A 121,896-nucleotide genomic window follows, 5' to 3' on the forward strand; every position below is an offset into this window, starting at 1 on the left:
GTAAACAGATCCAGCCATTTTTTATATTCACCGCTTTGGGAATTTTTAGGGATTTTTCATGGTGGTTGATGCAGTTTCATCATTATTTTAGATTATTAAATGAAGGGTAAATTTGTTTAGACAGTCTTTTTTCTAAAATGTTAATTTTTTGGGACTATATTTTAGTTATTGTAATTCTACACTGAAATATAATTCATTGTGTTGCTGTTTTTTGCCTTGAATTTGGAATTTAGATTTTAGAAAATGTAAGTACTGTTTATTTTTTTATTGTTTTTGTGCGTAAGTGTAGCACCAGAATTTCAAGTGGAAAAATATGGCTGTTATAATTAATTTTATGAGGAAATTTGGACAAAAAATGGCAATTTGTTTGTGCCATGATTATTGAAATCAACCAATTTGATACTAAGGATAAATCATGCTCATTCTAGGGAACAGAAAATATATCTAATGCACAAATAAAACAAAAAAGAAAACAGGTACCGTATTTTCCGGACTATAAGTCAAACTTTTTTGTATACTATATTTGGGCCCGTGACTTATGTTTTTTTTCTTCTTTGACTACAAACAGCCTGCTTTAATGCATTGCTATGCTATGGCTAGCTGAAAAACTTATGTTAGCAAATGCCTGTTCAGCCTATTGTTTTTTTTTTTTTACTGTTACTTTATGTTGTTTAAGATTTCTGATCAAATTTTAAAAAATTGCCCTTTAATAATCCAACTATAACTCCATTGCAGTTTCTATATTTTTCTTCTTCTACTTCATGTATCATAACCAATTACTATGATATATTTTTTTATTTTTTCATTGTGTTCTTCAGCTGACGCACTAATACTCCAAAAAATATGGTATCATGGTATTATAAATAAGAGTTAAAATGATAAAATCATTATAATTGTTTAACTTGCCTTAAGATAACACCAATTCCAAACCTACTTACTTCAGTTTTGGGAACCTCCCACCGCCACGTTCTCTTGACTGGGTTTTTGTGGTGGTTGGGGCTTTTGTCGCACCGGGGGGCGCCCCACTGGTGGGCCCCCTTGACCCTGGTTTGCAGGTCGTGGCTGCTGAGTGGTGGTTGTGGTGGTGGTCCCACCAGTGCGCCCCTGCTGGCCGGCGGTTCTCGGCTGCCCACCTTGCGATAGCTGCCTAGGAGGCTGCGAGGGTCTCGGCTGTGGAGGTTTCTGACCAGCGCCCCCTGGAGGGGGTCTTTGTTGTGGTGGAGTGGCCGACTGTTGCCTCGGGGGTTGAGGGGAGCCCCCTTGGTTTCGTTGAGGGTCACCTGAACCCAGGTTGGCTGGGGGTTGGGGGGTTTGGGTGGGAGGGACTTGCTGAGGGGCACCTGATGGGGAGAAACCATCACATTGCTTCATTCTGAACTGGACTTGGAGATTCTGATCATGTCCGAGGGATCATTAATATGCAGTAGTCGAATAGAGATGACATTTAACTGTAGACTTTGGGGAAAAGTCCTGATGACTGCAGATCTTGTAAAATACTCAACAGGTTTTAAAGATTTTAAAGTCATTCATTTTAAAAAGTCAGTAAGAAATTGAAATGTTTACTTCATACTAGTTTGTTTGTATTTTTTCTAATTAATGACACTTTCACAAAACCTGAATGTATAGAAATTTGTATTGTTTCAATAGCTGGAAAAAAATATTATGTATTTTTTCTATTTTTTGTCCATTTAAAACTGTAAATAAAAAAGGAAAACTAACAAAAAATTGGATTCACTCTTTTGAACCTAAAAATCGACCATGTTTACCAGGCAATGTGTCAAATATGGATAGACTGGTTATTGAGTGACCTGTTTTTTGTCAAAACTGCATCCAGTCCCATCATCCATTGCACCAATTTTTGTTCCTGGGTGGCACATAAGTACAATAAAATATGACATTATAAAGTTCAGTTCTTACCCGTAGGTGACGGTCGCTGTTGAGATTGTGGAACTCGAGGCTGGGCAACAGGCTGAGGAGACACTGCTTTCTAAAAATGCCAAACAACAACAAAAAAAATAAGAAACAACAACATTACTCATTAAACAAAAAATCCTACTACTACTTCGATCCCAGGTGGGTCCCCACAGTGTGAAGTTTGCATGTTCTTTGTAAGCTTGTGTGGGTTTTTTACGGGTATCCGGTTTCCTCCCACATCCAGAAAAAAAGCAATCTAGGCTAATTCTATGCTAAATTGCCCCTTGGGTAAGAGAGTAAGTATGAATAGTTGTTCCTCTTGGTACTCGGACGTTTGGTCGCCTGGACGTTTCACAACATGACAGTGTTTACTGTTAAAAATCACTTCTCAAAATTATATTCATGAGAGAGTTTAATATTTAAATATCTACTGTTGAAACCAGTTCTCAAAATTATATTCACCCAGGTGACCAAAAATCCAGCGACCAAACGTCCGGGCGACCAAACATCCGGGCGACCAAATGTCCGTTCACGGTTCCTCTGCTGCGATTGGCTGCCTATAGTTTTCTGGCAAAAGCTTCAGCACCCCAACCTACACTTTATTTACCTGCGCAGCCGTGATCCGGTTAACGGAGGAACTAGAAGCAGGTCGAATGATTTGATTCATTTTCAAAACCACCAATTCCGCTATCTGGATACGATCCTCATCCTGCTGGTCACCAATCAGCGGCATTGAGCAGTCATCCACCTAAAAAAAAAAAACAGATCAACGATTCACTCCACAATCTTTCTCCACACTCACAACAAACTCACATTTTCACTCAAATACCTCAATAATGTAGTCCATCCCATCTTTACCATGAAGAGCCTCCACAGCGCAGATATCCAAACCTCCAAAGATATTAGCACAAGTATCCACCCACTTCCTATACCTGAAATATTTCATATTAAGCGCAATTATTTCGACGAAAAATGTATTTAAAACGTATTTTGGCGCCCTCACTTGTCCGACATGGCCACTTGCTCAAGCATGGACGAACCAGTGTTGGTTTTCCAGTTACCAGAAATGGATGTCCTCCTGTTAACAGTCATAAAACCAAGTAAAAATTTACTCTCTATGCCAATATATATACATATTTTTAATCCTGAATACACTTACATGTAGGCTTTGTAATTGTCCCCAATTTTCTGAATACGGACGTCGTACTTGGCGTCAATAAAAGGCTCCGACGTGGCGTAAGTCTTAGTCAAGGCGACCACACTGGCGATATCTTGGAAGTCATATTGATTGTCCACTTTCACCTATATTAGAGATTCTGTTGGGGTTATTCTGGGATGCCATTATATATATATATATATGCACATTTATTCATTATATGTATGTGTAGACTATTAATCAGTATATGTATATGAGTTATCTTCAAATTTTTTACCTTAATTGCGTTATTCGCTTTTGTTGCAGTTGTTTTTTTTACCTTAATTGAGTTATTTGCTTATATTAAAGTACCGTATTTTCACGACTATAAGGCGCACTTAAGTCTTAAATTTTCTCCAAAATAGACAGTGCGCCTTATAATCCAGTGGGCGTTATATATGGAAAAAAAAAACGAAAACCAAAAATGAAAAACCACCACTATCGGATATTAAAAAAAAAAAAAAAACGCCTGAACTGAAACAATGCTGTTAAATATGCAGATGCTATCTTAGTTTACAAAATCTTCCATCACATAGCTCCTCCCCCACTGCAAGATTTTATACAAAAAAATCCAAAACATCAACAATGGCTGGCTCTAGAGGTGACTGTAAAGTAATGAGTGCTTCATACCTGGAAGTCAATAGCAAAAACCGTATTTTCACGACTATAAGGCGCACTTAAAAGTCTTCAATTTTCTCCAAAATAGACAGTGCGCCTTATAATACAGTGCGCCTTATATATGGAAAAAAAAAACGTCATACATTGAGGGTGCGCCTTATAATGCGGTGCACCTTATAGTCGTGAAAATACGGTACATCTATTAATGTACCTAACAGATTCAAATAGAATAAAATATCAACACGTTTAGCTCGTTAAAAAATGTCGACCATAGCTCTCTACCTTTCCCATTCCAGAGTGAGCGTGGCCCATTTTGATCACGGCGGGAAATCGAGATGATGTAATCTTTAAAAAAAAGCAAATTATTAAAAAATATGGCAAAAAATGAATTTAGTATGGATTGAGTGTCCAAAAATGTAAAAAAACTCACCATTTCCCGGTGGTTTGGATAGTAAACCTGCTCAATCAGAGGAAATTCCTCTTGACCAAGTTGTTTGTGTAGCCTTGACATTTGCGCAAACTAGGAAAAGAAATCAAACTAGAAAAATAGATCTTGGGTGGAATATTTACCGAGAATGTCGGGCGACTTACCACCCACGGTTTGTCGCAAAAATTGTAAAGAGAGTGTAAAGAGTTGACACTCGGTAATCCAGCGTACTGGAGACCAATCACTAGATTTCGGTGGTCTCCATTCCTGTCCATGCTGAAGGCATGTTGTCTAATCAGGACAAAATCTGGTTTGAAGGATCTGGAATTTAACAGAAGAATAGTTCAGGATTAAGAACTAAAAAGTCAATTTTGACAGAAAGAATAGGAAAGTTCAAGATAGGTTATTCTCATTTTCAGTTCTTACAGTTCAGTATAGTTTAGAGTGTCTATTAGGATTAAACAATGAATGAACAAACCAGAATAGAAACTATTCCACTTACTTATTAACCTTGTGGCCATTCCTAATAGCATCAATGCTAACTGTGTAATTCCCTGATGAGTCAGCCACCAGGTTGATTTCGGAAAATTCCGCCTAGAAAGACACCAATGGGATTTACTCACCATCACTAAAAAAATACTACGTATATTATATACATATATGTATATATTCTTTGTAGGAAAACCTACCTGTTCCACCTTGATGTCAAATTCACCACCATGGACTTTTTTACCCCTGAAAACTTTGACCCTGGACATTAAAAAAGTCGTATTGTTAGTTTCTTCTGTATTAACTGACAACTACCCATAATGAATGAAACTTTATGATTTTGAATATTGGTTTTTGGTAAGAGTACTCGTCGTGTGGCCTATATTCCATAAAATGTCCGTCATTTGCGACAAGATGATAAAAACGGGCAGCCAATGATGAAATTCCTTGTCGTGATATTTGTTTTGTTTCGAAGCTTCTGTGGGTTTTCTCCGGGTTCATGTGGGTTTTCTCCGGGTATCCGGTTTCCTCCCACATCTAGAAAACATGCATGCTAGGCTAATTCTATGCTTAATTCCCCATAGTTATGAGTGTGCGTATTATTTGTTGTTCTAAGCTTCCGTGGGTTTTCTCTGGGTTTGGGTGGGTTTTCTCCGGGTTTGTGTGGGTTTTCTCCGGGTATCCAGTTTCCTCCCATATCAAGAAAACATGCATGCTAGGCTAATTCTATGCTTAATTGCATATAGGTATGAGTGTGAGTATGAATAGTTGTTCTTAAGCTTGTGTGGGTTTTCTGCGGGTTCTCTAGTTTCTTTCCAGATTCCAATAAAATGCTAAGCTAGCAGAAGGAACACTCTAAATATCTCCCTAGCTATCATGGGTTGTCTTTAGTCTCCTTGTGCCCTGCGATTGGCTGGCCACATGATCAGGGAGTTCGAAGCCTGCTGGGATAGCCTCCAGCACCCCCCGCGACCCTTCAGAAAATATTATACCCGACGTCACCATCCAACGAAATCTCATTCCACCAACTGTCATGGATGAATCGTCATTTTTTTTTGTCTCCCTCCGCCCACTTTGTGACCCACATTTCCATCCGGGCTCGAACTCGAACACTCACCAATCCGTCTGCTGGTCATCAATCACCAAGAGGACTTTGGCACTGCTAGACACCCCCGCTCGGTCAGCCGCCTCGGACAACGTGGCCGCTGCGGCGGCCGTGGTTTGCTTGACGGCGTTGGATAAAGACGAGAAGAAGCCGGAGCTTCCACCCGCGGATGGCGGCGGCGCCGGCTGGCTGACGAGGGGGCGTCTCTCCGACGGCCCCGGGGACACCGCGGGGCTCGCCTGCTGTTGCTGTTGCTGAGGCGGGGGCTCAGCACGCTGTTGCTGCTCGCCCATGTAGCCATTGGGCAGGTTGGACATGAAATTACTGTCCGAGAGTCTTCGGCGAAGGTAGTTCATGGTTCTGACTAACAAAGGACAAGAAAACACGTCAAATCCGGTCTTAACCGTCCATTAGCATGGTATGAGTGGTCAAATTCGGTTTCAAAATGGATCCGTGAGTGTCTGCCATGACTGAATGAAATGGGAAATCCTACCTGAGAGTCGTTAAACCCGAAATAAAAGGATGTTGAGGTTTTACAAGTGTTGTAGGGGAGAGTTTTCGGCTTGGAATTGACACGCGTGTCGTCTTGTGGCTGGTGGATTCATTCAAAGTCCTTCCTGATTCACCACCGTGGCCCCTGCGTCCTTTCCTTCCGTCCCAGTTCTCCCCATAGCCCTGCGTCACCACGAAACCATTCGAGTGAGACAGCTGAGGGTGGGGTGGGGGTACCCTGCAAGAAAAAGCGTTGTGTCAAAATACACTAGCGTAGAGCAAGACACTTCCGGTATTTTTCTTTTATTTTATTTTCGTAATGAAAACAAACTACGTAAAAACGGCACCGTTACGCCAATCTGATTCTGTTTTATTATGCTAAAATGTTTTATAAATAAATTGTAGCTTATTAATAACGTTATTCATAGTAGATTAGGCAATCGCGTGTTTTGGGCAAGTACTTCCGGTATTTTTAGGCTAACTTGACGGAAGTTGGAGAGCAAAAACGTGAATTGGTGCTGAGGAGAGGAGGAGGAAAAAGGGGCGTGGTTCTTTTTTCAGACATGATGCCTCCTGTTGCCTCAGCATGACAAGCACGACACATAAATCTTGATTTTTTTTGCTGCATCTTTTATTGCTCATTAAAACTCGATGCTTTTTTCATCCTGTTGTCAATTAACACAATAATGTGAGGTATTTGTATATTTTCTGATTTTATGTATGCAGTGTTTTTGAGCTGCACTGCATCAATTGCAGTTATTTTACATGGAAAAGCGTGGGCATCCCATAATGGGAAAGTATATGGCCTATATACAAATGTGATATGATGCTGCATTTCCGTAAGTCATTACCAGAAGACAAATTGAGTTTAAATCTGCATTTAAATTTCATTTCCTGTATCTAGGAGGGTTGAAATGATTGGTTGTCGTTTTGTTTTGATTTTTTGATTCATATTAATGTAAAATATTTGCAGGTTTTTGGACAGTCATGTATTTACCGTGAATATTATTGTCTATTCAAATGTAAAATGAATACATTCATATGTATTGGTTGTGCATTTCCAGGGTTTTCCACTGAGTGGCAGCAGACACATTTTAACCATTTTTGCCATTTTGACGTCAGAAATTGTGTCAAAAATTGATTTTCTAAAAGGAGTGAAATGCAACTTAATATTTATTTGGACAATTTTCCGGCACTGCTTGATTTAAAAGTGTATTTTAAAATACTGTCTCATACATTGAGGTGCTATTTCAAAGGCTACCACTGGAGGGCACTTGTGAGCAAGAATACATTTCACATTTTTGTCCTTAAGGAAATAAATGACTATTTTTTTGGGGGGTATGATGTTGAAAAACTATATTTCTTTTTAAAAATACATCCCATACACTTATGATTTGACCATTTTTGCCTTATATAATAACATTTATTTCATTTTTTGTTAACTTTGTTCTTATTTAGAAGTATTTGGGCGTTATTATGTGGTCAGAAACAAAAACCTTTAGGCTAGTAGTGTACCACATTGCAAATATATGCATGTATGGGCAAGTTATTGAAGTGGTTAAAGCAATGGTGGACTCAGCATGTGAAAAAAATGCAGTTTGGCAAGATAGCTGTCCAGAGGGGAGGGGGGAAGGTGGTGCTGTTGGGGGCTTGCCAGATCTCAGGAACAAAAGCCTTCACAGCATTTTTTTGTCATGCCCTAAGGAGAAATGAAAAAATATATAATTTGTGTTAAAATATATATATTTTTAGGGCATAAAATGTTAATATTATCACTAACATCGTGACATTTATGAGACACCCATTGAACGCGATCTTGAGCCAGCATTCCTCTTGAAAGACAATAACAAAAACCGTGTCATGACGAGAATTTGATTGGCTCCTGAAGTAGCCAATGAGAACGCAGGGAATGTATCCCCGAGATGTGTGTGTTTGCACTCACCTGATACGTTACCTGGCGGAGAAGCTCATAGGCACAATCTCATTACTGAGACTCATTGTGTTCCTCATTCCCGAGTCGGCTAGTTTTCATTTTAGTGTTTTTTTTTGGACCAAAAAAACTACCAAAAAATGGCTGTGGCGAACTTCCACTACATTACTCGCATGAGCAGTGGATTCAAGGTGTATATTTTAGAAGGTATGTATTTTTATATTGACTTCTTAACTCTTCTTAATCCTCTAAAATGACATAATTTATAGTTAAATGTACTTTTATCATAATAACACATTAACTACTAACATATAGGATCTTATTATTGCTATTTTTTTTGGTAAAAATGGTCCTTTAAATAGTGTTTTTTAATCAAAATGTACAAGATAAGATGCTAAAAAATATTGTCATGTTGAATTAGATTTTTTTTATGTACATATATATAGATATTGATGTTAATAATGTTAATAATATATGTTAATTCAGCACATTTTCTCTCATTAGCGCTAAAGGAAATATCCATGCCCGAGGCTGTAGAAAATCAGCATAGGTGTGGTTAAACTAGCAACCCCCTCCCTCTACAATGGAATTAGATGGGAGTAGCTAACAGGTGTTAAAGCTTTGTGAACAAATTTAAAAGCATTGAAAATAAACATCCTCCATTCAATTTGTATTAGGGTAGCTTGTGGAAAACTTGTTTTCTTTTTAGATGGAAAATTTGCATACACTGTTGTTCAACGACTGCTATGAATGTCAATAGAAAAACGTTAACTCCGCAACCAATAAACATTAAATACTCCAAAATCTCACAATACACATTCAGGTTATTTTGACATCATATTAAAAGTGGTTGCCAATGATATTTTTAATGTATTTATTTATTTACTTACTTATTACTTATCTATTTATGTCTAAAATGTCTTTTACTGTGTCTGTATTCTCACCCTAAAAGTTATAAAATAATCCAATCCCAAACCATCCAAAACTGTAGCAAATATGGCCACCAAAAAATATCTCTATGTATTCTAGCCTGCTTTACTATCTTATTTTGTGTCCATGAAAAAAAACAATCTTTTAAAGCACTGGTGTCCAAGTGGTGGCCCGGGGCCAAATCTGGCCCGCCACATCATTTTGTGCGGCCCAAGAAAATAAATCATGAGTGCTGACTTTCTGTTTTAGGATCAAATTAAAATGAAGAGTATAGATGTATTTTAAATTTCCTGATTTTCCACCTTTTAAATCAATAATTGTCATTTTTAATCATTTTTTATGTGTTTTTAGTTCAAAAATCATTTTGTAAAATCTAAAAATATATTTAAAAAATTCTAAAATAAACATTGTCTTAGATCTATACAAAACTGAATATTCAGGGCTTTTAATCCACTTCTTTTAATCCATTTATGAAAAAAAAAATCTAAATATTATATCTAAAATGATCCGGCCCACATGAAATCAAGTTAAAGTGACCCGCAAACCAACCCGAGTCTGACACCCTTATTTAAAAGGGTCTCCTTGTAAAAATAGTCCTCCCAGCTCAGACAGAATTGTGTATTTATTTCTTCATCATAACAAGACATGTTGATTGGCTTGTGTAAGGAGTGACTGGGACCAATGCCAGCATTATGTTGAAAAACATCATTTACCGTTAGCATTGAATCAGCTGTGTGGTGTTGTAACCCTCACAGATCAGGTCCATCGAGTTTTGCAACTTAACGGAGTTTACAATTAACGGTGGTGAGCCCGCGCGCGCAAAAAAAGACAAAAACAAATTTGTACCACAACTATTTCAATGTCAGATCAAAACAACTACTTGTTGTTTTTCTACCTTCAAATTAAAGTCATTTGTCCAACAGTCAACCTGCCAGAATTATGTAGTACTGTGGTTTCAAAGTGAGCCACAAAAAGTTTTTTTAATGGTGTATTCTTTGTTTATTTCAGGTCAGCCTCATCTAAGGAGTGAAGATAGATTCCGACACATGACCAATGAACGGACTCGAACCCCGGCACTTTATCCCAAACGGAAACGCAGCCATGAAAGAGGTCTCACTTTGGAGGAAAGGTGAATATGGTTGTGTTTAATGGGAAACTGGGTCAAAAAGATGGCAATATTTTCTCATATTTAGCATTTTCTTATAGTATTTAGTGTTTGAAATATGGTTTGAAAATTTTAGTCAATTTTTGGGGGAGATTTAGAATTTTTTTTGGCAAGTTTACTGTTTTTTTTAAGTACTAATAACTTAAATATGATTTAAATGTTGAATCTAAATCCAAAATATACATCATGACTCTGAATGTTAAATAAAAATCCTAAAATTAAAATTTTTACATATAAATGTCAGTCTAAATCTTTTAAAAAAATCCTAAATATAAATATTAAATCTAAATCTTGAATAAAAATCCTAAATATAAATATTAAGTCTTAAATACAATCTTAAATATAAATGTTAAACCTAAATCCTTAAAAAAAAAGGATTTAAATCATAAATATTTCAACTATACATTTAGCTAATATGTTAATTCAAACAACCAGTGACAGGAAATAACAAAATAAAAGCCAGAGAGAGCTTCAGTAGCTAACAAATGAAATATTCCTGCTTTTATTTTGGTAAATCCAGTCATTTAAATATACATATAAGAAAATACAGTAATACCCCGAATATCACGGTTAAAGTGATTAAAAAATCGCGAAGTAGGGTCCCTTTTTCTCTTCAGTTTTGAGTCCTAAGAGCAAGATTGGCTTTTTATAATTTTATGAATAGAAAAAAAAACATGTTAAGCATTCACAGCAGACCAAAATCACAAAAAAAAGTGAATTAATGATAAGTAAAGTCGCAATAATCGATTTAGTTGCGACATTTAGGCTTTTGAATCAACATTTAGATTCAGGATTTACCTTTACAATTTAGATTCAAGATTTATACTTACAATTTAGATTCAAGATTTACATTTACAATTTAGATTCAAGATTTACATTAACAATTTAGATTCAAGATTTACATTAACAATTTAAATTCAAGATGATATATTTAACACTTCATTTAGACCCCAAAAAATGTATTGATTTCAATCCCTTCTTTGCCCAAACTCAGACGCGAGCGAGCCCTGAACCGAACCCACATCAAATCGACTCAGAGACCCCCCGTGGTCTTCAGCGGCCCCCAAAGTCCCACCTCCACCTGGAGCCCATTGCCCAGTCCAACCAGCCCTTTACCCTCACATGTCTACTACACCCCAGCCATGGAAGAACCTCTGGCACTCATCAAAAAACCCAAAAAGGACACCGAGAATCCAGAAGAAAAGACTAAAAACACTGGCGCAAGCCAAATTCAGGTAACGGTTTGAAATATTCGAATTGAAATCAATGACGAGTCAATGGCGGAGTACGTTTTTTTTGCGTTTTTGTAGTCGGAGTGTGGCTCCAGGGTTTTGTATAGTCCGCCAATCCAGCTGTACCCAAAGCAGGCCCAAACTTGTCCCAAGTATGCAGCCTAGCCAGATTTGGGAAGAAAATGTGAGCGATGGAGGAAAGAATTCCGTCAACAAGACCAAACAAACTTTGACCTCGTAATTAACCGCCAATGGGATTCAAACTCTCTTGGAAAACCTGTTCAAGCACTTTTTAATCGTCTTGTTTTGCTATTAAATTCATATGTACCGTATTTTCACAACTATAAGGCGCACTTAAAAGTCTTAAATTCTCTCCAAAATAGACAAGGCGCCTTATAATCCAGTGCACCTTATATGTGGAAGAAAAATTAAATGTGCCATTCATTGAGGGTGCGCCTTATAATGGGGTGCGCCTTATATATGGAAAATACGGTATTTAGCTTGTACAGTCAAGTTTGAAATAGAATAAGGCTGGAAAACAACGAAATCTGAACTGACACTGATAAATGCAAAAAAATATAATGAATAAACAATAGTACTTCAACCAATAGTGGCCTCCACGCAGAATTAAAAAAATCCTAAAAAAACACACTGTATTTTCATAACTATGAAGTGCACTTAAGTCTTATATTTTTCTCCAAAATAGACAGGGCGCCTTATAATCCAGTGCGCCTTATATATGGGAAAATGTCATTCATTGAGGGTGCGCCTTATAATGCAGTGCGCCTTATAGTCGTGAAATACGGTAAATTCTGAAAAGAATGATTTCAGATTTTTTTTTTTTAATTGGGGGGAAATTTAGAAAAATTCTACTTTGACTTGTGAGCTAAAAATAATGTTTTTTTTGCAGATGCGTCCTTCTGTGATCACTTGTGTTTCTTCATTAAGAAAGCCCACCGTGACTTCCAATGCCCACCAGAGTCAGTCCTCAGGTTAGTTCACTGTTTTGATTGAGCTACTAAACATCTAAATATCATCATTAACCATCTTAATTTCCTCTTTTTAAGCATAAAAGTGAACTTACTAGTTGTCAAAGGCATATTTACACCCAGTTTAAGTGAATTTGACAGCTATGTAATTGGTTTTGGAGACATTTCCTTTGTCACTTGTTTTTTGCTGGTCGCTTTCTATTGATTTGTGAGAATTTTTGGGTTATTTCTTGGGGTTTTTTTGGGAGCACTTTAACTTTCATTTTCAACTATGAGAAGGAATCAGAACGAATCAGAAATGGAGAAAAGTGTAGTAGTGCGTGCACTTGATCAGACAACTCACCAAATTTTGGTTTTTAAATAATATTTAGATATTTTTTATATAAATGGGCAAAAAAAACTGGATCAAACATCCTGAATATTCCGTTTTTTTATAGATCTAAAACAATGTTTAATGTTAGCTTTTTTTTTTACAAAGTTTTAGATTTTACAAAATGATTTTTGAGCTAGAAACACAGAAAAAATTGATTAAAAAATGATAATTATTGATTTAAAAGGGGGAAAAATCAGGAAATTTAATATACATCTATAATCTTCATTTTAATTTGATCCTAAAACAGAAGGTCGGCATTCATGATTGACTTTCCCGGGCCACACAAAATGATGCGGCGGGCCAAATTTGGCCCCCGGGCCGCCACTTTGACACATTGTTTAGATTGTTTAGAGTATAAATGCTCATTCTGGATCTTTAAGATTCAACTCTAACCTCCACATTTGCTATTCCAGTCATTTCCAAAGGCAACTACGACCATGGGGTGGAGGAACACTTCCAAAGAAGCCTTGGAGCCAATTACCAAAAAAGTCCATCCCAGCAGCTGTCAATCAGCGTGTCAGTCGATGACCACTTCGCCAAGGCCTTGGGCGATAAATGGCTCCAGATCAAGTCTAAGTCCTCCTCCTGCTCGTCGACGCCCCCTAGCAGTCCGAGCGTCACGCACTCCCCGGGCTACGCCGTGAAAGAACCCGCCGGCAAATCGCCATCAACGTCCAATCACTGGTCTGTCAATTAACTAAGAGAATGACCTTTGACCTCGGCAGGGAATTGACTTTTAACATAGTGTATTTTCCATGCCGCTTGTTGACTGATGGACACTTTTGGCAAATTATTCCTTAACATTTCTTTTGATTCATTTCAACGTCACGTAGCATTTCAGGCGGCACGGTGGATAAGTGGATAGCGTGTCCGAGTTTGAATTGAATTGAATGCTTTTATTGTCATTATATAAGTTAAATGAGATTCTGCCCTTGTTTGTGTGGGTTTTATCAGGGTCCAGATTTCCAATATGTGTATATTAGGTTGATTGAACACTACAAATAATAGGTGTCAAAGTGGCGGTCCGCGGGCCAGATCTGGCCCGTCGCATCATTTTGTGTGGTCCGGGAAAGTAAATTATGAGTGCTGACTTTCTGTTTTAGGATCAAATTAAAATGATAGATATAGATGTATATTATATTTCCTGAGTTTGCCCCTTTTAAATCAATAATTGCAATTTTTAATCATTTTTTTGTGGTTTTAGGTCAAAAGTCATCTTGCAAAATCTAAAAATATATAAAAATATTTCCTGTTTTCCACTTTAATATGGAAGATAGTAAAAATGGTTTTCTTTTGAAATGAAAACTAATTATTAAATAAATGATTCTCTCTTACTAAGAAAAAAAGCTGGAATAATCTATAAAAAAAATAATATTTAGGGCTTTTATTCCAGTTCCTTTAATCCATTTATCAAAATAAATCTAAATATTATATCTATAATGTCACAGTCCAAGTTGTATGTCTTCCAACTAGGCTGCCCAAATTAATCAATAAATTAATTGTCAGATTTTCCAATCATACTGATCAATAGATCTTTTTTGGACATTAAATTTAGTACAAAACTTCTGCAATTATTGATTAAAAAATTGAATTTGAATTTGATTATAAAATGCAAAGTCAGCACTCATCCTTTTCTTTCTCGGGCCGCACAAAATAAGAAAATGGACCACTTTTGGCCCGCGCACGGCCACTTTGACACCCGTGCTCTAAATTGTCCCCAGGTGGGAGTATTTCCTTTATTGGTTGTTTGTCTTTTGGCGCCCTGTGATTAGCTAGCCACAGCTGTAGTTGGCTGGGAAAGGCTCCAGCACCCCCGGGGAGGGAAAAGCGGCATGGAAAATGTGAGTGTTTCATTTCATTTTTGTTATATTTATATACATTTCATCTATGGTGGTTTACCTGACAGGCTTATATTTGATGTGTGATATTGTCTCTACATTTGTTATGCAAAAAGAACAGTTTTTAAACATTTGCAATAAATAAAAATGTAAATAAGACCTGAAACGCTACTTTTTATATGTTCTTAATACCGTATTTTCACGACTATAAGGCGCACCCTCAATGAATGACATTTTTTCCATATATAAGGCGCACTGTATTATAAGGTGCACTGTATTTATAAGGCGCACTGTATTATAAGGCGCACTGTCTATTTTGGAGAAAATTTAAGACTTAAGTGCGCCTTATAGTCGTGAAAATACGGTAATTGCTATTGACTACCAGGTATGAAGCACTCACTACTTTACAGTCACCTCTAGAGCCAGCCATTGTTGATGTTTTGGATTTTTTTGGTATAAAATCTTGCAGTGGGGGAGGAGCTATATGATGAAAGATGTTGTAAACTAAGATGGCATCTGCATATTTAACAGTATTTTGTTCAGTTCAGGCGTTTGTGTTTTTTTAATATCCGACAGTGGTGGTTTTTCGTTTTTGGTTTTCTGTTTTTTCCATATATAAGGCGCACTGTATTATAAGGCGCACTGTCTATTTTGGAGAAAATTTAAGACTTTTAAGTGCGCCTTATAGTCGTGAAAATACGGTACACATAATATATATTAGGTTTGTAATATTACTTGAAGTGGGATGGGCAGTACCTTTCAGACAGGTGAAGTGAGTCAGTATACGTCTGTCTCATATCCGGTGATTTGGATTTTAATGAGAAGTTGCCGTATATATTTAAAAAAAAATGGGTGAGCAACAAAAAAGGGGCTTTTTTTTACTGTAAATTGACGGGAATGTAACCTGCATGTCCAAACTTGCATTGCGATCTGACATTCCTGTCTCCTGAGAAAATGACTGTGAGATCCTACAGATCCTGTTTGGCAAGGGCAAGGTGGGAGGGAGGGACGGTAGGGCCGGTAGGGACGGTAGGATAGACAGGGAATAGTTTGGGTTGGGTTTGAGAACAAGTTGCACGCTTCAGTTACTTATTTGCATGTCCTATCTTGCCTGGACTTCCATTTTTTTGGTCATGCTCAAAAGGGTTTTTGTAGGGTTTCTTTTTGGACTTGTTTTGTTTTTCAATGGATGACATGTCAGTTTATCAAATACAATTAAGTATCCTTCTCCTAAAGTCAAGTTTATGTTGAAATAATACATTATTATTATAGATTATAATGAACTGGATTGAGAATTGTGTTAGAATTTGTGTTTACAAGGATTATGAGTGGTTTTAAGTATAGTGAGTAGGGACTAGTGCCATCTAGAGGTGAAGTACATCCATTGCAAAGGGTGGGATTAGTTGGAGTTTGGTATTACAATTGAAAAACCCAATGGATTATGGGATTGAGTTGAATGCTTTAATTGTCATTATGCGTAAATGTAATGAGATTGAAATTCATTCGTTTTTTTGTGCCAGGGGTGCTGGAGCCTATTCTAGGTGTCAAAGGTGCAGCCCGTGGGCTAGAAGTGGCCGGCTCGGGGGTCAAATCTGGTCCACGGGGCATTAAAATGCCACAAAAAGCAATCTGCATACAAAATTATTGTAATTTTCATTTTTTGTACTATAAGTCGCAGCAGCCAAAATATACACAATAAAGAAGAACAAAAAATATATATAAAAAGCAAAAATAGCATTTTAGGAAGTCAATTTTTAACATTTTATCCAAAACCATGACCAAACATACTATAAAATGACCATAATAAAATGCAAAACAATAGTTTACATGCTTTATCATCACAGTTGTCTACATAAAAATGATATAATTAGCAAAAAAGTGCCATTTATAAAGTGGAAGATAACTAAAAAAATGACATTTAAATTTAACCTATAAGATCCACTGTAAATAAATTGCAGTTTCCCACAGATATCCCTTTAGGACCCCTGTTTTCTCCCAAAAAGTGACATTTATAATGTGAGAAATGAATAGAAAATGACTTTCAAACTTAACCTCTAAGATCCACTGTAAATAAATTGCAGTTTCCCACAGATATCCCTTTAAGACCCCTATTTTCTCCCAAAAAGTGCCATTTATAATGTGAGAAATTACTGAAAAAATGACTTAAATTTAACCTATAAGATCCTTTGTAAATAAATTGCAGTATCCCACAGATATCCCTTTAAGACCCCTATTTTCTCCCAAAAAGTGCCATTGATAATGTGAGAAATGAATAAAAAAACGACATTCAAACTTAACCTATAAGATCCACTGTAAATAAATTGCAGTTTCCCACAGATATCCCTTTAAAACCTCAGTTTTCTCCCAAAAAGTGCCATTTATAATCTGAGAAATGAACAAAAAATGATATTCAAACTCAACCTATAAGATCCACTGTAAATAAATTGCAGTTTCCCACAGATATCCCTTTAAGACCCCTGTTTTCTCCCAAAAAGTGCCATTTATAATGTGAGAAATGACTAAAAAAACGACATTGAAACTCAACCTATAAGATCCACTGAAAATAAATTGCAGTTTCCCACAGATATCCCTTTAAAATCCCAGTTTTTTCCCAAAAAGTTCCATTTATAATGTCAGAAATGAATAAAAAAATGACATTCAAACTTAACCTATAAGATCCACTGTAAATAAATTGCAGTTTCCCACAGATATCCCTTTAAAACCCCAGTTTTTTCCCAAAAAGTGCCATTTAAAATGTCAGAAATGACTAAAAAAACGACATTCAAACTCAACCTATAAGATCCACTGTAAATAAATTGCAGTTTCCCACAGATATCCCTTTAAGACCCCTGTTTTCTCCCAAAAAGTGCCATTTATAATGTGAGAAATGAATAAAAAAATGACATTCAAACTTAACCTATAAGATCCACTGTAAATAAATTGCAGTTTCCCACAGATATCCCTTTAAGACCCCTATTTTCTCCCAAAAAGTGCCATTTATAATCTGAGAAATGAACAAAAAATGATATTCAAACTCAACCTATAAGATCCACTGTAAATAAATTGCAGTTTCCCACAGATATCCCTTTAAAACCCCTGTTTTCTCCCAAAAAGTGCCATTTATAATGTGAGAAATGAACAAAAAATGATATTCAAACTCAACCTATAAGATCCACTGTAAATAAATTGCAGTTTCCCACAGATATCCCTTTAAGACCCCTATTTTCTCCCAAAAAGTGCCATTTATAATGTGAGAAATTACTAAAAAAATGACATTTAAATTTAACCTATAAGATCCACTGTAAATAAATTGCAGTTTCCCACAGATATCCCTTTAAGACCCCTGTTTTCTCCCAAAAAGTGCCATTTATAATCTGAGAAATTAACAAAAAATGATATTCAAACTCAACCTATAAGAACCACTGTAAATAAATTGCAGTTTCCCTCAAATATCCCTTTAAAATCCCTGTTTTTTCCCAAAAAGTGCCATTTAAAATGTCAGAAATGAATAAAAAAATGACATTCAAACTTAACCTATAAGATCCACTGTAAATAAATTGCAGTTTCCCACAGATATCCCTTTAAGACCCCTGTTTTCTCCCAAAAAGTGCCATTTATAATCTGAGAAATTAACAAAAAATGATATTCAAACTCAACCTATAAGAACCACTGTAAATAAATTGCAGTTTCCCTCAAATATCCCTTTAAAATCCCTGTTTTTTCCCAAAAAGTGCCATTTAAAATGTCAGAAATGAATAAAAAAATGACATTCAAACTTAACCTATAAGATCCACTGTAAATAAATTGCAGTTTCCCACAGATATCCCTTTAAGACCCCCATTTTTTTCCCTCTACCCTCCAAACAAAGCCACAAAAAAACTAGTCTTATGACCACAAAGCGGGCGGGCACTCAACCTGCTGCTTATATAAACAGCCGTGTGTTAGAAACCTCCTAATAATCCATTGTTTGTTGCTTGTTTGCAGTGAGACGGACGGCATAAACTTTTTCCTCCTGTGTCGTAAAAGTGAGTGAGTAAAAACTCTTTTCTCATTGGCTGCTTTACTTTTTTTTTTTTAGTTATGCAAGAAAAGCTCAAGAGATTAAAATGCCGTTATTTTCCAAAGTGATGGCGATTATTATTAAATACTGACTTATAGCAAGTGGAGAAAAACTATTATTAAGGAATATTTGAGCTTTTTTGTATGTGTAATTCAAATTTTAAGTGATAAAACGAAAAATTGCAGTATTTTTTGATAGTGGAAATGTCATTTTTTTTAGTATTTTGATTGTTTTGGAGTTTTTTTTGTGTATTACTGCAAGTACGTTCCGCTAACTGAAATCAGAAGCGTGTCCTAATGTTCCAAAGCTGAGTTTGCTTGAATAAATAACACAGCACTTTTTGATATTAATATTCCTCTCGTAAGTAATGTCATTTAATGTCAGGCACTTTTTCCGTCTACTGATTGATAATTCATCTTTTTTGCTGCTCTAAATTAATGTCATCTTGAGGAAACTTATCCAATATTATGAAGAAAATATACAACTATTAATATGGAGTTAGATTTATGTTGTAATTCCATATGTGCACACGTAAAATGTGTTTGAAGTACATATTATTATATGTACGTCCCTCAATTCATTTCGTGTTAAAGGTTAGTCAATATTTCATGTCGGCCGGACCATTTTAGATATATTATTTAGATTTTTTTTTTTTATAAATGGATTAAGAGAACTGGATTAAAAGCCCTGAATATTCAGTTTTTTTATAGATCTAAAACAATGTTTATTTTAGCTTTTTTAAATATATTTTTAGATTTTACAAAATGATTTTTGAACTAAAAACACAGAAAAATGTATTAAAAATGACAATTATTGATTTAATATTGGGAAAATTAGGAAATTTAATAAACATCTATACTTTTTATTTGAATTTGATCCTAAAACAGAAAGTCGGCACTCATAATTTACTTTCCCTGGCCGCACAAAATGATAAAGCGGGCCAAATTTGGCCCCCGGGCCGCCACTTTGACACTCGATTAGTAAACACCCAATCAGAATTTGCCTTTGTATGCTGACTCCTGATTGGTTGAGAATAATGTCGGACTTGAACTATAAAACAAATCACAATAGCGATTTTAGTGGATATCAAAATGCATTGTTAATGTGTTCCAAGAACTAGAATTTCTGATAATACCAAATTTACACAAAAAACACAATTTACTACACTTATAACACAATCTTTGTACACCATATTTCACATTACTCTAATCTTTTACTTACACGTCTTCATTTTTTCAGAACACCTCACCACTGGTTTGCTGTCATAATGGATATTCTTCCAAATATCTTCTTCCCCAATTACTTATATTTTTACACACAAACAATGCTCACTTAGCATTAAAAAAACGACCCCTATTTATATTTTTATCTCAGTCGTCCAATAGTAGCTTACTGGGTTCCCTCCAATGGATTCAAGTGACCTCATCACCCCCATAATGACCCCCATGTCTGGTTACTTGTGGCTTTTGATACTGGGCTTCGTAATAGCCTTCATCTTGGCCTTTTCCGTGGGAGCCAATGACGTGGCCAACTCCTTCGGCACGGCGGTGGGATCCGGGGTGGTCACCTTGAGACAAGCTTGCGTCCTGGCCTCCATCTTCGAGACGGCGGGCTCCGTCCTCTTGGGGGCTAAAGTCAGCGAGACGATCCGGAATGGCATCATCGACGTGCAGATGTACAACGGCTCAGAGCATGTCCTCATGGCGGGGTCCATCAGTGCTATGTGTGGTGAGCGCCGTCTGTTGATCGTGACTGGATGTTTGGTCGCCGGTCTTTTGGTCTCCGGGCTTTTGGTCGACGGTCAAATGTACTTAGATATTAAACAGCACTTAGATATCAAACAGTACTTTGATATTAAACACCACTTAGATATCAAACAGTACTTTGATATTAAACAGTACTTCGATATTAACCAGTACTTAGATACTAAGTACTTAGGTACTTAGAACAGTACTTCAATATTAAACAGTACTTGGATATTAAACATTACTTTGATATTAAACAGTACTTGGATATTAAACAGCACTTGGATATTAAACAGTACTTGGATAGTAAACAGTACTTCGATATTAAACATTACTTTGATATTAAACAGTACTTGGATATCAAACAGTACTTGGATACTAAACAGTACTTAGATATTAAACAGTACTTCGATGTTAAACAGTACTTAGATATTAAACAGTACTTCGATGTTAAACAGTACTTCAATACTAAACAGTACTTAGATAATAAAAAGTACTTCAATATTAAACAGTACTTAGATATTAAACAGTACTTCGATGTTAAACAGTACTTCAATACTAAACAGTACTTAGATAATAAAAAGTACTTCAATATTAAACAGTACTTCGATATTAAACAGTACTTGGATACTAAACAGTACTTAGATATGAAACAGTACTTAGATATGAAACAGTACTTCGATATTAAACAGTACTTCGATATTAAACAGTACTTCGATATTAAACAGTACTTAAATATTAAACAGTACTCAGATATTAAACAGTACTTCGATATTAAACAGTACTTCGATATTAAACAGTACTTCGATATTAAACAGTACTTCGATATTAAACAGTACTTAAATATTAAACAGTACTTAGATAGTAAACCCTCTGTCACCATTTGACCGGCGACCAAACGTCCGAGCACCTCTATTGATTGGTCGTTTGAGCTAAATTTGAGAAAGAAAAAAATATATATTTTGTCTTGACAGGTTCTGCCGTTTGGCAGCTAACGGCATCATTCCTGAGACTCCCCATTTCCGGAACTCACTGCATTGTGGGGGCCACAATAGGTTTCTCCATGGTAGCCAGAGGTCACCATGGGGTCAAGTGGATGGAGCTTATCCGCATAGGCGAGTAGTTTCATACTTTTTCAAAAGTTTGGTTTTTTTCCAACATTCCAGCTGTCCCATGTGAATCTTATTTTTTCAACCTGCTTTATCCTTACTGGGGTCGCGGGGGGTGCTGGAGCCTATCCCAGGTGACACCATGAATCGGTGGCCAGCCATTATTATATATTTTTTTGTACAGTGGCTTCCTGGTTCCTATCACCAATGCTGTCCGGCATCTTGTCAGGGATTCTCTTTTGCTTTATTCGCAAATACATTCTTTTAAAGGTAAAGTTCATCTTTTTAATCTGTTCGGGTGTCTTCTTCGCAGTAGCAAAATTGCAGTTAGTTTGTTTCAATGGAAAATGATTATTGAGCCACATTTTTCAAAAAAAAAACATTTATGTTTTCAAATGGGCATAGGCTGACCCTCTCCCCAACGGCCTCCGAACTCTTCCAGCCTTCTACGCCTTCACAGTGGGCGTCAATCAGTTCTCCATCATGTTTACAGGAGCACCAAGTAAGTCAATTTAGACCTCTGACAACGCCAAATATGATAAATCATAATTCCGCCAATGCACAAAAAAAAGGAGGGGCGCATTTTTTTACAGACATACTTATCACTAGGCACCAAACATCAAAACCGTTGACCAAGTATGGGGGGTGCAAGACACTTTTTGTAATCCAATCATCTTTTAGAGCTAATTTCGATACTTTTGTGTACTTAAAATACATTTTTTTTGTTATCCTGCATTTTATTATTAAATCAAATAAGTAAGAAAAATAAGTATTTTGTATAATTTAGTTGATGTATTTCTGAAATGAAGAGGAAAAATTTAAATTATATAAGCAATGTTATCTGAATGGTGCCCTGAACATACTATTTATTATCTTATCAGAGTACTGCAAATATGTATGTTGTAGATTAGGGTATGGTTAGTCATATTGTTGTTAGCAGACTGTTCACTAATTTACAAGTAAAAAAGAAGAAAAATTAGAAGGAATATGTCTGATAAATTCTCTTATGTATAAGCTAGGAGTGGATATTTGTTAGCATTTAGCATCTTGGCCTATGTAATGTTAGCAGATACTTCTTAATTTTTGCTTCAAATGCAGTGTTTTCTGTCAAAAAGCATCTTTTCTATGACTTTGATCTAAAAAATAATAATAAAACACTCGCAATTTCAAAAGTTTTTGAGAAGAATTTCAGTTTCAGGAGTAAACAGCAGTTTTTAGTGAATTAATATGTTTTTTTTCTCCATATTTTTGCAGTGTTGGGATTTGACAAAGTGCCATGGTGGTGCACATTATGCATCTCACTTGGATGCGCTATAATCACAGCATTGCTAGTTTGGTTCATTGCCTGTCCGCGTCTGAAGAGGAAAATCAAACGTGAGTCGTATTTTTTTTAGATATTTTGTGTCAACATGGTTGAAAACTTCTTCTTCTCCACTTTATAAACAGAAAAACTTGCCTCCCCTCCCTGCGAAACCCCTCTAATGGAGATGACCACCCACGAAACCACGTCAAAACCTGAATTTCAGACCCCTCCGTCAGACCACCAAAACGTTGCCTTCAAACTCGGAGGCTCAGAAGAAGCCGACCTAGACAAAGAAGTCAAAGACTTGCACATCAACAATGGTGAGAAAGATCCTACCCCAGTGGTGTCAAACTCCCTTTGGTCTGCGGGCCGGACCAGTAAACTCATTGCAAAATTACATTAAACTAACAATAAGCCCACTATTTTTTCCTTTGTATTCGTCACTAATACTAATAATTAGTGCAAAATATGACTAAATTATCAAAATGTTTATTAACAGAATTTTCCTTTTACATTATGAACAATATATTATGAACAAGAGAATAACATAAGAACATAAATAAATGTCCATTCATGTTGTCTGCACGTACTAAAACACTGCGCCCCTAGCGGAAAAAACACGAACTACAATTTTTTAAATAAAATTCATATTTTTTTATACAATGCAGCTTTCTTTCCCGGGCCGTACCAAACCACCAGACGGGCCTTATCCGGCCCGCGGGCCATATGTTTGACACCCCTCTTTAAAAACCTCAAAATACTCCAACCAAGTGACAAAAACTCCCCGAATAAGATATTCCAATCTACTTTTTTCAGGACTAGATAGCAACGCCGATCCTATGATGATTAGCGACCCCCAAAGTGGACGACTACACACCGTCCAGAAGGACTCGGGTCTTTACAAGGACTTGCTACACAAGCTACACATGGCTAAAGTCGGCGATTGCATCGGGGACAGTGACACGGAGGAACGTCCAATTCGGCGAAATAACAGCTATACGTCCTATACTTTGGCTATCTACGGAATTCAAGGAGAAACCAAGAACAACAACGAATGGAGAAGGAGATCTTTCTCTATGGATAGCTACAGTAGCTATGATTCAACTCTAACCAAAGGAGATTCCGTCAATGACAACAACCAGGAGAACCCTCGTGAAGATGATGAGCTGGAGCTTGACCCACCCGTTGTTTCCGCACTTTTTCAGTTCCTTCAGATTCTAACGGCGTGCTTTGGTTCCTTTGCACATGGCGGGAATGATGTCAGGTAAAATGGGAAGTTATTTAACGCATTGATTTTGAATGGTACGAGTAAGCCACATACACACACATGTATTTTTCGGATTATAAATCGCACTCGAGTATAAGCCGTGCACTGGACTATAAGTCGCATTTTTTGGGACAGTCATTTTCTAGTTTGATTTGAAAGTAAGTACTAAAATAATTTAAAGTAATCCTAGTAAAATGGAGTATAGCAGGTTAAATTGCAGTTTTTTTCTAATATAGCCTAAAAATTTAAAAAAATTAAAAACATAACAGGCTTTTGGTGGTGAATTTAACATCTACAAACATGGTGTCATAAACTGGATTTAATTGAACACTATTCAAAATGCCCTAAGCCAAATGCATTAATTTTTAACACAATTTATAATATAATGCCAAAGGACCAATTTTTTGTTTTTTTCTGACTTTTAATCGTTTTATTTGTGTTTCCAGGGTCCAAACTAATTGATATGAATGAAATGTTTTGCTAAAATTAGCAGCTATAGTCATTCATTCATTCACTTTGTGTACCACTTATCCTCACAAGAGTCGTGGGGGGTGCTAAAGCATAGTCCAGCTAACAATGGGCACCAGCAAGAGAGGCTAAATTTCAAAATAGCAAAATTGCCATTTTACGTCATAGCGATGCAAAAAATGTGTTAAATTTAACTTCTAAGACTAAAAAAAACAAAAAAAATATGTAGCTATAACCAGAAAATATCTTCAAAAAGTAACAGAGTAAAGAAAAGTTAAATTCTGAGGTTTCACAGTCACAAAACAAAACAAAATAGTAAATACCAGGAACAAAATACATGTTACATACATTGCTTGACTATACCTGCAATATCTGATAATGTATTTCTCTTTCTAGTAATGCCATTGGTCCACTTGTGGCACTCTGGCTTTTGTACCAAAGTGGTGCTGTTACTTCAAATGCACCAACACCCATCTGGCTACTTCTATATGGAGGAGTGGGCATTTGCATGGGACTTTGGGTTTGGGGTCGCAGGGTCATCCAGACCATGGGCAAAGATCTTACACCCATCACACCATCTAGGTACAGTATCAAAATTATAATATAATTAACTTAATTGGGGTGCTGGAGCCTATTCCACTCATATTCATATCCAGAGGCAATTTATTGTCCAATCAGCCTACCATGCATGTTTTTGGAATGTGGGAGGAAACCGGAGTACCCGGAGAAAACCCACGCAGGCCCGGATAGAACATGCAAACTCCACACAAGTGGAACCGACCTGGATTTGAACCCAGGTCACCTACCGTGAGGCCAACGGGCTAACCACTTAGTCACCGAGTTCCCCTGAAACCATATTTTCTGTATTATGTTCCATTTTAGCGGCTTTAGCATCGAGCTAGCGTCCGCGCTAACGGTTGTCGTGGCGTCCAATGTCGGCCTTCCTGTCAGCACGACACATTGCAAGGTAATGATGAAGAAAGTACATGTTTGAATACAGTATTCGGTGACTGGTCGCCATATTTGAACGCAGGTCGGATCCGTGGTCGCCGTGGGATGGCTGCGTTCCAGGAAATCAGTGGATTGGCATTTATTCCGGAATATATTTATGGCCTGGTTTGTCACTGTTCCTATCTCAGGTCTTATTAGTGCTGCTATTATGGCGCTTTTCATTTATGTCATTCTTTAATCAGATTCAGAACAACTAATGTATGTTGCTATTATTGACATTGATTGTCATTTTATATTGAAAAATGGAAAGGAAGCAATATATATAAAATAAAATACAATGTATATTCACATTGTTAGAGTGAGATAATCCGTATGACCACTTTCAAAGGGTCATGTTATAGTATATATCGTAATATTTTATTCTATTCTTAAGATAAAATTGTGCAGAAGTTTGGGTTAAAAATGCCACGGACCTATTTTAACTATATTTATTATATTTTGATTTTAAACTGCATATTGTGGCACAGTAAAACTGTTTTCTTCAAAAATATAGCAAAGACTGATCAATAACTGTTGAAAATAACTCGTTTTTTAATTCCAAACACGATCCGATGCGTATAGAATTTGAAAATTAAAAAAAAAAACACATTCTGAGGGCCAAAAACATGTTTATTCATTACGTGTCTGATGTGTGTTATTCATATGTCCACTAGAGGGTAGTAATGCATTGCCAACAAATCTGTCGCTACTGTTAAAAATGATGTGCGTTTAAAACTGAGTACTATACTACCTTTAAAATCAAATTTGGCTATATAAACCTTATTATTTTTCTCAAAATGTTGGCTGACAACTCCATATTGTAAAGCATACTCTTTCTTTTTCATTAAAAGTGAACTTGACCTTATACAAACAACCCCATGTGATTCCAATTAGGCAATTATTTTTATCCATCCATTTTCATTTTCCTCATTAAGGTCACAAATGAGTTTTTTTCTTGCTCCAACTGACTTCCCTTGGATTTATTGCCAGTCAAATTAAGGAATATTTAACAAAATGTACACATAATGACATAATAACATACAATGAGAGGAAAAAATGGTTTAATTTTTGAATTTTAAATAATAATTGTGTACTCATTGCTATGAAATGACTGAGAAAAAACCAAAAGTGGGATTACATAATTTCCCATGCCCCTCAATTCGTCTCATTCTCTTTTGATACGTATTTATGCATGTACTTTATGCATTATTCATATCTTTGGGAGAAATAAGCACTTCAGTCTCATGCTGATTTATATACAGCGCACACGCACTTGCACACACAATTATTTAAAAATGCACTTTTCACTCATTGGCTACCATTGACGGGGTGAGATGTCCAATCCATTTTGACTGGAAGAGGCTCAAGTTACTTTTCAATGAAAATTGTACATCAATAATAATGGAATAGTGTTCGAGTTTACTACAAAATGGACGTCTATCGCAGTCTTTGGTATGGAATGAGTTCAATGTGATGAGAAAATAAAATAGCTTTGCTGTGATGCTTATGGCTATTTCTCTTGAATTAATTTAGCTTTTATAACATTTTAAATGTATTTATATCATTTGAATTGAATAAAAATAACCCATCAAATTAATCATGACCAAAAACATTAACTTATTAAGTATTAAGAGTCAAAAATGTTAATGTATGTCCACCAAAATGACTCAAATGTCCCTTAAATGGATAAAACCAACATTAGATTACACCGTATGTATAGTTTAAATATGCAAAAAAAATGGTAAACAACATTGAAGTCAATCGGGCCCAAAAACATTAACTTTCTCGTCTTAAGAGCCAAAATTTTGATCTATTTCCACCAAAATGACTCAATTAACCCTGAAATGGTTAAAACAAACATCACATGACACCGTATATAGTTATAAGATGCAAAAAAAAAATGACAAACAACATTGAACTCAATTCCGCTTTTATTTTGAAAGACAACACCGGAACCTAGTTCCTCCTTACGGTCAGCTTGTGTACATTTTCAACGACTCGCCATACAGGTGCGCTCAGGCATCAGCGTTTTAATTGTTTGATGGTGGAAAATGTGACGACGTCTGGATTGATCTCCTCAAATTTTATCTTCTAACATCGAAAAAAACAAAATAGACCAATCAGACAAACGACCCTGAAGAAGCGACGTCTGTTTTTTTCCCTTTTTTTCTCTCTTCTTCTGCCGTTTTTTTTGGTGTTGGACGGCTGTTGCGGCGCGTGCTTGTAGAAAACCGTCTCACGCTTTTGGATCACCAATTCGAAAGCTACGATTTCTTGGATTATATTTCATTTTTTCCTCACGTTTTATCTAAACGGGTTCGGGGAAATGTAGCGACTGTTTGGCAGATGTGAAGCACCACATCTGCAGCCTACAGGTTTGTACGACATCATCCATTCAACCTAATGACACTGCAAGCTAAATGAGACGAATATGATACATAAATGTCGCCTGGGGTATATTTCCATGAAATTATAATTCTATTGCCTTGTCAAGATGATATTTTCTTTGGTAAACTCGTGATAGTATTGATTTTGAAGTATAAACAGTGGATATCATAGAGCAAGAGTGTCAGACTCGGGTTGGTTCGCGGGCTGTTTTGACATCAGCTTGATTTCAAGTGGGCCGGACTATTTTAGATATAATATTTAGATTTTTTTTAATTTTATAAATGGATTAAAAGAACTGGATTAAAAGCCCTGAATATTCCGTTTTTTTATAGATCTAAAACAATGTTTATTTTAGATATTTTTAAATATATTTTTAGATTTTACAAAATGATTTCTGAACTAAAAACACAAAAATATAACAATATTAGATATAATATTTAGATTTTTTTCCATAAAAAGATTAAAAAGACTGGATTAAAATCTCTGAATATTCCGTTTTTATAGATCTAAAACATTTTTTTATCTTTTTAGATTTTACAAAATGATTTTTGAACTAAAAACATGGAAAAAATGATTAAAAAATGACAATTATTAATTTAAAAGGGGGAAAATCAGGAAATTTAATATACATCTATACTCCATTTTAATTTGATCCTAAATCAGAAAGTCAGCACTCATGATTTACTTTCCCGGGCCACACAAAATGATCTAGCGGGCCAGATTTGGCCCCCGGGCCACCACTTTGACAAACAGATTCCAGCTGTTTTAAAAAAATCAACATAACTCATCATATTCACCTATCTGTCATTATTACAGGAAATTCCCCCATTCCCGTGTTTACCTGCTCATGAGGGGGGCGGAGCTTCTGCAGCCCCTTATCAACATCCACCACTTTGGACCCCGGGGGGGCTTCTACTCAGTCGATCTAGAAAAAGACAGCAAATCACAAACAGCCGGGTTGAAGGCTATGACTTTGTGAAAAAAAACAGATCACTGACATTTTCAGTCTGGTGCTGATGACAAGGTTGGTGGTGAGCTTTGATTGACAGGTGGTTCTCGGCAAAGGACAATGGCTCGCCCCGGTTCGGGCTTGATGCTACCTGCCAATGGGCTGGGCTACCCACCCCAGAACCTGGCCAGAGTGGTGGTCTGGGAATGGATGAACGAACACGGGCGATGGAGGCCCTACGGTGCAGCCGTGTGCCACCATATTGAGAACGTCCTCAAGGGGGACGCCCGAGGAACTGTAGTGTTGGGTCAGGTGGACGGACAGCTATCTCCTTACGTCATTGACTTGCAGTCCATGCATCAATTTCGACAGGACACGGGTAAGTGACCCTAAGTTTTATACATTGTCTTTTGTTGTTGGTGCCCAAAAATGCAATGTGGTTCTTGAAAAAAGTGTATATAACAACTACTACTCCCAATTCTAAAACAACTGTACCTAATAAATGTAAAATACAATCCCTTATTATTGCTACTACTACTACAGCTCCATCTAATAGATGTATAACACAACCCCCTATTACTAATACAACTTTATCTAGTTTATATATAAAACAACACTTTTACTACTACTACTACTACTACTACTACTACTACTACTACTACAGCTTCATCCAGTATACGTATGTATAAAACAACTACTACTACCAATTGTAAAACAGCGCCATCTAGTAAATGCATAAAACAAACCTCTATTTGCACTACTACTACAGCTCCATCTAATGGATGTATAACACAACCCACTATTACTACTACTACTACTACAGCTCCATCTAATGGATGTATAACACAACCCACTATTACTGCTGCTACGCCTACTACAGCTCCATCTAATGGATGTATAACACAACCCACTATTACTACTACTACTACTACTACAGCTCCATCTAAATGATGTATAACACACCTCACTATTACTACCACTACTACTACTACAGCTCCATCTAATGGATGTATAACACAACCCACTATTACTACTACTACAGCTTAACCTAATGTTTTTTATAAAAACAACTACTACCACCAATTGCAAAACAGCACCATCAAATGAATGCATAATACAAACCTTTATTTCTACTACTACTACTACAGCTCCATCTAATGAACACAAACCCCTTTTACTACTACTACTACCACCATCACCACCACCACTACTACTACTACCCCCATATCTTATCAAGGTCAAATCTACTCAACCACTTCCCAGTCCCTTAAAATGACACTGCCACTCTGTATAAAAACATTCCAATCAGGTTTTCAATCCTTTTTGTGGCCCAAATTCTGGGTCCGAACCCCATACCACTTTCTACCAGTACATCAGCCTAGTGGCTAGTTCACCCCACATTCTATCGTTTAAAGATAAAGTGTCTCTCTCATTTGCTTCCTTCACAAATGAAGTCACATCATCTCTCTTTGGGACTGATTAGAACCAAACCTTCATGTGCAAGCCACACAAGTCTTATGTAACGTTCAAGGGACCGAACCAGAGTCCTCGACATCCCAACCCGCTTTGGAACATCTGATTTAGGAGTGTCCACATGCTACAAGATGCCCAAATGAAAAATGACGGCAATCATTTATTCATTCAGAGGTCTCCGTAGCGTGCCGTGACGCGACCTTGCTCAAGGGCAACACGTTACATGAAAGTAAGCACATTCATCCAGTAAAAAAAAAACAAAAAAACTTAAGCATCTCATTTAGTTCAACTCTATAATTACTATTTGAACTGTGGTTCTTTTTATCTTGTTCCTTTTAATGTGTTGAATGTGGAATCCGGGTTCTGAAAGGGTACTCAAATGCTTTTATTTTGAAGTTTTGACATGTATCACATGATAAAAGTGCAACACATGTCGCTTCAAAGCAAAATCGGGCTAGTTTAGTCTTTGTTTGGTTGGAAGACCATTTTCACAGAAGAGAGTTTCCCTTTTTAAACGCTGACAGATGTTTTGGGGTTTCGCTTCGCTACACTCGAGCCATGTATGTTCGGTTGGAGTCGGTTTTTTTTGGGGATTTTGTCTGTTTTCAGGGTCATGATACGTTCATTATTTTTTTGTATCGTTTCATACGATATGCTGTGTTATTATCGAAAACTGTCCGATAAGGAATCTGCAGGATAGTTTTTATACTATTTAACATCCGAGGAGCGGTAGAAAATGTTGTTATTTAAATTTTGCATTGTTTTTAGACCAAAATTTCACCATTAGAAACATTGAAAAAGTGGCATTTACAGCCAGTCATTCCAGTTTAAAAGAATTGGACATCTATCTGAGTTAATTGTGAATATCTTTGGTTATTTTTGACAGTTTTGATCTTACTTTGTTATTTTTTATATTTTTTTATTGGAAAAAATTGAAAAAAAAAGGTATTTTTCCCCTTTTCAATTTCTTTAAATCAAAAAGGGAAATTGCTAATCTTTTTCTTAATTATTTCTTAATTATTTTGCTTAAACAATTATTAATGCTATTTAAAAAAATCTCCGTGTTTTTACGTCGTCTGCAAAATGAGCCAAGTTGCCATTCGTCAACTCCTCGCCAAGCGGTGAGCCTTGACGTTTTATTACTCCTTGTTGTGAGATGTTCTTCATGTTACCTTCCCCCACGGCCGCTATAAACCTGTCACGTGAAGGACTGACGGACCGCAGGCCGCTTACCGTCGACTCCCAGCCCTTCTTGCCTCTGATTGGCTGAACACAGCTATAGGAATTATATGATCTTTAAAATTCAAATTGGACATTTTATAGTACTTTTTTCTGATTGGGGTTAGGGTGGAATTTTCTTGTCAGTTTCTTGTAGAGTAGTGGTGTCAAACATAAGGCCCGCGGGCTGGAATCGGCCCGCCTTGGGGGTTCTATTCGGTCTCGGGAATGAGCACCAAGTTTTAATGGTGGACTAAAGAAAAAAATAACTGGGAGGCCAAGTCAAATTTGTACATGAACAAATTATCTCATCTCGTTTTATGAACGGCTTTATCCTCACTAGAGTCGTGGGGGGTGCCGGAGCCTATGCCAGCGGGGGATTTAGTGACCAGCCAATCGCAGGGTTCGATGAGACAAACCAATCAATTGTAGCTTGGGGCAATTTAGAGTGTCCGATCAGCCTACTATGCATTTTTTTGGAAAGTGGGAAGAAACTGGAGTACCCGGAGAAAACCCACACAGGCCCAGAGAGGTCCATGACCACTCTGTTTCTTACTTATACACGTCTTTATGTAGAGTTGTCTGGGTTTTTCTTTCAATTGTACCTTTTTACGGCCTTCTATGCATGTTTTTGGAAACTGGGACAAAACCGGAGTACCCAGAGAAAACCCACGCAGGCCTGGGAACATCAATGACCACTCTTTCTTAATTAAACATGTCTTTATGTAGAATTGTCTGGGTTTTTTAAAAACTTTTTTATGGCCCACCATGCATATCTTTGGAAACTGGGAGAAAACCAGGGTACCCAGAGAAAACCCACGCAAGCCCGGGGAAATCCATGACCACTGTTTCTTAATTAAACATGTCTTTCGGTAAAATTGTCTGTTTTTATGGCTTACCATTCATGTCTTTGGAAACTGGGAGTAAACCGGAGTACCCGGAGAAAACCCACGCAGGCCTGGGGAAGTACATGACCACTCTGTGTCTTAATTAACCACGTCTTTATGTCAAATTGTCTTATTTTTTACGGCCTACTATGCATGTGTTTGGAAACTGGTACAAAACCGGAGTACCCGAATAAAACCCACACAGCCCCAGGAACGACCATGACCACTCTCTATCTAAATCAAACACGTTTTTACATAGAATCGTCTCGTTTTTTTTAATACTTTTTTTTCACACAGGATTTTCTCATGAGACCAAACCCGGATTTTAGTACTGTCGGCAAAAATTGCTCCTCTCCTCAAACTTTTCTTTGTATCGCTGTCACACCCCCCACAAAAAAGCCTTGCTTTGTGGTTCCTCCCTTGCAGAAGTAATACATCAAAAAGTAAAAGCCGATGCAACTTTTTTTCATAAAGTATCCTCCTCAAAACTTTCTAAATTGTATCTAGCATGGGAAAAAATACACATCTTAAGCTCCCACGTTAGGGTATCTCCACAGCTGGCACTTCCTGTCAACAATCCTTACGATAAGAAGTATCCGTGAACCCTACAATGCTCTCAAACAACGTGCTTATAGTTGTCAGCCGTGAGCTGAACAAGTGAACCGTGCCACCATTGAATCCAATAAAGCATGAAGCGTAAGTTATATGCAATACAAGAAAAACTATGTAAGTGCAGAGGCTTGAGAATATTTGTTTTGCTTGTTTACAAGGTTTTCTGGAGGGCAAAATTTTCAAAACCTTGTTTTTTGGGGGAAAATGTGCTGGTATGACAGGTTCTAATTTTGAGTTATACTTCTTTATCTTGTCTTGAGAATAGAGACCATTTTTGTGCTTCACTTTTTGTTCAATCTGTTTTTGACTGTGTTTTTGTACTACAAATCAGGCAGTATATTCAGCAAAACCTTGGAAAGAGATGAAAACAAATGTCTTATTTAATAATGAGGATGAAATTGCGGTACCTTGGCAACGGAAAATTGGCTGCTGGTGAAGATAACCTTATATTGCTTGATGTAGAGTTTATCTCATGTCGTTTTCTGAACTGGTTTATACTTGTTAGGGTTGCAAGGGGGGATGGAAAATGGATATTACCATTAGAAGGGTCAAAAGAATGAGAAAAAATGTGTAAATTTTCAGTTATTGTGAATATTTTTTTTGTTCTGGTGCATAAACTGCATTGAAGAGAAATACTTTTAAATTACTGTATTTTCTCGCATATAAGCCATATTTGTGGCTTAAGAAAATAATGGCTGAATCGAAGCTATGGCTTTTGTGCGCATAAAAAGACGACATAAACTAAATTTTCAGTTATTGAAAGGATTATTGTGAATATTTTTAGGACTTGTTCTGGTGCACGAATTGCATTGAAGACAAATACTTTTAAATTACTGTATTTTCTCGCATATAAGCCATATTTGTGGCTAAAAAATAATGACTGAATTGAAGATATGGCTTATATGCGCATAAAAAGATGACATAAACAAAATTTTCAGGTATTGTGAATATTTTTATGACCTGTTCTGGTGCACAAACTGTATTGAAGAGAAATACTTTTAAATTACTATATTTTCTTGCATATAAGCCGTATTTGTGGCTAAAAAAAATAATGACTGAATCTAAGCTACGGCTTATATGCGCATAAAAAGCTGACATAAACAAAACTGCAAGATGATCAAGATGAAGCGACATAACGTGAGACAATGTGGCTGATATGGTCATTTATTTTAAAATATAGAAAATATAAACCGAAAAAAACACTTTACAACATTTATTTTGACATCTAGGAATGAAATTCAAGAAAAAAATAAACCATATCTTGCATAAATCTCACTTACTTGTGTTTAAGGACATTTTAAGGGTACGGCTTATATGTTGAGGTGGCTAATGTGCTATAAAATATGGTAAGTGATAGTTTTGTCCATTTTCAATCATTTTGAATATATTTAATGACTAGTTCTTGCGCATTGAAGACAAAGACTTGATTAGAAAATGAAGGGATGCTTAGCCAAAGTCACACTGGCCTGGTTCCACTTGGACGTCAACCATTGGCGGACTGGCGCCATGTTTTGTAGCAGAGACAAGGGCGGTGGGGAGTGGGACTGAGGTGAGATGAGAAGACGAACAGAGTGAGAAGTGGAGCGTTTTCCTGATGAGAAGTGACAGACCACAACCGAGGCAGCGCAAAAAAAAAATGCCGTGGAGGTTTGCTTGCTGTTACAAAGCTACGCCGTAGCACCGTTTTTAAATGGGCTCGTTTTGTTATGCTTCACTATGTTGCACTGTATGTCTAGGAATTTAATTTTTAGTACATTTATCAAACTGTTTATTGGAGAATTAAGTCTATTATGTTACCAATCAGATTCTTTTAGCTTTGTTTTTGGGACCAGATCATTTTTTGTTTAATTTTTACCCTATATTAAGCCTAAAAAATATATTTCAAAAATATTTTCATTATAGTAAGGGTGTGGTTGGTGGGCCGCTTTAACGTCAGGACCATTTTAGATATAATAGTTTGATTCATTTTAAATAAATGGATTAAAATACGTACCTGAATATTCAATTTTTTTAATAGATCTAAAACAATGATTTACTTTCCCGGGCCACACAAAATGATACAGTGGGCCAGATTTGGCCCCCGGGCTGCCACTTTGACACCTGTGGTGTAACTTGTAGAAAATTATACAATGATAGAATATTGTTAAAGAGTATATATGCATTTTTAAAATCATTTCATCCCATAATCCCGCAATTGTCACTCCTGTTTTATTTATATTTTTTTAAAGATTTTAAGATTTTTAAGACCCCCAAAAATAAATGACACAGACTATTGTTAAAAAAAAATCCGCCCTCTCAAAAACCAAAACAATTTGAAGAAAAAAATTCAGATTTAAACACAAAAAATTAGTCTGTTTCACTTCCTTCTTTGTAAAAAATTCACTTAATTCCACCAAAATAAAGGCTTATATTCACAATGTTCGTCATTGTCCAATTCCCAGATAGTACCCATTTTCGTAAAAAACAACGAAAACCGAATCTTAACAACTGTACCAAAAAAATAAGCATCGATCCTAAAGTAGATCCTGTCAAAAAAAATTAGTTTCATGTTTTTATAAGCCCATATTTTGTCATAGTTTCTCTCATAACATAATTTGCAATTGGTCCAAGGACAACGGTGCACAGGCAAGCATCCCATCATGCCTTAACCTTCACAATTTGTAGATTCCGTGACTGTCCTGGCCACTGACTCACGCTGTGCGGGTAAGACAACACGGCACATGTGCTGGCCTACCGGCGTATGCATGAACGCCCAAAAAGACACGTAAAAGTGCCGAGGGGATGTCCGCGGGTGAAAGCACATTTCTTGCATTTCAATTTCCCAGCCGCTGCCTTGACTCATGTCATGAATTCTTAGATTGCACGTGTAGAAATGTGCACTAAAGCAAACAATTCATCCATTGCCACTATCAATGTAAAATAGGTTTCTCGTTTAGGGTGCATTAAACTTTTGGATGAGTCAAATCTTGAAAGTGGGGGTGTGAAAGTGGCGGCCCGGGGGCCAAATCTGGCCCACCGCATCATTTTGTGTGGTCCATGAAAGTAAATTATGAGTGGTGACTTTCTGTTTTAGGATCAAATTAAAATGAAAAGTATAGATGTATATTAAATTTCCTGATTTCCCCCCTTTTAAATCAATAATTGTCATTTTTAATCATTTTTTTCTGTTTTAGTCAAGTCTTGAAAGCCGTGGTGTCTAAGATATGGCCCGGGGGCCACATCTGGCCCGACTTCTCATTTAGTGTGGTCCGGGAAAGTAAATCATGCCTCTTAAAATGCTGTAAGAGGGCCCATATTTCTCGCATATAGGCCATATTTCTTTCACCGAAAAAAATGATTGAATTAAGGGTGCGGCTTATATGCGCACAAATTAGACTTGACATGTATAAAACATGAAAAATCTTATTGCTGCCTGCCAATTGTTTAAATTCCAATTGACATTTTCCCAAAAACGGATTTTTTTGTGACATTGGGGTTCCTGGGGTTTGCTGGGATAGGCTCCAGCACCCCCTGTGAGCCTTATAGGTGTTTCAGATAGTGTCTACATTTCATGGCTCCTTGGTAAAGTATGACCCTCTTTGCCCGGCCTTCTTCAATGCCAAAGCACTCCAATTTTGATTATTTGATAGCACTTAGCAGAATAACAATGTCTCACCATCAAGGTTTATCAACTAATATTCAAGGTGAGTTTCAAGGCTGAAACCATTTACAAAATTACTTTTACAACATTGACATTTTCCAGTTCTTTGCATTCCTAATAGACACCTAATAAACAAAAAGTGGCTAATGTGGAATATTACAGTTTTTAAAAATGTAGTCTAATATTCTGGATCTAGTCTCATGTTAATGGTGAAAAATTATTGTATAATCATGGAGCAAAAAATAGGAGGAATACCGTATTTTCACGACTATAAGGCGCACTGCATTATAAGGCGCACCCTCAATGAATGATATTTTTTCCATATATAAGATGCACTGTATTATAAGGCGCACTGTATTATAAGGTGCACTGTATTATAAGGCCCGCTGTATTATAAGGCGCACTGTATTATAAGGTGCACTGTAGTATAAGGCGCACTGTATTATAAGGCGCACTGTCTATTTTGGAGAAAATGTAAGACTTAAGTGCGCCTTATAGTCGTGAAAATACAGTAATAACTATTGACTTCCAGGTATGAAGCACTCACGACTACACAGTCACCTTTAGAGCCAGCCATTGTTGATGTTTTGTATACAATCTTGAAGTGGGGAGGAGCTATATGATGGAAGATTTTGTAAACTAAGATGGCATCTGCATATTTAACAGTATTGTTTCAGTTCAGGCGTTTGTGTTTTTTTAATATCCGACAGTGGTGGTTTTTCCTTTTTGGATTTCTGTTTTTTTCCATATATAAGGCGCACTGTCTATTTTGGAGAAAATTTAAGACTTTTGAGTGCACCTTATAGTCGTGAAAATACGGTAATTGCTATTGACTTCCAAGTATGAAGCATAGTCACCTCTAGAGCCAGCCATTGTTGATGTTTTGGATTTTTTTGGTATAAAATCTTGCAGTGGGGGAGGAGCTATATGATGGAAGATTTTGTAAACTAAGATGGCTGATCTGCATATTTAACAGTATTGTTTCAGTTCAGGCGTTTGTGTTTTTTTTAATATCCGACAGTGGTGGTTTTTCGTTTTTGGTTTTCTGTTTTTTTCCATATATAAGGCGCACTGGATTATAAGGCGCACTGTCTGTTTTGGAGAAAATTTAAGACTTTTAAGTGCGCCTTATAGTCGTGAAAATACGGTAGAAATAATTCTCGGTAGTCTTCCATCCCACCAAATCAGTCCTGGAAAAATGCCCTAGCTAAGCGATACGGGTCTTAACTCAACGACAGACATTTGTTCCTCGTCCAAGAGTTAAACATGATGTGCGACCAGGATGGAGTTTAGCGAGTGGAAAATGTGAGGAACGGCTCAGCAAGACAGTGCTGGTGCAGAGCCAAAAAAGACTGGAGATGTTGGCTGCCGTTACACTGTTCAGGGAAAAGATCAGTCTTAAGGTTCACATGCAGTGGACTATCTAAGAAAAACGCTGCTTTGTGCACCAATAAGCTTCCGTTATAACACACTTCAATCTCATGAGCTTTCTTGAAAGATTTGTGACACCATTTGTAGTGCAGCTCATTTACAGGTGAGGTGCTTTGGTTCGCGGGTCGTTTTAACGTCAACTTGATTTCATGCGGGCCGGACCATTTTAGATATAATATTTAGATTTTTTTTTTTATAAATGGATTAAAAGAACTGGATTAAAATCCCTGAATATTCAGTTTTTTATAGATCTAAAACAATATTTATTTCAGCTTTTTTTACATATTTTTTTAGATTTTACAAAATTAGTTTTGAACTAAAAACACAGAAAAATGGATTAAAAAATGACAATTATTGATTTAAAAGGGTGAAAATCAGGAATCGTAATATACATCTATACTTTTTATTTTAATTTGATCCTAAAACAGAAAGTTAGCACTCATGATTTACTTTCCCGGGCCACACAAAATGATGCAGCGGGCCAGATTTGGCCACCGGGCCACACTTTTGTGGCATAAAGAGTGCATATTGGATTGTACCTTCCCATTTGTGCGCCATTTAATATACCCCTGCCATTTGATATATCCCTTGCCATTTAATATACCCCTTGCCGTTTAATATACCCGGGTATATTAAATGGGGGTTGAAGTATATTACAGTATAAACTGCAAAATACAATACGTAACAGTTTGCATGGCAGCAAAAATAGTACGGCTTATATGTGCATAAGAGTATCAGCAAAAATATGTTAAACAATAGAATTCAGTATCATCTCTACTTTTCTTAAGGTTACTAATCAACAAAAAATCTATATAATCCAAGTTTTTATTCTCCTTTGGACATTATTTCGAGTCTTTTCGCCCATTTTAACGCCCACAATTTTCTGAAAAGATCACCCATGTCATCATAGCTTTAATCTCTGAACAAGCATTATCATAACAATGTCAACATCATTTTTTCCTCAGTGACGTCTTTTTACACAAATCCTCTTCACAAAAAAAAAAATAAACCATCCTATAAACACACTCCACACAATATTGTCAAGACTATTATGATGACTGAAAGCTTTTTACAGCTCTACTGGGATTTCCCTTTTTTATCTTCTATTTACACGTTTTGCATTGACCGGCTGTCTTCCTCCATTTTCTCAAAACGACTTAAACGGTATGACATCTATTTCCAATTCTCACTGTTAGCCTTCTGAGAATAGTCGAGGATTTTACACTTGCAGTAAGCCAAGCAGTAATAATTTACACAAGTCTTTGCTATTGGAAAATGAAGCATAATCGGCCTTCCAGCTGTAAACAGCCTGTAGGATGTTTTATTTTTTTATTCCCCCTTCAGAATAAAGGTCGGTTCTCCCTGAACTTGAGTGACAGTAAGGCCAAAGTCCCTCTGCGGAGTCTGACGAGGCGATACATCACACAGCTTGCAGTCCCTTGATAGGAAAGCCAAGGGCAATGGGAGGACGTTTGAGTCTAGGACAGGAAAAATCACTGCTAGAATCACATAAGACAAGTCAGGATGTGGACACTTTTTTGCTTGGTTTCCTGTTAGGAAGGACATGGTGTGAACATCATGTTTTTACATTTTTCTGGGAATACAATTGTACTGTTTTTTTTTTGTTGATTTTTGTACAGAAAGGCCTGGAAATTGTCTTTATGTTCCTGATGACAGAGAAAAATTGTTTAGTGCAAGGGTGTCAAACTGTTGGTTCGCGGGCTGCTTTAACGTCAACTTGGTTTAATTTGGGTCGGACTATTTTAGATATATTATTTTGATTTTTTGTTTTATAAATGGATTAAATGAAGTGGATTAAAAGCCATGAATATTCAGTTTTTTGTAGATCTAAAACAATGTTAATTTTAGTTATTTTTAAATATGTTTTTAGATTTTACAAAATATTTTTAACTAAAAACTGAAAGAATTTATTGAAGAATTACTATTATTGATTAGATATATATAGCTTATTTTTATAAATGGATTAAAAGAACTGGATTAAAAGCCATGAATATTCAGTTTTTTATAGATCTAAAACAATGTTTATTTTAGCTTTTTTTATATATATTTTTAGATTTTACAAAATTATTTTTGAACTAAAAACACAGAAAAAATGGATTAAAAAATGACAATTATTGATTTAAAAGGGGGAAAATCAGGAAATTTAATATACATCTATACTCTTTACTTTAATTTGATTGGCCATAATAAATAAGTAGTAGTCAACATGGGTAAGTGGTAGAAAGTAACTAGCAATATGTTTTGATTGGTTCCTATGGACTTTTTTGAGTATTTATTGCCACGTACAGTAAACATAGAGTAATAACCACCTCAAATTCCTGACTTGTTAATTTCCGAATAAGACAAAACCAAGATTGGTCTCCGGTTAAAGTCATTCCTTGTCTTTCAACGACCAATCTTACCAAAATCCCCCCAAATTTCCGCCCCTAACTTTCTTTCCCCTCCTTTTCGTCTCCAGGCACCATGAGACCAGTACAGAGAAACTTCTACGACCCTTCTTCCGCCCCAGGAAAGGGCGTCGTATGGGAATGGGAGAACGACAACACATCATGGACTCCATACGACATGGAAATCTGCGTGACCATTCAAAACGCCTACGAGAAACAGCACCCATGGCTAGATTTAACCTCTCTGGGTTTCAGTTACCTCATCGACTTCAACAGCATGTCCCAAACTAACAAACAGAGCCAACGTAAACGCCGTTTGCGGAGACGTATGGATCTGGCTTACCCACTCATCATGGGTTCCATCCCTAAATCCCAGTCTTGGCCAGTAGGGGCCAGTTCTGGGCAACCCTGTTCATGCCAACAATGCATTCTGGTCAACAGTACCAGAGCCGCGTCCAATGCTATCCTGGCTTCTCAACGACGGAAGCTCCACGCCGCAAATGGCGGCACGACGGGAACGTTGACGGCCGTGAGGCAGAGTAATACCTTTGGAGGAACTTCTCTTTGGTCTACCAACTCGCCGACGACCAATAATATTGGCGTAGGAGGCGGGCAAGCCAAAGGGGAACAAGGACAGGTGCCATTGTCCCCGGATAATTTCCCAGTGATGTCACCGCATGGACACAATACCCTCGCCATCAATGGGCAGAATAACCTGAACCGGCCGGGTACTCAGCGGATATCAATGGCTACTCCGAGAGGCACCATCCCTCCAGGGTAAGGTTGTTTTTTAAAGTCTTATCATGATATCTCTACAACAAGGGTGTCAGACTCGGGTTGGTTCGCGGGTCGCTTTAATGTCAACTTGATTTCATGTGGGTTGGACCATTTTAGATATAATATTTTGATTTTTTTTTAATAAATGAATTAAAAGAAGTGGATTAAAAGCCCTGGATATTCCGTTTTTTATAGAGCTAGAACAATGTTTATTTTAGCTTTTTTTATATATATTTTTTAGATTTTTACAAAATGATTTTTGAACTAAAAACACAGAAAAAATGGATTAAAAAATTACAATTATTGATTTAAAAATGGGAAAAATCTGGAAATTTAATATATTTGTATTTAAACTCTTAATTTAAATTTTTCACCCTTTTAAATCAATAATTGTAATTTTTTAATCATTTTTCTGTGTTTTTAGTTCAAAAATCATTTTGTAAAATCTAAAAATATATTTTAAAAAATAGCTCAAATGAACATTGTTTTAGATCTATAAAAAATTGAATATTCAGGGCTTTTAATCCAGTTCTTTTAATCCATTTATTTAAAAAAAACCTCTAAATATTATATCTAAAATGGTCTGGGCCATGTGAAATCAAGTTGACGTTAAAGCAGCCTGAGTCTGACACAATTTGAAATGATCAAAATGTATAAAATATGGGGCAAATGTATAAGTCGTATAATGTTAGCTTCTTAATAATTCCCTTACGTCAACCTCCCAAAAGACAGAAAATACGTGTGATCTTTTCTTTTGATTTCGTCTTTGAACTCATTTGTCATGATCGTTGTCAGCCTGGCTCACAAACGCTTGGGATGTCATCCTAGTTCTTTTTTTGTTTGCCGGGTGCTGAGTGGTTTCGAGTGCGAGAGGTTACGTTGTGGTGTATATCTGTGCAGAAACAAATGAATTATGCATTATGGGAAAATAGCATTTGAGCTGAGTGGTTTGACTTGGCTGGTCAAAAACAGTCATTTTCTACAACACTTCTCCTTGTCATGGTCGCGGGGTGCCGGATTCAAGCTGACGAAAGGCGGGCTGTACCCTAGAATGGTTGTTGTCGGTCGTGATGCGTACGGAGACAGAAAATAATTAGTGGGAATCAAACTCACGCACCAAAATCGGACGAAAATGATAGGGAAACATTTTTGTATTGGATTTTTTTTGCATTTGGCTCCTATATTTGTAGGTTTTTTTATGTACCGTATTTTCACGACTATAAGGCGCACTGCATTATAAGGCGCACTCTCAATGAATGACATTTTTCCATATATAAGGCGCACTGTATTATAAGGCGCACTGTCTATTTTGGAGAAAATTTAAGACTTAAGTGTACCTTATAGTGGTGAAAATAGGGTAATTGCTATTGACTTCCAGGTATGAAGCACAGTCACCTCTAGAGCCAGCCATTGTTGATGTTTTGGATTTTTTGGTGTAAAATCTTGCAGTGGGGGAGGAGCTACATGATGGAAGATGTTGTAAACTAAGATGGCATCTGCATATTTAAAAGTATTGTTTCCGTTCAGTTTTTTAATATCCGACAGCGGTGGTTTTTCGTTTTTCCGTTTTTTTTCCCCATATATAAGGCGCACTGGATTATAAGGCGCACTGTCTATTTTGGAGAAAATTTAAGACTTTTACGTGCGCCTTATAGTGGTGAAAATACGGTATTTATTTAATTTTTTCTTATGTAAATAGCATCATTTTGTGACACATTTACCGCGTTCACCCCCGAAAGCAAAAACCAGCGTACACAAAGCTGCCTTAGGTGTCGCCAAAAGGTCACATTATTTATTCACCCAAAAAATCGATGATGTACGCACACGTGCGCAACGTGCCCAAGAAAATGTCTAAGATTTGCGGGGGTTTTCTCACCTCACAGTTTAGCGAAGACTGATAAAAAAAATGGCTCTGTTATGGGGTGACGCAGAGTACAAAAATTCTCATACGCGTGGCTCAACGTACAGGATACACGTGGTTTTTTACCGACCCTCAACAAACACCACGCTGGCTCACGTGTTTGCGCCAAAAACACAAACAGTGGGAGGCAATTGACATCACATTTTTGTGCACACATATTTGGCGCCTTGTGTAAGTTTTTTGTATTTTTTATTTTACAGTCAATGTTTTACAGTTATGCTAAATTTTACTTGAGTTTTTTTTTGTTTAGTTTTTTGTAAATGCCACAAAATGTAGTTTTTTTGTAGATTGTATTGTAGTTCTTATTTGGGCATATTGCATTACTTCATATTGCATGTACAAATATTGATTGTTTTGCCATCTGCTTACTTATGCTAACAAGTTAGCTTAGCCTTGTGCCTATCTACACACACTGCATTATGGGGATTGCATGTTAATGATTGATATTGCTCTTATGAATTGATAATTAACCGTACAAATGTAATATATTCCTCACATAAGGCGCACTTAAAAGTCTAAGATTATCGCCAATGTGGATTTGACTTTTGTATGCATTAAATTTAAGATTATGTAGATGTCGCTGTATGACGCTGACAGCTCGACTGTATGGGTACATTGCTTGCTGACTCGCTATATTTATTTACATTAGCAGTTGACAATGACGTTTTTGTCTACTACCAGTGACCGAGACGATCTGGATTAGAGCCAAAATGGGGAAGATGAGATCAGTTTTACTAAAAAACTTTTAAAAACTTTTTTAAAAAAGACTTAAAAAACTTTTAAAAAATGTAATTAAATTTGAAAAATACATAAAAAAAAACTGTTATTGAGCTTACACAATTTGAAATGATTAAAAAAAACTATAAAATATGGTAAAAACACAGTAATTTGTCAGTCTGGCTTGAATGAACCATTCCTGTTTTTATGAAGAATCTGTATTTTTGTCGCTTTAAGTCCACATTTAAAAAAGATGGTGTTTAATGCCTCATACGTCATAAACCTGATGGCAGGATAATATCTAACAGTAAATCTTCTTTACAGACTGAAGAAGTATAGAAGCATTATGGTCATATAACTGATGTGCCATTAATCAAATAGAAGTTTTGGGTCATCATTTAATTGGATCAGGTCAAAATTTTTAGTTTGGAGGCAAAATATAAAGACCTGATCCAAGGTTTTCAAGGAAAGTTCCAGGACCAGCATTAGCTTCAGTACAAATATGTCTAAATGTTATGGAAGCCCAAGGACAGTTTCACCATGACAACGCCGCCATTCATTCACAAGCCACCGAGAATTCCCCATCCAAGAAAAACGGTGCAAAAAACACTGTCCGTAAAAGATTGAGGGGATGAACACGGATCAGAGGGAAGAGAAAACCCTTCATTTGGCTGAGTCTTGGAAATGTCAAGGTGCTCGCGTTCATCCCGCTTGACTGAATGGGCTCAAAGAAGTGCGCTCAATCAAACAGAAGAAAGGCCTCGTCACAATCACCAGCAAATGGAATGCTGTCGGCCTTCAGCTTATCTCCTTGACAATTCAAAGTGGAAAATAGATACAGGGGTAATTAAATGGACTTATATTTGCTGACCGGCAATGTTCAAGGCTCTGCTAGGGCAAACGCACTCGCCCACTGGTGTCAAAGTGGAGGCCCGGGGGCCAAATGTGGCCCGTCGCATCATTTTGTGCGGCCCGGGAAAGTAAATTATGTGTTTTAGGATCAAATTCAAATGAAGAGTATAGATGTATATTAAATTTTCTGATTTTTTTCCCTTTTAAATCAATAATTGTCATTTTTTAATCTTTTTTAAATCATTTTTTTCTGTTTTTAGTTCAAAAATCATTTTGTAAAATCTAAAAATATTTTTAAAAAAAAAGGTAAAATAAACATTGTTTTAAATTTATAAAAACTGAATATTTGGGCATTTTAATTCAGTTCTTTTAATCCATTTATTTAAAAAAAAAATCTAAATATTATATCTAAAATGGTCTAATGCGACTTATAGTCCGTAAAATACGGTATCCCACTATTTTTCAGTCTCAATCAAATTCAAATATGTGGACAACGTAAAGAAAACGTGAAAATATGGTGAACTTTGCTTACACTAGCAATTTTTGACAATATTGATCAGTAATTTTGGTAGTCTTGAAGATCTTTAACAAGAACAAAGTGTCTATTTTAACCTAATACTCACTTCACTTGTTTTGTTTTCTCGGTAGGGTTCCTGCTCTCCCTGTCAAAAACCTAACCGGATCTGGACCAGTCCATCCAGCATTAGCAGGTTGGATCAACAAACATATTTCCTTGGTGGCAACCATATTAAACTTCGGGCTGACAGCAACTGTTCACTTTTCTATGCTATTTGTGTGTGTGTTTGTGTCTTGTGTTGTTATATACGCGTCAGGTATGACAGGTATCCTGATGTGCGCTGTAGGTCTTCCGGTTTGCCTGACCCGAGCACCAAAACCCATTCTTCACCCGCCACACATCACCAAGAGCGATATGAAGCCCGTGCCGGGTGTCAATGGCACGCGACGGAAGACCAAGAAAAAGCATCTGAGGAAAGGTAAGATAGGAATGGGAATAGAAGGGTATTATTGAATGCTTATATTATTGTCATTATACAAGTATAATGAGATTTAAAGCTTTGGCCATGTCGTGCACAAATAACAACAACAAACAGACAATTGAATAATCAATAAAGAAGAAATAAATAATTAACTAGTCTTGTTCTGTGGACGCACCACTTTCTGAGTCTATGGACTTAATAACATACAAAGACATTGAGCACAGGTGTCAAAGTGGTGGTCCGGGGGCCAAATTTGGCCCGCTGCGTCATTTTGTGCGGTCCGGGAATGTAAATCATGAGTGCCGACTTTCTGTTTTAGTATCAAATTAAAATGAATAGTATAGATGTAAATTAAATTTCCTGATTTTCCCCTTTTTAAAAACAATTATTACATTTTTAAATGTTTTTTCTGTTTTTAGTTAAAAATATTTTGTAAAATCTAAAAATATATTTAAAAAAAAAAGCTCAAATAAACATTGTTTTAGATCTATAAAAAAACTGAATATTTAGGGCTTTTAATCCAGTTCTTTTAATCAATTTATTAAAAAATATATATATAAATATTATATCTAAAATAGTCCGGCCCACATATTATTGAGTTGACGTAAGTAGTACTAATAAGTCTGGATTAGGCCCTAGGTAGAACTCCAGTTGAATATAGTGACATCTCTTTGGAAGAAACTGTCCTTAAATCAGTTTGTCTTGGCTGTTATGCCTCTTTAGCTTCATACATGCCGACTAAACCATTCAGACGGCAACTTTTCTACTCATCAGCTGAGCTGAAAGCAGCTTACAGGCCGTGGCCCGAATGAAAGCGGGTCGATGGAAGCCATGGAAACTCCGGCCCCCCCAAGGGAGTTCTTGTCCTAATTGATCAGCGAGGCTTCCAGCGCTAGCTAACGCTGCACTTCTCCTCCTAGTTTCGCTATCTAGGTTCTCATTGAACCTTACACTACTAAAGTATTGAGCCACGTTTTAAAAAGCAGTACAATGTTCTGAGTTATATATTTTTTATACTCGGGAATAGCAGACAGGCTTGATTTATTGGAGCAATGGGAGTCTTTGCTTGGTGACTGACGCAATTTGATGTGACAGATGTTGATGTCATTCTAACCTATTGTAGTATGACTGTATCTGTGTTGAAGCAAAGGATCAGATAAGTGGATTGTGTTGGGAAGGAGGGCAGCCTGGCGGTATAGTGTTCAAGTCTTTCTGGTTTGTTGAAGCGAAGAAAGATTTATTCCCTGGGGAAAGTGTCCTGTAATGACATCAGTGGTCTGTTCAGTGAGGATGTGTGTGCTAAGCTATGCTACACTGGTTGCACGCACTAAAGTCTATGCAAGATGATGACTTCAAAATGGACAGCAAGAGGCTTGAAATATGCAAACTTATGAGCTCATGCAATGTTATATCGTCATCTGACACAATTTTTAACGTATTTTCTCGCATATAAGCCGTATTTTTAACTAAAAAATATGACTGAATCAAGGGTATGGCTTATATGCGCATAAATTAGACTTGACATGCACGAAATTGCAAGGTGATTAATAGGAACGTCATAAGGCAAGACAATGTGGCTGATAAGGTCATTTATTTCAAAAGTAGAGAAAAGGTAAACAGATAAAATGGTAAATAGAATTTATTTTGACGTCTATGAATGAAATTCAAGAAAAAAAACTCATGAATTCACTTACTTTGGCCTGTTATTGCTTGCTCAGGGCGCCACCATCTTGACACCTGCGTAATGTGTATCCCATGCTATTATTGCACCCAGACACACTTCCCGGTTGTAGTGCTCACATGACTGCCTTTTTGACTTCTGTTCTCGTGCGATGATTTTTCCTTCAAAGTAATACATTTGTACTCATATTAAATCCGTGAATATGGTGGTGAAAATTGTGAATCAGGGGACGGCTTATACGAGGGAAATTGTAAAATTCAACAATTTTAAGGCAATTTTATGGGGGCGGCTTATACGAGGGAAATTGTAAAATTAAACGATTTTAAGGAAATTTTATGGGGGCGGCTTATACGAGGGAAACGGGAAAATTTAATGATTTTAAGGCAATTTTATGTGGGCGGCTTATACGAGGGAAATTGTATAATTCAACAATTTTAAGGCAATTTTTAGGGGGGCTTATACGAGGGAAATGGGAAAATTCAACGATTTTAAGGCAATTTTATGTGCCTGGCTTATCCGCAAAAGCGGTCCATATGCGAAAAAATACAGTACCAGAATTGTTTTTGCTTGACCGAGTTCTTTTGCAAAAACAGACAACTTGAGTAATTACAATAAAAATCAAAATAACGCTTAAAAAACCCAAAATGAAAATCTCAGAAACCAAAACCATTGAGCTCACTGGTATATTTGACTGTATTATTTTCCTTCCTCTTTTTCCACGACCAGGCAAAACCCCGGAGGATGTCGTTAAAAGATACACCGACAAAATTAAAGTGCCACCGGATGAGGTAATAGATGAATTGTGGAGGTGCGAACAGGCGGAAAAGTTCACAGTTTCTCAAAAGCGCGCTTTGTTTGGCTTATGCACAGGACTGCACCATCTGCATGGAAAGACTGGCCACGGCATCCGGCTACGAAGGCGTCCTACGGCACAAAGGCATCAAGCCAGAGTCGGTCGGCAAACTTGGCAAGTGCGGCCATATGTACCATCTGCTCTGCCTGGTGGCCATGTACAACAATGGCAACAAGGTGGGTGAAAGCTCCATAGCTAGGGTACAATCGTAAAACTCGTACTCGGCGATGTACTGGCGGATGAGTCGACTCCACAATTGTTTTTTTTTACACAGATGGGGATCTAAGTGAGCTTTATCAAATCGCTAGTATCCATCTCAAAAGCCCAGTGCAGGGACTTGTGGGAAATCCTAATGAATTCAGCTCATTTTGGTGCAGTTGCATGAAATATTAACATCTCTCTTTTATGCAAAAATAGGGAATGGAAGCAGATTTATTTGCGCACGCACATTATGTGATGGTTTTTTTGGGGGTGTTTGTGTTTGGATAAAAATTGGCGTTTGTACGGAATGTGCTTTAAACAGATGATTTTGTGTTATAAAACCACAAAGGATTCAGTTACAAATTGTATTTTTGTCCTTGAATTGAAAGCTTCATGGTGAAGTAGTACAAGTCACTATTTGTACAAAAATCTAACATTAAGAATGAAGAGGATAAAGTAGTACACATAAAGGAAAATGTTTTTTAGGTTGAAGTAGTTAAATGATTGGCCTAATTTCACTACAGCTCGAAAACAACAATTGGCTGTCATTAAAGTACAGTAATCCCTCGAATATCGCGGTTTCACTTCATCACGTTTTTTTTTTCTGGGAGAATTTTTTTTGTAAGTTCATAAAAATTTGAAAATCCGCGTTGAAACTCACAAGCAGAAGCCACACCCCATGTCCTCCGCTTGCTACTAGGACTAAGGTAGAAAAAAATATATATGTATATACAATTATTCATGTTTTTAAATATGGGTGACTCTACTTCGCAGTTTTTCGTTTATCTCAAAAATCATGATATTATTGTATTCCTCTTTTTTTCCGTTGTTCAGTGGTCTTCTGCAATGACTCTCACTATTCGTACAAAAAAACATAACGTTAAGAATGAAGCGGCCATCTTAGTACAGATAAATGCTAACGTTTCATTCTAAAAGACTAAAAAATATTAATTTCAGTTGCTTTCAGTTTCTTTTTTTCAAAACTGAAAACTATGTCACATGCAACAACTGACTATAAGTACAAAAACATAACAGTCAGAAATAAGCGGCGATGTTAGTACAGATAAATGCAAAGGTTTCATGCTAAAAAGGTAAAATGATTGGCTGAATTTCAGTTGCCCAAAAACGACAATTGCCTGTCATTAAAATATTCCTCTTTTTTTTCCGAACTGAAAACTACATCACATGCAACAACTGACTATTCCTACAAAAAAATTAACGTTCAGAATGAAGCGGCCATCTTAGTACAGATAAATGCAACTATTTCTTTCCCCCAAAACAGGACGGCAGTCTCCAATGCCCAACATGCAAGACCATATATGGTGAAAAAACAGGCACTCAGCCTCCGGGGAAGATGGAGTACCACGTCATCCCCCACTGCCTGCCCGGCTACCCCGACTCCAAGACCATTCGCATCGTCTACGACATTCCCGCCGGTGTCCAGGTCAGGACTAGCCTATCTCACTTTGCTAATCCGTCTCACCTTTTGTGCCTCCGATTCGACTGCTTTTCTTCTCCAAATCGCCGGCCTTTATCGGCTTAAATGTGATGATTCGTGTCGCGGGGTGAGCCGGGCGACTCGCTGCTGTTAAATCCGTCTTTTGATTCTTTAGACTAATCTATTAGTCGTGTGAAAGGTTGGATAACACGTAGGCTGTGTTTGAAACAATTGGGAAAGTGTTGATTATTTTATCCTGAATATTCTGTGTTGGTTTAAATAATAATAATAATGATAATCAGACAAAAAGTTATTACACAGAAGGGATGGTGTGTCGTGCTACCGCAAGTTTATACCCTATTTTTTTCAAGTTTACGTTTTTTTTCCCCTATATATTAATCTTTTATTAGTCTTAGTCATTTTTTTACCCAATTTTCAGTATTTTTTGCGTAATAAAAATGATTTTTTTTCTCTTTAGATCAAGTGATATGTTAATAAATCTTTTATATCTTCTAATTGTTTCAGACCAACGAGCATCCCAACCCTGGAAAGAAATTTAGTGCGAGAGGATTCCCTCGGCAATGTTACCTGCCAGACAACGACAAGGGCAGGAAGGTAAGGAAAACATTTTTTTAACTGCCTTCCTTAAAAATCCTTAAAAATCCTTAAAAATCCTTAAAAATCCTTAAAAATCCTTAAAAATCCTTAAAAATCCTTAAAAATCCCTAAAAATCCCTAAAAATCCTTAAAAATCCTTAAAAATCCTTTAAAAAAATAATTTCATTACGTGCAGAATCTAAGGTGAAGGTTTAAATCTCTTCGTACTTGTAAAATGACGACACTATTCCTGTTGAAATGTATTGTATTATGCTGTTTAATACCCCCCCCCCCCTCCTACTTAATATACTTTGGTATAGTAAACGGCAGGGGTATATTAAATGGCGCACAAACGAGAAGGTACGGTCCACTATGCACTCTTTATGCCGTGATAGGTTACATCAATGTTTATGGAATAAAATAAAACTACTTACTGCTCAGGTTAAAACTTCTTACTACTGAATAAAGCCTGACTTGTAATTTTAATGAACTTAAGTATCTATAATTATGCCCCCCATGAACACCATTCAAATCTTGCCAAAAAAGTGAAGTTGCCATTTAGTATACCTGAGTATATTAAACAGCAGGGGTATATTAAATGGCACACAAACGGGAGTTGCTGTTTAATATACCAGAGTATATTAAACAGCAGGGGTATATTAAATGGCGCTCAAACACGAGGCTAAAAAATGCAAAAATAGTTTAATATACCCTGGTATATTAAACAGCATAATATGGTTATAATTTCTTTATGCCCCGCCCCCCAGGTTCTCAAGCTATTAATCACAGCCTGGGACCGACGTCTCATCTTCACCATCGGCACCTCCAGCACCACAGGTGAGTCCGACACGGTGGTATGGAACGAGATCCACCACAAGACGGAATTTGGCTCCAACTTGACGGGCCACGGTTACCCCGACCCAAACTATTTGGACAACGTCCTGGCCGAGCTTTCGGCTCAGGGGGTCGGCGGCGAGGACAACTTAAAGGACTGACAGACAGCCTCTGGGAACCGAAGCGCCATCGAGGTTAAGAAAAAATGATTGACTGGGGGTGCAAGGAGGTGGTTTCTTTTTGGTCATCTTTTTGCATCATGCCTGGAGCATGTTTGCGGGCTGAGATCCTCCAGGTACGTCGCCGCCGGCAACCGTATCGCCGACCCCTTTTAAGGCAAAAACGCGGCATCTGCACTTGGATGGAGACGTGGCCAGATTGCCTAGCCCGCCCGACCGACGCTGCATCGTGAATGTTGAGTCAATTGCTGCAATAAGGTGAAGCTTTCATCACGTAATGAGGCGGAATATATACAAATAGCATTTTTTTTTATTACTCATTTTTCCAAAATCATCGAACACTGCAAGATTATTCTGCATTTTTTTTCTTATCTTTTTTATTACTTAACCAAAATCATCAAAATCTACGACATTTTTCTGCAGTTTTTGTTCTTTCTTTACTCACTTAACCAAAATCATCAAAATCTGACATTTTTCAGCATTTTTTTTTTAATCACTTAATCAAAATCATCAAAATCTGACATTTTTCAGCATTTTTTTTTTAATCACTTAATCAAAATCATCAAAATCTGACATTTTTCAGCAATTTATTTCTTTTTTACTCTCTTGGCCAAAATCATCAAAATCTTTGAAATTTTTCTTCATTTTCTTTTTATTTTTTTTACTCAACCAAAATCTACGACGTTTTTCTGCAATGTTTTTTTTAATTACTCACTTTCCCTAAATCATCGAACACTGCAGCATTTTTCTGCAATTATTTGCTATTTTATCAATTACTCATTTTTCCAAAATCAATCAAATACACTGACATTTTTTTCCGATTATTTGTTAATTCTTTTAATTACTCACTTTTCCAAAATCATCAAACACATTTTTCTGCAATTTTTTTTTTTTGTTTTTGTTTTTTTTAAAGTGTTTTCTAGTCCAAATCAAATCATTCAAAAACAATGAAGTATTTGCTAATAGCATTGTTTTACATCATTAGCCTTTTGTGAGTGGTAGCTATGCTACGCCGCATGTTAAAGGCTAATTTCGTTAGCTTTGTTAACCTCTGTGACCACAAACCACCATGCTAGTAAGCTAGCTAGGCTAAGTTTGGACCATTGGAGAAAATCTGATTCTAGTCTATACCGGTTTAAGTATTTTCCCCTACAAGATCCATCTTGTGAGGTCGTTTGCTTTCCTTCTGGGAGCAAAAAAAAAAAAAAACAAAGCTCGGCATGTTAGCTTCCTGCTTCATGTCTTCTTAATTAGCAACACACTTCCTTCCAGGAAACATGCAAATGATGCTTTAACACAGCAGTAGATTTATCAGGAGGATTTTTTTTGCTGATTTGTTAACGCCCAAGAGCTCTTTTCTTTTTGAAGATCTTTGCGGGGAACCTTTGTGGTTGTTCGGGGGTTGTTTTTTTGTTGTTTTTTGTTGTTTTTTGCTTGCAGATGAAAGCTAGGTCAACGTTAACTTTCCACTAAAGCATCTGATCAAATTTAATGAGCTGGGATATTGATGCAAAGTTGTTTTTTGGGACTCATTTTCAAGCAAAATCACAGTCTTCCATATAACACAAGCTCTCTGCTCCAGTGTTGGATTAAAAGATAAATAAAGATTTAACATGATTTAAAATTTAAATCATTTTACAGTACTTGAGAGAGAAGAAAAAAAACACACATCAACCAAGGCGATATAATACTCAATTTTGAGTGAGTTTCATTTATTTTTATACCTTGATACATTCACTTACTCGTAAAACAGCTATACAAAAAAAGTCGATGTCAACATGATATATTCAATCTGACAATTTCGTCAGTTTGTCAGGGATTGTTTAATGACGTATAACGTATTATGGGACGTCGAATACGTAGTGTTAGTTGATGCTACTGTCCGTGCATTCATGTAGATTGTCTGTAGTTGACTTAAATATATATAGTCAAAACTATTTTCATCGTTAGCGGGGTGCCGAAGCAGCATGAGTGTTGTTTGTTCAACCCAAAAAGCTCCAATTTTATTTGAATGATGAATTAACAGGAGCCAGAAATTAGTGGATTTCCATTTTTTTTTAAAAAGGCCCTGAAAATGTATTTTTGTAAGATGTATATGTGATATTTACTTGTGTGATACAGTATATTGTATAATGAAAAATTAATGTTTTGGTTAGAGCTGGGCGATATGACAGAAAGTTGTAATCACGCTAAAAAAAATGAGCACCATAACTACATTACATGTTTTTTTAATTCAAATATCCCTTTAAAATTGTTAATAAATTATCTTCCTCATTGTTTAAATATTAAATTAACTATAGTATCTTGCTTTATGAGAAAAGTGAATATGAAATCTAATTTTAAACTATTATTTGTGTTGTTTTATTGTGAAAAAAGATATGGCAACTACAGTTCTACGCTATAAAAAGTCAAGAATAAAACCTGCAGAAATTTAGATTTTTTTAAAATAAATTTGCCTTGCTTTGCAATAAATAATAAATAAAATAATCAACATTGATATAGGCCATTTTCCATTTTAAGCCTCACAAAAAGAAAATAAAGTAAATTTATCTCAAATATGGCCGCTTACAAAACAATAAAATAAACAATTTTGATGAATTTAACCCATTTTCACCCATTTTTGATCAATTTTATTTCCCAATAACTATCATTATGGTTTTATCGCCCAGCTCTAGCTACAACCTGTGTTGCCAGTCAGGCAAAAAAAAAAAACGGGAAAACGAAAGATATTTAGTGTTTATTACCTTTTCTAACACGGTAGGTGGGTATCAAACTCCGTTTTTTTTTTTGCGGGCCACTTTAACGCCAACTCAATCTCATTTTGGGCCGAACCAGTTTATTTTTTGGCCCAAAAGAGTTCAAATTGGTTCAAAACGGATTGGATGTCAACATTAATTGAAATTTTGCCATTTTTTTCTCCATTTTAGGGTGCTCACAAGTTTAAACAAGATGCTCAATTTTCCGTCTATTTATGAAAAATAAGATATGACGTCACTCCAAAAAAGTAGGTAGGCTTTTTCTTACCCTAAATCAAGCAAAAATAAAGTTTCATTTTTAAAGCCCTAAGTCGGAAATAAAATACCGTATTTTCAGGACTATAAGGCGCACTTAAAAGTCTTAAATTTTCTCCAAAATAGACAGTGCGCCTTATAATGCAGTGCGCCTTATATATGGAAAAAATAAAATTTGCCTTATAGTCGTGAAAATACGGTAATCCAAATATTACCAAAATTTTTATCGGCCCTTTACACTTTTCAGGTGTGTACATAACTTTACGGAAATGAAAACAAAAGTTTTGGTTTGGTTTTTAACAGAAAGAGATGGTGTTTATGCAATTTCATATTTTCCTGCTGTAAAACCTGATTTATTTGTAGCAAAAACAGACATTTTTTTGGTTGTTCGTTGGCAAAAACGGGCGTATTTTACTCGTTTTTAAAGCATATATTTTCAATGTATTTTTTGATTGATGGATCTTCTTTTGGGAAGACTAGTATAATACGTACATAACTTTTTTTTCATTCTATCCTTAGTGGGACGTTTTTTGCGCAAATTTATATTTACAACAGTAATTATCCAAGTCATATTGTTAATGCTTATTGTGCATCTCTATAAAAATATACCCTTAAACATTTTAACGTGGTTATATCGCGTGTTGTTGTCTCGCCGTGTCTTTTTGTACCGAGTGCGTGTCTTGTAGGACAAAACCGTAGACCGCCGTCCTTTTTTTTAGAGGACACGGTCATGGTCTTCCCGAGATGCATGCTTAGGCCAAGCGTAAGGAAATTGTCACCGTGCTCTTATTTTGAAAGGTGGAAAGGAAGTTGTGGTCCTTTTTTTCGCACTGTGTTTGACATATTGACTCAGAGGTTTTTCTAGAGGGTTTTGGTGACCTGGTCTGGGTTTTTAATTGACATTTTCAGTTCTTTATTTGGCGTCAATGTTGTTGTTGTTCACATAGACCCAACTGCAATGAGATAAATTGGGGGTGTCAAACTCGCTTTGGTTTGTGGAATTTTGTGTCAGTTTGGGTTTGGGCTAAAAGGTTAACTTAATCGCTGTTGTTGATGGTGCTAGATGTACAATCTGTTTTGACGGGGAAGGGGAATGCACAAATGTTGGATGGATTGGATGTCCAGGGCAGTCAAAAGCAATGGAAGATGAGCAATTATAGCTAGTTGAAGTCAATTGGATATCTGTGATTGTCAATGGCGGGCAATGAGTTCATCTCATGTCATTTTCCTGGAAGTTTTGGGTCGTTTCCCGGTCATTTTGGGTCATTTTCTGGAAGTTTTTGGTCATTTCCTGGAAATGTTGGGTAATTTCCTGGAAATGTTGGAACACTTATTGGAAATGTTGGATAATTTCCTGGAAATGTTGGATAATTTCCAGGAAATGTTGGATAAATTCCTGGAAATGGATAATTTCCTGGAAATGTCGGATAAATTCTTGGAAATGTTGCATCACTTCTTAGAAATGTTGATTATGTTGTCAGATCACTTCCCGGAAATATTGGACCATTTCCTGGAAATGTTGGATCATTTCCTGGAAATGTTGGATTATTTCCTCTAAATGTTGGATGACTTCCTGGAAATGTTAGATCACTTCCTATTGATTTTTACGGAATTTCCTCTAAATGTTGGATAACTTCCTGGAAATGTTGGATAATTTCCTGGAAATGTTGGGTCATTTTTCCTGGAAATGTTGGATCACTTCCTGGAAATGTTAGATCACTTCCTATTGATTTTTACGGAATTTCCTGAATGTTTCTTGTTTGTTTTTGTCCATTCCTGATAATTTTGGGAAATTTCCAGGGTACTTCCAGTTGGATTTGGGTCCTTTCAAGTTAAAAGAACAAATAGAAAATTGATCAAAATGCATTTAGTGCATGTACTTGAGCACACAACTCACAAAAATGTGGTTTTACGTCAAAAACAGACAGCATTTACCTAATTCTGTACTTAAAATTATGAATGAACTCAACCAAACAACCCAGTGGGCCAGATCGGACCCCCTTTAGCGGGCCATTTCCATCCCGCGGGCTGCGAGTTTGACACCCCCGAGCTAAATAATTATGTCTACGATTTCAACTATAAAGGGCTTTTAACGAATCATCGGGCTTAATTGAATCGTGATGACCTTGTTGCATGTTTGTGTCTTTCTCGTGGACGAAATATGGAAAAATAAAGGTGCCCTCAATGGGGGGTGTTTTGCTTTCACCTTTTGTCACTCACCTTCATTTGATTGCTCTTGTTTTGTCCTTCACGTTATTTCCCAATGAATATTATACGGGAAATGCGTGGGTGTTGAGGCTGACAATCGCCCAAGGGTCCGTTGGGACGGAAACGTCAACTGTGGCGACCCCCCCCCCCCCCCCCACGTTGACCTAGTCGCTACCTCGCTGCATGATAGGAGCACAAGCTGGGAAAACTCGACTGTAGGTAGGTCTGCTTTCATTAGCATTTAAATGAGGCGGACAACAGCAGTGGATGCTAAACATAACATTTCATCAAAATGACCGGATTTACGGACTATAAGTTGCACTTTTTCATATTTTAACAAAGCCTGTGACCTAATACTCAAGTGTAACTTGTTTATTTTTATTTATTTTTTCATTCTGACCACCCTGATAGCATGTTTGGTTGTTTTTTTAAGGCTAGATTTAATTTAAAAATGTATGTTAACCTATTTAGGCGGTTGTTTCCTGTTTTGCTGTTGGTATTTTAACATATGTTTGTTTTTGGTTTTCTGATCAAATTAGAATTGCTCGCCCAAAAAAAATATGTGTGATTTATAGTGCGGAAAATACGGTAGTTGTAACTGGATTTTATGTATTTAGTGATTTTATACCAAAAGAGATATTTTCTTTTTTTGTGACAAGTTATAATTAATTTCTATTTAATATCTTGCCTTCAATTTGTAGAGCTGAAGAAATTCGACAGAATTCAAGCAAAAAGGAATCGACGTCATTGTGGAAAATGTCTTCAAAAATATTCAAAAAGTAGAAAAGTAAGTACACCATTTTCACAACAAAAGTTGAATAGAATTTTGTATGTTTTTTTTAATGTTTTCACAGTTAACAGTTCACTTAGTTTTTTTCTTTTTTCAAAATAGAAACATTTTTTTACACATTTTCATGTTGGTTTTCACAACAAATTGGGATGTCTTAAATCAATTAATATTTTGGGATTTTTTTTATAGAAAAACTAAGCATTGATTGTCTTTTGGCCAAAATTTTCTATATTTGAGAGAAAAAAACAATATCTGCAAAAAAATGTTTAATGGTGTATTAATATATAACATAAAATATTTGCTTAATTCATTGTTTTCAGAAAACTCCCAAAAAATGTTGGCCTTTCAACAACAAATATTTTTGCCACATTTGTGGCACGAAAAACAAAAATTCATCAAAAAAGTGCTCCCATTTCCATTGTATTGGACAGCAGAATGTATACATAAGTACAAAGAAATACTATTTAAAAGGTAAATATTACCTATATTTGAGTTACAAGTTCCCATAAAACATCCGTTGCTGAATCAAGTACAAAATATTGTTTTTGAATCCTGATAGCACCAAATAAAAGCAACATTTACAATCATTTTTGTTCACTTGTGGAGGCACAAGTTATGCCCATAAGTCTCCGCCCATATTGGTCATCATATCACATCATTGTGGTCAAAATGTTAAGTTTACACAATAACAAGCTTTTGCATAAAAATTTGTGAGTGACGCTGTACATCAAAACTGTCAAACTCACTTTGGTTAATACCAACTTTGTTTTTGGCCCAAAAATTTAACGTCTAGTGCCGTCAATGGCACTGAAAGATGTGAATAACAGGAAATCCATTCATTTTTCATTACTCACACTTCCATTTTGGGGTACTTTTGGTACATTTGGGATTATTTCCTATTGATTTTGAAGGAATTTTCAAGATTTTTCTTGATTGTTAGTCGGCTACTGCTAATTTTGGGGCATTTTCAGCATTTTAGTTATGTACAGTAATCCCTCGATTAGCGCGTATTCACTTATCACAAATTCACTACTTCACATTTTTTCTGCTATTAATTGTTACATTTTAGATATAATATTTAGATTTTTTTCATAATTGGATTAAAAGAACTGGATTAAAATCCCTGAATATTCAGTTTTTTAAAGATCTAAAACAATGTTTATTTTAGCTTTTTTTAAAAATATATTTTTAGATTTTACAAAATGATTTTTGAACTAAAACACAGAAAAAAATGGATTAAAAAATTACAATTATTGATTTAAAAGGGGGAAATTCAAGAAATTTAACCTACATCCATACTCTTCATTTTAATTTGATCCTAAAATATTAAGTCAGCACTCATGATTGACTTTCCCGGACCACACAAAATGATGTGGCGTACCAGATTTGGCCCGCGGGCCGCCACTTTCACACACATCATCTACATAAACCGCAATATTCGAGGGATTACTCCACATACAATTTGAATGACCTCCAAAGTCCCCCTTTAGACCCGATCGGACTCCCTAGCGGGCCACTTCCCAGCCCCAGGGCCACACCTTTGACACCTGTACTGTACACATTCACTATATGAAAATTCAGTTTGTTTTCACATTGCACTGCAGGCAAAAATATCAAATCCGATCATGCTCTCTTCTTTGTAAAATGTCATCCATCTTGTGTCAATGGCACTTTCTGGATAACAAAACATGGCCTACATTTTTCAAACGTACTAAAAAGGAAGCATCCGTTCACTCACTTTAACTCCGATATTATCCCGAGAGAGAAAGTCGTCTACTCCCAACGGGTTTTAGGAGTCTTTTTTTACGGATTTAGGATCACATTGGCAGGGTCTTCCTCCTCTTCTCGGTTCTTAAAAGTTGCATGAGCTCGTTCTAAATTTTCAATCACCTTCAGTAGCCTGATAGCGACATTCTGGTCCTGCTTTACTAAATCCACTTTACACTCAGCGCCATCTATGGATGGAACAATGATATATATTTTTTTAAATGAAGTCCAAATGAAACAATAGAGTACATATAGTAAAAAATAGGCCCAACCTGAATGAAGGTTAGAGTTGATTTCTTCTTTATTGCTTCCCATTTGATCTGCTTCTGGGATGTATTTTTTCCTACGGGTGCAAAAAAATATGACATCATAATATGAAAAATCCCTTAGAAAATTCATTAGCTCAATGGTTTATAAGAAAAATGAATGGGGGTGCAACACTGACATCTAGTGTCCAGTTTATGAACTGTAACCAAGTTAGCTCTCATGATTAGATTGGATAACATACAGTAATACATTGATATACGAGTTCAATGCGTTCCAAGCTCGTATGTCGAGACACTCGTATCTCAAATCAAAGTTTCCCATAGAAATGAACACAAAATTAATTAATTTGTTCCTACCCTGTTGAAAAAAAACTGCAAAAAAACAAGATATTATAATGGAAAAACATGTTTTTATTGGTTCTAAATCACCATCTACTAACATAGTAAAAAAATAACTATATGTAGCAGTTATGATGTTCAATACTAAAAGCTCTTATTGATTAGTTTATTGATTAATATCAATTGCCATACACAATTTCTTTGCACTACTCTTCATTGTATCTGCTTACTTTTGGACTAATTGTTGTTCCCCTTTAATTCTGAACTGACTGACGCAAAAAAACATGGAAAAAAATAAAATGCCCCACCCAGTGCTCGTACATATCTTTTCCCCGGAATGTTACTCATATCTCAAACTACTTGTATGTTGGGGCACTCGTATTTCAAGGTATTACTGCATTTAACCTAGTCTTTTTTATAGCTTTTGTATTGTCTTGTATAACAAAACTCACCTGAGTTTGTCTCTTCCTTGGAGAAGTTGTTTATAAATAGTTTGAGTCTCAACATCAGGATCAAGAGGATCACTCCAGTCCCCCAAAGTCACAGTTGAGTGAGTTCGACCGCATCCCGCCGCTTGAAAACCAATCACATACATCTATTAAAATCCTAAATAAATTACCCCGGCCTCCCAAATTGGTAGCAACCAAAAAAAACTGATGCTACCTTTACGATCCACTTGTAGGCAGCACGTCCACTTTCCCCCACGGTGTGTCCCCGGGTGGAAGGAATTGAGCATGTGATCGTTGTAGAGGCTGACTTTTCTGATGGCGGACAGCCATTGGTTCAGCTCGTTCACATTCTGTACACATTAAAAGCATTAGTGACTTTGCCAGGGGCGGAACTAATGTTGACAAGGACCTCGGGGCGAGGAGCATTAACGGGCCCCCCGAGTCGAGTGGGTGGAGCATCATGTTCAATTTTTTTACGTCCCTAAATGCTCCCTAAGCTCTGCCCCTTTACTATGACCTAAAATTTAAATCCCTATTCAATTTTTATTTTGTAACTACTCAGCACGAATACAAACAGCACTATAATATTTAGTTTTTTTTTAATAAATGGATTAAAATAACTGGATTAAAAGCCCTGAATATCCATTTTTTATGAATCTAAAATAATGTTTATTTTAGCTTTTTTAATATATTTTTAGATTTTACAAAATGATTTTTGAACTAAAAACACAGAAAAAAATGATTAAAAATGACAATTGTTGATTTAAAAGGAGGAAATTAGGAAATGTAATATACTTCTATACTCTATATTTTAATTTGATCCTAAAACAGAAAGTCTGCACTTATAATTTACTTTCTCGGGCTGCACAAAATGATGCGGCGGGCCTGATTTGGCCCCCGGGCCGCCACTTTGACACATGGTACAAGAGCGCTAGATGTCCAATCAATTTGAACTGGGAGTTCAGCAATGTTTATAAGTACTCACCTTGCACTGGATATACATGGTGCGCAGTTGCCCATCATTATCCTTGGTAACAACTTGCATCACATTCTGCTGCTGAAAGGCATTTTCATCCACCCTCTCCACCCCACATACACATTGAATGGGGATGGAAGAGCGCACCTGTAACAATTGAGCCACAAAACACAGATTAAAATCAATATAAGCAAGCTATAAAATAAAAAAAATAATAATAAGTATCCAAGCACCCTCAAATTCAAGTGGAATACATTTAATAAATCTACAACACAACTCCAAGAGATAGCCAAGGCCCCTTTTAAGTGTAAATCAGCCTTCTTCAATGACCGCTTGAGCCACAGAGAATGGTTAGATCCAAGATGGAGGAAACGGGCCATTGTTTCCAAGCCGATTTGCAACGTCATTGTGAATATGGTCCAGCTTCAATTAACCCTGGCCTTTATCCTACTCGTACAAAGCCCGTGGCTGGCTCAAAGAAACAGCACTAGCTGGTCAATGAGAGGATATGATTATCACCGGGTTTACGCACCACATGATAATAACACTCGGGATGGCCTGCTGAGGAGTTCGATCCAAAATGCGTGGGAACAAGCGGTTATATTTTGGGATGGCGACATTGGACGATGTTAAACAGAGTCATAGATGGTCTTTAAATGGCTATGATAGTCAAGTCAATATTAGGTTTAAAGCCATGGCCATAGAAGTATAGAAGATTGTCATTTAAAGGGACAGGCAACCTTTTATTATTTGTAACCTAGTGACCCATACATTTTAACAACACTGGTACTATTTTAGCCAATCCAATGCAAGTATCCCCATTATAGGAGGAGTATTCATTAAATAAAATTAAAATAGTATAGTTGGAAGCTAGTTTTTTTAGTTTTAGTGCTGTGAGTGGTAAAAGTTACTTTGTGGCCAATGTTGAGATAGTACATTTTTTACAGCGGACATGATTTAAAAGGACAGTAATCCCTCGAATATTGCGGATAATGTCAAGGATAGGCATGGAGGCATGGACAGGTTCAGTGAATTGGACATCTATTGTTGGCAATGGCAGGTAATGAGTTCATTTTGTGTCATTTTGTTGACATTTTAGGGTCAGTTTTGGATCATTTTCTATTGGTTTTGGGAGAATTTCGACATTTGTTGGTTGTTTTCTGCAGATTTGGGGGATTTTTCAGGTTACTTTCTGATAGATTGGCGAATTTTGAGGTTTCTTGGGAGCTCATTGGCTGATATTGATGATAGGTAGCGAAAGAACGATTGCACCTACCGGCCAATCAGGCGTCTTGGCGTAAGAGAGCGTTCCGGTGGTTAACCAGAAGTAGCGCTTCTTGGAGGAGAAACGAGATAGAAGCTGGCCTCCTTCCGCTTTGTGTTTATGGAGGTAGCCTTCTTTGACGATGACCGATGGGAGGAAAATGGCTCGCTGCGGGATCTCCGATACTTTGGGAAAACAGAGATAAAATCAAAAAATCATACTTGAACTTGTGCCAAACAAATCTAGGAAAAGAGCATCAAATGTCAACCTGACCTTTAAGGCAAATGTGTAGGTGTTATTGTGCTGATGGAGGATAAGAGAATTTAAAAAAAGAGGGATAACACCACTATTTTTTTTAAGTTTTTGAAATGATATGTTACTGACTATTGATGTAAATATTTCAAACCCATTTTGGCCCACTATAACATTTTGTATGGCCAGCAAAAAGGAAATTAGGTGCATTTTTCTAGCTAAAATGCAGGTATTTGTCTCTTTTAAAAGTGTTGAATATTCCAATGACCTTTTCAAAAATAAAGGAAATAACGAACAAGAACAAAAGGTCCATACTGGCTTTTGATTTTAAATTGTATCACACAATTTTGAAAACATAGGGCGGCCATATTGTTCCAGAGATTTCTACCCTTTAGGCAAAACTATACTTTACCTGTGTCGTGATCTACATCAATCAATTTGTTGAAAAAGTCCTTGACAGAAGCCACACTTTGAAGTATTATGGGATGCAATGGTTCCATCCACTGTTCCTTTCCATGTCCCAATTGGAGACCCAGGTTCCCCACACTTTGTAAAGCCTAACCAAAACAAAAGAACCCTAATTAAAAATCATCCCAATTAAAGTTTGACATTTTTTACAGTGTAGAATAGCCAACCGGACCAACTCTCATCGACCACTGCAGACAATTTACAAAGTTTAATCCTAAAAACATACAAAACTAAAAAGCTACAAACTGTTCCTTTGCTGTTTTTTGTTTTTTTTTTTCATTTGACTAAAAGTCACAGATCAAAAATCTCCCAGTGGTCAAACATGCTGCGAGGCCTTTTGTCCAGCACCCACCTGGCCGTGGGAGAGGAGGAAGTCCCTGTAACACCCCCAAGGCCCCCCCACCACCACCAGACCACCACCAATACCCCCCCCCCCCCCCTTCCCCCTCCCATCCAATCCACTCTTTGAACATACCCTCCCGGCTGCACAAAGAGTTGCTAACAAAAATAGCCTTTGGTGAAAGAGAACCCCTTGGCAACCACAGTTCAGCACCACGGACAGCGACTATGTAACCCTTACCATTACCTCCATACAAAACTATATCTTGGTTGAATGGAAACTATAATGGACTTATTTGTCCTGGTTTCTTTTGGAGCAAGAACTGATAAAGTCTTATAAATGTGTTATCATGTGTAGGGACTGTTGTACATTTGTTTCTGACTTTTGGCCTAGAATAGGGTCAATAGGAAGAGTCAATTGTCTAAGCTAAGGGTGTCAGGCTTTGTATGGGCCAGACCATTTTAGATATATAATATTTAGTTTTTTTTATTTTTATGGATTAAAAGAACTGGATTAAGAGCTCTGAATATTCAGTTTTACATAGATCTAAAACAATGTTTATTTTAGAATTTTCTATATATTTTTAGATTTTACAAAATGATTTTTGAACTAAAAACACAGAAAAAATTTATTAAAAAATCACAATTATTGATTTAAAAGAGGGAAAAATCAGGAAATTTAATATACATCTATACTCTATATTTTAATTTGATCCTAAAACAGAAAGTCAGCACTCATGATTGACTTTCTCGGGCCGCACAAAATGATGCGGCGGGCCAGATTTGGCCCCCGGGCCACTACTTTGACACCTGTGGTCTAAGATACTATTGGTAGATTCCAAGAATGTAACATTTTACCCAATCTGTTGGTTTCCTTTAGGTTTGTAAGATGTTTCATTTGTAAAATGTGCAATACTTTTATTTTTTTTTAACATTCATGCTAACAACCTGGGAAGTGATGCATTGATCTTGGACACTTCAAAACTGTGCCACAATTATATTTTATGTTTGAGCATCCCTAAACATACAAAACTGATTGCAAGAGGCTTTCCTAAACAAAGTTTAAGCACCCCATGGTCTAAAAGTCTTTTTCTTCCAAATGTACACAGTATAACGATTGTTTTTTATCGTCCATTGTACCTTGGCCAACAGTAAGAGTGTCCTACTGGTCCGTGTATCGGCATGCTGGTCTCTCAACTGGAACAGTTTTGGCGTAAGGATAGCCGGAGCAAAAAAACGCAGGAAGAAGAATCCACCAATGGCCAGGTATTTCACATCCTGTTCAACACAAAAAATGATGTACACTTAACCTACGTGACATTTAACGACATTTTGTCAAGGCGCGTTTTTCTTTACGAGCGCGCTGACCTCATTCTCGGGTTGAGCAAACTGCTCTTCCACTCGCTTGTGAAGCTGTTTGAAGGCCACCCTCATGACGGGAGGACATTGGTCCACCGAACTCACGATGGATTCCACAATCTTGGCCAAGTAGTTTTGCAGCATCCCCGCACTGTTGTCTCGCACCTCGGCCTCCGACACGGCGCCCTTAAATGAGATTCGCCTTACCGCGAGTAAAGATGTACATTAATAGTACGTGTTGCTAACCTACTTATCTTGTTTGAATACCACTTATTCATTATGTTGACGACTACTTATTCATTATGTTGACTACTACTTATTTATTAGGTTGACTACTACTTATTTATTAGGTTGACTACTACTTATGTATTATGTTGACTACTACTTATGTATTATGTTGACTACTACTTATGTATTATGTTGAATACTGCTTATTTATTATGTTGACTACTGCTTATTTATTATGTTGATTACTGCTTATTTATTATGTTGATTACTGCTTATTTATTATGTTGACTACTACTTATGTATTATGTTGACTACTACTTATGTATTATGTTGACTACTACTTATGTATTATGTTGACTACTACTTATGTATTATGTTGACTACTACTTATGTATTATGTTGACTACTACTTATATAGTATATTGACTACTACTTATATAGTATATTGACTACTACTTATATAGTATGTTGACTACTACTTATATAGTATGTTGACTACTACTTATGTATTATGTTGACTACTACTTATGTATTATGTTGACTACTACTTATTTATTATGTTGACTACTACTTATATAGTATTTTGACTACTACTTATTTATTATGTTGACTAAGACTTAATTATTATATTGACTACTATTTATTCATTATATTGATCAATATTTATTTATTATGTTGACTACTACTTATTTATTATATTGACTACTACGTACTTATTATACTGACTACTACTTATATAGTATTTTGACTACTACTTATTTATTATGTTGACTAAGACTTAATTATTATATTGACTACTATTTATTCATTATATTGATCAATATTTATTTATTATGTTGACTACTACTTATTTATTATATTGACTACTACGTACTTATTATACTGACTACTACTTATGTATTATGTTGACTACTGCTTATTTATTATGTTGATTACTGCTTATTTATTATGTTGACTACTACTTATGTATTATGTTGACTACTACTTATGTATTATGTTGACCACTACTTATATAGTATATTGACTACTACTTATATAGTATGTTGACTACTACTTATATAGTATGTTGACTACTACTTATATAGTATGTTGACTACTACTTATATAGTATGTTGACTACTACTTATTTATTATGTTGACTACTACTTATTTATTATGTTGACTACGACTTATTTATTATATTGACTACTATTTATTCATTATATTGATCGATATTTATTTATTATACTGACTACTAATTTATTATGTTGACTACAACTTATTTATTATGTTGACTACTACCTATTTATTATGTTGATTACCTAATTATTTATTTTATGAATATTCAGGGCTTTTAATCCACTTATTTAATCCATTTATTTAAAAAAAAATCTAAATATTATGTTTAAAATACACGTTTGAAGTCTTGAACTGGCTGCTTTGTGTTTTCCAAGCCATCCGGCACAAACATAGGTGACAAAGTTGCACTGGGGTACCACTGTATCTTTAAAAATGACACGCACGACTACTGTAAGTATTGTTAGACCCCGGCTCTCGTCATAGATTGACATCTCAGGGGGCTGGCGGCAGTTGCCTAGCAACAACCACCCTCATCTGACATTTCATTCTCAGATTTGTATATTTGTCTCGAGTGTAAAATAAGTGTGTGGCCACCTAAATTCTACAGTAAAGCTAAATAAACAGAGTCAAAATTACCTTGTGTGATTCATGTCAATTTTACAGGGATCCAGTTCAATATACTTCTTCTCATCAAAAATCCGGTTGATGATGGGCTTCAAGACTTCGTGTAAATACAGCATGCCGACAGCCTGAAAGAAGTTTTTGGAGGACAAAATCTATATTTTGCAGGTAAGAACTAATATTGTAAGACTTTAATGTAGTTGTACATTTAGGAAGATGCAAAAGGTTGAAATTGAAAGAATGACTTACCTTCATGAACTGTTCCATGGCTTTGGATGCCAGCGAGTTGGAACGAAATAACGTGTTTGGGTCAGCTAAAGTGGAAAGATTTAAAATAATAATCAAAATAAATAGCAAGGAATAGGAACAAATGAGTTCAAATTTGACAAAAATTCAAGCACAAAAGCACAATAACGAGTAAAATTAATTATTTTTGCGGTGTTAGTTGGAAAATTATGGCTTTCCGTCATTCAAATCATCATATCATTATTCATATATATACATATATACACACTTATTTATTTATTAACTTATTTATGACCTATTTATGTCTAAAATGTCTTTTTCTGTGTCTGTATTCTCACCCTCTTACTACCGTGACAATAAAATTTCCATTTATCACAACTGCCAAAAAACTACAAATATTTACTACGCTAATCTTTACCCAAAACTACAAAAATCCCCCCAAAAAAATTAACCAAAAAAAATTCTAAACGTACGATTTATCCCAAACACAAATAATTTCATATTAATCACAAAATGTACGGTCTCAAATCATATTATAAGTTTCAACCTACTAGTTTGGTTAACCTCATGGCTGTTGAGATAATCCAAAAAGGGAACCACCAAGCCTTGACCCAAGTAGATCTTCACCAGAGTCATGGCCACATCTTGCCGGCTCTCCACCGTGGTGACGTCCTCCAGCATACTCAAAGCACTACTTTCCTCCATCTAAACCAAAAAAATGTCCCCCTATTACGTCCTCAAACAAAAACAAACCCGCTAAATAACCACAAAAACAACAAAAGTTTCTCACCTCAGGAGGGGAAATAACAGATTCCACTAGAAGATCAAGAAGAGGCCGATAGTACAAAGAAGGCAAAATCTGATCCTCCACCAAACGTACTTTCAGGCGCAGTGCCCCCAACTTGCCACTAGAGGGACGGAAATTATTTAGTGAAAGAAATGAGTTATCATGTTGACCGTTTGTTATCCTCACCCATCATCGACTTCGTTGTTTCCCAATGGTAGCAGACGAAACCAGCTCTCCAGTAAAGGAGTTTTGCGTAAACAGGAGGAAGGAATTTCCACCTGCAGAATTCAGAAGTTAATAAAACGTATAACAAAAGAAATGGAGATAATGCCATGTTTTTAGGTCTTGGAAAACAGGTTTTAAACTCGATTTCTTTCTCCAGGCACATTCATGTCAACTCAATCCGTTTATTTTCAACCCCAAAAATTCACTTACACGGGCCGGATCGGACTCTAAGGCACAGGTGTCAAAGTGGCGGCCCGGGGGCCAAATCTGGCCCGCCGCATCATTTTTTTGTGGCCCGGGAAAGTAAATCATGAGTGCTGACTTTCTGTTTTAGGATTAAATTCAAAATTTTGAGTATAGATGTATATTACATTTCCTGATTTTCCCCCTTTTAAATTAATAATTGTCATTTTTAATCATTTTTTCTGCGTTTTTAGTTCAAAAATCATTTTGTGAAATCTAAAAATATATTTAAAAAAAGCTAAAATATACATTGTTTTAGATCTATAAAAAACGGAATATTCAGGGATTTTGATCCAGTTCTTTTAATCCATTTCTAAAAAAAAAATCAAAATATTATATCTAAAATAGTCCAGCCCACGTGAAATCAAGTTGACGTTTAAGCAGCCCGCGACCCAACCCGAGTCTGACACCCTTGCTCTAGTGTACCACTTCTGGCCCACGCACTGCATGTTTGACACCACCCTTTCAATATTTTGAAAGATTTTTTTCCTCACCTTTCCCAAAAAGTCATTTTTTCCCACCATGTCCCAGTCCCAGACCTCAACGACAACAGTTCCCTCTTCATTGAGCTCTTCCGGTTTGAAATCCAGCTCCAAGGTTTCTTCCCAGTGAGGGAAACGTGTCTTCTTAATGATCTGCAAAAACAAAAAAACAGGGCGAAACCTCTCAAAATCAACTTCCATCTTTTTTTTTATTCCTACCCTACAAAACTAAAGCTCACCGACGTCTCTGCACTGCGATTTTTGTAAATAACTCTGGCAAATGGGTCGGATGTTCCAGAAAGATCTCTTGGGGCTAAATCTCTAAAATGAGAGTCACACAACAGACACCATTTTGTACACAATAAACCACACACTAGGATTAGCATAATAACAAAAACAACAACAATAACAAGGTCAGGATTGCATTTTAAGGTCATTTCCTCATTTGCAAGGACATGATGATCACATCTGATGATGCTAATGATGCTAATACCTAGCTTCGATCACATCGCATCGCAAGACGATCTTGTCCGTGTACTTTTGCAGTTGTAGAGTCAGATGGATTTCTCCCTGGACTTCTTCATCTGGGTTAACCCTCGTCAGGTTTATCCAACTGTCCAGGACTGGTTGTTACACACAGAAGAAAAAAATGGCGGATTTAAAGAACTATATATGCGCGAAAACATGTACTATGTTAGTAATAATAGGGGTGACCCTACTTTGCGTTTTTTTTTTCATTATCGCGACCACGTCTGGTCGAAATTATCCGCAATATTCGAGGGATTACTGTAGTTTTAAAACATGTCCGCTGTAAAAAATGTACTTATTCTATCTACATTGGCCACAAAATAACTATTTCCACTAACAACACTGAAACTAAAGTGTGTTTGTTGTTTGTTTTAGAGAATCCTGAAAAAAAATAATTTACTAGCCAAAATAATAACAAACTAAGTAAAATAATAATGATTTTTTTATCATTTTATGTTCCCTTTTGATCAGAAATTTGTCATTTTGTTGTTTGAATGACGACAGGAAAATTAGTTCGTTAATAATTACACCTTCTGCCCTCTAGTGGAAGAGCATTTAATTGATAAGCCCATCACTATTTGTTGCTGACATAGAAGAAACTATTTGAATTTTAAGTGTTTTTTTTTATGTTTTAACCATTTTCTGTTTGGAATTGGATGTTTCCTCAATATTTTTTGGTGTTCTCACGCATAAGCGAGGTAAATTACACATTTCATACACATTAAGAAAACATTCCCAGAGTTTTGGGGTCTATAAAACTAAAAAAAACATTTCAAACTCATGACCATTTGACCTCTGACCTTTAGTCATGCTCCTTCCCACTCATGTCATACCTTTAGTTTGGGATCCAATGGCTTCTTTGGTCAAAGATATTTTGCCAATCACATCATCGTGGCTGTCGAAAAAGATAAAAATCGATAAAACGCCAATCAAAAATCTTGACCCGCATATAAGACGACTATTTTTTTTAACACGAACAACATTTTAAAAACGTAAAAACTGCATTTGGCTCTTTTCCAAAAACTACATGAGACTCAAACCCGGATTTCCAAGAATACATTTCACCGTAAATCAAACATATGAATGATTTATGAATGTTGTATTGCTAATATTTATGCTTTCATAACTTTACCCAAAAGTATCTTCATCCATGACATGGAAGGAGAGTGAATGGAAACCAGTTGGGAGGTGAAGTGTATACTCTTCACCCCAGAATGGATTCAGGTTCTTCCACACGGTAGCAGTCCTGAACCCAAATATAAATATGTATCTACCAAAAAATTTACTCCATAACAAAGAAATAAGCATAAATACTGTCAATTTTGAGTATTATATGGATTGACAGGCAGCAAAAATACACTTAATAGTATTGTTGTATGGACTAATCGGCCTATAATGTAAGATAGAAATATCTACAATAGATTTTTTTATGCTCTGTAACTCAATTGTTGGCCAACAAAAAAGATGACTAAAAAAAAAAATAATAATAATCTACCGTATTTTCACGACTATAAGGTGCACCGCATTATAAGGCGCACCCTCAATGAATGACATTTTTTCCATATATAAGGCGCACTGTATTATAAGGCGCACTGTTTATTTTGGAGAAAATGTAAGACTTTTAAGTGCGCCTTATAGTCGTGAAAATACGGTAATTGCTATTGACTACCAGGTATGAAGCACAGTCACTACTTTACAGTCACCTCTAGAGCCAGCCATTGTTGATGTTCTGGATTTTTTTGTATAAAATCTTGCAGTGGGGGGGAGGAGCTATATGATGGAAGATTTTGTAAACTAAGATGGCATCTGCATATTTAACAGTATTGTTTCAGTTCAGGCCTTTGTGTTTTTTTAATGTCCGACAGTGGTGGTTTTTCGTTTTTGGTTTTCTGTTTTTTTTCCATATATAAGGCACACTGGATTATTAGGCGCACTGTCTATTTTGGAGAACATTTAAGACTTTTAAGTGCTCCTCATAGTCGTGAAAATACGGTAATCGTGAAACAGTCGACATAAAAACTGAAATTAACCAATCCAATGGGCTGTAATTACTAGCCAAAAAAACATGGATTAACTGCATTAAATATCTCCTCAACATAGCAAAACAAAAGCCATTATTAACTAAACCCGAGTACAGTCATCATCCAATTTGCACAGAAGGAGCAACATTGAGTGTAAGACGTGGGCGTTTTGCTGTGAAATGCCAAGTTTTTTTGCCAATTCGACCAGCTGGGACAATTATTCGTGACTTCAACTTGATTTTATCTCAAATTCACTACATTGTGGTGCAGATGGAGGCCACATTGACTTTAAAAATTTGACAGATGGGCGGAGTCATCACAAGATACGATAACGTATAAAAAAGTGCATCCGTTAACAGTACATATGAAACATAAACAGAAAAAAAGGACTCATCACTCATCATTAAAGTAAAAAGTATAAAGTAAAAGGAATGTATTAAGAAATATTAAAATGTCATTTTAAAAAGATAGAGGTGCTGTAAAACACGAAAAACTAATAAGAGTGGACACAGCTACTGCCACTGGTTTACGCGTGATGGCGCCATCTTGGGGAAAAATATTTGGACAACGTCGGTGGGCCGGATTAAAAAGGCTAATGGGCCATATGTGGCCCGCGAGCCATAGTTTGCCCATGTCTGGTATAGCTGCATGCATGTAACTACTGATGCATTCTCTCCATGGTTACCTACAGGTCTTTTAAAGGCCAGACCAGTATCAGGTTCTCTTTTATGGAAGGGGCCAAGGTGTACCCACCCTGATCACAATATCTCCTCCACATGTCACAAGTGTGTAAACTAACATAAAAAAAACAGGTAAAAAATGTAGTTTTTTTTATATAAATTGCAACTTACCTGGCCACAACTTCATTGTCAACTTTGACTATGCAATAAGGATCGCTGCTTCCCGACCTTGAAATGGAAAAATACTATAGATAATACATACAATAATACATTTAAGATGGTGGTGACTTATTAACATCAGATCATTTCAATTTATATATTACAAAATAGAAGAAAAAACATTTTACATCTTCAGGAATATTCTTATGGATATACAATCACCTTACATTGACATTTTTTGTAACATAAAATATAAAGACTTGCACTATTTTAGGTATTACTTACACGTCTTTGGCTGGGAGGTTCCTGCCCTCGACGATGCGAAAATACAATGATGTGTTTTTTGCCATTTTGGCGAAGAGTCAGCAAAGAATCCAAGCTTCTCCCATGTGCGCTGTCCCTGGTCCAAACGTTTTTCTCCTCTTCATGTCACCGCACCTTGAGCGCGCAAGACGCACGCGCACGTCGTTCCACGCACGCGCACGCACGCTCGCGTGCATCTAATATTGGATCCATCCACTGTCACAGCCCAGCGTCGTCTCACACGAGTCTAATTTATGATTATTATTATCATAATGTATGTTTTTCTATTTTTTTAATGCAAAACCAGGCCAAATATATAAACAAAGCCTTTCTTAAACATTTCATATCACCTTTTTTTGTAGCTTTTTCAACGTACTCCAACCGTACTGTTTCATCTCATTGCATTTATATACATTTGGTACAAAATGGGAGATGAAAATGCGGATTTTAGACAACAACGCCCAAAGCATTTCCTTTGTTGAGTATGTGCCACCTGGCGGAGTAACGCAGAAACTGCAAGCTAGTTTGACTTTTAAGCAGGCATCTTAAAGGGCAACAATCTTGGGTCCTTTTCAACTAGTGAGCGCTTCGGAGCTAACATGCCAAAAAGGCATCACCGAGTTATTATATTTTCTGCCGGAATTCCATTAAATCGAGTCCAATAAATTATCATTATATATTATCTCCTTGAGTAATCTAGTATGTGTTAAATTATTAAAGTTGTTATGATCTGTATTAATTAGAAGATGGATGGCTGTCCTCCAGTAACTGATGGAGATCCAACAAAACAACAACAACGACATTACTACCTTTTGTCAGAGCTACAGATATTAGCAAAAGAATTACCAAGGTAAATATTAATATTATTTGTATATTTTTCCTCAGCATTTTTTGCCTTGACCAAAACTTTCTTGTTTACTACTACTCGTAACTCAAATAACCATGCATGTGTTCAACAATGCACAATTTTGCAATCCTACTCGTATACCAAACGCCGGAATTAAGACAAAAATATACATGGACTATTGTGTACTCGTAAAACAATTGAGAAGTACTTTTATGATTTATGTTTTTGCACTGTACTTCATAGTATTTCTACACATTAGCTAGTCAGTTTTGACATATGAGTAGGGTAGCTTCACATAATTCATGGTCTAATTGAATCCTGTAATTAGCCTATTAGTGGCATTTTTTACAGGTGGAGAAAAGTTATTTACTTGTTTTTCATTGCATACTGACCGATTTTGTTGCTAATGTTGTTTACACTAATAAACAAGGTATTTTTTATTGTTTTTTTGAGCAGCTCCTTCCAACAACGAATGTCCTACAGCACACTTGGCGATTTGGCGTTGGCCCTCATCGATGGAACAGTTTACGCTATAGCGCAGGAACTTCTTGACATTCAGCATCTGACAGAGAAAAATCTTTACAGGCAGAGACAAAACTTGCATGGTGAACACCAAGGTTGGTTTTCTAATCCCATTTCCTGAACTTTAGTGCGTGCACGTTACTTTTAAATCTCACAACATACCTTAATGTACAGCCCTCAAGCAAGATATAGCAAGAAAGCACAAGGAATCACTGTTGTCATGCAAGTCTCACAACTTGCCACTGCTTCGGTCCAATCAGCAAGCAGAACAGGAGGTAAAGGCTTTTTTCTTTAAAAAACGACATAGTATAGTAAGGGTTTTTGTTTTCATTAAAGGCACTGGAAATCCGTGTGCGAGAGGAACAAAGAATGATGGATAAGAAGATTGTGTCCGAGATGGACCAAAAAGTAACAGACCAACAGAATACTCTAGAAAAAGCTGGAGTTCCTGGGTTTTATGTCACGGCAAATCCCCAGGTTTGCAGCAAAATCTTGTTATTGGCAGTAATAATCAAGAAGAAATAATTTATTGGATTTTTTTTTCAGGAGCTGACCATGCAGATGAATTTACTTGAGTTAATTTTGAAGCTTCAACAGAAGGAATCTCAGTCTGGATATCTATGAGAAAGATATGTGAAAGAGGGAAGTATTTTTGTTGTGTATTTATTTGAATGAAATTAGTTAAGATAGTCCTATGTCTATATTTTGTTTTTTATTTAGATTTTGGTGAATATGCATCCAACTTAAAGAGAACATTAGATATGCTTGTTAAACATGAAACTATTTATTTGACTGCATATGAATGGATGATTGGAATAAGGTTTTGTTTGTGAGCATATTAAATCTTTATTTTCAGCATAAGTCTTGAATTTAAATAGTCAAATATTGAATCTCTGAGTCTTTAAACTTAGAGATTCATATACTTAAACATGCTTATTTTGTACATGCGTTGTCTTTAAAACTGTTAAATTTAAAAGAAAAACATGGGAAAGGAATGTCAGCCATTTTGGCTCAAGTTCTAAATTGGTTATTTTACATATGTAAACAAACTTTCTGGTTTCCATGTTTACCACACCTCAAAATGTGTACAAATGTAAGCATTTGTCCTGCAATTTCCTGGCAATTATTTCACAATGTCCCCTGCCTATAGTTTCCTGGGATAAGCTTCAGCACCCCTGCGAGCATCGCTGCAAAAAATGAATAAAAAGGGAAGCATTTGTGCTCTTTGTTAGGATCATCACTGCAGCACAGAACAGCTGTGCAGTAAGCGCACCTGAAAACATTTAAAGCCAAATTTATTTTTATTTATATTAACCAAATGAGTTCAGGAATAATATATATATATATTTTTTAATTATTATTTAGGGTCTGTTTAAGAACACTCTATAGTGCTATGTTCTGACTATTATTGCAGGCTTTCAAAATGCCCAAAAAAAAAACGCCTCTCTGCTCCAAAGTTGTTTTTATTTATTTAGTTCTTCCGGAAAAACAAACTCAGTCATGTTTACGCTAGTTCGAGCAATAACGCCCGTTGAGATGGTAACGCGACACGGCCAGCTTTGGTTAGGGGTGCCTGGCCCTTTAAGGCACGCTTCATGATGCCTTTTAACCCTCCGCTCTCTTATTTCCTCCATCACTTGAACGCCTCATTTTGGCGTCCAACCTTTCCACAGCACCTCTACGGACGAGCACTAATGGAAAAAATCGGCAGAGGTAAATACATTTATACATTTTTTTTTCAATTATATAATCTAAATATATATCTTAAATCATTCACAACATTTTATTGTGTATAAAGGCATTGTTATCAAGCTTAGACGATTGCTGGACAGGTCTTTTCCAACCGAGCAGTTGTATTTGAATCCGTCTCCATCTTGTTATTAATTATTAATTCTGCTTTTAAACTGCGTTTTTTTCCTCCTCTGTACGATCAGACGGGGATGGATACGTGCGGGTCAGCGGTCGTAGTGATGCTAAATATCCTGTTTGGGTTCTGAAACGATGCGTTACGTAATTATATTGTCGCTCGTGCATTAAAAGCAGGATTCGAACGCTGCACCTCTCCGCACTAGCCGGATGCGTACCGAATCGGGCTAACCACGACTAAATGCATCTTAGAAAAGCCATTTTCTATAGAAATTGATCATCAATCTTTGTTTTAGTTACTATTTGATGTGGCCTATTTATTCATTTGGTTTCCTTGCACTCAAACGCCTCATATTTACATATATTATTCATATGAATATTCAATTGAAATTGTTTGCAAGGCGTGTCTTCCTCGAATGACCTGCGTTTTAACTTTAAAACGTGGGTGTGTCGACTAAATGGCTGCCTAAAGCTTCAAAAAAGCCCGGATTTAAAGAAAGAAGTAAATATTTGTTCTGTGGGATATAATAAAAAAAGTACACACTGTAATTGTCTTTTAATATATATTGTGTACAATTGCATTATGGAAAAGTGTGTGTCAAAGTCGCGGCCTGGGGGCCAAATCTGGCCCGCTGCATTATTTTGTGGGACCCGGGAAAGTAAATCATGAGTGCCGACTTTCTGTTTTAGGATCAAATTAAAATGAAGAGTATAGATGTATATTAAATTTCCTGATTTTCCCCTTTTGAATCAATAATTGTCATTTTTTAATCATTTTTTCCTGTTTTTAGTTCAAAAATCATTTTGTAAAATCTAAAAAAAAATATCTAAAATAAACATTGTTTTAGATCTATAAAAATCTGAATATTCAGTGCTCTTAATCCAGTTCTTTTAATCCATTTATGAAAAAAAAAAACTAAATATTATATCTAAAAGGGTCCGGCCCACGTAAAATCAAATGTTTGAAGCTAGCCAAGTTAGCCAGAAGTCATTGCGGTGCGAAAAACCTACCAAAACTGTTTCAATTTACAACAAAATAATTCTACTTACAAACATGTAAAACCTACCAAAACTGTTTCAACTTACAACAAAACGTTCTATTTACAAACATGCTTTTGATTATCGTCACTCTGTCTTCTAGGTGATCTTTCATTGACAATGAATCAAGTCTAGCCCCCACCCAATTGCTTCTTCCCCTCCGATTGGCCTTCACAACTCTAACAATGTCGACAACCTGCCAGCAAGGCTGCACGCCGGCCGTGCGCCTTTGTCAAAAACTCAACCGTCTGAAGACCCTTGAAGACGACATGATGGCCACCTCACTGAAACGCTGCCTCTCCACTTTGGACCTGACCCTCCTTGGCGTTGGCGGCATGGTGGGCTCCGGCCTCTACGTCCTAACGGGCACCTTGGCCAAAGACATCGTGGGCCCCGCCGTCATCGTATCCTTCATTTTTGCCGGTTTTGCCTCTTTGCTAGCAGCGTTTTGCTACGCCGAATTCGGCGCCCGAATCCCGAAGACGGGATCGGCGTATATGTTCACCTACGTCTCCGTGGGCGAAGTATGGGCCTTCCTGATTGGCTGGAATGTCATTTTGGAGAACATGATTGGCGGCGCCGCCGTAGCACGAGCCTGGAGCGGTTATTTGGACTCCATTTTTAACCACGCCATTCAGAACTTTACGGAAACTCACGTTATGAGATGGGATGTCCCGTTTTTGGCTCATTACCCAGATTTATTGGCGGCGGGGATCCTGGTGGTCGCCTCGCTTTTCATTTCTTTCGGGGTTCAAGTTTCGTCCTACCTCAATCATATTTTTTCCACCATTAGCATGTGTGTGATTGTTTTTATCCTCATTTTTGGATTCATGCTGGCAGAACCGGTGAATTGGAGCCAGAAGGAAGGTGGATTCGCACCATTTGGGTGGTCTGGGATCTTGGCGGGCTCGGCTACGTGCTTCTACGCTTTTGTGGGGTTCGATGTGATCGCATCGTCTAGTGAGGAAGCTAAGAATCCGCAGAAGGCTGTACCCGTGGCAACAGCGATATCTTTGGCGTTGGCAGCGGCCGCCTATATCCTGGTTTCCACGGTGCTTACGTTGATGGTTCCCTGGCGTACGCTGGATCCCAACTCGGCATTGTCGGATGCTTTTTTCCGTCGGGGTTACAGTTGGGCTGGAGTCATTGTGGCTGTTGGTTCCATCTGTGGTGAGTGGAATGTGATTTGCTCAAGGGGTGGGCAAACTTTTTCGGTCCCGGGGGTCACATTGACTTAAAAAAATTGACAGATGGGTCAGCAGAAGATATGATACATTTAAAAAAGTGCATCCGTTAACAGTACATATGAAACATAAAGAGAAAAAAAGGACTAAAGTATGAAGATACTCATCACTCATCATTAAAGTCATAAGTACAAAGTCAAGTAAAAAGGAATGTATTAAGAAATATTAAAATGTCATTTTAAAAAAAAATAGAGGGGCTGTAAAACACGAAAAACAAATAAAAGTGGCTTCCGCATCATCATTAAGGAAATGGCGACTTTTTGTTTTAGGATCAAATTAAAATGAAGACTATAGATGTATATTATATTTCCTGATTTTCCCCCTTTTAAATCAATAATTGTAATTTTTTATCAATTTTTTCTCAGTTTTTTTGTTAAAAAATCATTTTGTAAAATCTAAAAATATATTTAAAAAAAGCCAAAATAAACTTTGTATTAGATCTATCAAAAACTGAATATTCAGGCCCTTTAATCCAGTTCATTTAATCCATTTATTAAAAAAAATCTAAATATTATATCTAAAATGGTCCAGCCCACTAGTTTTTCATCAATAATGGTATTCATTTTTGGTGAACTAACAACAAACATAAAAACAACTCACAATATCATGGTTAAATTCTACAACATCTTATTTTAATTTTATTATATTTCTACAATACCTTATTAACCTTTACCAATTCCCCCTTCTAGCCATGAACACCGTCCTCCTCTGCAACCTGTTCTCCCTCCCCCGAATCGTATACGCCATGGCAGAAGACGGCTTATTCTTCGCCATCTTCGCCCGTGTCAATCCCACCACCAAAGTCCCCGTCAACGCCATCTTGGTTTTCGGTTTCCTCATGGCCACCATGTCCCTCGTCTTCGACCTGGAAGCCCTCGTCCAATTCTTATCCATCGGAACTCTCCTAGCCTACACTTTCGTAGCGGCTAGCGTTATCGTCCTCCGCTTCCAACCCGAGAGAAAAACCACCAAGGGGACGTCTTCCACGTCCCCGAATCCCAACGGCGAACCCTCGGCGGCGCCATCGGAACGCCAGAACATATCGGAGGACGGCGAGGAGTTGAAGCAGTACGAGTCTTTCTCTGATAAGATCCAATTGGTGGAGAGGCAGAAAAATGGAGAACGACGTGGACCGGGTCAGCTCAAGGTCTTCTGGGAACCGTATTTGGGACGCCTCATGGGGGACTGCAAACCCGGAGAAGTGGTCGCCATTGGCGTTCTGGGTCTGATAGTCAGCGCTGTTTCATTTTGTGGCGTGCTGGTTTTTGGCCTGGCGCACCTACAGCTTCCATATTGGAGCTATGGAAGCCTATTGGTGGTTTTTAGTCTGGCTTATGTCGTTTGTTTGGTTGTTATTTGGGCTCACGAGCCGCAGACTAACACCAAAACATTCCAGGTGAGAGTTGGGGTTCAGTGGGGGTTTATAATTTGACAAAGAAGAAAAAATTAATTGTTTTTTGTTGTTTTTGTTGTTGTTAGGTGCCTCTTGTTCCATTGGTTCCAGGTGTCAGTATTCTGTTTAATGTATTCCTGATGCTGAAGCTTAGTTATTTGACTTGGATAAGGTTTACCATCTGGATTGCTATTGGTAAGTATGGAGGATTTTATGGTTTGCTTTTGCGCTATTTTAGATCAATTTTTTTTATTGAAAACCTCATATCTGGATTTGTAAGAATGTTTTTGTCGCTACTTTACATGGGAGGTATTCTAAAATAATATTGAAGACCTCATTAATAAGTCAGTACAAAAAGTGGCCATAATTCTGACTCTATTGTCAGATTTTACTGTATTCCACCAAAAAATGTTAGTTCAGAAGCTCCTTTTTGGTCACAATTTTGAAAATTAAGTCATTATCGTGGCCATTTTTTTTCTCTCAATCCTTTTACGTATCATAAAAACAATGAACACAATTATGTAATTATTCTCACATTATCAACCATCCTATCATCTCAATTTATCAATAATTCATTCAGTAAAGATTTATAGATTTACATTTTTTCTTTTTTTTTTCATTTAATCAGTTTTTTTATAGTAACCAAGCTGACACTTTTAACTAGCTTCCTTACACTAACACAGGGTGACCAACACGTGGCTCTCGAGCCTCACCCGGCTCCCTTTTCTATACCCCATGGCCCTTTTGCCACATTTCATGTGTATCTTATTCTTAATCTCTCTTAAAACATACTCCAATTCATCAGGGCACATTTTAACCAAATTATAAATGACATTTTTTTTTAAATTGACAGTTGCATTATGTTAAGCTGCTTCTATCATAAGTTATTGCTCTTTAACTTATACAGTTTAACATTTTTGCCTGATTTTGTCCAACTTTTTCGCTACTTTTGGTCTAAGAGAACCATTTTTTAATGCAAATTCTAATGCGTTTCAGGTCTGGTGGTCTATTTTGGCTACGGAATTTGGCACAGCAAAGAAGGCATGCGAGAACTGCAAGCCAAAGACATGGCCGCCCGCTATGTTGTACTGCCTAGCGGAAGCTTGGTGGAAACCGTGGAATCGGTCCAACCCGAGCAAGAGGACGCCACGACGCAACACGCTAGTAACCCCGCCGCGGAAACCGAAGGTTTTGCTGCAAAAAGATGATGCGTGAGCAAAAACTAGACGATTCTTTCTCACTGGTTTTGACACTTTTGCTTCCTGTACTCGTCGCTCTGCAATTTGTAAGCACAAAAAAACGTTAAGATTTTTTGCGTCCTCTTGTCTTGTGAAGCATATTTTTTTCTCTCCTCACCAAAACGCATCTGGTCAAAACGTACGATATATCAAATCTAGTAGAAATACACTGTATACGGTGCTTTTTCGGTCAATTTGGTAGGGCAAGGTTTTTTGACAACCCTTTTTTAATGGACCGTTAATGTTTATAGCAAACCAAAAAAAATATTAAGACACTAAACTGAGCACAAACGGCAGTTATTTGTCATTTTCTTTAATCTGACAAATATGCAGATTGTTGTCGTTTTCCAAAAGCTTTATGATCGTTCAAACCTCAGCAGTTTTTGATTGACACTTAATCGCCTTCAATTCTTTTTTTGTTGCTGTTTTTGGGTTTTTTTGCAAATTCTTTCAGCGGTTTTTGTTAGAAAATTTTATCACCTTTCAATTTCTTTTTTATTTTTTGCCGTTTTTGTTTTTATTTGCTAATTCTTTCAGCAGTTTTTGTTAGAACATTTTATCACCTTTTAATTTATTTTTTATTTTTTGCTGTTTTTATTTGAAATTTCTTTCAGCAGTTTTTGTTTGACATTTTAATCAACTTTAATTTCTTTTTTATTTTACTGTTTTTGCCATTTGCAAATTCTTCCAGAATTTTTTGCGGGACATTTTAATCACCAATTTCTTTTTGGGCTATTTTTGTTTTTGCAATTTTTTTTTTTACAGTTTTTCTTTGACATTTCAATCACCTTCAATTTCTCTTTTTTGGGCTATTTTTGTTTTTGCAGCAGTTTTCTTTGACATTTTAATCAACCAAAATGTCCTTTTTTGTCTATTTTTGTTCACACATTTTTTTCAGCAATTTTTCTTTGACATCTCAACCACCTTCAATTCCCCCCTTTTTGTTTTTATTTGCAAATTCTTTCACCAGTTTTTCTTTGACATTCTAATCGCCTTCAAAAAATTTTTTGCCTATTTTTGTTTTTATTTCCAAAATTCTTTTGCCTTTGCCTACGTATCTAAAACAAAAAAATCATTTTAACTTAAAACCCTTGCTCGTGACTCTAATGCTCTCATAATATAATTATAGATAGATAGCGGTCATGTGTTCAATTTTTGAAACTCTTTATGTAGCAAGCACACATTTACAAACTGCTAATCTTTAATTCATCCCGACAGGTTCTCTTTAAACGTATGTGAGGCCTCCTTAATCCCAGATTTTGAGTTGACCCCAGTCCACAGTTTGACCTCAACAACAAATATAAACAGACATCCAAATCTACTTTACATTCCCACATTTAATACCAACAATTTTCCACTATTTGTATCATTTTTTTCATGAAACCGTTGGGCCTTAAATACATAAATCAAATAGTTTTATCAAATGGTTAAATAAAGTAACCAATGTTCCAAAATGTAACAACAAAAAATTGGAACAGAATGTAAATGTAACATTTCTCTAAAAAAAATGCACTATTTATTTTTAAAAAAAAGTTTTTTGGTTGATTTTGAAGGACGTTTTGCACCAGGATGTAAACATGTATTAGTTTCCTATATTTCCTTCCTTCATTGATGTTTTTTCTCAAATTCTAAGTTATATCTGTATAAAAATGATGTGACATTTCACTTAAAATAAATGTTATGAAGCAGCATTGACGGAAAACGTCATTCTTAAGAAAAGCTAAATAGATTTAAATCGGATAGTTTGATTTATTTTTCCATGTGACTTCATTGTCATTTTGTCTAATGTCCACCAGATGACTTTTTAAAGACTTTTAAGTGACGACGAGTTAATAACAAACCATGTGAAAAAGCTTAAGACTTTAAAATTACACGCCTGATGACCAAAATCTACAAATGTGCCAATCAGGGATTACTTTAAAGGTCACGAGTCAGCGGAAAAATATGTCACTTGTCTATTTGTGTAGGAATCAGACTTTCCAACATATTAATGTGGTTTCTACAATTAAAAATAGTTATTAAAAAAAGGTTCATTTAAAGCATAGGTATCAAAGTGGCGGCCCGGGGGCCAAATCTGGCCCGCCGTATCATTTTGTGTGGTCCGGGAAAATAAATTATGAGTGCCGATTTTCTGTTTTAGGATCAAATTAAAATGATAGATATAGATGGATATTATATTTTCTCATTTTCCCCCTTTTAAATCAATAATTGCAATTTTTTTAGTTCAAAAATCATTTTGAAGAAACTAAAATTATATTTAAAAAATTGTTTTCCATTTTAATATGGAACGTAATTAAAGAAAAAAAATTGGTTTCCCTGGTAAGAGATTTTCCCTTACTAAGAAAAAAAAACCTAAAATAAACATTGTTTTAAATCTATAAAAAAAATGAATATTCAGGGTTTTTAGTCCACTTCTTTTAATCCATTTATAAAACCAATCTAAATATTATATCTAAAATGGTTGTATGGTTATGTAAATGTGGTCCTGGTTTATCTTTATAAAAGATAGTTTGAAGTGCTACTGTTGTCATGGAAACTCATTCTTTGTGAAATTGCGTCAATCCAGTTTTGAAGATTTTTCGCTTGATGTGATTTGAATATTTTTTGTCAAAAACTGTGTTTCCCATGTCAATGATTCATTCTCTTTCTGGGTTTTACACTCCGATGTGACGTTTTCTGACTTTTAGGAATGGTGGGTTTGAGATTGAGATGAAGATTTTGAAGAGAGATATTCTCGGGCATCAAGGGGGTCACTTGAACCGAATCTTCCATACTTGTTGTCGTCCAACCGCCATCTAATGTGATAACTCTGTTACTTCTATTGCTGTATCCCGACCAGGGTGCCTGTCTGGTTCTGAAATGAAAGGATTGACGCAAATGGATCATTTAGGAGTGGAACTGGATTGAAAATAACTCACGTTGAGCTTCTTTGAATCTGGATCATGGAGTGAACTTGATCCAGCGATGAACCGGCTGAGTATAATCGACATGTTTTCAGAGGTGATTTTTCCTGTCCAATGAAACAAACTGACTTTATTACCATTTTGTGATTGAGTAATTAACGTTTTTAATACCATCTGTTCATTTAATTGTTGTGAAAGGGTTCTTGACAATCAATCCTGATCCAAAACTAAGTAAAACCAGGTTGTCTGTGTGAGGATTAGTTGGGGTTTTGGTTATTTTGTATGCTTTTTACCTATTATGTCTATTTTTCAGAGTTTCCCTTCCCTCATGTGATCAGGTGTGTGTACTTTGTAATCAACTCTTGTCTATCTATTTAAACCCTGTGTGTTTGTTAGCCTCGGTTAGGTCGTCTGTTGTTTTTGCATCATGCTAATTTGCTATGTCATGTTCCAAGGGCCTTAATTTCCCATAACAAGTTTTTTTTTTTTTTTTATTGGATTGGATTGAATTGGATAACTTTATTCATCCCGTATTCGGGAAATTTTGTTGTCACGGTAGCAAGAGGGTGAGAATACAGACACAGAAAAAGACATTTTAGACATAAATAGATAGGTAATAAGTAAGTTAATAAATAAATACATGAATAAATATATAAATAAGCGTGTTATCCAAGACACAACAGTACCGAGACTAAAAAACACACACAGGTTTTAAATAGAATGACAAGAGTTGATTATCAGGATGGATACAACAGGCGAAAAGCAAACAAAACAACCAAAACCCCAACTAACCCTTACAGTCTGTCATTTTTTGCTACCCACCAGAAATTGGTACCTTCCCATTTAGCCTTACCTTAAGATGATCCAGTTGCGACTCCCTTAACTTAGCCAGACTGCCATTAAGTGTAGCATTCTCCCTCTTCAGCACTCGGATGCGAATCAAATTCGCCTGCAACTGTTTCTCCATATCCAAAAGTACATTACCTGTACCTTATGATGAGTATAATAATCAATATCACTTATGCAAATGCAATAATGACCAAAGAAATAGTGGAGATAGGCTTACTTTTTGGTCGAGCATGAGCTAGAGGACTAAGTTCCGGGAATGCCACCAACAACCTCTCCGTCTCCTTGAAAGTCTCCAAACTTTGTTGGAGCTCCGCCATGTTGCTTTGGAAGTCATCTATTTGCGTTTGGAGGGTCTGTTTTTCGCTCTCAAGGTGCGAACAGATGTCCTTTTGGGAGAAAAATAGCAGATCGAAGTGTTATTTGGAGGTTTGATTTGTACATGTACCGTATTTTCACGACTATAAGGGGCACTTAAAAGTCTTAAATTTTCTCCAAAATAGACAGTGCGCCTTATAATACAGTGCGCTTAATATATGGAAAAAGACTGAAAAACAAAACCGAAAAACCACCACTGTCGGATATTAAAAAAACACAAACGCCTGAACTGAATACTAAATACTGTTAAATATGCAGATGCCATCTTAGTTTACAAAATCTTCCATCATATAGCTCCTCCCCCACTGCAAGATTTTATACAAAAAAATCCAAAACATCAACAATGGCTGGCTCTAGAGGTGACTGTAAAGTAGTGAGTGCTTCATACCTGGAAGTCAATAGCAATTACCGTATTTTCACCACTATAAGGCGCACTTAAAAGTCTTACATTTTCTCCAAAATAGACAGTGCGCCTTTTAATACAGTGCGCCTTATATATGGAAAAAAAATGTCATTCATTGAGGGTGCGCCTTATAGTCGTGAAAATACGGTAGTCCGGGTTTGAAATACCTGTTGTGAAGAGAGCTGTGTTTGCAGTTCCTCATTTTCCTTGGACATCCTTTGCACCTGATTGGTCAGTTTAAGTTCTCTTTCTTCACTCTCTTCCAGTCTTTTTTGTAGCTGTTCGCATTCTTCGTCCAGAGCTTCCAATCGTTGTCGCAAGGAATTTTGCTTGCTATCCATTGACTGTTCGTACGGAAGAGAAAATAATTAAAATCTGGAAAAGTCATGTGGCCCGAGAATGTTGTCTGACCTCTAGGTGGCGACGGGCGCTGTTGCATTTGGCTTTTTCTCTTTCCAAAAGTAAATCAGCCTCGCCAAGTTGACTTGCAAATTGCTGCATTCGCTCCTGTAATTTGGAATAGGCTTCTTCCTGTATGTGTTGTGTATCCAGTTTTTTCTGCAAAGTATTTCTTTGGTTCTCTAAAAAGCAAAACAGAGTGACATAGCATGGTTATATTTCTTTTAAAATTGGAGTTTTCACGTCAAAGTGGCGGCCCAGGGGCCAAATCTGGCCCGCCGCATCATTTTGTGCGGCCCGGGAAAGTAAATCATGAGTGCTGATTTTCTGTTTTAGGATCAAATTAAAATTAAGACTATAGATGTATGTCAAATTTCCTGATTTTTCCTCTTTTAAATCAATAATTGTCAGTTTTTAATATTTTTTTCAGTTTTTAGTTCAAAAATAATTTTGTAAAATCTAAAAATATATTTAAAAAAAACCTCAAATCAACATTGTTTTAGATCTATAAAAAACTGAATATTCAGGGTTTTTAATCCAGTTCTTTTAATCCATTTATAAAATTTAAAAAATCTAAATATTATATCTAAAATGATCGGCCCAGGTGAATTCAAGTTGACGTTAAAGCGGCTTTGTGCAATGCCATTGGCTGGCCACCAATTTAGGGTGTCAGTAGTGAGCTGGGATAGGCTCCATCACCCCCTACGAACCCTACAGTTCAGAAAATGACTGTTTAAAACTTTGTCTTACCAAGATCTTGCAGTCTTTTTTGTTGTATTGCTCCTTCTTCTGACAAATCAGAGTAATTCTTCTTTAGGGACCCATATTCTGTTTTAAAAAAAACAATAATAACAATATTTAAAAATAGTTCCCTTGAACCTGTTTACCAGAACACATTTTCATCATCACCTCACCTGTTTTGAGTAGTCGATACTCATTGGAAAGCTTTTGTTCCGTTTCCTTCATACTTGCCTGAGCTTTTTGTAAAGCCTTTTCCAACTCGACAATTATGGATTTCTGCTTTTCTACTTCTTTCCTTACACTTTCAATATCAATTTCTAATTTATCTCCACGCCGTTCCGAAGCCTCGAGTTTCATCGTAACTTGCTCGACTGTACCTCGCACATCTTGTACGTGTTTTGTCAGTCGCTGCAAATCTTGCAAATGCTCGCTAGCCCACAAGGAAACGTCAATAGGCGTCGTTGGTTCAACGCCATCTTGCTCGGCGACTAAAACTGAGTGCAAAGAAGAGGGTAAACCCTCACCGTGAAGAAGTTCTACCAAAATATTCCCTGACTTTCTCATAAAAGACTGCGATTCCTGACATGTACTGCAGGGAGTCAATAGGGATTCCTCAGTTTGACAGCTTATGTTAAATGTATCAATATCAGGATAAAATGGCGGATAGGGACTGCCACTGAAGGGGGGTGTGTCTTCTCCTACGTTCTTATTACAGCTGGAGATTTCTGCTTGTATGTTGGGTTCATTGCATATCTGACATAAGAGACAAAGAAATAGATATAGTTATTGCAGTACACAGGGAATTTCTGATTACTTTTTGAGTATTTTCCGGACTATAAGTCGCACTTTTTTTTTCATAATTCGACTCGACGAATACTCAAGTTTGACTAATTTATGTATTAGCCTGTTATGTTTTTTTTCTTTCATAAACTGTTGCTATTTCTGATTGAATAATGAACATAAATATTATAGTAATATAATAATGTTATAATATTATTATAGTATTTTTTTTCCTTTTGTTTGATCGGTGCGACTTATACTCAGGTGCAACTTATAGTCCGAAGAATATGGTACTTTTATGAATTTTTGGAAGTATTTCAAACCTTCATGTTGGAAAATTGAAGTAAATGACTCCAGTATTTTTTAACAACAAGTCCAATTGATGTGTATTCTTTTTGATCAGCTGGTTGATTCCTGATGGGACTGTGTTGTTCAAAATAAACATTGGATGCTTGTAGAAGGAGAAGTAGCCTTAAATTATAGGAGTAAGATTGTGTTATGTTAAGCATATGATATTTCAAAAGAAAATGTCCATGCACTGTAATGATTGTTTATTTACCTGTCTATCACTAACTCCAGTAGAACAATGTGTGCATGCTGGTTGAATTCCTCATCTCCATGCATGAAGCTGTATTGCTTTAAATCTAAATCCAGATTGCCAGAAAGTTTATCCGGGAATTTCCAAGAAAAAATCTGCATCGGTCCAGTTGTCGAAAAAACATCAACAGTGACACCTTGAAGGTCGGTGAGATCCCTGTGAAGACTTTCGATACAATCCTGGCGACCAAGAAACTGCATTTTGGTAATATGGTATTTTTTTTTATAAGGAGAGCAGAAATGTTGACATGACAAGGAATTCTTTGTTGACGTTTCGTCCCCTTGGCAACCTACCGGAGAGAAACTCCAAGTTCCAGAGTGCTTTGCGGCATGCGACCGGAAGTGGTGCTCCGCCATTGAACGCAAGAAGACCACGCAGTTGGTTTTCAGATTTCTTTTACGTTTATTTGTTTACGACGCAGTGGACTTTTCCTCCAAATCGAGCACCCATTTAAACTCTAAATTACCCGAATTTGGGTTTTAGCTTGCTTCTGGGTGCATTAAAAGACGCAATCATGCCGCCTGGCCCTGTTCAAATTGTTCAGCCTGAAATCAACCCGAAGGTAATGTTAGCATTGCTATATTAGCTGACGTTAGCTAGTGACAGATCCCACAATTCATATTATTAATTATAGCTAGTTCGTACGGTAATCATACTGGTTTGTTGTGCGTTTTAATCCTCTGTATGTTTAACATTAAGTCCGTTCTAGATGTTTTGCATTATTTTCCATACACCCGCCAATTGTCATTGGTCGTTTATTTGCCGATGAGGGGAATGAATGAGGCTATTTTTATTTTGTATGTTTTTTTTTTTTTTTTAACGCACTATTGTGCTTGCTGCAGGTTGAAACTCCTGAAGATGCCCCGAATAATGCCCCCGCAACCAAACCAATTGTTGGTATTATATACCCACCACCTGAAGTCCGAAACATCGTCGACAAAACAGCCAGTTTTGTTGCTAGGTAGGTTACCAGGCAAATATTACATACACTTAAAATGTTGTTTATATTCTGGCATGTTGCTTCATCAAGTGTTGTCTATTTTCAGAAATGGACCCGAATTTGAAGCAAGAATCCGTCAAAATGAAATCAACAATCCCAAATTCAATTTCCTCAACCCAAATGATCCATACCACGCTTATTACCGACACAAAGTTAATGAGTTCAAAGAAGGCAAAGCCCTGGAACCATCAGCAGCTGTCCCAAAAGTTATGCAGCAGACCATGCAACAGAACCAACAACTTCCTCAGAAAGTACGACATGACCATTTTTTGCACTTGCCTAAAATTCCATATAAAATTTTTAATTTTATGTGATTTAATTTTGTTTTTGTGCCCCCAAAGGTGCAGGTAATCCAGGAAGCTATCATTCCTAAAGAGCCACCTCCCGAGTTTGAGTTCATCGCGGATCCTCCATCAATTGCCGCATTCGATCTGGACGTGGTCAAACTCACCGCCCAATTTGTCGCCCGAAATGGCCGTCAGTTTTTGACTCAACTCATGCAGAAGGAACAGAGAAACTACCAGTTTGATTTCCTAAGGCCGCAACACAGCCTTTTCAACTACTTCACCAAATTAGTTGAGCAGTATACCAAGGTGAGCTAATATTTGCTTTGAGATACAAGACAATTCAAAAAAATGATTTGAGATATGAGTAAATTGACATAAATTTGGTCTCGGAACGCATTAAGCTCGTATCTCAAGGTATTCTGGTATATCCGTTACTGGATTTCTTCTCCAATTTTCTTACAGATGGTCGTCTTCTTCACACTAAAGATATATTATGGATGCTACAAAAAATAAATTCATTTTTGTAATCTCCATCCGCAGATTTTAATCCCTCCGAAAGGCCTGCTGATCAAGATGAAGAAGGAAGCTGAGAATCCAAAAGACGTAATGGACCAGGTGAGGTACCGTGTTGAATGGGCCAAGTACCAGGAACGTGAAAGAAAGAAGGAAGAAGAGGAAAGAGAGAAGGAACGAGTAGCGTATGCTCAAATCGACTGGCATGACTTTGTGGTGGTGGAGACGGTGGATTTCCAGCCCAACGAGCAAGGTACTTTAGTCAGTCACTATCCTAAAATTGAAATTGTGAATCAGGGGGGGCTTATATGAGGGAAATTGTAAAATTCTATGATTTTTAAAGCAATTTTAAGGGTGCGGCTTATACGTGGACGCGACTTATATGCGAGAAAATACGGTAATTCACTTTGAAAGTGATTTTAAGATGATACAGTGCTAGCATAGACTACCTATATTCTCATCAATAGTACTGCAGAAAAAAATGGAGTGGGAAATTTTTGACCTGAAATCCCAGTATGAAATGTTTTTGTTTTTTTTTAATTGATTTTCAGGACACTTCCCGCCACCCACAACCCCCGAGGAGTTGGGAGCTCGCATCCTAATCCAAGAGCGCTATGAAAAATATGGCGAGAGTGAGGAAGTCGAAATGGAAGTTGAAAGCGATGACGAGAATGATGAACGGGAGGTGCGGAATGTCAGCCAGATACCGCAAATGGATCAAGATACACAAGTCCAGGACATGGACGAGGTAAAAAAATATAATAAAATAATACACTCTATTGTAATAACAATTTCCATTGCATTCACATCTACTGTTTTATCATGATTATATATATTTTTTCAACAACAAACCAGGAAACCATAATAATTTTGATGCTTTCTAGGGTTCTGATGACGATGATGACGGCATTAAAATGTCACTGCCTCCCAGCAACCCAATGCCACCCCCACTACCCCCAACTCCAGACCAAGTTATCATTCGCAAAGACTACGATCCAAAAGGTATGGGCTGCCTCCATTTTAGATCTTTTGAAACCACTCAGAAAGCCAAGCCATCTCACGTACACGATGATTTTATACGTTGATTTCCATCAGCTTCCAAAGCGCCGGCGCCGGTCATCACTTCAGGAGAGTATCTCATCTCGCCCATCACCGGCGAGAAGATTCCCGCCAGTAAAATCCCAGAGCACATGCGTATCGGTCTGCTGGATCCACGCTGGTTGGAGCAACGAGATCGGAGCATCAGAGACCGTCAGACGGAAGATGAAGTCTACGCTCCCGGAATGGATATCGATAGCAGCTTGAAGCAACTGGCCGAGAGGCGTACCGATATCTTTGGTGTGGAAGAGACGGCCATCGGTAAGAAGATTGGAGAAGAAGAAATCCAGAAGCCGGAGGAAAAGGTGCGTCCCGCCTTGTCCATATACTGTAATATCTTGAGATATGAGCGTAATGCGTTCCAAGCTCATATGTTAATTTACTCGTATCTCAAATCAATTTTTCTCAGAGAGGAAAAACTAAATAAGTCATCTTTCACCCACCAGGCTGTCTTGTACGCTCTTATCTCAAGGCAAATATGTTAGGCCACTCGTATGTCAAGGTATTACGTCAGATGTGTCAAAGTTGCGGCCCGGGGGCCAAATCGGGCCCGCCGCATCATTTTGTGTGGCCCGGGAAAGAAAATCTTGAGTGCCAACTTTCTGTTTTAGATTAAATTAAAATGAAGATTAGAAATGTATATTAAATTTCTTGATTTTCCCCCTTTTTAAATCAATCATTGTCATTTTTAATTATTTTTTTCTGTGTTTTTAGTTCAAAAATCAGTTTGTAAAATCTAAAAATAAATTTAAAAAAAAGCTAAAATCAACATTATTTTAAATCTATAAAAAAAACTGAATATTCAGGGCTTTTAATCCAGTTATTTTAATCCATTTATTAAAAAAATCTAAATATATCTAAAATGGTCCATCCCACATGAATTCAAGTTGACATTAATGCGGCCCGCGCCCCAACATTGAATTACGGTATTGGGGATTTTCTGACACTTTTCCTGAAATTTACTGTTATTTTGTTCCCCCCTTCAGGTCACCTGGGATGGCCACTCAGGCAGCATGGCACGCACCCAGCAAGCCGCGCAAGCTAACATCACCCTTCAAGAGCAGATCGAAGCCATTCACAAGGCCAAAGGCCTGGTGGGAGAAGATGACAATAAGGAGAAGATCGGACCAAGCAAGCCCATTGACTCTCACCACATGCCTCCCATGTCGGCTGCGTCCATCATGTCCAAACCTGGCCCTCCCATGCCAACACTGCAACGTCCCCCCACCAACGTAGGTCACTGAGGTTTGTCCATCTTTATCATGCTGGCCTTTCTCACCGTCTACCTGTCTTGCTTTCAGCTTGGCCCTCCGGTTCGCACCACCCTTTTGTCAGCCGTGCCTGTGATTCCAAGACCACCCGTGGCCCCCGTTGTACGCTTGGGTCCAGGACAGGTTTTAACCTCCATGCCCCCCATGCTATCTGCTCCCCGCATCAATGTGGTTCCCATGCCACCAACAGCACCCCATATGATGGCTCCCAGACCACCTCCCATGGTCGTTCCTGCCAGTAAGATCGATAAATTCCTCTTAAGAAATTAACTGAAATTGCCTTCTAATGTTTTAAATCCTTGCTATTCAGCTTTTGTTCCTGCTCCACCTGTACCACAACCCCCGAATATTATTCCCGCACCGCCTCCTCATCCTTCAATGGCTCACGATGATGAGCCAATGAGCAAGAAGATGAAGACGGAAGATAATCTTATGCCGGAGGAGGAGTTTCTTCGCAGAAACAAGGTTTTTTTTTTTGTCATATGAAAAATAATATTATTTTTGGTAATACGGTCTTTCTGGGGTTGTCTTTACTGTTTAAAAATGGGTATTTTGTTGTTTCTTAAGGGTCCTGTGGCAGTCAAAATCCAAGTTCCCAACATGCAGGACAAGCCAGAATGGAAGCTCGCTGGACAAGTTCTCAATTTCACTGTCCCGCTTACAGACCAGGTGATTGGTCTGCTTTTTTTGGGGATTTCCATGGGAAACCTGAACTCAACATATGCATACCTAATGCTTAAATACCATTTGATTTAGGACTGCTATAATGGGAATGTAAAATATCATTTTTTTCCCCCAGGTTTCTGTTATTAAAGTCAAAATCCATGAAGCAACAGGCATGCCTGCAGGAAAGCAGAAGTTGCAATATGAGGTAAATTTACTCTTGTTAAATCCCAAAAGAAATATGTATGGCAGACTCATTTATTTCTATTTTGGTGTTTTTTTTCAGGGCATTTTCATCAAGGATTCCAACTCTCTGGCCTATTATAATATGGTCATTGGTTCAGTCATTCATTTGGGGCTGAAAGAGAGAGGTGGAAGGAAGAAATGAGCCTCTCTGGAAAGAAGATTTTTCAGTCAAATCTTTAAAATTGGATCTGTTTGTTTATTAGGTCCCCAATTACAAATGTCGTCGTATCTAGTCTTGTGCTCTTATTATATCTTTGTTTACCTTTCTGTTATGTTATTTTAGTCATTCAAATTATATGATGAGGATATTTTAATCATTGCCTGCCATTCATGGCACAGAACTTCTAATCCGTTAAGACTGGTCTCCCAGTCTAAATTAATTGGACGTCTAGTGCTGTCAATGGCAGCGAAAGATAGGCATTCCCAGCTAAAAAATGATTGGACGTCTCGCTTCTTTAGTAACAGCCAATGAGTATTGACTCAGTTTCAATTCTGTGCATTTTTATTTGTTAATAAAGTCAAAAGGAGCCCAATTTGACTGAATATTTTAGTCACAAACATGACAAATACAGTAGCTCAAATCTCTACTCAGAGACATTTTTCCACTCTAGTTGTAGTAACAAAAGAAGCCACTAGGGGTGACAGTAGCATTACTTCCCTGAGACAAATCACTTGACTGGCCGTTGGGATTGCTGGTCGAAGCAAAATTTGACAGGACGTCGACCGTGCCATTGTTTTCCCCACTTTCATTAGCTTCTTTCAGTTAGTTCCCTTCTTGCAATGCAGTGCATTAAAACGTCAGTCGACGGTTGGGACAAATTCTGCACGGTTAACGTAAGTTTACTTTAGCATTCTAGCTAGCATTGTTAAACCTCGGATTACATTTGATGTGACGTTCACTCTTTTTTTGCCTTAACTCGGAACCACCGTGTGTTTTATGGCTGGGCTTGTTGTGGCGTGGCGATTAGTAATGGTGAATGATGGAATGTTTTCTATAAAAATGCCTCGTTTTTTAGAAGTTATGGTGTTAATCATGTTTGTTATGACTTTTGTGTGTGTCTAAGGAGAGATTCTGTTTTTTTTTTTTTTTGTGGGGGTTTTTGATTCGGGCTTGTCAACAGGCTTGCTGACGTTAGCTAAGATTGCTAGCGTGCTAGCCGTCGAAGCTAACATGGCTAACACGGAGAACGGTCGTCGGCCCGTGGATACACGGAGCATTCGGACCATCAGTAGCAGTCACATCGAAGACGGAAGTTCGCTGGGTTCCGACTCCGAGATCAACGGTTTCACCAGCGACAGACAAACGGATAAATATGGATTTATTGGTGGAGCGCAGCAGTACACAGAGGAGTCGTAAGTTGGATTTTGAAGATCTTCATTAATATGTGCTGTCCCTTATAAAAACACAAACTCAAATTTGCTCTGAGCTTCAAATACAATCTCATTTTGAGTCATATAACGCATAAAAAAGGGAGAATAATCTGCAAAAATATATATTTTATGAACAAGCTGCGTGGCACAATGTATATGTTTTCCTCACCAAAACAAACCGACTTGTATTATAACTCTAAATTCCAACACATTCCCGATTAATTCTGTATTTACTCAAATATAATTTCCAAACTTTTCAATTGTATTGATTTTCGAAGTACAATATGAGTAAAAGATAAAAATATTTAGCAACATTACTTTAAATAAATAAATTTCAGTTCTAGTCTAATGATGTCATTCTAGTAGTCTTAATGTCACTTTTTGGCTTCAAATATTAATTATTTGTTGATGACTAATGTTTTTCCTGCTCTATAAGCTCCAGAAACTAGTGTAGATTAAAGATTTGAGTCCAAAAATAACATCTTTGAAGAAATGTGAACCTTTAATTACACGCCTTCACCAATGAGATAATTGTATAGTCGAATAGGCATCAACCTCACTCATAATTTTATGTTACAACTCCTTTTACTTACTTTTTCACTTGAAGCTTTTAATGTGGCTCTCTATTTTGGTGTCTTGATATTTTAGTTTGCGATTAAACACACAATTGAAGTAACTTTACAATCTCAGGACTATTAGCTGTTAAAAATATCGCAGACATAATTTCGTTCTATTCTAAGCCTTTTTTTTACAGGTTGGTCTAAATGTTTATACTTTGCCAGTTAGGAATAGTCAATGCTTACTTCAATCTTTTTATATTCCAGTTAGTTTAAACAAAGAACACGTGTTTACATGAGGTGAAATAATGTGTGGTCTTTTTTTGGGTGTCTCCAGAGCTCAGGACGTACCTACAGCAGTGCTCCGGCAAAGGGAGGTGAAATGGTTGGAAATGCTCAAAAACTGGGACAAGTGGATGATCAAGAGGTTCAATAAGGTCAGTCTGAAAATGGCGGAAATATAAAAAAAAGATGAAAATGTCACGTGATTCGTATGAAGGCTAACCATTCATTTCGGAAACAAATGGGTTTCTGTACAGCCAATTTCTTAGCTGAAATCACGTGTATCAAAGTGGAGGCCTGGGGGCCAAATCTGGCCCGTCGCATCATTTTGTGTGGTCCGGGAAGTAAATCATGAGTGCTGACTTTCTGTTTTAGGATCAAATTAAAATGAGTAGTATAGATGTATATTACATTTACTGATTTCCCCCTTATAAATCAATAATTGTCCTTTTTTTATCATTTTTTTCTGTTTTTAGTTCAAAAATAATTTTGTAAAATCTAAATATATGTATAAAAAACAAAAATAAACATTGTTTTAGATATATAAAAAAATGAATATACAGGGCTTTTAATCCCGTTCCTTTAATCCATTTATAAAAAAAAAAATCTAAAAATTATATCTAAAATGGTCCGGCCCACGTGCAATCACGTTAAAGCAGCCCGCAAACCTGAAGTTGGACACCCTTGGCCTAAATGATCTCCATAATCTTTTCCAACAACTAATTTTTATATTTTTCGTAATCCCGGTTGACTTTTAATCAGGTTTGCGAGGCATTTTTTTGTTGAGATACAATTTTTAACCAGCCTACTCACTTGTATTCTTCTTATTCACGAAACCAGTGGTGTGGGCGTGGAATTTATTTTGCAAGGTCACATTCCACGCTCTACTGAGAAACCAATAATCACAAGTATTATATTACATATGTATGAAGTAATGTGACTGCCGTTTTCCAAGTTATGTCAATGAAAAATTACTTTCACTTTTCAGTGTCTAAAACCATATACTGTAATCATCTATGACATTTTAAACCATTTACCAAAAGGACTTTACCCGTCTGCCACTCAAAATTTTAACACAGGGCTGCAATTTTCCTCATCCATGAGTCAGCAACCTATCCCCTTCTTTACAACATACACACTGTGGGGAAAAAATCTTGAGTCATATTTAGGGTGGAGCTCAAGTGACTGAATTTAACACTGGTATGACAAGACATTGTCCAAACATCCTCTGTGTAAATAAAGCAGACTACTCGTTCAGACTAAAACAGCATTGTATTAAGAACTTGGTTCATTTATGAAACAGATTGTTGACTTCAAAAAGTTCTGGTTGTTTTATGATCTAACCCAGGGGTGGGCAAACCTTTCGGCCCGGGGGTCAAATTGGCTTTAAAAATTTGACAGATGGGCGGGGTCAGCACAAGATACGAAACATGTAAAAAAGTGCATTCGTTAATAGTACATATGAAACATAAACAGAATAAAAGGACTAAAGTATTAACATACTCAACACTCATCATTTAAGTAAAAAGTATAAAGTACAAAGTCAAGTAAAAAGGAATGTATTAAGAAATATTAAAATGTCATTTAAAAAAAGAAAAATAGGCTGTAAAACACGAAAAATAAATAAGAGTGGACAGCTACTGCCATTGGCTTCTGCGTGACGGCGCCATCTTGGTGTTAAAAAAATTAAAAAATAAACATTTGGACAAGGTCGGCGAGCCAGATGTGGCCCGCGAGCCGTAGGTTGCCCATTTCTGAGATAACCATTTATTAGCCAAATGCTAATAAAAGCAGCTTTTGAATGTTTTCATCGCTACCTGACCTGTGGTACCAAAAATTACAACAGAATTAACATGAAAACTACAACTCCAATTCTAATAATGTTAAGACATAATGTTAAACATGAATAAAAACAATTCAATAATTAGCAAATGATGTTCAACCTATACCTTGGTCAACATTTTTCAGGCTTTTTCCTCATTCAACGGAATGTTGAAAAGTCTCAAAATCTCTGACCGTGGGTGTATATTTACTCGAATTCTCTTTACACAAATCAAGTTATTATTCCAAGTGATATAGTTTGTTTTGGGGTAATAATGATAAACTTTGAATTGCATAGCTGCAAAACATTCCAAAAAGGTGCGACAAGGTCATGTTGTGTTACATCACATTTATAAATAAATAAAAAATAAAATAAATAAAAAACAATATTCATTAAGGCCACCCGGTGGATAAGTGGTTGGCCTCACAGTTCTGAGGTCGACGGTTCAATCCCAACTAGGTATTTGCGTCCAATTGTTTTCAAAGCTTTGTAAGATAGAATTCCTCCCCATTCTTGCTTCAATTGCAGTTTCAGCTTTTCAACAGTCCAATGTCTCCCTTGTTGTATTTTAACCTTTATCATGTGACAAACATTTTATCGTCAGGCTTGTACTCGAGTACTCTACTCACACATGCTTTACTACAAAAGCAAACTGTTTTAATATGTGCAGAATATGGCTTGGCATTGTAAGCAGGAATGCTGGCATGGAGACGTGTTTTTGCAAAACCTGTATTGCACTTTTCAGCAATAACACGTGGATGTTACTCTACTCAACCGTTTTGAACTTTGCGTTCATAACGGTCCGGATAGTTCCTTCCGTCTTTGGCCCAGAGAGAACAGGATGTCCGCAATTTCCCCAAACAATTGGAAATGTAGACTCATCACATCGCATAGTATATCTTGTCTTTGTAGTATGTTTAAAATAATATAGGTTGATTATGATTTGCTTTTATTGATGTTTATTTAATACAACGTCCTAATTTGGTTGGAGTTAGGGGGGTAAATTGTAGTCTATGGGCTAAGAATGTTATATTGTTAGCATTTTTTGTTGAAATGTGTGGCATTTATTGGACTTTTTCTTGATTTTTATGTATTTTTTGACTCCATCTTGGTACAGGTCAGACTTCGATGCCAGAAAGGAATTCCTCCTTCACTGCGAGGCCGAGCATGGCTCTACCTTTCGGGGGGGAAAAGCAAGAAAGAGCAAAATCTGGGAAAATTTCAGGTACGGAGTCTCTCATTTTCTTTCCATTGTATCCATTCATGGTTTAATTTAGGTCAAAATGGCTGCTAAAATGTAGTATCTCTTAGCTAGAGTTCCAAATGTTATGCTAACATTGGTTGTTGGAGAAAGATGAGTTTCATTAGTTATTTCAAGCATTATGTTAGCTAACATTTGTTAGGTAAAACCAAAACATCAACCAAAATATTGTGCAAAAAAAGATTTACAGCATCATTTATGTGTTTTACGCTAGGAGTTGGATAGCCAACCCGGCGACCCCAAATGGAGCGACGTGATTGAGAAAGATCTCCATCGACAGTTTCCATTCCACGAGATGTTTGTGTCACGGGGAGGGCACGGGTGAGAAAACCACAACCAAGTGACATATCAACTCCAGTCCGCTACATGGTTGTGACCGCTCTTGTTTATCTGTACACAGGCAGAAGGATCTTTTCCGTGTTTTGAAGGCATACACTTTGTACAGACCAGAAGAGGGTTACTGTCAGGCACAGGCTCCCATTGCTGCTGTTTTACTCATGCACATGCCTGCTGAGGTATATTCATATATAACTCAAAACTCACCATAATTAGGTCTCGTGTTTGTCGATAACTTTCGACCTCTGATATTTGAGGGATTACTGTGATATAGATCCACAAGAGCACAGGTGTCAAAGTGGCGGTCCGGGGGCCAAATATGGCCCGTGGCATCATTTTGTGTGGCCCGAGAAAGTAAATCATGAGTGCCGACTTTCTGTTTTAGGATGAAATTAAAATGAAGTGTATAGATGTATCTTAAAATTCCTGATATTCCCCTTTTTAAATCAATAATGGTCATTTTTTAATCATTTTTGTTTTTTGTTCAAAAATTATTGAGTAAAATTTTAAAATATATTTTAAAAAAAGCTAAAATAAACATAGTTTTACATCTATAAAAGCATTTATATGAAGCGCTTTCACTTTTGTGAATATTGAAATATTTTAGTTGCACCTTATAGTGCAGAAAATACTGTAATTCGCAACCTCATTTTTTAGTAATGATGTGACCAGATTCAAGTAAATAAAAAAAATATTTTAATTTTACTTTAGAGAGCAACACTAAACATGTATTTGACTCAAAACCTCTTTGACAGACAGCTCAAATTTTGTACAATATTGGACATTATTAGTGTGTGCTATTGATTAATGAGTGACTAAATTAGTCGAGACATTTTGGTTCCGTGACATCATTCCGTTTCTCTCACAGGATGCATTCTGGGGGCTGGTGCAGATTTGCGAGAAGTATCTTCCTGGCTACTACAGCCCAGGCCTGGTGAGAAACACACTTTGAAGGACAAGAGATCCGATTACATGCAAACAAGAGCACACTTATCTCATTGTCTAGTCTGGTTGGCATGGAAACATTTTTGCCATTCCGGTTTGACATCTCGTTTGTTCAATGACGACATATTCTGACAGCTATGATACAAATCGACTTTAAAATCATGTGAGCATCAAAGTGGCGTTCGGCCATATAATTAAGGACAGTAAATGCAATCATTTTTAGACATTTTTAAAGGCAAGCTTCATTAAAAAGTAGAAAAAGTAGTCTCATAATGATGAAAACTTGATAGCATATTTGTCACAATTGAACTGTAAAATGACTTTTTTGGTGATTTATATTACCACGAAGTTTTTTTGTTGTCCTATCATGATTTACCGTATTTTCACGACTATAAGACGCACCACATTTAAAGCCGCACCGTCAATGAATGACACTTTTTTTTTTTTCATATACAAAGCACACTGGATTATTAGGCGCCCTGTCTATTTTGGAGAAAATTTCAGACTTTTAAGTGCGCCTTATAGTCCTGAAAATACGGTAGTCCTAATATAGACGTTATGTCATCTCCACTGGTGATTGGACTGTTTTTTTTAGTGGCACAATATTGTCACAGGGTTTGGTTTTTACTCCTTGTGGTCATTGTTGTTCTGTCTTTTTGTCTCCTAGGAAGCTATACAGTTAGACGGGGAGATCCTTTTTGCTCTATTGAGACGTGTCTCTCCTCTGGCTTTCCGCCATTTGGACAAGCACAAGATCGACCCCATCCTCTACATGACTGAATGGTTTATGTGTGCCTTCTCCAGAACACTGCCGTGGGCGTCTGTCTTGCGTGTCTGGGACATGTTCCTCTGTGACGGTAATTTTCTGACCTTTATATACAATGGTCTGTGTTTTTAGTTCAAAAAGTCGTTTCCCAGGCCTTTATTCATTTACAGTTTATGCATTGAATTTTCATTACCAAAAAAATAATAATAATAATAATAATCAGGCCTGGATTATTTCACACTTTATGCATTGAATTTTCCCCCAAAAACAAAAAAAAACAAGAATCAGGTGCAATATATCTGATTTTTGTCATCCATTTGGGTTCATGTTTGTGATTATAATCTCCAGTACAAAGAAAAATGTAAACTATAAATCTTTGCAGTAGTATTGAAAGACTTGATAACTTTTTTTGTGATTATAATTTACTGCAGTTTCTTGAATTTTAAAATAGTGTGAACTCAAATTGTGTAGTTGAACATAGTTTCCTACATTGATTGGAAATCATGGAAAGACTACTCTACTGCCCTCTGGCGTTAACGTTGAGGAATGCCATAGAAAATAGGATGAATCCAAGATTATTTTGTAGGCTATAGTCAATGATGTTTTAACTGGGCTGCAGGTTGTATATTGGCCACTCGAAACAAAAACAAAAAACATATCACCTGTTTCACTTTTAATTTCTTTTGCTCTCCTCAGGTGTAAAAATAATTTTCCGAGTAGGACTGGTGCTGCTGAAGTGCATGCTGGGTACTCGCGAGAAGCTGAAGGCCTGCCAGGGACAGTATGAAACCATGGAGCTTCTCCGAGCCCTGGAGCCGCGATACATGCAGGAGGGTTTCCTTGTCCGAGAGGTAAATACACCGCCATTTTTAATCACCTCTGCGCTACTACTTAGAAGAAATGATTGATAGGAAAGTCACCAAAATGAGGGATGTTATTTGTCAAGTAGAACTACTGGAAAAGCACTTACTTAGTCATTGTAATACAAATACAAAATTTAGCATGTTGTGAAATCACTAGATAAATTCAAAGTGAATTATGGAAAGCATTAAATCACTTTTTGAGAGTATACACTCCTCCCGGCAAAAAGGCTCCCCTTCCAGTCAATGCTTTTTTATTGGAACGTTGGCTGGATTGCATCATTTTGTATTGGGAATGCCAAGAAAACGGCTGTAATTATAGCGGCGCTCTTCTTGTTTTAGACAAACTGTTCTACTTTTACATTGCGATGATTCACTTGACTGCACAGAGTCTCGTTGATGTGACTTTCCGTGACCTCGAATTGCCGTTTTTCAATACTATACAGTACAATCAAGTACAAGTACTAAGTATAGAGATGCATGGCTGGCAGCGCCACCTGCTGACAGAATGACAGCCTGAAAAGAACGTTTGTTGGTCATTGAGAAATTATAAGGACTTTAACGTCAACTTGATTTCACGTGGGCCATTTTAAATATAATATTTAGATTTTTTTAAATAAATGGATTAAAAGAACTGGATTAAAAGCCCTGAATATTCAGTTTTTTTATTGACTATGTTTATTTGAGCCTTTTTTTAAAATATATTTTAAGATTTTACCTAATGATTTTTGAACTAAAAACAGAAAAAAATATTAAAAAATTACAATTATTGATTTAAAAGGTGGAAAATCAGGATATTTAATATACATCTATCTATCATTTTAAATTGATTCTAAAACAGAAAGTCGCCACTCATGATTTACTTTCCCGGGCCACACAAAATGATGCGGCGGGCCAGTTTTAGCCCCCGGGCCGCCACTTTGACCCATGTGCCTTATAGTAACCGCATTTGACGCAAAGAGCAAACATGGCTGGAACCTACTGTTATTTCCCGCAAAGCGGCAAGTCTCAATTTCCTCGATTCTATCCGAATGACCCACATCGCTACCCCACAGATCACAGAGGTGCCAATCACAGCCCGAGACGTCGAGAGAGAACACCACAGCCAACTAAAGCGTTGGCGAAAGAACCGCGGCGAGCTCAACTTCAAATCACCACCCAGGATGCACGGCGCACGAATGGTCATGGTGTCTGACCCGCCCAGGCGCCAGGACCTGCGCCAGCACCCCACCATTCTCCTGGAGGAGGCGGAGCTCCTCACACAGGAGCAAAAAGGCAAAAAGAAACCCCCCAAGAAATCTCCACTCCCCGAGGAGATCCCCAACCCATACCCTCTCCCCGAGGCTACGCCTCCACCACCGTCATTCCCGCCGGCCCCGCCTCCGGCACCCCCGGTGGCCCCGGAGGTGACGGTGGTCCCGCAGACTCGGACGGAGCCACTGGACGGGGCTCCCCCCGCCAAAGAGACTCCGCTGCAGAGATCTACGCACAGCCTTAGCAGCACAGACCAGGATACCTACCTGTAAGTCCCGAGCACCAATCACAGAAGGCCTTACTGGCTTAACTGTTAACACTTCTTTCAGACCAAATTTTCCGTTTTTTTTTTTTTGATGCACGAAAAAGAAAAACTTGCCAAAGTAAACGCACACGACCGTTTGTCAACACTACAGCGATCCATTTTTTTTATGCAATAGACACAATGCCGAAAATACTGTTGTTTTTACAATGTCCATTTTTTCAATCACGTTAATCACACTTTGAATGCTGACGTTTTTTTAAATTTTTTTTTACATTCCCTGTTTTTGGTAAATTTTGCAACACAGATTGTTGGGAAGCATTTTTTTTTTTTTGAGGGAGTGAGTTTTGTTGTTTTTGGAGCATTTCATTTGAACTCTATAACATTCAAATATGTCTCTGACTGAGGATCTTTTATCACAGTTATTTATTTTGATTTTCGACGTGTTACAAAAGCTTTGCCAGTGCACAAATCATTGACTTTTTCTTTTACAATCTTTATAATGTTATCCACAATCACTACACGGCACAATCCATTAAAACACAACTAACATTCCTGGCTGGCGCCGCGAGAGCTGATTAGCCTTAAAGTGCTTATTTGCCAAAATTAAGCATTTTTAAAAGATGTGATTGTTTTATTTCATTTTGCATGTGCTTTCCAATTTCATCAATGGTGCTCACTTTCGTTTGCCATTGCTGGGATTTTTCCTTTAGTCACTTTATACAATCGTGATTTCCAACCTTATGATTTAAGGTATTTTATGTTGGGAGGTGTAAAAAAAAAAGTAATATTTTGCGGTGCAACAGGATGTTTTTCCACACTAGTCGCATATTTTTTACTTTGTATCAACCTAACAACACTAGAGAAAAACTTGATTGTCAACAATTTGGGAAATTATTATTTTTTTCTGGAAAATATTTTAAAGATTTTATATTACAGCACCCTTTAGGTGAGTTATGAAATATACATATGTAATGACAACCAAGAGGCACTTTGTGACATGGTAATTTTTTTCAAATAAAATGTTTTCATTTTGTTCAAAATTAATCACTTTTTTCCCCCAAAACCAATGGCCATATTTATTTTCTGTGTTACCTTACTCGGCCAGTAGATGGCGCAGCATTGTTTGTAATGAAAAGCCATCGTTGTGATGCCATTTTTTATTTTTATCTACTACTACTTTTGGATTGTGGATGCAATTTTTTAATATTTTAGTACTACAGTTGACAATGACCTTATCAAATCTCTCCTAACTCGCTCTGGAAATTTTCAAAATAAGATTAGAGGCCGAAAATACCCACAAATCAAGAGAAATTAACCAAGAAATTCCCCCCAAAACCAAAATATTTAAGAAGCTGGCACCACACTGCAAATGTTTTATATTAATATATTGAACTTTATTTAATTAGATATATATAGTATATAACTTTTTTTCTGCAACGTTTTACTGTGAAATTCTTTGAGTTCCAGGTGTTCAGCCAATCAATGGATATGATGCAATCATGCCACGCAGCCAATCACGGCATTGCCCGTACTTTCGCATGTGGCTAAGGCTAACTCAGCTAACGTGGATGTGATATGTCCACCCCCCAAACCAGCGTTTTAAAGAATTGTGCATCTTTTAATTTGGAATCGCTGTCTGATGTCGCATGTGCAAATAGAAGAACAAGCGTTGAAACGGTACCATCTTTTGTTTTTTCGATTAAGAAAGTTCTGTTTTGCAAAACAAGCAGCAAAGTTAAAGTTGTGTGTAAAGTACTCCAATGGAAATGTGTGGACCAAATGGGACCAAACTACCTCCAGGACAGATGCCAAACATAAGGTAAGTCAGATTTCTGCTAATTCTAGTGCCATTTATTAAGATGTTTCATGTATGGATGTACTATAAATAATTTATTGTTATGGCTAGATGATTTATGAGAAGTAAAAATACACTTGATGATGGCAGGTGTGATTGATTCTGGCGTTCAATGTTTCCTCTGCGCATGCGCAACTGCGTACTACTGCCAAACGATAAGAAACGGTACATTTGGATAAAACTCAGACCAACACTGTGTCCAGCCAATGATATGATGCGGTTCACGTCACGTGGTTACTTCTGCAGCATGAGTGAATGTCAACGACATTGGCTGTGTTAGTTGCGCGTAATGCCTGCCTAGAAAAAAGAAATGTGGTTATTTTAAGATGCAATGGCTGTCAATGTATGTCCACATAGAAGAAAAAGTGATGATATTGACATGTAGCAAAGTTGCAAGCGAGTTTTTAATTGAAAGATATTGCATATAGATCACTTGTGTCAAAGTGGCGGCCCGGGGGCCAAATCTGGCCCGCCGCATTGTTTTGTTTGGCCCCGGGAAAGTAACTTTCTGTTTTAGGATTAAATTAAAATGAAGAGTATAGATGTATATTACATTTCCTGATTTCCCCCTTTTAAATCAATAATTGTCATTTTTCAATCCATTTTTTTCTATGTTTAGTTTAAAAATCAATTTGTAAAATCTCAAAAAAGCTAAAATAAACATTTAAGATGCACCAATATTAATCATTACATGTTATTATACCTAGATCATGTATGTATAGTAGACATGCACCTTTTTATGGCAGATATGATACTGGCATATCGCCATAGCAACCAATGATGATGTTCCTCACACTGGTCCTCAGTGTTCTCTGGTAAATTGACTGTATTCCCAAATATATATAAAAAAATTAGGAAAATATTTGCTGGGATGAGTCAAATGTGTCATCTCTGATAAGACTTATTTGTACCAGTTGGTTCTATCTCTAAACGTCTCCTAGTTTGGCGTCAGGTCCTCCATTTTGACATTTGATGTGGAAGGAGTATGTTCATTCACTGTCCAAGTATTTAACCTTTTAACAGGCAGATTTGGAAGGCCCGCCCTCTCTTAAAAGGTCACCGTTAGCATTAGCCCCCCAGTCTTGAAACTAATGACGGAGCGCTTATTGTTGTCTTGATTCCTTGTTCATTCTTGTAAGGCGTGGAGTATTTAGGACGCCCCCCTCGGGCCGTGGAGAGTTAGCGCTAGTAGCCGCCTCAAGCTAGCGATGGTTTGGCATGGCGGGAGTTGCAGCTGTTGACCTTTGGCCTTATGGCTTTTGAATGGATCAGATTACAAAAGAAAGACACGTGGAAGAAATAGTAGTGCTGGTTTGAATTGTGTTGGTGGAAAATGGAAATATTACTCAATGTGGCCCGCACAAGAAGCTTAAATGAAGCCTGTTTCTTGTTGCAATTCTCAGATTTGACACTAGGTGGGGTTGGTTGCTTATACATAGCTTGAGGGCTGGAAATGTGGAAATTGGTGTTGAATTTTTGTATTTAGTTTTATATAAATTCTCTGTAGTATTTATTTTTGGAATGTTTGGGTAATTTTGGTTTATTGCAGTTTGTAGCCTAATTATAGACATTAAACCCATTTTAATGGCTCATCAATAATATTATATCAAAAGAAAAATGAATAAATTATGCTCTCTTGTAATTTTCTTGACTTTTAGGTTCTGTTTTTAGTGTAAATAGTATAAAACTTACTGTTTATGTTTTTGAAACGTTGCTATGGATTATTTTAATTTATAAAAGAAATTATGCTACATTTTCTCTTTGTTCTGATAAGTTTCTTTCAATAGTGTCAATATGTATTTCTTTTAAAAAATAAAAGTTGAAGGATTAGATTTTTTTCCAAAAAAATTTGACACCTATGGCCAATTTAACTCACCGTGATGATTCAATTTCCAAATATTTTAAATCATTTTAGAAGGTTGTCCAAACATTGACTTATTTTGAAGGCACACACTATCTAAAACCAAAACATAATAGTTGACTCACTATTTTTGTATATTTATTTCCTGGCAAAAACCAACTATTGATAAAAGGAACCTATTTGAAAAGCATTTTTTCTTTAAAAGACATAATATTGAACTGTATTTTTGCTTAAAATTCATCTTTTCCTCCTCCCAAATCCGTTTTTTGGCGGCCCCGTCTTATTCTTTCCCACCACGCCGAATCCGAGTTGAGGCCGCAACGGTTAACGGGGGAACGCACGCACTCACGCTTTGCCTCTTTGCTTGGTGTTTGCACCTGGCCCTCTTTCAGTGCCACCGTCAGTCCCATTTCCATGTCAAAGGAGAGTCGGCGAGAAGGCCCTCTCTGTGCTCCAGAGATGATCTGATTTATCTCTCCGTCAACGGAAATATACGCTCCGAGTGGGCCATCCCGCCCGCCAATGCCAGACGGAGCCAATTGTCATGCTCGACGCCGCCTCGCCCTCACAACGCCCGTTTCAATCCCGCGACTTTTTGGGGGAAATCTTAAATCTTGTAAATATGTTCAAAATTTGGCTTATCTAATTTCTGCACATGAATTGGTTTAAATCGACTGGGTCAAATAACAAATACAAGGGATGAAAACATCCTCGTTTTGGTTCACTGGAAGGAATCCAACAGTGATTTATTGCTCCAAAAAGGAAGTGATTCATCTTTTTAAACAAAGCGTGAAAAGGGAATCCCAGTCGGAGAAGTATAATTGAATCATCGCAGCTCAGGCAATGCGGACCCCCAGTTTTACAGGCAGAAGGAAAAGACATTAATTTTTTATTGCTTTTTTTAACAATAGGATCATGTAATGATTTAAATATGCATCATTAAAAAATCATAAATTAAGTCAAATCCTTGAAAGAGTAGCCTAAATCATTAATCGAGGAAATATAAGTGACTAAAATGACACAAATGGGAGTAATATTCCATAATTATGATATGTACTGTTCAGAAAATGTAAATATATACAAAAAATAATCTTTTATAGTCAAATGAAATGAATTTTGCACAAAAAGAGGGCATAAAAGTCAAGAAAATTACAATCAAGAGAGCTCAATTTATCACTTTTTGAATTTTTTTTAATAAAAGTTGAAAATAAGAGCCAAATATTTAACATATTTAACATTTTGCAACATGACTGTGCAGCCAAACCGATTTTTTTTCGCTAAAACTGTCTTAAATGGCTTTAGTGTTGGTTCATTTTGTTCAAATATATGATGGACACATCCTTGGTTAAAAAATATCATTTTTAAACTTGGACGACATTTCTGTTAAAAAAACAACACGTTTACATTTGTTGACATTGTGAACTTTTCCCATGAGTCCACTTTTCCACCAAAAAGCCTCCAGTATGTAAAAATAACAACTCTTATCAAATTTTAATGCCATCAATTGGTTGAACAGCAACTCTTTTCAAATTTTTGGGTGTTTTGGCTTTGAAAATATGACTTTTTAGCACCTGTGATGTTTCCACTGTGTGTCTTCTCTTCCATTTATGGTCCACAAATGGTGTCACTTTTGGAGTCGATGGTAAATTTAACATAGAATAACAAGCTAAGAATCCCACGAGTGGCTTTTAGAAAAGTACTTAAAATATCGTCAGGCCTCTTTTTCGACTATTCCCAAAAGACTACTTTGAGTAGGGAGTTTTTTATGTTTTTGCCAAAGGGCACTTGATTTTTTTATTATTATTATTATTTATTACTGTATTTTGAAGTCATTATTTATGTCTCTTAAAGGTCATCATATGCGGATTCCAAATAAACTAATTTAATTCAGAAAATGACCAATAATCAATACACTAAAATATTTTCCAAGTAACCAAAATTAAACCATTTACTACCCCGATAATGTACTTTTTTTGTAAAATAAACTTAAAAAATGGCTCCAAAAACTTTTTTATCACATTTTGCTCGCATTTCTGCATTCGTTTTTGTTAGCAATGTAGCAGAAGCTAGACTTCAGTTAGCTTTGTTACTGTGCGGCCATCTTTTTTCAATTAATTTGATCATTTTATCCAAAAAAAAAAAGGTAAATACATGTCCCAGAATCCTCTTTTTTTGCGACATACTTCCTCCTCTGACCCATTTTCAACTTCATCTCCCAACTTTTCGCACAATAACACAATGCCCCAACTCTCATTCCCCAATCAATCATGCCATTAGTTTCCACTATGCAGAGGCCAACCATTCCAAAAATGTATTTGCATTGCACAATTTCGATCATTTTCAATTTCTACGTCTGGATCATTGATTTTTAAATACTTCTTGACACTTTAATCATATAATTAGCGTGTAAAACCTTGTAAAAAAATGAAAAAAAAACATTTTCCATGATGATGCTAGCATGCTATTGTTAAATAAGACAGATAAGACATGTCAGCTTGACTCAATGCCTACAGGATGTTTTCACAAATGATGGGCGGGTCGGGGTTACGCGGGGCCAAATCCCGCACACCTGCGCGCTGCTTCTTTTTTTTCGAGGCATTTCATTTAATCTCCATCTACCCCAACAATTCTCTTTCTCTTTTGCCTTCCATCCCTCTTGACCTCTCTGAGCAGTGCCAGAGGCAGACGCAATCCCGCCTGATGGTCTTGTCAAGTAAATGAGGCGGAAATGGCGCACCTTTTTCTTCATTTACACTCAGATGAGCGTATGTTAATTCACCTGAAATGTAGTTTCCTTGAAAATGAGGTTGTAAAAGCTGATTCAAATAGCAAAATACACGAGAAAGAGTCCATAAAAGACAATGTTCAAAATTTGGGGTTTTGGTGGCTAATAATGGGGTTTAAAATAGAATTATAGTTATTAGGGTACTGTTTGTTTACAAATGGGAGCTAAATTCAGTAAACAAAAGCACATTTTTGGTAGCAAAAGTCACTTAAAACGCAATTAAGAGTTAGCCAACTCTACAATTCAATGTCATTCCAAACGGTAATCATACTTTTATACCATTTAATTATACAAAAACTTTTATATTTTGACTTCCACGGCAAATATGTTTTTTTATACGACTCAAGGTCTAGATTTTTTACAGTAAACAGAAGTCCTGGAAATAATCAGGTCCTAAAACCAAGTTTGAAAACAATCATATATTTATAATTTAATTATAATCCCTCATATTGCTCGCTACTACATTCTATTCTGGTCTAATACGGTAGCATTTAAAATTTTAAGGGGGCCGCGGCCCCCTTTGGCCACCCCTAGTGACGCCCCTGATCAATAGTCAATTGCATTGTCATAACTTTATCATGTTTTCCATCCATAGTCCTCTATTTTTCCACTAATAATGACTTATTAATACGTGGCCAAGTTAAAGAGGCCATTTGTCAGTCCATCCCGGTAGGTGATGACTAACAGACCCAGATGGCGGGCATCAACAAGTAAGCAAGCCGACGGCAGATTAGCAGCCTCCCGTGTCTTTTGCCGTAGCCCCCTTCCCTTCCCTTCCTCGAACCCGCTCCCACAGGAGCGGCCGTCTGTAACCCAACTCGCTTTGGCAAGCCTCGTTGTGTTGATGGAGCACAACCACGTGCTTATCTCGTCTCATTCCAACAACGCCGGGCTCGGGAAGCAAGTTTTTATTGAATGGTGACCATAAAAATGGTGCTGTGATCTAATTTTAGAAAATTTAATGCTTAAATCTGTTTTTTTTTTTAACTATGTGATAGCTATTCCACTCAAAACATTGCAGAAGGGATTCTGGTTGTGACATCACAACCACAATTGATGATCATTTCAAGCATTCTATTTTTAAGGTAGCTAGTACATGTTGAATGAGTGATGGTGATTTTTGGTGGGGCTAAAATATATATTCTGCGACCATTATAAAGTCAATTGCAGTTGCATTGCATATATTTCTTATAGTACTTTGATGGTTAAAATATGAAAATGACTAGTACTTTAATTATAGCTGTAGTAAAAAAATAGGTCCAATCCCAATCTGCTATTATATTGTTGTTTTTTACCCTATTGATAGCTTTTTCCCATTCAAAACAATGGATCGGAATGGTGTCTATTTTTTTCAGCTATTCTGGTTGTGACATCACAACCAGAATTGATGATCATTTCAAGCTTTCTCTTGCTACGCTAGCTAGTACATGTTGACAAAATAATCGTGGCACGCCTATGGATAGCTAGCTAGCTAGCACACTTCAAAAATCTGCTGGCATCCACTTTTCGGAGATACTTTAGTGGGCGGGGCTTAATCATCTGTGACAAAAATACTGATCTAATTGCATTACTCACTTTGGATGGATTTGTGTCCACAATATGCTTTGCTCTCAGTTTAAAGTCAACTTCAACCTACACGATGGCACGTGAAAAAATGCCGACACGGCTAAATATGCCGCGATTAGCTTTTCGTTGCCGCTCTGAACAGGAAGCTTAGTTAAAACGACGGAGGTCAGAGGTCAGCCAGATGCAACGTGAGGGTTTGGGTGGGAGGGCTTGACTGGCCAACTCATAGGCTGGCGTTTAGGGGGCTGTTTATTTTATAAACAGTGGGAGAAGATTAGTAGTGGAGCCAGAACCCCCCAAACACCCCCCACCATATGGGGAGGATGTCCTCCTCCACCGAGAAGGCTTTTAACGAACCATTGTGTTAGTTTACTTGGCATCATCACCGCTAATGATGAGATAATATACCCGCCGATACGTCTCTGTTACTTCTATTGTGGGCGTAATTGTCGATTTTTTTGCGAGTGGCGTTTGAGGCACACGCCGACCATCGTCGCCACTCAAAACAGGAAGTGGAAGGACCGTCGTGCTCTCCCACAAGAATTGTACTCCTAGATGTTTATGTGTGGATCATCTCCTCAAGGTTTCCGGCTATTGTTTGTGTCCTTTTGGGGGGCAAAATGGCAGCTAAGGCGCTTTGATGAGTCGTGGCGTTGAAGCCAGACGTGACCAGACGCTGTCTTTTTACATTTTAAGATTGATGTAAATGTGGTAGCTCTGCTTTTATCTGATGGTTGTATTTCGTGTTTATAACTTGCAGAACAAAGAGATTTTTTGCATGGAAACGCGCTCGTAATGTAGTCAAAGTGGGGGACCGGGGGCCAAATCTGGCCCGCAAGCATCATTTTGTGTGGCCCGGGAAAGTCAATCTTGAGTACTTTTTGTTTTAGGATCAAATTTAAATGAAGAATATAGATGTATATTACATTTCCTGATTTTTTCCCCCCCCTTTTAAATCAATAATTGTCATTTTTAAATCATTTTTTTCTCTGTTTTTAGTTCAAAAATCATTTTGTAAAGTATAAAAATATATTTTTAAAAAAAAGCTAAAATAAACATTGTTTTAGATCTATAAAAAACTGAATATTCAAGGCTTTTAATCTAGTTCTTTTAATCCATTTATATCAAAAAAATCTAAATATTATGTCTAGTCTGACACCCTTGAACTAAAGGGGGAAAAAAAAACAACATTTCAAACAAACCAAGCTGAACTTTATCTTTTTTTTAATTTTATTCGATTAATAAAGAGATAAAATAGCAATCTTGCCTTTTAGCACAATGAGTATTTGTCTAAGAAATGTAATCACAAATACTCCCTTTCTAAACTGCATAAAGACTGAATCCGGATTATTTAAAACTCCCGTTTTCGCCTCCAGGCCGGATCAAGTTTCAAAATATTGTCTCATCAGAAAAAATCCCAATGTTTGAAACATTCTTTTGTGCACATTTTCATTAAAACCGGTCCAACAATTCCTTCAAAAAATATGAATTAGCCCTTTGTCGGTCCTCAAAACACAACCAATAATCCTTCACGTTGAAATAACAGTATTTTAGTTTATAGTAGGATTACACTGTAGAGTTTAAAGTATATTCAAGTCAGAGTATAAATCCTCCAAACTGCCATTTTAATATGAATGTTATGAATTGCGGTATATTATGTCAACACGTTAAAAGCCTTATTTATCCAAAAAATGCTGTTTAAGCACATTTTTATGTGGACATTCCATCTGTTTTTTTAATCATACCTTTTTTTTTAGTTGTATTATGAAAATAAATAGTGTTTTACTAGGATTTAATCATTTAAATCTAGACAGAAAACTTCTGTAAAAGCATAGAACATGATGATCTAATTATGATTATTAATCTTTTTGTAGCCACTATGACATATTTTTCACCAAAGTGCAACTTTAGTCTGCTATTTTGATAAATGTTAGCCGAGTTACTGTAGATAATAGATGGATATATTAATCATGTTACGTAGATATACGGTAGAATGTATAGTTGGTATGTTTTGGGAAGAATCGCGTTACTCGTTTTCTTGCAAAGTTTGCCATTAATCTTTTGGGGACTTGTCCTCTAAAGAAGAAAAAGTTCTTCATAGGTTTTAAATCTCCAAAAATAATACACTATAATGGATTTATTCTTATATTTTCTGGTTGATTGGCATGTATAGGTTGGATTATATTGCACTAGTTTGACTTTTTTTGTCATTTGTCTTTATAAAGGCACTTTAAATTCCATTTTTGCTTATTCTACTTGTAATGTATCTTAGGTATACATTTTTTTTATATTGTTTTGATAGTTTTTACACGTTTTTTTGTACTGTAGTAGAATGGAATTTTCCCTATGGTAGATTATTATTATTTATTTTTTGTGGATTTTAAAGTCAAGTTAAATGGTCACTGCCATCCTTCCTAGCTAAAAAGGATTTGGTGATATTTTTGTCAATATGTAGTGGCGAATTAGTTTAAAAAAATTAATAACAATTAAAAGAATCATCTATTATACATTGTTAAAGTAGTAAATGTGTTGTAATGTAATATTTGTACATCAATGGAATTTTTGCCTGTGGTAGATCAATAATTTTAAGTTTTTAAACACATTTTTGTGTCATTAATGGCAGTGGAATTCAAATTCATGCTAACTGGTCACTTCCATCCGTCCTAGCTAAAAAGGATTTAATGATATTTTTGTCAATAGTAGCAAATTAGTTAAAAAAACAAACAAAATTAATCATCTAGCATACATTGTTAAAGTAGCAAATGTAGTACCTAATGTAGTATTTGTACTGCAATAGAATTTTGCCTATGGTAGATCAATAATTTTATTTTTTTAAACACATTTTTGTGTCATTATTGGCATTGGACTTGAAATTCATGTTAACTGGTCACTTTCCATTTTTTTTTTTTTTGTCAATAGTGGCAAATTAGTTAAAAAATATAGAAACATAAACACGGAATTGAAAGACATCAACTGACCTTTTTGTCAATAGTGGCAAATTAGTTAAAAAAAAATACATACATGAAGATGAAAGACGTCAAACTGCCATTATTCAATTTAATAAGCAAAAAAAATGAAGAATTCAATTAGTAAAACAGTCTATGTGCTGTAATGTAATATTCATAGTCTTATCAGGGGCCCTCTGTTTGATAGCTTAGTAAATATACACCAAAAAAATCAACTTGATACTTCAAGTGGAGTCATTATTCAGTTTTTATGGCATTTTTTTTAGGCATAATTCTCCCCAAAATGTTAGTTATCTTGCATATTGCACGACTCCGAGGAAGTTCAGCTTCTGTTTTTATGTTTTTAATCAAATTATTCCCGCAAATTAGCAGTTCAAATGTGACTCAATTTCAGCAAAAACCGATCGGCCATTGTAAAAAAAAAATGGAGTAACGTGAGGACGGCGGGCTAACATGACCGGAAATTGAAATAGGGAGGAAAGTATACGAAAGCTAGGTGCGGCTGCCAGAAAAGATAATAACGAAATACGCTTTTTGCCAGTTTTCCCTCGGGACAAATTTTTTTTTTGGGGGGGGGGGGGGGGGGGGGGGGGCTGGTATGCATGCCGAATGTTGCGTTTCCATCTTGAAGGGATTTTCTTTAAGCTTTCCAAATCAAATAAAGCATTTGTGGTCTTTGCTAATCACAGGAAAGAAGTATACGCTACGTATATATACACACATTTTTCCTGACCACTGTGTAGAAGAACCATGAAGAAGCCATACGTTACTATATTAGAAGATTCATTTTGTAATATTATGAGAATTAAGTTATATTAGGGGATTAAAATGGGAAATTAAGGGAGGGAAAATTGTCATGTTATGAATAAGAAGTTATATATTGGCGTATTAGGAGAGGAAAATTGGAGTATTGTGAGATTTAACTTTTTTTTTGGATTATTTGGTTTCATGAGCAGGATTTTTTTGTTTTTGATGTAATATATGGAGATTCAAGTCACTTTGGGAGAAAAAGTTGCAAAAAATATCATGTTGAAGTCATTAGTATATGTCTTAGTTATAGGTTCGTGTGAAAAATATTGCACAGGTGTCAAAGTGGTGGCCCGGGGGCCAAATCTGGCCCGCCGCATCATTTTGTGTGGGCCAGGAAAGTAAATCATAAGTGCTGACTTTCTGTTTTTTGATCAAATTACAGTGAAGAGTATAGATTTATATCACATTTCCTGATTTGCCCCCTTTTAAATCAATAATTGTCATTTTTTAATCGTTTTTTCTGTGTTTTTAGTTCAAAATTAATTTTGTAAAATCTAAAAATATATTTAAAAAAAAGCTAAAATAAACATTGTTTTAGATTCATAAAAAAACTGAATATTCAGGGCTTTTAATACAGTTCTTTTAATCCATTTATAAGTATAAAAAAGTCTAAATATTATTTCTAAAATGGTCCAACCCACGTATCAATCATTTGTTGTAATATACTGAGATTCAAGTCACTTTGAGAGAAAAAAGTTGCAAAAAACATATTTAAGTCATTACTACATGACTTATTGATATATACGTTACGTGAACTGAAAGTTGTTCATATTTAGCAAACTTGTTTTTAAGGTTAATGTGAAAAAACATGTATTAAAACAAAAATCCTTGATAAAACCTTGATGTGAATGACTTAACATAATTTACTTTACATTTTGAGACTTTCACCTCAAATTTTTTTGACGCAAAAAGTCTTTCTTAGCTCCAAAAAACTGCTAGTAAGTTACTAAATAAGTAAGTACTACTACTAGTAGCTGTACAGATCCATAACAATACATTGGCATTGTCTAGCCAAAAGTGACCATATCACAGATGCTCTCTACCCTCCCTGTTATTATCTTTTATTCCCCACTCAAGCCATCCAGATGTCTCGGTTTCTCCCAAAATTGGACGTTTGTTTACCTCCCTTAGCCGTCGGTTCCAGCTGAAAGAAAAAGCACAAGATGAGAGCCATGGACTCGCTTACTGACTCGTAGACCCGTCATTAAAAACACAATGAGCCCTTAGCTCGCTAGCTTCGGATTATCGATCAAAGTAGTCCAACCGGGACACTTGAAAAACAGGTGGGACACATCCCGCATGCTCCAATGCAGCTTCTGGGAGTAATTGGACCGTAAAAACTAAAAAAAAGAGTAACAGATACCACCCAAGTAAAGGTTGTTAATGTTGTTTTAGGATGAAATAAAGTACAATTACTCATTATTTCTATGTTGATGTGGTGGTACAAACTGTCTGGAAATAAGATGTTGATGGATGTCATTTAATATTTAAATTGTAAACAGTGGTAAATTAGTTAAAAAAATAAAAATACATTTAAAAAAATAATCATTTATCATACATTGTTAAAGTAGCAAATGTGCTGGAATGTAGTATTAGTACTGCAATAGACTTTTGCCTAAATTTTGACCAAATTTTGGTGTCATTAATGGCAGTGGAATTCAAATTCAAAAAGATTTGATGACATTTTTGGTCAATAGTGGCAAATTAGTTAAAAAACAAACAAAAATAATCATCTAGCTCACATTGTTAAAGTAGGAAATGTGCTGTAATTTAGTATTTGTACTGCAATGGAATTTTGCCTATGGTAGATCATTAATTAATTTTTTAAAAACATTTTTGAGTCATTAATGGCATTGAACTTTAAATTCATGTTGACAGGTCACTTCCATCCCTCCTAGCTAAAAAAATTTATGACATTTTTTATCAATAGTGGCAAATAAGTTAAAAAAACAAACAAAACTAATCATCTAGCTTACATTGTTAAAGTAGCAAATGTGCTGTAATGTAGTATTTGTAGGATTTAATGACATTTTTTGTCAATAGTGGCAAAATAGTTAAAAAGAAATAAAAAAATAATAAAAAAACACCATCTATCATACATTGTTAAAGTAGCAAATGTACTATAATGTAATATTAGTACTGCAATGGAATTTTGCCTATAGTAGATCGATAATCTTATTTTTTTAAACACATTTTTGTGTCATTAATGGCATTGGACTTCAAAAAAAAAAAGGATTTAAAGACATTTTTGTCAATTAGTTTAATTTTTTTAAAACACACACGGAGATGAAAGATGTTGATGGATGTCATTTAACAAGTAAACCACATTTTTTTGTTGTTGTCAGATGGTTTTGAGGTAAAAAAAACATGTCAATCTTGTTCCTCCCACACAAGTACGTCAATTCCCACGTGCACGCCAAACGTAAATGTATCGTTGGCGGAGGAGGAAAGGCTACCGAAAAAAAGGGATGATTAAAAGTAAGCAAAGCTTTACAGCCAAAAAAAAAAAAAAAAGAGCGGATAGAATTTTATAGACTTGTGCAAACACACATAAAAGTCCTCCTTGATTAAAAGCAAGCAGGCTGCAAACATCTTGGACCAAGTCTGCCGAACAGCCGTGTTCAAATTATGGTCTGCTTTATACAGTTTTTTGGGAGGCTTGTAAGGAATTATGGACTTGTTTTTTAATATGGGCCAATGAAGAAGCTTAAGTTCAGACTATATTATTTTGCATTTCTCATTTTTAACACTAGATGGAAGCAGTTAGTCCGTGTTATTTGGAATTGTTTTAGGGAACTGTAGCGTTTTGCAATTTAGTTTTATTTATATAAACGTGGAAAAATATATATTTACGATATATATGTTAAATGGAGCTGTTTTGGTTGCAGTTTTCTGGATTTTTTATTTTTTTGTTGGACATTTTGTCTTTTATTCTGTGAAGTTTGTGTCCAGTTAGTTAAATCTAAATATCTCTATTTAAATATATTACTACTGTCAAACAGTATTACTATTTAAAATCAGTAACTAATTGCATGCGTTCCAGTTAATTTTAGATATATTTTTCTTTTTAAATGCTAAAAATATTTTCTACATTTTAATATCTTTATATCCATGTACCAGAAGTCTGAAAAGAAGTATTAATAATTAGAATCAGTAATTAATTGCATGCATTCCAGTTAATTTCCGATTTCTTAATTAAAAAAAATTAAATGCAAAGAATATTTTCTATATTCCAATATATTTATATAGATGAAACAGCTGTTTGATTAAAAAAATATTAATATTTTGTATCAATAATTATTTGCATGCATTTAAGTTAATTTCCAATGTTTTATTTTTTTTATTATTATTTTTTTAAATGCTAAAAATATTTTCTATATTACAATATCATTATATTTAAGTAGCAGCTATCTGAGAACATTTTTTAAACCCCCCTGCTGTAGAATTTCCAGATTACAATGGTCACTTGCCAATATTAATATCAACCTTCAAAATGTCATGTCTAATTTCCACAATACATTTATTAGATCTTCTCAACAAGCATAATATATAACCAAAACAACATTTGCCATCCCATTACCTTCTGTCTTTTCATCTTTCCCCATCCATGATGAGAAAAAAAGTCAAAGGAGCACTAATGTCCAAAACCTAATGAAGTAGAGCCCAGGTCAAAGGTCACCAAAGGCTCTTTGTGACGTTCAGTGTTGTGTTTCCTTCAAGCAAAACATTTGCTCCCAACTGACAAAATCCAAAGGATGACCCGTCCCTAATGGGAACTCCCAATGGAATACCATCACAATTCCAATTCCTTAATCCCAAATTATATGACATGACAATCTGATGGTATATTTTTGAAATGTTGCATAATTGGGCTGGTTTTTTTGAGGGGAAATCAAATTTAGACAGTGATGATGTCATGGATTGAATGTGGTTTTCGTGTCAGGAACACTTTGATGTGCCTTCAAAACTTGATTGACGTTTAGGTTAAAGTGAGTAATGTATTTAATAGTAAGTCTGATTTTATGTTGGTGCAAACATCTGCAAAGCATATGTTTGTGGTTTCTTTTTGGGGAGGGGAGTGTGCTGAAGGTGATCCAGCTGGCCGCCTTTTAGATAGCACTTAACTTTTGTAATAGTACTTGGCACTATACTTAATATTTGTTGTATGAATCTTATTTGTATGTTGTTTTCGGACTGAGATTAGAGTTTTTCTACTTAGCCCACAAAACTGATGTCATACTGAAATGAGATCATAATTAGTTTCACTTTCTCAGCTGCCACTAAAAAAAATCTCAAATTTCCCGGAAACGGGATGAATAAAGTTATCCATAATCAATAATCCATAATCCATAATCCATAATCCTTAATCCATAATGCATAGTGCATAGTGCATAATCCAGAACCCATAATCCATAATGAATAATACATAATCCATAAAACATAAGACATAAAATATAATCCACAATCCATAATATATAATCCATAATCCACAGTCCATAATCCATAATCCATACTATATAATCCATAATCCACAGTCCATAATCCACAGTCCATAATACATAATCCATAATCCATAATCCATTATCCATAACCCAAACAAAACATGACATCACAACCAGAATGAGATGCAGATATTTGGATTTTGCAAGCATGCTATTTTATGTCATTCTGTCAATAAGTACTAGCTAATCATTGATTCTGGTTGTGATGTCACAACCAGAATTTCTCCATGGTACATTATTTTGACTGTAATTACTACTAAATATCTCTATATATATTTAAACAGCCTGATTTGAATACCAAATGAATATTTTACATATAAAATGCCACTTTGTGCAGTCATTCTGATGCAAAAGCCAAAAACAAGTAGTACTGTTAACCTCCTTCATAGTTCACGCCAATGTTTTCGCCATACTCTTGATACTATACGTGATATTTTGGGGTCTGCACGCCTCATGTCTAAAGATGAAAGCTCGTTCCTGTACAGCTCTTTTTCCTTTCAAGTGACTGAAGCCCACATTTGGCTTCAACCTGTCATTTATGACGTCAATCTAATTTATAACACATTTATTTCGCCTTCCTTTACCTCTTAATGCAAAACTATCTCAAATGTCCTTCGAATGTTAACTAAGGCATTTAAAACAGTGGTGTCAAACATAGGGCGCGTGGCCCGGAAGCGGCCCACCGGGGCTTCCAATCCGGTCCGCGGGGGTGTTTTACCTGACTTTGTAGCTCATTCATACTGTAAATTTAGAATTAAATACTTTAATTTTTTTCCTAAACTACAATTTTGTGAGTTCTATGAATGAGTGCGTGCCATATTCGTTCTGTCGCCCCCTGCAGGCAAAAGTGTGTCGTCATTGGCAGCCAGACAGAGTTAACACGGTACCTTAAAATGCCCTAAAACCATTAATTACACTTTTATTCTATTAAAAATATTTTTCTAAGTCAGATCGCCCTGGGTGTTACGTCGCGACCCCCCCTGGCATGATTTTTGCGGCCCCCCACTATTCGAAAACCACTAGCTTAACATATTTGACATGCTACCCGACACCAGCTCATGTTCAAGGTGGATGCAGAAGGACCCATGGCTCATTTCAGGGTTTTCTTTTGACCTGTTTATCGTATCTATCGCTAAGTAGCTTCACGGGGGGGTTAGCAGGGGGGCTTCCTCCCATCCAGCGGGGCTATTGCAGGAATGTGTAGCGTCACAGGACAGTCGGTAGCAGCTTCCCAGCAAGCGCCGTTGTGCCCACTTGGGCGTCTTGTGGTCGGGATGGCCTCCCGTTGAGGGTTGGCGCGGGGTCAGAAATGTCTTTTGAAGGATGGTTGGCATGTTAGCCACGCAGTTGTGTTGTCGAGGGTTTGATCCCAGGTCTTGGTTCACAGGCCGCATTCACATCAATTGGATTTTATGTGGGCCGGACAATTTTAGATATAATATTTAGATATTTTTTTATAAATTGATTAAAAGAACTGGATTAAAACCCCTGAATATTCCGTTTTTTATACATCTAAAACAATGTTTATTTTAGCTTTTTCTACATATATTTTTAGATTTTACAAAATGATTTTTGAACTAAAAACACAGAAAAAATGATTAAAAATTACAATTATTGATTTAAAAGGTGGAAAATCAGGAAATGTAATATACATCTATACTCTTATTTTAATTTGATCCTAAAACAGAAATTCGACTCATGATTTACTTTCCCGGGCCACACAAAACGAAACAGCGGGCCAAATTTGGCCCCTGGTCCCCCACTTTAACACTAGTTGTAAAGTTTGAATTGAATTCAAAGCTTTATCGTCATAGTACATGCATACAAAAACATCCTTTATTCAACCACATGCATTCAATCCAATATAAACTTCTTCCCGGGCTTGTGTGGGTTTTCTCCAGGTACTCCAGTTCCCTCCCCTCAATCCAAGTGAATCAACTCCCATTTCTTCCCACCAAATTACATCCAGTTCCCACCAAAACCCGGAATGCACGTAAGTCACTTTATCAGACTAAATTAACTTTGTACTACTGCATTTTTTTTGCGACTAAACGAGCACGCCGGTCCAGCTAATTGCACGCCGTTGGCATTTTGCGCGATAAGATGTCCCCCCCCTCCATGAAAACCCAGTGGGCGGTACCTTCCTTTCTGCCCCATGGTGCTTGTTAGCTTTGGAATTTGGTCCGAAAAATGAGGGTCAAATAAAGGCTGAACAACGAGAATTTTAAGAGACATTTTCCAATAAATGAAGCTTGAAAATCGGCCATTTTTTTTCGGACAATAGATGTGCGGTAACAGCTGTTCCAGACTTTGTTAATGGGGGGGGGGGGGGGGGTTAACAGCTGGATGGAAGAAAGGAAATCTTAACATCTGCTTTTGTGGACGGGATCTAAAGGCTCGTCTGTCCGTTTTTTTTTTTTGTTGAACAATGCCAGCCGCTAATAACAAGTTTTTCTACGTTTCCACGCCGTTGTATCGTGGCGTGCTTTCATGCTTCCTGTGAAATTTGTTATGAAGACTATAAATCCTTCCATTCGTCCTTCTGTAAGGTGGTTTGGAAGTTTTTTTCGGATTTTTTTGAAGAGTTTTTGACACTTAGTAAATCAGAGACACGCTTAGAAATGTTAGGTTTATTATGTTATGATGGCGAGGTCATTGAATTTGGGAATTGGCTTGATAGGTCGTGTTATTATTAAAAAAAAGAACTCCACTCAATCTTAGAATTGTGAGGTTGATATGCTAACCACTTCCACTACCAGGCCGAGATTATAGATGTGTCAAAGTGGTGGCCCGGG

At 36.6% G+C, this 121,896-nt stretch overlaps 11 protein-coding genes and 1 long non-coding RNA gene across 16 annotated transcripts; 8 read left to right on the forward strand and 4 right to left on the reverse strand.

The window, feature by feature from the left end:
• Nucleotides 1–938: 938 nt before the first annotated feature.
• Nucleotides 939–6,477, reverse strand: syn1 (synapsin I). Its single transcript, XM_077715850.1, has 13 exons — nucleotides 6,242–6,477; nucleotides 5,761–6,112; nucleotides 4,844–4,904; nucleotides 4,657–4,748; nucleotides 4,319–4,475; nucleotides 4,158–4,247; nucleotides 4,010–4,072; nucleotides 3,074–3,216; nucleotides 2,918–2,992; nucleotides 2,744–2,846; nucleotides 2,513–2,662; nucleotides 1,918–1,987; nucleotides 939–1,340 (listed from the first exon to the last, which is right to left on the reverse strand). The coding sequence occupies exons 2-13, from the start codon at nucleotides 6,102–6,104 to the stop codon at nucleotides 940–942; spliced, it is 1,749 nt and encodes a 582-aa protein (XP_077571976.1). The 5' UTR covers nucleotides 6,105–6,112; nucleotides 6,242–6,477; the 3' UTR covers nucleotide 939.
• A 1,710-nt stretch (nucleotides 6,478–8,187) lies between these two features.
• vgll4l (vestigial like 4 like) lies at nucleotides 8,188–14,856 on the forward strand. The gene is made up of 5 exons (XM_077715210.1): nucleotides 8,188–8,377; nucleotides 10,109–10,229; nucleotides 11,260–11,500; nucleotides 12,408–12,489; nucleotides 13,273–14,856. Exons 1-5 carry the CDS (start codon nucleotides 8,311–8,313, stop codon nucleotides 13,554–13,556), a joined length of 795 nt encoding a protein of 264 aa, XP_077571336.1. The 5' UTR covers nucleotides 8,188–8,310; the 3' UTR covers nucleotides 13,557–14,856.
• A 3,744-nt stretch (nucleotides 14,857–18,600) lies between these two features.
• On the forward strand, nucleotides 18,601–25,950 carry slc20a1a (solute carrier family 20 member 1a). Its single transcript, XM_077714969.1, has 11 exons — nucleotides 18,601–18,722; nucleotides 19,997–20,485; nucleotides 21,477–21,617; nucleotides 21,796–21,881; nucleotides 22,017–22,113; nucleotides 22,866–22,985; nucleotides 23,058–23,234; nucleotides 23,731–24,178; nucleotides 25,046–25,231; nucleotides 25,532–25,616; nucleotides 25,683–25,950. The coding sequence occupies exons 2-11, from the start codon at nucleotides 20,164–20,166 to the stop codon at nucleotides 25,836–25,838; spliced, it is 1,818 nt and encodes a 605-aa protein (XP_077571095.1). The 5' UTR covers nucleotides 18,601–18,722; nucleotides 19,997–20,163; the 3' UTR covers nucleotides 25,839–25,950.
• A 1,679-nt stretch (nucleotides 25,951–27,629) lies between these two features.
• On the forward strand, nucleotides 27,630–54,654 carry dtx1 (deltex 1, E3 ubiquitin ligase). 4 transcript variants are annotated; one of them, XR_013326091.1, is made up of 11 exons: nucleotides 27,630–28,014; nucleotides 28,844–29,355; nucleotides 40,717–41,422; nucleotides 45,561–45,622; nucleotides 45,746–45,907; nucleotides 48,318–48,379; nucleotides 48,462–48,620; nucleotides 49,928–50,089; nucleotides 50,609–50,698; nucleotides 51,448–51,951; nucleotides 54,621–54,654. XR_013326091.1 is itself a non-coding variant. In XM_077715142.1 (10 exons), the coding sequence occupies exons 2-10, from the start codon at nucleotides 29,097–29,099 to the stop codon at nucleotides 51,673–51,675; spliced, it is 1,890 nt and encodes a 629-aa protein (XP_077571268.1). In that variant the 5' UTR covers nucleotides 27,630–28,014; nucleotides 28,844–29,096; the 3' UTR covers nucleotides 51,676–54,648. The 4 variants fall into 4 exon arrangements, 3 of the variants coding, with proteins under 3 accessions (XP_077571268.1, XP_077571269.1, XP_077571271.1); XM_077715142.1 differs by having other exon boundaries at nucleotides 51,448–54,648; XM_077715143.1 differs by having other exon boundaries at nucleotides 45,776–45,907; nucleotides 51,448–54,648.
• Nucleotides 54,655–58,976: 4,322 nt separating this feature from the next.
• On the reverse strand, nucleotides 58,977–72,893 carry rasal1a (RAS protein activator like 1a (GAP1 like)). Its single transcript, XM_077714951.1, has 21 exons — nucleotides 72,746–72,893; nucleotides 72,473–72,529; nucleotides 70,733–70,846; nucleotides 70,434–70,495; nucleotides 69,566–69,695; nucleotides 69,312–69,393; nucleotides 69,085–69,225; nucleotides 68,309–68,400; nucleotides 68,126–68,243; nucleotides 67,887–68,040; nucleotides 67,339–67,403; nucleotides 67,105–67,217; nucleotides 65,191–65,383; nucleotides 64,963–65,100; nucleotides 63,428–63,572; nucleotides 62,776–62,948; nucleotides 61,509–61,646; nucleotides 60,738–60,873; nucleotides 60,527–60,647; nucleotides 59,742–59,812; nucleotides 58,977–59,657 (listed from the first exon to the last, which is right to left on the reverse strand). The coding sequence occupies exons 1-21, from the start codon at nucleotides 72,808–72,810 to the stop codon at nucleotides 59,506–59,508; spliced, it is 2,460 nt and encodes an 819-aa protein (XP_077571077.1). The 5' UTR covers nucleotides 72,811–72,893; the 3' UTR covers nucleotides 58,977–59,505.
• LOC144195366 (uncharacterized) lies at nucleotides 64,970–72,429 on the forward strand. Its single transcript, XR_013326082.1, has 3 exons — nucleotides 64,970–65,088; nucleotides 67,132–67,257; nucleotides 72,313–72,429. It is a non-coding gene; the product is annotated as an uncharacterized LOC144195366 (long non-coding RNA).
• A 422-nt stretch (nucleotides 72,894–73,315) lies between the features above and the next one.
• Nucleotides 73,316–74,993, forward strand: dgcr6 (DiGeorge syndrome critical region gene 6). Its single transcript, XM_077715276.1, has 5 exons — nucleotides 73,316–73,613; nucleotides 74,067–74,227; nucleotides 74,307–74,407; nucleotides 74,469–74,609; nucleotides 74,679–74,993. Exons 1-5 carry the CDS (start codon nucleotides 73,510–73,512, stop codon nucleotides 74,754–74,756), a joined length of 585 nt encoding a protein of 194 aa, XP_077571402.1. The 5' UTR covers nucleotides 73,316–73,509; the 3' UTR covers nucleotides 74,757–74,993.
• A 609-nt stretch (nucleotides 74,994–75,602) lies between these two features.
• Nucleotides 75,603–84,209, forward strand: slc7a4 (solute carrier family 7 member 4). Of its 2 annotated transcripts, XM_077714359.1 has the most exons (6): nucleotides 75,603–75,845; nucleotides 77,140–78,206; nucleotides 78,970–79,676; nucleotides 79,760–79,868; nucleotides 80,670–80,884; nucleotides 83,751–84,209. In XM_077714359.1, the coding sequence occupies exons 2-5, from the start codon at nucleotides 77,222–77,224 to the stop codon at nucleotides 80,879–80,881; spliced, it is 2,013 nt and encodes a 670-aa protein (XP_077570485.1). In that variant the 5' UTR covers nucleotides 75,603–75,845; nucleotides 77,140–77,221; the 3' UTR covers nucleotides 80,882–80,884; nucleotides 83,751–84,209. The 2 variants fall into 2 exon arrangements, with proteins under 2 accessions (XP_077570485.1, XP_077570483.1); XM_077714357.1 differs by lacking the exon at nucleotides 83,751–84,209 and having other exon boundaries at nucleotides 75,605–75,845; nucleotides 80,670–82,602.
• LOC144195030 (uncharacterized) lies at nucleotides 81,913–84,804 on the reverse strand. Its single transcript, XM_077714362.1, has 3 exons — nucleotides 84,668–84,804; nucleotides 83,830–83,921; nucleotides 81,913–83,765 (listed from the first exon to the last, which is right to left on the reverse strand). Exons 1-3 carry the CDS (start codon nucleotides 84,779–84,781, stop codon nucleotides 83,540–83,542), a joined length of 432 nt encoding a protein of 143 aa, XP_077570488.1. The 5' UTR covers nucleotides 84,782–84,804; the 3' UTR covers nucleotides 81,913–83,539.
• Nucleotides 84,805–84,822: 18 nt separating this feature from the next.
• On the reverse strand, nucleotides 84,823–88,241 carry LOC144195028 (coiled-coil domain-containing protein 157-like). The gene is made up of 7 exons (XM_077714360.1): nucleotides 87,921–88,241; nucleotides 87,685–87,832; nucleotides 86,755–87,334; nucleotides 86,591–86,668; nucleotides 85,853–86,022; nucleotides 85,609–85,785; nucleotides 84,823–85,049 (listed from the first exon to the last, which is right to left on the reverse strand). The coding sequence occupies exons 1-7, from the start codon at nucleotides 88,157–88,159 to the stop codon at nucleotides 84,834–84,836; spliced, it is 1,608 nt and encodes a 535-aa protein (XP_077570486.1). The 5' UTR covers nucleotides 88,160–88,241; the 3' UTR covers nucleotides 84,823–84,833.
• A 13-nt stretch (nucleotides 88,242–88,254) lies between these two features.
• sf3a1 (splicing factor 3a, subunit 1) lies at nucleotides 88,255–93,570 on the forward strand. The gene is made up of 14 exons (XM_077714356.1): nucleotides 88,255–88,521; nucleotides 88,802–88,920; nucleotides 89,006–89,210; nucleotides 89,301–89,552; nucleotides 89,787–90,012; nucleotides 90,311–90,507; nucleotides 90,644–90,761; nucleotides 90,855–91,162; nucleotides 91,844–92,089; nucleotides 92,159–92,366; nucleotides 92,439–92,593; nucleotides 92,696–92,797; nucleotides 92,928–92,999; nucleotides 93,078–93,570. The coding sequence occupies exons 1-14, from the start codon at nucleotides 88,474–88,476 to the stop codon at nucleotides 93,177–93,179; spliced, it is 2,358 nt and encodes a 785-aa protein (XP_077570482.1). The 5' UTR covers nucleotides 88,255–88,473; the 3' UTR covers nucleotides 93,180–93,570.
• Nucleotides 93,571–93,684: 114 nt separating this feature from the next.
• On the forward strand, nucleotides 93,685–103,796 carry LOC144195029 (TBC1 domain family member 10A-like). The gene is made up of 10 exons (XM_077714361.1): nucleotides 93,685–93,871; nucleotides 94,159–94,390; nucleotides 95,303–95,402; nucleotides 98,187–98,294; nucleotides 98,545–98,651; nucleotides 98,731–98,845; nucleotides 99,535–99,600; nucleotides 100,279–100,468; nucleotides 101,074–101,228; nucleotides 102,293–103,796. Exons 2-10 carry the CDS (start codon nucleotides 94,209–94,211, stop codon nucleotides 102,761–102,763), a joined length of 1,494 nt encoding a protein of 497 aa, XP_077570487.1. The 5' UTR covers nucleotides 93,685–93,871; nucleotides 94,159–94,208; the 3' UTR covers nucleotides 102,764–103,796.
• The last annotated feature ends 18,100 nt before the right edge of the window (nucleotides 103,797–121,896 follow it).

The sequence above is a fragment of the Stigmatopora nigra genome, chromosome 4 (genome assembly GCF_051989575.1).
Source record: "Stigmatopora nigra isolate UIUO_SnigA chromosome 4, RoL_Snig_1.1, whole genome shotgun sequence".
Lineage (NCBI taxonomy): Eukaryota > Metazoa > Chordata > Actinopteri > Syngnathiformes > Syngnathidae > Stigmatopora > Stigmatopora nigra.

Bases quoted from the DNA above. Each gene is read 5' to 3' on its own strand.
- LOC144195030 (XM_077714362.1), bottom strand. From the start codon at position 84,781: ATGGAGAAACAGTTGCAGGCGAATTTGATTCGCATCCGAGTGCTGAAG. The intron at 83,922-84,667 runs GTAAGGCTAAAT...TTCATTGGACAG, and splicing joins CGCAACTGGATCATCTTAAG to GAAAAATCACCTCTGAAAAC. The intron at 83,766-83,829 runs GTGAGTTATTTT...CTTTCATTTCAG, and splicing joins CAGATTCAAAGAAGCTCAAC to AACCAGACAGGCACCCTGGT.
- rasal1a (XM_077714951.1), bottom strand. From the start codon at position 72,810: ATGGCAAAAAACACATCATTGTATTTTCGCATCGTCGAGGGCAGGAAC. The intron at 70,847-72,472 runs GTAAGTTGCAAT...ATTTGGGTTCAG, and splicing joins GACAATGAAGTTGTGGCCAG to GACTGCTACCGTGTGGAAGA. The intron at 59,658-59,741 runs GTTGGGCCTATT...TTCCATCCATAG, and splicing joins CAACTCTAACCTTCATTCAG to ATGGCGCTGAGTGTAAAGTG.
- dtx1 (XM_077715142.1), top strand. From the start codon at position 29,097: ATGGCTCGCCCCGGTTCGGGCTTGATGCTACCTGCCAATGGGCTGGGC. The intron at 45,908-48,317 runs GTAAGATAGGAA...TTCCACGACCAG, and splicing joins GAAAAAGCATCTGAGGAAAG to GCAAAACCCCGGAGGATGTC. The intron at 50,699-51,447 runs GTAAGGAAAACA...CCCGCCCCCCAG, and splicing joins ACAACGACAAGGGCAGGAAG to GTTCTCAAGCTATTAATCAC.
- sf3a1 (XM_077714356.1), top strand. From the start codon at position 88,474: ATGCCGCCTGGCCCTGTTCAAATTGTTCAGCCTGAAATCAACCCGAAG. The intron at 92,090-92,158 runs GTAGGTCACTGA...TCTTGCTTTCAG, and splicing joins TGCAACGTCCCCCCACCAAC to CTTGGCCCTCCGGTTCGCAC. The intron at 92,594-92,695 runs GTTTTTTTTTTT...TTGTTTCTTAAG, and splicing joins AGTTTCTTCGCAGAAACAAG to GGTCCTGTGGCAGTCAAAAT.
- slc20a1a (XM_077714969.1), top strand. From the start codon at position 20,164: ATGGATTCAAGTGACCTCATCACCCCCATAATGACCCCCATGTCTGGT. The intron at 23,235-23,730 runs GTGAGAAAGATC...TACTTTTTTCAG, and splicing joins AGACTTGCACATCAACAATG to GACTAGATAGCAACGCCGAT. The intron at 25,232-25,531 runs GTACAGTATCAA...GTTCCATTTTAG, and splicing joins ACACCCATCACACCATCTAG to CGGCTTTAGCATCGAGCTAG.
- syn1 (XM_077715850.1), bottom strand. From the start codon at position 6,104: ATGAACTACCTTCGCCGAAGACTCTCGGACAGTAATTTCATGTCCAAC. The intron at 2,993-3,073 runs GTAAGTGTATTC...GACTGTTAACAG, and splicing joins GACAATTACAAAGCCTACAT to GAGGACATCCATTTCTGGTA. The intron at 2,663-2,743 runs GTATTTGAGTGA...TTTTTTTTTTAG, and splicing joins GGATGGACTACATTATTGAG to GTGGATGACTGCTCAATGCC.
- slc7a4 (XM_077714359.1), top strand. From the start codon at position 77,222: ATGTCGACAACCTGCCAGCAAGGCTGCACGCCGGCCGTGCGCCTTTGT. The intron at 78,207-78,969 runs GTGAGTGGAATG...TCCCCCTTCTAG, and splicing joins GGCTGTTGGTTCCATCTGTG to CCATGAACACCGTCCTCCTC. The intron at 79,677-79,759 runs GTGAGAGTTGGG...TGTTGTTGTTAG, and splicing joins CTAACACCAAAACATTCCAG to GTGCCTCTTGTTCCATTGGT.
- LOC144195029 (XM_077714361.1), top strand. From the start codon at position 94,209: ATGGCTAACACGGAGAACGGTCGTCGGCCCGTGGATACACGGAGCATT. The intron at 100,469-101,073 runs GTAATTTTCTGA...TGCTCTCCTCAG, and splicing joins GGACATGTTCCTCTGTGACG to GTGTAAAAATAATTTTCCGA. The intron at 101,229-102,292 runs GTAAATACACCG...GCTACCCCACAG, and splicing joins AGGGTTTCCTTGTCCGAGAG to ATCACAGAGGTGCCAATCAC.
- dgcr6 (XM_077715276.1), top strand. From the start codon at position 73,510: ATGGATGGCTGTCCTCCAGTAACTGATGGAGATCCAACAAAACAACAA. The intron at 73,614-74,066 runs GTAAATATTAAT...TTTTTTGAGCAG, and splicing joins TTAGCAAAAGAATTACCAAG to CTCCTTCCAACAACGAATGT. The intron at 74,408-74,468 runs GTAAAGGCTTTT...TTTTCATTAAAG, and splicing joins ATCAGCAAGCAGAACAGGAG to GCACTGGAAATCCGTGTGCG.
- LOC144195028 (XM_077714360.1), bottom strand. From the start codon at position 88,159: ATGCAGTTTCTTGGTCGCCAGGATTGTATCGAAAGTCTTCACAGGGAT. The intron at 87,335-87,684 runs GTTTGAAATACT...CTCTTATGTCAG, and splicing joins TTCAATTTTCCAACATGAAG to ATATGCAATGAACCCAACAT. The intron at 86,023-86,590 runs GTAAGACAAAGT...TTTGCTTTTTAG, and splicing joins AAAAAGACTGCAAGATCTTG to AGAACCAAAGAAATACTTTG.
- vgll4l (XM_077715210.1), top strand. From the start codon at position 8,311: ATGGCTGTGGCGAACTTCCACTACATTACTCGCATGAGCAGTGGATTC. The intron at 10,230-11,259 runs GTGAATATGGTT...GCCCAAACTCAG, and splicing joins GGTCTCACTTTGGAGGAAAG to ACGCGAGCGAGCCCTGAACC. The intron at 11,501-12,407 runs GTAACGGTTTGA...TTTTTTTTGCAG, and splicing joins CTGGCGCAAGCCAAATTCAG to ATGCGTCCTTCTGTGATCAC.